This window comes from Talpa occidentalis, unplaced genomic scaffold, assembly GCF_014898055.3.
Source record: "Talpa occidentalis isolate TD23 unplaced genomic scaffold, MPIMG_talOcc4v2.1 talOcc4.2, whole genome shotgun sequence".
NCBI classification, from domain to species: domain Eukaryota; kingdom Metazoa; phylum Chordata; class Mammalia; order Eulipotyphla; family Talpidae; genus Talpa; species Talpa occidentalis.
In genome coordinates, this window is record NW_023602073.1 from 102,911,941 (window position 1) to 103,056,119 (window position 144,179).

The 144,179-nt window shown below is 37.5% G+C and overlaps 1 protein-coding gene across 2 annotated transcripts; it reads right to left on the reverse strand.

Annotated features, from left to right (window-relative positions):
- Nucleotides 1–12,392: 12,392 nt before the first annotated feature.
- FBXL4 (F-box and leucine rich repeat protein 4) lies at nucleotides 12,393–81,495 on the reverse strand. Of its 2 annotated transcripts, XM_037520138.1 has the most exons (10): nucleotides 81,424–81,495; nucleotides 71,351–71,450; nucleotides 60,550–60,667; nucleotides 59,328–59,911; nucleotides 49,313–49,655; nucleotides 46,352–46,596; nucleotides 41,454–41,667; nucleotides 20,759–20,830; nucleotides 16,535–16,847; nucleotides 12,393–12,896 (listed from the first exon to the last, which is right to left on the reverse strand). In XM_037520138.1, the coding sequence occupies exons 4-10, from the start codon at nucleotides 59,837–59,839 to the stop codon at nucleotides 12,733–12,735; spliced, it is 1,863 nt and encodes a 620-aa protein (XP_037376035.1). In that variant the 5' UTR covers nucleotides 59,840–59,911; nucleotides 60,550–60,667; nucleotides 71,351–71,450; nucleotides 81,424–81,495; the 3' UTR covers nucleotides 12,393–12,732. The 2 variants fall into 2 exon arrangements, with proteins under 2 accessions (XP_037376035.1, XP_037376036.1); XM_037520139.1 differs by lacking the exon at nucleotides 71,351–71,450.
- Between the last annotated feature and the right edge of the window lie 62,684 nt (nucleotides 81,496–144,179).

Below are 144,179 nucleotides of genomic sequence, written 5' to 3' on the forward strand. Positions count from 1 at the left end.
TTTTAGGTTTTGCTGAATAGAATTACTTTTAAGACTTTTAAAACAAAGGAAAGACTTCAGCACCATTAGTTCTTTATTAGGTTATCTGTCAGCAAAAATATCTCAAGTAAGAAAAATGTTACGCCATAATTTGAGTTAGTATTAGCAATTTTTAGCTTTTATTATAATCTGAGAGCAATTTATAAATATTATAGAGACAGCATTGCAGAAATTTAACTTCCCACTATGAAAAAAACCACGACGTTCTCACTCTCATATCTATGTATATATGAATTTATATATGGATCAATGACTACATACATAATTAACATTAACATAAAAGTATCTGCTGGGAAGATGAGTCTCATAATGATTAGTTCCTTTATGCATTGACAGACTTTGGCAAAACAGATGCTAGGAATAAATTGATGTTTCTATACCTTTAAAAATTTCATATTAAACATTTTTAAATAGTCACTGATCAGAAATTAACTTAAAATCTCTACATTTTAATTACACAATTGATGATTAGAATAGTATATGGATTAGCACAACATACAAACAGTGAAATCCTAAGAACAAATATTAAAATCATCAGATGATACAGCAGCTCCTTCAGGCAGTCCCACGGACTAGACTATGATTCATATTTCACAGAATTTTAGGATAGCAAAAGGAAATACTATTCTAAAAATCTAATCTATGAATACAAAATAAATTAGAAATTATAGGCCAAAATAAAAAGTATTCATGCTCAGAAATATTTTTTCAAGTCACATCACCAGTGTCTAGTTAACTTCCTAGTCTTCTAAAACCATTAATTAAAAATATTTTTATTAGAAACAAATTGCAATGTACTCTTTAGCAAGTGTACTAAAAATACTGTAGTAAAGACCTTTTTATATATATTATCTGAACTATTTTGAGGAACTAAAGTTTCCATGAAATGTTGATAGACATTCCACAGAAAATTGTGGAAAACTATACACCTCCACAGTGTCCATAAGCATATTAAAGGTCTGGAGTCAGCCTTAAAGAAACCTGTTTGACTTTGTTGAATTCATTATACCCTATGCTCGTTTCACCACATAATCTTTTCTTGGCATGTAAGTATTTCAGTAATTATTTAAATGCATTCTATAAATCCAGAATCCCCCACTTACCAGTATCTTGTAAACAGATGTCAAAATATAGTAATCAATATATATTGTTAACTAAATGGATGATGAATGTGTCTTATCTAGTGTGATAAGACCACAAGCAGGGGAACAACTTAGGACCTGATTAGTAATGAATTTGCTTTTATAAAAATCAAATGTAAACATGATACCATGAATCAAGGTAGAAAAACACTGTATCAAACTTCGTTTTAAGTAACTGAAGCTTTAAGTAAGTTTTAACCAAAACAAGCTTTAATCAAACATCAGACAAACAAAAATTTGGGGGGAATAACTAAGAACGTAGAAAGAAGTGAGTAACAATATGAATGTAGTTTACAGATTAATTGCAGACTTACATAATTTTAGAGCTTAAAACATGCCCAAGCTGACATCATATAGTATGAGCATGGATTGCTGGTGTTCAGTACATGAACTGTAGCTCATCTTGCAGGCTTACCCTGGTCTAATTTCAAAAAGATTGTGACACAGTCCTGTTTACTCAAACCTTCCATTATATTCAGCACTGTTCTGAAATGGTCAGTTTTGAAAATGAGCTCATAAGACACTCAAGTTTATCTTGTTATTCTAAATTACAGAATAATACAAACAAAATAAAAACCATAGACAATGAACATTTTATAGAAATAAAATTTAAAACATCTTAGTTATTGGTAGAGATTCTCATTGGTAACAAAGATCTGTTGCATTATGGTGTAATCTAGTCAATTTATCTAATCATATGACTGTTTTGCTTTTAAATTTTTCCTTAAAAACTTTATAGCTATGACTGCACTAAATTACTTTACCAAATACATTGATAAAAATCTTCCTTCCTCTGAAAATAATTATTTTTTCATTCAAAATGTAATCAAATAAACCATTAGGAGTATTCATCTGTATAAAAATGAAAACCAAATATTAAGACTCAGTGGTAAAAATCTTAAAATATACTTTCTGCTGAGCCAAAGGCAGAATCTTGGCCTCTATCCATATTTATTAAAACGTGTAATAAATCATGATCTCTTACTTAGGTATATTTTCCCTTTTTACTTGTAGCCATTATTGCCAGTAACTACTTTCTTTGCTTGCTGACACTTATGTACTGCTAGAGAACTAAACTACAAGTATATTGATAAAATGATAGATAGGTTTTTTGGTAATAGCTAACATTTTGTTAAGGGTCATTGGCAATATTTTCAGAGTGACTAAAAAAGTTCTTCTAAAGTATCAATATTAAATGTGCTAAAGGTGAAAAACAATGCAATGATGATAAATGCGTAATTAATGGCTTTGAAAATGAAAATAACTTTCAGTAGAAGGCATCCTTTAATAAAGTAAAAAAAAAGTCAAACATTAATACACATGGTAACTAAATGTCATTTTTATTGACTCCTTAGTATTATTACAGTTGAGTATATGAGTTTTCAGTCTTTAGTTAGTTCCTGGGAAACACCAAAGAATAACAATATTTCTTAAAGAAATCAGTTTTTCTTTGCTACATATGGGCTCAAAACTAATAACTGCAAAGGAAGTAAATAAATACTAACTTCTAAGTGTTTTGCTGCATTTTATGTGTTTTAGGGTCTTATTTCAGAGCTACTGAGAGGATTCTCTCAGAAACAGTCAGAGACATACCTTACCTATTACCAACACTGGGAAGATAATTTACCTTGCCAAAATGCTAAAGTAATTATTTAAAAAATCAAGTCCATTGACAATGCTAATGACAATGGGTCACTTGGCCTCAAATTTTAATGAGTAATCTACATAAATCCTCTCATTAAGGAAACTGTACACTATTGGTGGGAATGTAAACTGGTATAACCATGATGAAAAGGAGCATGGCAGGGCCTCAAATAATTGTAGTAATTGTAATTAGAAATACTGTATGATTCAGCAACATCACTTCTGGGTAGATATCCAAAGAAAATGAAATCAGGATCTCAAAAAGATATCTGCATTACAACATTTAGCACTCCACTATAAACCAAGATATGAAAAAAACAATTGTCAATAGATTAAATATATTTACACACACAACACAAATGTGTGTGTGCGTGTATATATATATACACACACCGATTAAATATATACTGCCTTTATATATACACACACGCATTAAATATACACCACCTTTATATATACTTTATATATACATTATATATACACACCTATTAAATATATACTGCCTTTATATATACATGATTTATCTATATATAGATATTATTTTTGTAAAGGAGAATTATTCAGACTTCAGATGGAAATACTGCTATTTGCAACAGTATGGCTGAACCTGGAGGACACGATGCTATGTGAAATAAATTTCACACAAAGACAAACACCTCAAAATCTTTTATATGTGAATCTGAAATAATCAAGTTCATAGAAGCATAGGGTAGAATGGTAGTCACCACGGGGAAGGGGAATGGGAAGATGTTGGTCCAAAGGTACAAAGTTTCAGTTATGAAAGATAAATAAGTTCTGGAGAGTTAACATACAACAATGTAATTATAGCTAGCAATTTTTTATATTGTACACTTGAAATCTGCTATGAAAGTAGATCTTAAGAGCCACTATACACAAAAATTAGTAACTTTCTGAATAGATGTTAATTAGCTTGAATGTGACTGTTTCACAATATATGTGCATATCATTTTAATATCCAAATGGTAAAATTAAAAAGGTAAAGGCTGAGAACAAATTTGCATATAGAATAGGCAAGCCTGGGTTTGTTGACAAGATCTGTAAGTCAAAAATTGAGTCTACAGCCAAATCCATCCTGCCCCTTAAAAGTAGCTTTTACATTTTCTAGTGGCTAAAATGAAAAATAAAAATATTTCATGACATGTAAAAATTATATGAAGTTCAACTTTTAGCATCCACAAATAATTTTATTGGAACATAGCTGTACTCATTACTTATATATTGCATATGGTTGCTTCCACACTATAATGGCAGAGTTGAATAGGTGCAAGAGTGATGTTTTCCATTTTGCACTGCTATAACTACCAGCATTTTGAAACCACACATTGTTATACCACAGTATCTTGAAAAGTTTTTATTACCAATGCATATTCTTAATGTCAGAACAGAAAAAGGAGAAAAGCAGACATCAAGTGTCATCTGTTTAAGGCACAGTAGAGTAAGGATTATTTTGTCATTGAATTAGATGGCAAAAGCTTTGTGTTTAACATTCAAGGACACTTGTTATTCATAAATACTATAATATATTGGAATGACCAGAGTAAGCACTCATCACAGTATTTTCAATTCAAAGGAATGCAGTGGCCAGAAAAATCAGAAAATTTAAAACAAGGTATCTCATCACGGCAGAATTTATTTACAGAAACAAAAAATAAAAATAAAGCTACAGCCAAAGTTTGAGTAGCTCATTTGTTAGCCAAGCAAGCAAAGCCTTTTACCAATGGTAAGTTAATTAAGTTGCTTTTGGTTCACCACTAAAGAAATGTGTCCAATGTAAACTTGCTTAAAACTATTAAATTAGACATTTGGCAAGAACAGTTGCTCAAAGAATTGAGAACACTGGGAACAACATCAATAGTCAATAAAACAAAAAAAAACAGGCAAATGATTCTGAGTGGTTTCCTTGGCTCTAGATGAGTCAACAGATGTTACTGATACTGCCTAGTTATTGCTGTTTATTTGATGAGTCAATGCCAAGGTTGAAGTGACTGAAGAGTTAGTTTCTATGAATAGTCTGTGTAGAAGAATTATAGGCAATAATTTTTTCTAAGAAGAAAACATGAATTCAGTACAATCTAAAGTAGAATCTGCTAAGATGTGTTACAAATGGTGTGGTAAAAAAATGAATGTGTAGAACAACAAAACAAGCTTATTTGGTCAAATTTACAAAGCTTGTGAAAAATGTAGTGTTTAAAATCCATGGTTATTTACTGTATTATTCATCAGTAAGTACTTTGTGGAATATATTTGATTCAATTTTGTGTTATTGCACTGTAATGTCAATAATGAACTCAATTTAACTATTATCAGATCCATATCTTTTGACAGAAAAGCTGAATATTCTGATTTGCCCTAACACAAAGCAGTTTTCCAGCTTAACAGGGGTGAATTATTGTGAATTTGTGAACTTAGACGGGATACTGAAATTTTTCTAAACAAGAAATTTCCTCAACTACTAAATTACAGAATGTTGAATAGCTTTAGAATTTAGCTTTTGTTTCAACTTTTACAATGTTTTGAAACTAATTCAATCCAAAATGGGGACAATTCTTCCCATTGCATATAGGATTTATATGTTTCAGGAAAACACTTCAGACTCAAGGGGAGCTCATGTGACCAGCAGCATAAACATCACCTAACTATTCATTAAAATGAAAATTCCTCTGAATTAGAAGATTTAGGGATGGAACCAATGAAATGGTGTTTATATGTGAAGCACACTAAATAATTTTGATAATAAGTAACATTTTTTGAATCACAAAGTAATGTCAAGTACTTTATAGTCTTCCTGTGTGATTAAAAGACAAGAAGCAAGATCTCTATTCTCACATGAATTTACAGCATATTATCAGTTTAAACTATAGGTCCAGTGATGTTCTTTTGGAGCTCAATTTTTTAAAATTTATTTATTTATGCATACAAGAGCTGGGGTACAGGCCAGAGATGCAGGGGGTGAGAGGATTCACCAGAAATACACTGCTGAGGGGAACAGCGGGCGAGACAGGAGAGGTCTGCCTCCCCATGTGAGTTGCTCCCTGGATGGCTGGGGATCGAACTCATGCTGCAGAGGCCATGGATTGCCTCATAGTGCATTGCTTAACCTCTTGCACCATCAGGGAGGCCCTGAAGCTCAATTTAAGTGTAAAGGAAATTTCCGTTTTTCAAAATCCATTATTCAATTATGCAGTTGAGGAACTTCCACTTAACAACTGTAAGTGATTAATTTGCAACATAGTAACATGCTAAAAGGAAAACATCAAAAGAATCTAATAGGATTTTATCAATGCCTTCCAATTGATAGCTATGCTCAATGAAAATCATATTCTTGCATATTAAGTATCTGGCAATACCTATCTGTATAAAAAGGCATTTTCCAAGAAAAAACATGTACAATCTTACTAGGTATCAACAGATGAATACCAATAATCAGTTTTGATGACAGGAAATACTTTGAATTAAAGTTAAGTGAAAACTTATCCCCCCCTAAAAATATTTATTTTTTTATCATTAGTAGAACTGTATTACAAAAGTTAGTCTCAATTTTTGTATTGTTATATTTTAAATTCTACCAATAAAAATTTGGTGGGAATTCATTTTCCCTCTAGTTATATAAGTACCTTTGTAATAATCTCAACTTTGTCTCTTAGCCAGCAAAGTCTAAAATATTTACTCTTTGGCCCTTGACAAAAAATGTTTGTTGACCTCAGTTCTAGAACCAGGAGCCACCCTGAACACTTAAAGCACATGCTGAGTGCAATACTTCTAAAGTCAGACAATTTGTGTGTATGCTGGCTCTGCCACTAACAGTTTTTGGATCACAAGTAAATTTCTTTTTTTTTTTTTTTTTTTTTTTTTACTTTCTTTTTTTAATTTTTTATTGAGCTATCATTGGTTTACAACAAAATACATGATATAGGGGAATAAGTTCACACCTCATCTGATATACACACTATACACACGTCACCCCCAGCATCAAAGCACCCATAGTCCTTTTCCCTATGCCTTTAGACCCCCTCCCCCTTTATCCTTACCCTCCCCCTCTCCCTCACTAGCAGCCTTAATTCTGCAGTCATATTTCTAGGGTTTGTTTTGGTTTAGTTTTGTCATTTCCTTTATTTTTTCCCCTCTATATTCCACATGAGTAAAATCATCTCGTATTTGTCTTTCTCCTTCTGACTTATTTCACTTAGCACAACACCCTCCAGTTCTAATTCTTTTTTTTTTTTTTTTTTTTAAGTTTAAAATTGGTGGCTATTTTTCTTTATTTTTTTTTTTTTAATAATAAATTTTATTGTTGTATTCCCCATACAATTGCAGCCCCCCCATTCTGACCCCAATCCCTCCCCTCCCGCCCCCACCCCCCTAAAAGTGTCTCTGGTTCATAGTTTTTTGTTGATTTTGATTTTCACTTTCTTATAGTTATTCGTTTTCCTGGTCCCTTATTTAAGTTTTCTAGATTCCTGCTATGAGTGAGACCATCCGGTATTTTTCTTTTTCTTTTTGGCTTATTTCGCTGAGCATGATCCCTTCCAGCGCCATCCATGTTGCTGCAAATTGCATGTGTTTATCTTTTTTGAATGCTGAGTAATATTCCATGGTATATATGGACCACATCTTCTTGATCCAGTCATCTATTTTTGGGCATTTGGGTTGTTTCCAAAGCTTAGCTATTGTAAACAGTGCTGCTATAAACATAGGGGTGCAGGTGTTCTTTGGAATTGATGTTTCTGTGTCCTTTGGGTAAATACCTAGGAGTGGAATTGCTGGATCATATGGAAGCTCTATGTTTAGTAGGTCCAGAAATCTCCACACAGCTTTCCACAGTGGTTGGACCAGTTTGCACTCCCACCAACAGTGCAGAAGAGTTCCTTTTTCTCCACACCCTCGCCAACATTTGTTGTTGCTAGTTTTTTTTAATATGTGCCATTCTCACTGGTGTAAGATGGTATCTCATGGTAGTTTTGATTTGCATTTCCCTGATGACAAGTGATGTTGAACATTTTTTCATATGCCTGTTGGCCATTTGCATTTCCTCTTGAGAGAAGTTTCTTTTTAGCTCTTCTGCCCATTTTTTGACTGGATTATTTTCTTTGTTGTTGTTGAGTCTCATCAGCTCTTTGCAGATTTTTGTGATCAGTCCTTTATCATTAGTGTTGGGTGCAAAAATGTTCTCCCAGTTGGTGGGGTTTCTCTTTGTTTTTGTTATTGTCTCTTTTGCTGTGCAGAAGCTCTTTAATTTGATGTAGTCCCAGCTGTTTATCTTTGCCTTCACTATCACTGCTTTGGGTGATGTGTTTGTAAAGATGTCTTTGATGTGCAAATCACGTAGTGTTTCGCCTATATTTCCTTCTATATATTTTATGGTTTCAGGTCTTATGTCTAGTTCTTTAATCCATTTTGAGTTGATTTTTGTGTATGGTGTGAGGTAGTGGTCAAGCTTCATTCTTTTGCATGTAGCGACCCAGTTTTCCCAGCACCATTTATTGAACAAACTTTCTTTGCTCCAATGCATAGTCTTTGCTCCTTTGTCAAAGATTAGTTGACCATAAATCTGTGGGTTTATTTCTGGATTTTCTATTCGATTCCATTGGTCTGTATGTCTGTTCTTGTTCCAATACCATGCAGTTTTGATGATTATGGCTTTGTAGTAGAGTTTGAAGTCTGGGAGTGTAATGCCTCCATTCCCTTCTTTTTTTTCAGGAGAGCTTTGGCTATTCGGGGTTTTTGTGATTCCATATGAATTTCATCAATAATTGTTCTATTTCTTTGAAGAATGACATTGAAATTTTGATTGGAATAGCGTTGAATCTGTATATTGCTTTTGGAAGGATGGCCATTTTAATAATGTTTATTCTTCCAATCCACGAGCAGGGGATGTCTCTCCATTTCTTTGTGTCTTCTTCTATTTCTTTTAACAGTGTTTTATAGTTTTCTTTGTATAGGTCCTTTACCTCTTTTGTTAGATTGATTCCCAAATATTTGATTTTTTTGTTTCAATAACAAAAGGGATGGTTTTTTTGATTTCTTCTTCTTCAGATTTATTGTTTGTGTATAGGAAGGCTACTGACTTTTGCGTGTTGATTTTGTATCCTGCCACTTTACTGAACTGATTGATGAGTTGAATTAGCTTTTCTGTGGAGTTTTTGGGGTTCTCTATGTATAATATCATATCGTCTGCAAATAGTGATAGTTTGACTTCTTCTTTTCCTATTTGGATTCCTTGGATGTCTTTCTCTTGTCTTATTGCCCTGGCTAGGACTTCTAGTATTATATTGAAAAGCAGTGGTGAGAGTGGACATCCTTGTCTTGTTCCAGATCTTAATGGAATTGCTTTCAGCTTTTCACCATTGAGAATGATACTGGCTGTTGGCTTGTCATAGATGGCCTTTATGATGTTGAGGTATGTTCCTTGTATCCCAAGAATTTCAAGGGCTTTTATCATGAATGGGTGTTGCACTTTGTCGAAAGCTTTCTCAGCATCTATTGATATTATCATATGGTTTTTATATTTCTTTTTGTTGATGTGTTGGATAACGTTGATTGATTTTCGGATGTTAAACCATCCTTGTGCCCCTGGAATGAATCCTACTTGGTCGTGGTGAATTATCTTATGGATACATTGTTGGATTCTGATGGCTAAAATTTTATTGAGGATTTTTGCATCAGTGTTCATTAGGGAGATTGGCCTGTAGTTTTCCTTTTTTGTGTTGTCCTTGTTCGGTTTTGGTATTAGTGTAATGTTGGCTTCATAGAACGTGTTTGGTATTGTCCCTTCCTTCTCAATTTTTTGGAAGAGTTTGTGAAGGATAGGCACTAATTCATCTCTGAATGTTTGGTAGAATTCATTTGTAAATCCATCAGGTCCTGGGCTTTTGTTTTTGGGAAGGTTTTTAATTACCATTTCAATTTCGCTAATTGTAATTGGTCTGTTTAGGTGTTCTATTTCTTCTTTATCTAGCTTTGGGTGATTGTAGAGTTGTAGGAATTTGTCCATCTCCTCTAGATTGTTAAACTTGTTTCCATATAACTGTTCATAGTAGTTACTGATTATTCTTTTGATTTCTGCTGAGTCCGTTGTGATTTCTCCTCTTTCATTGATGATTCTGTTTATTTGTGCTTTCTCCCTTTTTTCCTTTGTGAGCCTGGCTAGGGGTTTGTCTATTTTATTGATTTTTTCAAAGAACCAGCTCACAAGTAAATTTCTTACTCTTTCTTTGCTTCAGTTCCCTCATCTGTGTATGGGAATAATGGTATCTATTGTGTAAGGCTGTTGTGAGGAGTAAGTTAGAAAATGCAAATTGCATGAGAGAGTGCCTGGTACAAAGTAAGCATTAACTCAATGTCAGCTGCTAACTTATAAGTATTACTTCAGTAGTTGGTAGTCAAATTATACATGTCATCTTCCTGAAAGATCTTATGAATAAAACATTTAAAATGTTTACATATATCTGTGAGTGAAAAGACAATCCAAGGATAAGAAGATAACAATGGAGGATAACCAAACCCTCTCAAACTGCCCCATGCTTCTGCTGTCAAAAAAAGACAGGGTGGGACATAGCACCAGGACAATACTTGCACAGATGATTTCTTACATGGAAGAAACTGTATTAATATCTTTATATTTTAAATGTCACAATATTGCACTCTTTATATTCTATAAAAGAATAAACACAGTACTACTAGTAATAATTTATAACATTTACATTTTTAAAAATTTCTCATATGACTTAAATCAATGACATATTCTTATTCAACAAATACTAGATGCCTACTATTTGCCATGTGTATAAATTCACTACTTTAAGGACTTTAGGGGGAAAATGTTTTCATATATTTATTGTTGAGAGTACCCTCAAACATTGCATAGAGATTAACATATTAACTGTGCCATTTTTTAACTCAATAAGCTTTTTTTTAGATGACTACAACTTATAAGACAAGAAATTCTGGAGTAGTGCTACCCAGTATAACTCTAGTCTCAGATAATTACTGAACATTTAACATGTGATTTACACAACTGACAAATAAAACTTGTAATTTAAGTTAACTGAAATGAAATAAAATAGCCACATCTGGCTAGAGGCCAGATGTGCCACAGGATCTCTCTGGGATCTGCAGGTGTTTGAGGTTAACATTTTGTCCTGTATAAGATAATGAATTTTTTGACACTACACACTTAATATTAGTTTGTTATTCAAAATAGCTGTCTTTTATGATATAAAATATTTTTCTGTCAACTTTCTTAGCAGCAGAACTAAATAAATTCACTATTTAATAAAACAATGTTTGCTTGTTTTCTATTTTCTAGCAGATTTCTAATTATTTAAGTTGCTGGGCTACAGAAGAAAATAACAAATAAAACCTACATATAACTTAGAAATCTTAAGTTTTTCCCTCTGAAAATTTTAAGGTAACTGCTTAACAATTTGAAAGTTATATTGTTCAGTTGTTTAACTCTTGTTCTTAATGATGCCCATATTATTTTTTTAAAGATTCATTTATTTATGCATACAAGAGCTGGGGTGTAGGCCAGAGATGTGGGGAGTGAGAAGATTCACCAGAGACAGAGTGGGGAGCAGGACAGGCAGATTGACTAAAATACACTGCTGAGGGGAGCGGCGGGTGAGATAGGAGAGGTCTGTTGTGCCATGTGGATCACCTCCCTGGCCAGGGATTGAACTCGTGCTGCAGTGGCTGTGTCTTAACCCCTTGTGCCACCAGGGAGGCACCCATGCCCATATTTTTATACTAGTTTTATTCCATAGTAAAATAAAAATACCACAAGAAATGTGGAAAAACTAAACATTTTCTAACAATAATAATAAATTTTAAAAAATGAGCAGGAAACCATATATCAGAGACATTCTGCAAGGGAGAAGGAGGTAGAGTGATCAAATCAGGGGAGGGAAGAGCACAAAAGACTATGGTGATGGTGTACGGATGAATTGGTGGTGGGAAATTTTACGGAGAATAACCTGAGAGGAGAAAACATCAAGCATAAATTGCTCATTCTTGAACATGTGTATAAATTCACTGCTTTAAGGACTTATATATTTATTTTAAAATAAATATAAATAAATATATATATATATATAAAAGAAAAACTAACACGGGCCTCCCTGGTGGTGCAAGGGGTTAAGCACCGCACTATGAAGCAATCCGCAGCCTCTGCAACATGAGTTGGATCCCCAGCCGTCCAGGGAGCAGCCCACATGGTGCAGCAGACCTCTCCTGTTTTGCCTGCTGCTCCCCTCAGCAGTGTATTTCAGTCAATCTGCCTGTTCTGTTCCCCACTCCGTCTTTGGTGGATCCTCTCACCCCCCACATTTCTGGCCTGTGCCCCAGGTCTTGTATGCATAGATAAATTCAAAAAAGAAAAACTAAACACTTTCAAATTGAAGATTTAATGTATTATAAAATCAGTAACAGAAAAAAAATAAACACTCTCCAATTAACTGTCAATTTTGTACCTACCAAAGAAAACACTGACAAAGTCATAAGACTTATTAATAAGACGTCCTTACATGGATGTATGAAAAATTAATTTTATTTTTTGCATAAATATCATGATAGTTTATTGCTCAGTGTTCCTTTAAAAATAAGTTAAAACAGTTCCATATTACTCTTTTTGCTAAACATGTAATTACTGACTAAAGCATATCATCACTGATTAACATAAGGTAAAAATACTATCAGCCACTCACACATTCTTGAAGAAAAGTGCTTGTAACATTTTGTGAAAACATTTCTTGACATTTTTACTTGATTCAATGAAAAAATTCATATATTTCTTTAAAATCTACAAATGTCTTCCTAGGACTGAACAAGTCCAACCCCAAAATAAGAGCTTGCAAAAGCACATTAATTCTATTACAGAACATATATTAAGTCACTGAGTGAAGCTCTTTTTTATGAATACTTTTGGAAAGTTCACATTGAGCTCCAGCACAGCTCTATTATCAATCTGAGAACAGAAGGACACATCAAGTAAGGAAAGATCTTTACATGATTCCAGGAGTTTTCTTAAGGATGCCGGACTTACCATTCTTGTTCCTGTTTAAAACAAAACAAAACATCTTGAATATATCATTTATAGAATGCCCTGATAAAGGGTTCATTATTATTCATTATTTGAAATACACTTGAATTGCCATTTAATAATTAAAAACATTTCTTAAAAATAAATTCATATTGAAATAATCCTGTAAAAAAAAGATAAACTGAATTTTCCCAGCCAGTCTGACATCTAGGACCTCAATTTTATCAAAACTCTACTCCCTATCTTCATTCTCACCTTCTACCCTTTCCAATCAACTCATCCAGAATTTTCTATTTCTCTCACCCCAGTTCAAAAGGTTTGCACATCTCATTTTCCTTAACCTATGGGTCAAAACAGGCAGCAATACTTACAATGATTCAACCTCTAATTCAAATGATACAATTACTAAGAAACTGACCTGTAGACACTTCTGTTTTAGGCAGTAAAGATATAAAGATAAATAAAACACTTTTCTGCCTTAAGGAACTCACTGACCAGAGTTGAAAACAAATAACTACAACATGGTTTTATAGTAAAAGGTGGACAAAAAAATGGTATTACTGAAAGACCGATGACAGATGATGAGTTCTATTTAGTCTATGTTAAAAGTGATTATGGGGTATTCAGATGAGCTAAATTATATAAATATGTAAAGCACCTGACACATGTCAGGCACTCAAATACCAAGTATCACTAGGCTTTAAGATGGAATCTATTATAAATTGTACCTTGCTTTAATTATAGCTTTTCTGGGGGGAAAAAAAAATCACAATTGCATTACATATGCCCTTCTACTAGGATGGGTATTAAAGATTGTTACCCCCACCATGGGGTCCTGAAGCTATAAATTATGCTATAAACTATATTGCTCCCCTATCTGTGAGTGGCCCCAATTCAGTATAGGTTTCCTCCTTTCCCCCTTCCCAAACCCTGTGCTATCTGAAAGTAGAACATTCCTTTTGGATATAACTTGGCAAGCTATTTTTTGTTTTTGGGAATCTTATCACTGCCAATTCAAATGGAAATATTTTTGAGTATTTCCAGACACAAAAAATAACCCACCAAGTCATACCCAACAGGAACACTGTATTTTCAGATAGTGGGGAGAACTAGAAACTTTCAGGATCCGTAGAGGCCTTGAACTAAAGACATGGAAAACTGGGTTGGGGTTGTTGTATTTGGCCATAGGTACCCAGAGAAGCAGAAGTAGCAAATATGACAAGAAAGAACAAGACAAAACCAAAGCATTCTCAAGGTCTGTGAGCATGTATAGTGGCAGAGGGTGGAGAGGCAGGCAGGGGAAAAGTGCCTGAAGATGCAGGAAGGAAACAGCTTTCTGCTTTGTGATGTTTTTCTAGTTCCTCCTGAGGTCTGACCATAGCCAGCTTCTACTCATGGGATCTGAGAGCGATACCTGTATCTTTATAGTAATTTCCTTCTTCTTATGCATAACTTAACTCAAATGGGCTTTTTTTTTTTTAATTGTAGTAACACTGGTTTAAAACACTGTATGTGTTTTAGGGGTATAGGTTCACACCTCTTCAGATGTATGTAACCACACCATTAAGCAGGTGTGGTTGATCTTGATATGTACGATCAGAGAACCTTAAGCAGAATCTGTTGTTTGTCATCTAGGGTTGTGATTGTTTCCTATTTGTCAGTGCTGGTCATTATAATAAGTTTCCTGATAAAGGCATTTCTCAAGCCTGAGGGAATGCTAGGGAAGGATGTGAGAGACTAAACTGAACTAGACTGGGGCCCCCTCTCTTAGCTTCCAGAGTAATTTGTGCTTTTGTTTTGTTATCCACTCATGACAAAATCATGTTTTCAATCAGCGCACTCCTTCAGGCAGGGACCTATGTATCTTGTTTACTACTATACCCCACTGTTTAAAAGAATGCCTAACACAGTACATGCTCAATGAGTAGGCAATGAATGAAAGAACAAAGAGATGATGGTTAATTTCCCAGAACCATTACTCTGGTTTGGAACCTTATTAATTTATTCTTATTTTTATTGTTATTTTACTGTGCTCTTTATATTTGAAATAAAATGTTCCAATATATTTGTATGATGGCCGTGTTCCATCTATAATTAGTTTTAACATAATACTTCTTTGTACTTAGGTTTATGAAAATTACCAATGTTTTCAAAGAGAAATCATTTATACTTATCTATTTTTTTTTAGTAATTCATACATTTAGTAATTCAAACATTTAGAGATTGAAGTTAGGTGACCTGGCAACCAGCCTTCCTTACCCCCAAGTTCACCATTATTGTGCTTTTGTTTTAGGATAAGTGCTTCTTTGTGATTCTGTAACATCACCCTCAGACACCAGCTACTCTCCATCTCTAGTGTAGGACCTTTTTTGTTGTTGAAAGGAGGAGGGGAGTTGTAAAATAGATTGTAGTCAACAATAACTCCATCCTCTGAAGTGAAACCTGATGTAATTACTGGTTCATTTTAAAGGTCATGGCCAACCATTCTCAGTCTCCCTAAGAACTCATGATTTTTCCTGGGACTTTTCATAATATTTCTTTTATAAAAGGTTCAGGGTAATTCAAGGGGGAAGGTGGTTATAAATGAAAAGAAATAAGCATGGCAAGAGTGTGTGGTGTTATGAAAAAACAGCATTGACCATAGGGCCAAAAACCTTGGGTTTGAACCCATGCTGTTCGCTATATATTAACTGCTGAGTCCAGAAGCCATGTCTATGAAAAGACAATGATCTCCAACTCCCTGAGCAATGGCGAGCAAGGAATGTATAACACAGATGAAGTACCTAGCCCAATCTGTACGGGAATTTCTCCCTAATTTTTTAGCTAATTTTTTAACCGTCATCTCTTTGTTCTTTCATTCATTGCCTACTCATTGAATGAGTAATATGCAACTACATAATTAACATTTATAAATGTATCATTAACATGAAGAAATTTTCAGGTATTCCTTTTGTTGTAAGGATAAACAGGAAAGGATACAGGAAAGGATACAATTAATAAACAGGAAAGGATACAATTATTCTATGGACCAACTTAGCAGTTCATAGACTAGTCTACTAGTACTAACAGATGACCAGTGAACACAGAGCTGGTGCTCACAAAGTGCCAACTGTGTGGCAACTGACTTCTGGCTAAAGTAAGAAGAACCAAAATTTTATAGGGTTCCTGGTTGATAAATTGCAATATGGACACAAGGAATTTCAGAACTGAAAAAAAATCTTCAATGGAAATACCTTGAGGTAAAATTATTCCTAAAAGCTAGAATTATCAGGGCTGGAAGGAGGGGTGGGATTATCCTGAATTTGTTATACAAATAGACTAACTTCTCATCTGATGTTAATAAAACTGAACGACAGTTCATGTAAATTCTCACTATTCTTAATAGAACAAAAATGAATGGTTACTTAGAGCTTTCTGATAAGGTTCAACTGTATATTTCTGTCATTGTCCCCTCTCTTTTACTTAAGCACATATATAATTACTCTACATATCAATTAACCTATCTTGCACTTCCTACCAAACCAAGTGGTCTTATCAGGACAAAATTTTTATTGTATTCAAGAAGTTCCTTTTTTGCCTTGCAAAAAGTCTGAGATTAGCTTTTATGTCAAGGAAATAGACCTTAAAACAAATTTATATATTGTATCCTTACCTAATATGTCCAGTTGCTGTAATTTGGTACAATTACATGCCAATTCTTCAATGTCTGTATCACACACAGACCTGTTAGCTGTAAGAAAGAGTTTTTGCAAGTTTGGGAGCTGGCGTGCCAGTCTGGCAAAGCAGCCAGTGCTGCTCTGCAGTGTAGGACACCAGCCGAGGTCAAGTTCCTCCAGAAGTGGACATCCAGAAGCCAGTTCTGTTATCCCATTCTCAGTAATATTCTTGCATCTCCACAGATCCAGAGTACGGAGTTTTTTACACTTGGCTCCTATCATGCTAGCTATCACATCATAATCTTCAATCTGGAAATCAAACAATTCCAATCTTTTACATCTGCTCAGAAATGCAAACTGTTTAGAGCAAGTTTAAACAATCTTAATCACCTCCTATTGTTTGCTTCCCTGTAAACATACCCACATTCTCATTAACACAGCTCTGCCCACTCATCTCACAGATCTGCCACTGTTTCATAAAACAGCAAGAGTAATCACTTATTTAAAAATCCATTTAACAGAAGCTCCAGATAGAGGACATTAATGAATGAAATCCCAAAGCAGTCTGAAATCCTCAGTCTCTCATGAAGAATTTGAAGATTGTGTGGCGTCCTTGTAGCCACCCATTTTGACCTTGCTGCTGCTACTTCTTGACAGGGCCTAGTTACTTCTATTTATATTTGGCTAAAAAACTTTGGTGGGTCTATAAGAGCTCCCTGAGAAAGGTATGAACTTTGCTAGGTTCTAAAATAGCATGTGAATATAGGTAGTACTGATAAGGATATTAATTTGGGTGTAAGTAATGCATTTGGGGACTGAATATACAGCATGGAAATAATTTAAATTATGTTGCTAATGGAGTGTCCAATGATTTACCTCATGATCACAAGCGAGGTCTCTACTAGTCAAGGATTATTAAATATTTCAGTTTGTGGGCCTATATGTTTAATATTTCTTTATAGAGGTTCTTTTAAGAGGTTCATTTGATTTTGTTATAATCAGGCATCAAAATTACTACCAAGTAAAAAGGGAACAAAATAGCATACATTTTCTATGATTATTCCCTTTGTTCACTGGTTTATTCATGTTTTCAGCTATTGTGTGCCAGCACCACTCTAGATGCTAGGAACAACAGAAAATCAAAACAACAAAGACTATTCACATTTGGGGGAAACACAGACAAGTAAATGAGCAAAATAAATTCAGAGCGTGGTAGGTGGTGTGAAAACAATAAAACAGTTAATGTGAGAGCCATCGGAGTGTCAGTAGTTGAGGGAGGAGGTAAATGGTGGTTGTTGGCATCTCCAGGAATGAGTTTGTCACATTCAAAGAAAAAAGGTTGGTAAAGCTCAAGAGTGGTGAGGACAGGTGCTGAGGGCCAAAGTCACACAAGGGCCCGGCTACTCGGCTAGGAGAGAGTTTGGGTTTTTATTTAAGGGCTAAGAAAATCAATGCAGGGTTTATAACAAATATAATTCATATTAAAATAAAAACAAAAACTCTTCTGGCTTCTGTCTGGGAATGGTGTAAAGCAGGCAAGAGTGGAGGAGAAAGTCAAGTGAAGAGGCCTGCACTAGCCTACAAGGAAGATGACAGGGGCTTGGATTAAGGTAATAACAGTGGAATTGGAGAAATGGACAGATTTGGGGCTCTGAGTCAGAACCAAGGGGCTGATGGATTATATATAGTGGTGATTCATAAGGTTCTAGTTATGTGCCAGCTGTGTAGAGTAAAATCATGGAGAAAAACATGAGAAACAGGTTTGGGGAGACAACTACTGACTTTAGTGAGTGTACCTGAACAACATAAAACTGTAGCTTTGCCAGAGCAGCCAATTCACTTTTTTAGAAAATAAAAAATTAAAAACTTTTTAAATGCTATTATTTTTATTGTCAAAAATAAACTATTAAGTGAATCACCCTGCCTTTTGGTCAACTGACAGGAAAGAAACTGAGGTAAACATGGTATCAACCAAAGTATCCACCAAGAGGTGTGTGTGTATGTTACTGTCCTGGTGAACCTGGACCTGCTGTGAGGACAGTACTCCATGGCAGGGATGAAAGTAATGGCAATATTAGTATTTCTGAACTTCAATGTTATACTTCATTTCTTGGCAAACTAATATCGATGGTGACAATATTTTACTGTTAACTATATACTTTAAAAGTAGCCTATTTATCTAAAGCAGCATTTCCCATACCATACTATATTACATATTCATGGATACAATATTGAAGATGGGTTCAGCAGTCAGGAGAAGTTGGAAAAGATTAGTTTAAGCAAAGGCAACAGTTTCTTTGTTGTACAATTCCACTGAAAACTCCAAGAAGAAGACAGAGTAGCATCATTTCTTAGTTTCAGCCAGGGGTCTCTATTCCCTTCTCCATTGTTTCCATATAAACCTTTTTCTAATTAAATATCTTTCAGGACTAATATTCCATGGGTCAACACTGGAAAATTATCACTTAAAATATAGCTAATTAAAATTATATATATATATATATATATGCACATATAATTCCAACTCTAAAGTGTCTGTGGTCAGAGGTCTATTTAAACTGTTGCTCAGTTTAAATGGAGGTAAATGACAAAGTATGATAATGTCCCTCTAGCCAAAGTTAAACAGGGTCCTTGCCAATCTAAACAGGGCAGGCTAGCCATAAGCAAAGATCCAGGGGCAGCAATTAGTCGTCTTGTTGTCACAGAATCTGCCACTGAATTTCACTGGGGTTCTTCTCTTCCACTAGAAAGACCCAATGGGAGTCCATGAAATGACTTAGTTAAGCAAGAATCTGACTAGAAGAAAACCTAGTGTTGACTTAGTAGACCCCTGATATTGATTCCAGAGAATGGGCTGGGTCTGAGTCCATACTTGGGGTTTCATCAGACCTAACCACAATGATTAAAAACCATAGGGACTTGGAGACAAAGTGTCATTATAACAGTCCTCTCTAGCCTAAACTGCCAACTCATGAGGTATCACTGACATCACTGCTGAATTCTAAAAGATGTTCAAATGGGCTCTATTTTAGGTCAGGGACCATGAATTTTGATTCCAAGCATAGGATACTAGGAATACTTCTCTGGAATCTTGCAACCTATTCAGATCTTCCTAATAAATGAACAAAAACTGGAATAGTTTAGGATCACCTGAAGCTGCCTTGGGAGGAAAGAGAAAGGTCTTGCTCCACAGCTATACTGTGAGTGTATGTACGTACACACATGTTCACAAACACGCACACACAAATAAGAGTTCTATTTCCCTGAGTGTCAGTCCTATTTATAAATCATGTAATTTAGATGAAAAGTTCTAACTTGCCCCATGAACTCTTTTAATTTTTTTAAAATTTTTAAAAAAAGATTTATTTATTTATACATACAAGAGCTGGGGTGCAGGCCAGAGATGTGAGGGGTGAGAGGATTCACCAGAGACAGAGAGGGAAGAGAACAGGCAGACTGACTGAAATACACTGCTGAGGGGAGCAGCAGACAAGACAGAAGTCCGCCTTGCCATGTGGGTTGCTCTCTGGCCGGCTGGGGATCGAACTCATGCTGCCGAGGCCGTGGATTGCTTCATAGTGCAGTACTTTAACCCCTTGCGCCACAAGGGAGGCCCCCCATGAGCTCTTTTAATGTCACATAAAATCATAATTTTAAATCTGAAAGGACTTTAAAGGTTATCTAGTCCAACAGTCCCTAGGCTTTTGGATTTCATGGACCAGTAAAATTTCATAAAATATTCAAGTTCCAACACAGGTTATCCCTCTTTTAATTTTACCCAGTACGGAATGTAAAACTCAAAAAAAGAAACAAAATAAACCTACCTACTAACATTAGCATTTCCAGGAAATAATCTAAGAACTTAAAAACTAAAATTGACTTTGTGAAAAACTTAATGAACTACTGACACATGCGTATGACAGACATCCTATTTTGTAAAGAAACCCAGAGAGGTGAATAGCTTGTTTGAGATAACCATTTGGCTTGAGACAGAACCAAACTCTTTCCATCACAATATACTCACAGATAAATAATGCCAGTGCTTCTAAGGCATACTTTCCAATTTGAAAAAAAATGTTTAATTGTGGGGTCTACCTTAGTAAACCATAAATCACAATAGCTGTGAGGGGAGGGAAAGGGATAGGTCAGATAAAATTAAAATTAACCCATGTAAAGAAAGAGAATAAGCAATTGAGTACATAGAATTTTCAAGTACTTACCATTACACAACTACCCAAACTGAGGTGTTGAAGCTCTGAACAGAAGTTCAAAATGCTGAGCAGTGCTGTTTGCTGCCAACAGGGACCACATCAAAGAAAATATGGAAAGTGAAAGAAAGTGAAAAAAAGAGAAGAGGTCAATTAGACATTAAAGGCTGTCACTGCTTTTCCTGAAACAGAGCTCAAAACCTTGGGTTACAGACACCACAAATGCCATTTAATGAGTCCCCAGGTGCTCCCACCATTGATTGGCTTGGAGTCAAGGTAATCATTACTAGTCTCCATGTAAGTTGTCACTTTGTATATGGTTTGCATGCCCTAAAGATACCTACATTCCCTATGACCTCTCAGTTCATTTCCCAATGGTAAAGCAATTTGAAAGTCTGGTTAGGACTAAACAACAAGACAAGCTAAACACACCCCACCCCCAAAGAAAAAAGAAAACCCACAGAGGGCTGGTGACACTCTGAAGAACAGCGGTACCTCTGACATTCACTGATCAGCTGCATCCTGATAGAACTGCCAATAGAGTCACCCCAAATCAGGATTGAGCTGGTGACTTTAATGTCAGAGGATTCTCTTTGCTGACAAGGATACCAACAACCATTGAGCACCTGTCACTAGCAACATGCTGACTGAAACATATATAATGTGCACTTTCTAGTCATGCTCCTGCCATTTAAACCCATCTATTCTCTGCAATAAAAACGGTCTCACCACTAAAGAAACCCAAACATATGCTAGACTGCTACATAATCCTGGTACCTAGACTATCTCTCAATTGTCATAATTTTATTTTATGGCATGCCTTCCATGGAAAATTATAAAAACAAACAATGTAAAACAGTCAAGTTTATAGTTTTTCTTTTATAAATTAAGGAAAAAGCCACTCAAACTTAATATGGCAAAATTTCTTTCTAAACATTTGAACTAAATCATATCTAACAAAATTAAGGTGCTATTATACAAGCCCAGTATGATCTGTTCCAACTGTTCAGAAGCAGAAAAATATCTGCTGGCAAGGGGGAAGGATGAGTCAATAGCAATACAAAATATTCTTCAAACTCCAGATATCATACTCATGGTGAAAATAATGAACTATGTCAAATAAGATAAACTTAACAGCAAAATTACAATTATTCATGACAGGCTCTTGCACAATACTAGACTTAAGATTCATTGCTTCACTGTTTGGCATTTTTTTTTAAATTTAAGTAAAAATAAAATGCTTATATATTTTTTTACTTTCAACACAGCATATGACATTTACAAACCAATTCCAAGTAGTTTTCATAATGTGAACATTGAAAATGTAAAATAAAATAAATTAATTTTCAGATTCTCCATAATATTTAGCCATTTTTTTTTTTTTTTTATAGAGGCATGCTTTATTTATTTGTTTGCTGGTTTGTTTGTTTTGTTTATACATGCACTGGGTACAGTCAGAAGCGCGGGAGGGTGAGAGAATTCACCAGAGCCAGAGCGGGGAGCAGAGCAGGCAGAAGGACCGAAGTACACTGCTGAGGGGAGCAGCGGGCGGCAGGAGAAGTCTGCACGCCATGTGGGACCCTCCTCCGGTGGCCGGGGAGCAGCCGGGGATCGAACCGGCGCCGCAGAGGCCGCGGGCAGCTTCGCAACCCAGCGCTCAACCGCTGCGCCACCGGGGAGGCCCATATTTAGCCATTTTAACTTACTAACAGATGGGAAATGACATTAAGCTTTAAGCTTGTTTTTATTAAAGTAGTGGTTTCTTATAATATGGTTGTTTTATAGGATTTTCCCATGAGAAAGATCCAGAACATATCACAGAAGTTAAAGAGGATTCCACATATTCTTATGGATAAGAAATTCAAATAATATACACACAAATACCTATCTCATTCCTCATTTCTGGAACATGTTTTGAAATTTATTTTCAAATTATTTACAATGAAGAATCATAAGTATACAGACAAGTATAGCATCTAATTTAATGAGATCCATGTAGTTATCACTCAAGAGTATCAAATCTTAACATTTCATCTCTTTGCTTATCCTTCTCTATTTGTTTATCGCCCCATCCATTTACATACTTCCTCAGAGGTAACCTTTATCATGTCTTGATGTTTAAAAATGTGCTTGAAAATTATGTTATTTTATTATACAATATGGATCCATAAATGGCATATGGTTTCTATATAAATGGTATTATAATATGTATATACCTCTGAATTTTCCCCAATAGTTTGTGAGAGATTTGTCCACACACTCTGATTGACTTTTTAACTATTGCATACTATTTCATTATGTAAATACTATAACATAATCCCTCATTTGATAAATATTTAGGTGCTTAAATCACAAAAAAGACAAGCAAAATGGCAAACACAGATGCCAACATATCAATATTAACTCTAAATGTAAATGGATTAAGCTCATCAGTAAAAAGATACAGAGTAGCAGAATGGATTAAAAAACAAAATCCAACCTCAGGAAACACATTTAACCACAAAAGATAAACACAGACTGAAAGTAAAAGGGTGGAAAACAATCTTAAAAGCAAATAGACCAAAAAAGAAGGCAGGAACAGCCATACTTATATCAGATGAAATAGACTTCAAATTAAAAAAAGTAAAAAGAGACATAGATGGACACTACATTATGATCAAGGGGACAATACATCAGGAAGATATAACACTCATCAACATATACTCACCAAATGAAGGGGCACCAAAATATATTAGTCAATTATTATGAGCTCCGAAAACAGATATTAAAGAAAATACATATACAGTGGGAGACTTCAACACCCCACTCTCACCAATGGACAGATCAACAAGACAAACAATAAACAAAGACACTAGAGCCCTAAATAAAGACATATAACTCATGGACTTAACAGACATCTATAGGACACTGCACCCAAAAAAACCTGAGTATACATTTTTCTCAAGTGCGCATGGATCATTCTCCAGAATTGATCACATACTGGGCCACAAGACAAACATCAACAGATACATGAAAATCAAAATCATTTCAACTATCTTCTCTGATCATAAAGGCATCAAGTTAGAAATAAATCATGAAAAGAAAACAAGGAACCTTCCCACTTCATGGAGATTGAAATCCACACTACTGGAAGACCACTGGACTAATGAGGAGATCAAAGAAGAAATTAGAAAATACTTTGAGCTGAATGATAAGGAGGACACCACTGTCCAGAATGTATGGGATGCAGCAAAAGCAGTAATAAGAGGAAAATATATAGCAATACAGGCTCACATCAACAAACAAGAAAGAACTCAAAGAAACAACCTAACCTCACATCTCAAAGAACTAGAAAAAGAACAACAACAAAAAAACCCTAAACCCAGTAGAAAAAAAAAGAAATAATAAAAATCAAAGCAGAAATAAATGAATTAGAAATTAAAAAAAGAATCCAAAAGATCAATGAAACCAAAAGTTGGTTCTTTGAAAAAATAAACAAAATAGACAAACCTCTAGCAAGGCTCACAAAGAAAAAATCGGAGAAAACACATATAAATAGGATTATAAATGAAAGAGGAGAAATCACAAAAGACTCAGTAGAAATCAAAAGAATAATAAGAGATTACTATGAACACTTATACACAAACAAATTTAACAACCTAGAAGAGATGGACAAATTCCTAGAATGATATAATCATCCAAAGCTGGACAAAGAAGAAATAGAACAACTAAACAGACCAATACAAGCAGCAAAATTGAAGCAGTAATCAAAGCACTCCCCAAAAACAAAAGCCCAGGCACAGACGGCTTCACAAATGAATTCTACCAAACGTTCAGCAGTGAATTAGTGCCTATCCTACACACTCTTTCAAAAAATTGAAAAAGAAGGAATACTACCAAATACATTCTACGAAGCCATCATTACACGAGTACTAAAACCCAACAAAGACAGCACAAAAAAAGAAAACTACAGGCCAATCTCCCTAATGAACACTGATGCAAAAATCCTCAACAAAATCCTTGCCAACAGAATCCAACAATGCAGCCATAAGATGATTCACCATGACCAAGTAGGATTTATTCCAGGGACACAAGGATGGTTCAACATCTGAAAACCAATCAATGTAATCCAACACATCAACAAAAAGAAATATAAAAACCATATGATAATATCCATAGATGCTGAGAAAGCATTCGACAAAGTACAACACCCATTTGTGATAAAGGCTCTTGAAATTCTCAGGATATGAGGAACATATCTCAACATCATAAAGGCCATCTATGACAAGCCCGCAGCCAATATCATTCTCAGTGGTGAAAAGCTGAAAGCATTCTCATTAAGATTTGGAACAAGACAAGGATGTCCACTCTCACCACTGCTTTTCAACATAATACTGGAAGTCCTAGCCAGAGCAATAAGAAAAGAGAAAGACGTACAAGGAATCCAAATAGGCAAGGAAGAAGTAAAACTATCACTATTTGTGGATGATATGATAATATACATAGAGAACCACAAAAACTCCATAGAAAAACTAATTAAACTAATCAATCAGTTTAGTAAAGTGGCAGGATACAAAATCAACGCACAAAAATCAGCAGCCTTCCTATACACAAACAATAAATCTGAAGAAGAAGAAATCAAGAAAATCATTCTGTTTATTATTGAAACAAAAAAAAAATCAAATACTTGGGAATAAACCTAACAAAAAAGTAAAGGACCTATACAAAGAAAACTATAAAACACTGTTAAAAGAAATAGAAGTAGACACAAAGAAATGGAAAGACATCCCCTGCTCATGGATAGGAAGAATTAACATTATCAAAATGGCCATCCTACCAAAAGCAATCTACAGACTCAATGCTATTCCAATTAAAATTTCAATGTCATTCTTCAAAGAAATAGAAAAAATATTGATGAAATTCATATGGAGCCACCAAAAACCCCGAATAGCCAAAACCCTCCTGAAAAAAAAAAAAGAAGGGAATGGAGGCATCACTCTCCCAGATTTCAAACTATATTACAAAGACATAATAATCAAAACTGCATGGTATTGGAACCAGAACAGTCACATGGATCAATGGAACTCAATAGAAAACCCAGAAATAAACCCTCAGATCTATGGTCAACTAATCTTTGACAAAAAAGCAAAGAATATGCACTAGAGTAAAGAAAGCTTGTTCAATAAATGGTGCTGGGGAAACTGGGTCGCTACATGCAAAAGAATGAAGCTTGACTACAACCTCACACCATGTACGAAAACCAACTCAAAATGGATTAAAGAACTAGACATAAGACCTGAAACCATAAAATACATAGAAGGAAATATAGGCAAAACACTACATGACATGCACCTCAAAGACATCTTTACAGATGCATCACCCAAAGCAGTGATAGTGAAGGCAAAGATAAACAGCTGGGACTACATCAAATTAAAGAGCTTCTGCACAGCAAAAGAGACAATAACCAAAACAAAGAGAAACCCCAGTGACTGGGAGAAAATTTTTGCATACAACACTAACGATAAAGGACTGATCACAAAAATCTATGAAGAGCTGATGAGACTCAACAAAAACAAAGAAAATAATCCAGTCAAAAAATGGGCAGAAGATATAAAAAGAAACTTCTCCGAAGAGGAAATGCAAATGGCCACCAGGCATATGAAAAAATGTTCAAGGTCACTTGCAATCAGGGAAATGCAAATCAAAACTACAATGAGATACCATCTCACACCAATGAGAATGGCACATATGAAAAAAACTAGCAACAACAAATGTTGGTGAGGATGTGGAGAGAAAGGACCTCTCCTGTACTGCTGGTAGGAGTGCAAACTGGTCCACCACTATGGAAAGCTGTGTGGAGATTACTCAACCTACTAAAGATAGAGCTTCCATATGATCCAGCAATTCCACTCCTAGGTATTTACCCAAAGGACACAGAAACATCAATTCCAAAGAGCACCTGCACCCCTATGTTTATAGCAGCACTATTTACAACAGCTAAGCTTTGGAAACAGCCCAAATGCCCAAAAATAGATGACTGGATCAAGAAGATGTGGTACATATACACCATGGAATATTACTCAGCATTCAAAAAAGATAAACACATGCAATTTGCAGCAACATGGATGGTGCTGGAAGGGATCATGCTCAGCGAAATAAGCCAGAAAGAAAAAGGAAAATACCGGATGGTCTCACTCATAGCAGGAATCTAGAAAACCTAAATAAGGAGCCAGGAAAAAGAATAATTATAAGAAAGAAAAAAATCAAAATCAACAAACAACTATGAACCAGAGACACACTTGGGGAGGGCAGGGAAAGGAGGAATTGGGGTCAAAATCAGGGGTTTGCAATTATATGGGGAATATAAAAATAAAAAAATAAATTAAAATATTTAGGTGCTTTCCAAGTTTTGCCATAACAAAGAATGCTAGAATAAACATTCCTATGTGTGCTTCCTTGTGTCTCTTTAGAAGACTATTTCTCTAGAATGTATGAGAAGGGGAAGTATATGCAGATGGCTGGGTATGCTTCTTCTTTATTGGATTTTACAAAATAGGTCTCCTCAATGTTTATTTCAATGGATGATCCCAGAAACAGTGTTAAAAATATTGGATCCCCATATCTCTGTCAATATCTAGTCTTTTCACCTTTTTTTTTTTTAACATCTGCCTGGCTAATGACTATGGAATGGTAAGACTGAATTAGTATGATCACTAGTGAGGTTAAAGATTATTTCATGTGTTTATGGGCCACTCAAGTTTCCTACTCTGCAAAATGCTTACATGAATATAAAATGTTATATTCTCTAATGATTTTTTAAAGATTTATTTATGCATACAAGAACTGGGGTACGGGCCAGAGGTGTGGGGGGTGAGAGGAATCAGCAGAGACAGAGTAGGGAACAGAACAGACAAATATACTGAAATACACTGCAAAGGGAGCAGCATGCAAGTCAGGAGAGGTCTGCTGCACCATGGGGGTAGCTCCCTGACTGGGAATTGAACTCGTGCTGCAGTGGCTGTGGATAGTTTCATAGGTTGTATCTTAACCCGTTGTGCCACCAGGGAGGCCCTTTTTAATGATTTTTTAATAACATTTACAAACCAATTCCTGAGAGCTGTTTCTTACTTCTTAACTTGTAGGAATTCTATTTTAGGTTGGATACCAACCTTTGTCAGTTATATGCATTATAAGTATCTTCTCTAAATCTGAAACCTGTCTTTTTGCTTTGTTTATAAAATCTTGGGATATGAAATTATAATACAGTCACATCAATCCATTTTCCTTTATGATTATATGCTAGTCTCTTCTATAATTTCCTCTTTATTCAAAGAACAATATCCGATATCATTTTTTTAATGACAGCCTTACTTTATAGTTGCTCTTTTTTGAATTTGGTTTTTTACCCAACTGGAGTGGAATTTTATACAAAGTAGAATATTAAATTTCATTTTGGTTTCTTTAGAAATAACCACACCCCAGTCCAATGCATTGAAAAATCTACATTATCCATTAATCTGTGATGCTTTCTGTCACATGCCAAATTTCCATACATGTGTGGGTCTATTTTTGGTCATTTTGTTTCACTAGTCTAGTTCCCTTTCCCAGCACCAGTCTTAATTGTTAATCTGTAGTAAGTCTGTACATCTATTAGGGTAATAAGTCTATAAATCTTGTCTCATTCTTCAAAACTCTCTTAGCTATTCTTGGCCCTTTTCTCTCATGTTAAGTTTAGAATTACCTTAATGATTTTAGTTGTACCTTTCTAAAAATAATACATAAAGATTAGTTTTTCTTTCTTCTTCCATGTCATTTATTTTACTGGCATTTTGTCAATTTCTGTGTCATGAATGTTTATTATATCTGATCATTTCTGAACTGAGTTTTCTTGTTGAAGAATATTTTTAATAGTTCTTTTGGTGAGTACATATGAGTAGTAAAACATTAACATAAAACATGTATTGAGTAGTTATTCACACATCAAATACTACTATAAATTCTTTATATGTTAATATTCATAACCTGATTGTTTATATATTTAACATTCACAATAAACTGACTTACTGATTTAATAAATTTTTGTTGATGCCTACTATAGGTTAGGAACTATTTAAGCAATTGGGACATATCAATAAACAAAGTAGATAATAACCTATAAGGCAAACATCATTATTACTATATATAGATAAGGAAATCTGAGTCACATAAAGCTAAATAACTTATTTAGTCTTTATATTTCCCATCAATCTTGAATGAAAGTTTGGCCAGGCTTAAAATTTTAGGACAAACTCATTTTATTTCCTCACTTTTAAATTATTAATCCAATGCCTATTTTGATAAGAATCTACTCTCAGTGTAATAATTGTCTTCCTCTTAAGGTAATTACATCTCTTCTCCCTAACAGCTCTGTCCCTTTACCTTTTATATTCTGCAATTTCATCACAATATGCCTAGATAAAATTATTTTCATTTATTCTATTTAAATATTCTGAGTGAACATAGGATGTAAAAACATATCAATTCATGAAAGATGAAGATTCTTAATAATTTCCTCCTCAAATATTCTCTATCATTTCTTCCAACTTTTTTTGGGCCTCCAATTAAATGACCAAGGAGTCTCCCAAGTGCCATTGTCTACAGTAGTTTAAAAAACGTGTCCATATCGCTATTTGCATATGACATGAGAACATACATGGGAAACCCTAAAGACACCACTGAAAACTATTAGAGAGAATAAATCAGTTAAGTAGTGGTATACAAAAGTCTGTTGCATTCTTATTGCAAACAATAAGTTAGAAAAGAGATCAAGAAAATCATCCCACTTAAAAGCATCAAAAACAAGTAGTTAGGAACAAACTTAACAAAGAAGGAAAAAGACCTAAATAATGAAAACTCTAAGAAATAGTTAAAGGAAATTTAAAAAGCCAAATGAACTGCAAAGATGTTCCCTATTTATAGAATACAAGAATTAACATTGTTAAAAGGCCATCTTATCAGGCCTTCCCCAATGGCTCAGCGGTTGAGTGCTGGGATGCAAGGCTGCCCGCAGCCTCTGCGAGGCCAGTTCATTCCCGGGCTGCCGGGGAGGGTCCCACCCAAAAAATAAATAAATAAATAAAGGCCATCTTATCCAAAGCAATATGCAGATTCAATTCCTTCCAAATATCAAAGGCTCTCTTCAAGAAATAGATTTCTTTCGTTATAGTGACTATAATTTATTTCCTAGATATTTAATCAGTTCATTTCTACAACTACTTGTTTTTGTTGTCTGGGCCTATTTATTTTCCATAATGTCTTGTTCTTTTTAAAAAGACATTTTCACTAACTTCTTTGAACTTGTATTTCACACCCCACTCTTCATATTCTTCTCTAAAGGGGTTGTAGACTGCCCCTACTGAAAACCAGAGCTTCTATCCAAAATGCAGTAGACTTGTTCTGCATTGATACCAGGGGTACATCAGAACCCTGAGGTAGCTGGAAGAGTCATCTAACACACTCACCTAGCTTTAACTGAATATCCCCATGCAAAGACAATAAGGTTTTCCTGATATAGTTTCAGATGAGTTTCCTGTTGAATTAGTTCTCCTAATTAAAAATATCAGTAAAACAAAAAAAATCTTTGTCAAGAACCCCATATTCTGGGTGGCCTCCCTGGTGGCACAAGGGGTTAAAGCACCACATTATGAAGCAATCCTCAGTCTCTGCAGCATGAGTTCGATCCCCAGCCAACCAGGGAGCTACCCACATGGTGCAGCAGACCTCACCTGTCTCGCCTGCTGCTCCCTTCAGCAGTGCATTCAATCTGCCTGTTCTGTTCCTCACTGTGTCTCTGGTGAATCCTCTCACCTCCACCCCACACACCTCTGGCCTGTACCCCAGCTCTTGTATGCATAAATAAATAAAAAATTTTAAAAAATTGAAAAAAAAAAGAACCCCATATTCTGTCTGGTCTGTTCCTTACAGGACTATATATACTGCTTGTTGTCTATCTTAAATTTGTAACTCTAAGGCACAAACATAATGTACTTATAAATTAAGATTCTAATATATATATATATATCTCATGTAAGAGTAGATACATTATTCAGGAATTTTATGTTACAGAGGAAGAGTTCATGGTGTACCATACTCATTAAGGCAAATATCTTACAGTAACAACTTTCCCATTAAATTGGAAATTAAAAATTTATTTAGTAGGGAGAACTATCATTTTTCACTTCTACCTTTAAAAAAGAATATAGATATTCTATCTCTCTCTAACAAGATATTTTTATATATATATTTTTTATTTTTATATTCCCCATAATTGCGACCCCCTTATTTTGACCCCAACCCCTCCCCTCCCCGCCCCCCCACCCCCCATAGAGTGTCTCTGGTTCATAATTGTTTGTTGATTTTGATTTTTACTTTCTTATAGTTATTCTTTTTCCTGGTCCCTTATTTAAGTTTTCTAGATTCCTGCTATGAGTGAGACCATCCGGTATTTTCCTTTTTCTTTCTGGCTTATTTCGCTGAGCATGATCCCTTCCAGCACCATCCATGTTGCTGCAAATTGCATGTGTTTATTTTTTTTTTGAATGCTGAGTAATATTCCATGGTGTATATGTACCACATCTTGATCCAGTCATCTATTTTTGGGCATTTGGGCTGTTTCCAAAGCTTAGCTATTGTAAACAGTGCTGCTATAAATATAGGGGTGCAGGTGCTCTTTGGAATTGATGTTTCTGTGTCCTTTGGGTAAATACCTAGGAGTGGAATTGCTGGATCATATGGAAGCTTGGATCATATGTTTAGTAGGTCAAGAAATCTCCACACAGCTTTCCATAGTGGTTGGACCAGTTTGCACTCCCACCAACAGTGCAGGAGAGTTCCTTTTTCTCCACAACCTCGCCAACATTTGTTGTTGCTAGTTTTTTAAATATGTGCCATTCTCACTGGTGTAAGATGGTATCTCATGGTAGTTTTGATTTGCATTTCCCTGATTACAAGTGATGTTGAACATTTTTTCATATGCCTGTTGGCCATTTGCATTTCCTCTTTGGAGAAGTTTCTTTTTTATATCTTCTGCCCATTTTTTGACTGGATTATTTTCTTTGTTTTTGTTGAGTCTCATCAGCTCTTCATAGATTTTTGTGATCAGTCCTTTATCGTTAGTGTTGTGTGCAAAAATGTTCTCCCAGTCGGTGGGGTTTCTCTTTGTTTTTGTCTAACAAGAGATATTAATGGTCAATGATATCATACATCTTTGCTAAGTATGAGATGTGAGATCAAATGCTAAAGACAAAGCTATGAGACTATGGGGGCAATGGCTAAATAAAGAGGGATGACCCTGGAAGAGATGCTGTGAGAAATGTAACACGGAGTCAATGAGAGATAAATAAAAGGGCTTGATTTGATGAGCAGCACTAAGGTGAATGAGCACAAGGTAACAGTTTCTTGACTTTATTCAGCAAAGCTCATGATGAGCCATAGACTATGGGAGTATCCAGGTTTTGAGAACACATCTATATAATCAGTCTGTAATTTCTTTGTATCCAACTAACAGACTTCCTCCTAGAATATCTTTGGGGATTTTCTTATGCTATTAGTATTCAGAGCTAAAGTATTGCAATTGGTACTAGAGAAAAAAGAGGGAAACTAACACCTCATTTCCAGATATAAAAGGCATAATATTGGAGTAGCCAGGTTCAAAGAGCAGGAACTGTCAAAATACTACCCATAGGCCAAACCCAGCGCTTTGCCTGTGTTTGTCACTGAAATACAGATACACCCATTTATTTACGTATTATCTGACTGTTTTCACAACAACAGAGCTGAGTAGTTGTGATATGGATGACATGGTCTACAACGTCTAAAATATTTACTTGTTGGATCTTCACAGAAAAAAATTTGCTGATCCCTATGTAAAAAGAAAAAATCTACCATAATTAGTATTTGCAGCATTTTTACATGACTGGAACACAGAAACAGATACATTAACTGTGCTATTTCTTTACTATGTTAAGTGCACTATAAAAGTGAAAAATGCTATGAACTTCTTATTTAAGACTTAAAATATCTTTTAGGTACCCAAGTCCACAAATTATGAGTTTCATAAAACTCATTGAACAGAAGCACAAGAGTAGTTCCATAAAATTAAAATACAATTTAAATAGTTAAGAGCTTTAATAATGCAAGGCAGCAGATTCATTTTCAAATGAGTTTGTCATTTTAAAACAAAGAACAACCTTATTTAAATCGTTGTGGAAAGAAATTCACTAAGGGGTACTGATTCAGGTTAATTTCTTCTACAGAATTATCAAAACATACCCTAGGTAAATGCTAGCATCTGGTAATAAAATAATCATTTTTTTAAAAAAAAAGATTTATTTATTTATTTATACACGCACTGGGTACAGTCAGAAGTGCGGGAGGGTGAGAGAATTCACCAGAGCCAGAGTGGGGAGCAGAGCAGGCAGAAGGACCAAGGTACACTGCTGAGGGGAGAAGCGGGCAGCAGGAGAGTTCGGCGCACCATGTGGGACCCTCCTCCGGAGGCTGGGGAGCAGCCGGGAATCGAACAAGCGCTCCAGAGGCTGCGGGCAGCTTCGCAACCCAGCACTCAACTGCTGCGCCAACGGGGAGGCCCCAAGAATCATTTTGCATTGCACCTAAGATCTACCTACTAACCCGGTGCTGCAGCTTCAAAATCTAATGGATAACTATAAGCTACAGAGAATTTTTATTAATGTGTCTTCTTGTTACAAAGACATTTATTAAGAGTAAAAGTAGGCAAGAATTCGAATTTCATGGGCAGCTTTTTAAGGGGTGCTTCCCATAAGCCTCCCATCTTCCTGGCTTCTAAAGTGCTAAGCAAAAATAGTTAATAAAATGACAACTGATATTTATTAAACTCACCTATAACTTTTAGATAGTCCAGATATGTGGTTTAGTAGGGTTATAGTTATACATACCATGTACATTTTATATAGTGAGACCTTATATAATCAAGGTATGTAGTACTATGGGCATTAGGGTAGATTAATAAAGGTTTATAGTTGTTATAATTAGTTTATGACTTCTTCACTTAGTTAAAATATAAGTATTGCTTATCTTTGAAAAGAATGCAACTCTGAATTATAACATTCATAGAAAAGATAGGATTCTAAATCAGTATTCTCTATGATTCCTAAAAAGCATATTAAAGGAATATATAACAAGTTTACATATTAAGACATACACTAGCTTAAATACAGACTAGTGATTTCATCATTACAAGTGTACTTTCACTGATCATAAGACGTTTCAATCCCATCAGAGCAAGTACTAAGATGAGGTTTTATAAATAAAAGTATACTCACTAAGTGAATATTCATAAATTTGTATAACAAAAACAACCAAAGAGGTCCTAAAAACACAATCATTTAATTAGTGGAATTTAATATACATATGTATGAATCTCTTTTAAGTTTTTATTCACATCAGTCTTCCAATCTCAATAGATTTTGGGAAGGGAAATATAGAATAAAAGATGAAGTATATTTATAACTATACAAAGTATTTAAAACTAACTCCATGTAGAAATAAATAATTATCATCCTAGATTATTAAACTCAATTATTTTAAGGAAATTTCTTATGAGCCATCTCAAGTTGCTCTCTTTTATAAAGTTTAAATATGCAATATGGGATAGGCTAGGTATTAATGCATAAATACCACTTGAAAGTTGTATTGTCTATTACAGGTTAAACTTTAAGGTCAACACTGTGGTGGAAAGTAAGGCATTTGACTGGTCTCTAAAAAAACAAAATGTTAAAGATTACAATTAATGAAGTTTACATAATGCATTTAAGGCAAAAAAGAAAAGTTTTCTTTAAACCAAACCGTAGATCTTTAAAGCTACTCTAGACCAGATTCAGAAATCTGGTGCTACAGTGTGAGTTCCAGTATAAGGTTCAAAATAACTTGTTAAATACCAGAAATGCATGTACATTATATAACAAAATCCATGACTAAATTGCAAACATTTGCATTGCCATATAGTCTCATTTCAGAACCTATTTTTGCCACTGTGGTAAATCTCTCCTATATCCAGATGAGAACACCTTTGCTCAAATCACTGATTGATCAAATTCCATATGAACCCATAATGGATGATGGCAAAGACTTGCAGTGAAAAATGCCTTAGCAGTTTGCACACAGAGTGGACTTGACAATAACCTTACTGAATATATAAAGAAAAATGTTTCCATCAGAGGGATAAGGGGCTGTCAAGGAAGAGGAGTCTGAAGTATACGTTGATTAACATGGTTCATCTAAATGATGCCCAGCTAAGAGAGTTCTTTGGTCAAAGGCTTTGTCATTTCCAAACGCACTTCTTTCCTTCCTGTTAAGATGAAGGTGTTAACAACCTGTCCTGTGTTGATGCCTTTAAGCATTTAAGTCATATAGTAATTCTCAGTGTTCTCATTCTAACCCCACCAAATAAGTCATACAACTATAATTTGGATTCTCGTGACACGCCAACTGTGAGAGAATAGCAAACCATTATTATTCATTAGCGAATCAGCTATCTCTAATGGATGGTATCCTTTCCAGGTAGTCTTCTCACACCTGACATACTCGTCACTGTTATGAATGTGCCAGAAAACAAGGCTGATGCCTAAGGGATGAACTTCTCCCTTCACTGCATGGACATGTCAGGTTTCTTGACCCTGACTGAACCAGCCCATTCATTCAGGTTCCACCAAGTCTCTGATTCCCATTGGAACTTCTACAAAGCCAATGAAGACAGAGAGAAGTACAGATATACTCTTTCCCAGAGACAACCATCAAACACTTTTTACAACTTAGTTTTAGAATATATTTAGTAAGCTTAGCCCACTGTAAATTATTAAAAATTTTAACTATGTTTAAAACAGTCACTAGCAATACCCTTCTTTTTTATTTGTTATCTAGTTAGTTTGTAGGCTGCATTTTAAGTGACAGATAGCCTACATTAAAAATTTAGGTGACCAAAGTAACTTCTTCCTATTTTAATTTCTCCTCTTAGCCTTAGTTACTATCACTGGCTGCTCTGTTAAGTGAGAGGCTATTCCCTTCATTTGCCACCTTTTGATCTTAGAGACTTTTTTAGCTACATTGCCTCTATTGAATAAAGGTCATCCCTGCTTCTACCTACCAGTATATATAGTAATATTTTCTTTAAATAAAATAATGCAGTAAGGAGAACATAGTATCTAAGTGTCAGAAAGAAATTCATAGCACTAAGTCAAATCATACTCTTTTTAAAAGATAGTTTATGTATTGTTTGTATGAAAACCCAGGCACTTTCAACAACAGACAGGGTGGTAAGCATTTTTACTTATATATCTATTCTGCAAATAGACTGATACATACACACATAGGAGGAGAAGAGTGTTGCTATTCAACAGAAGTAAAGATCTACTACTTTTGTTGTTTTCTACTCAATGAAGATGAAGGCAGTGGGGTCCTTAAAACTGCCCACCTAGCCTAGTAGGCCAAGTAAGCAGTTGCTGAACAATACTTATGGATTACTGTCAAATACTAGTCTTCTACAATGCCTACAATCAGTTTTTTCACTTCTTGAGATTTTTTCAATTTATGCTCTATCATTCTTGAAGTGAGGCAATCAAAATTGGATGCAGGTGTTCCATTTATAACTCCAACTTTTAAAAAACACTCTTGGTTTTCTTGTCTGCTGCTAAGCAACAGAATGACATTCTTACTGAGTTACCTATCATGCCCCACTCTTACCTCCCACTCCAGATTTTTTTCCCCCAAAGAAATGGTAAACAGGTTCAAACTCCTACACAATCCAAATTGTTTTAGTAAATGCACAGGATTTCCTTAAAGATACTTCTTATGCAATTAACTTAAAACATTATTCTTATACCATTCTTTACAAGTAGTATTAGTTTGCTAAGGCTGCCATAACAAGACTAGATAGCTTAAACAACAGAAATTTATTTCTTCACAATTTTGGAGGCTAGAAGTCTGATAGCAAGGTGTCAGCAGGGTTCATTTTTCCTAAGGCCTCTCCACTTGGCTTATGCCTGGCTACCTTCCAGTGTTTCCACATGGTCTTCCTTCTCTACGTCTGGGTCCTCATCTCTTCTTACAAGGACACCAGTCCTATTGGATAAGGGTTCACTGCAATGACCTCATTTAACCTTAATTACCTCATAAAGTCTCCAAATATAGACACTAACGAGTTAGGACGTCATCATATGAATTTTGGGAGGACACAATTCAGCCCACAGGTATTAAAAGCAGGCTGCAGATATATACACCCATTTAGGGAAAGAGGAATTATAACTTCTACTGATTTTCAAATGGTTCAGGAAAAAAGATGCTTAAAGTAGAGATTCTACTTTCATACAACTTTTCTATAAATCTAAGATTATTTCAAAATAAAAAGGTTTTCTTCTTAAGTATTTAAAATTTTATTTCATGAGCCCTCCTGTAATGAAAATACATCAACATATATGGCTAAAGAAGTGCTTACAATCAGTACTTATCATACATAGTAAGAATCCTGTGAGTGAAAAGAATCAAAGGGGATAAAACAGTCTTTCCAATCATTATATATATAACTCTACTATAATTATTTCCATGTCAAGGATTTTAGAAGAAACTAATTAAAACTAAAGATTCTCTTGTATCTAACTTCCCATCTTTCGCCTGAAGTGTTGTCTATACAACCTTCAAAGATTTCACCAAATTCAGTAAAAAGAAAATTATCTCACTTACCAACCCATTTCACTAGTTATTCTAGGGATAACATGGTAAACAATCAGGGTTTAAATCACAGCTGCAGAGTGATTTCTTCTAAAAAGACTCCCCAACATGACCATCTTCCAACAAGCTGAAACCTGTAATGTTGTTAGCATGCATTTCAGCTTATTGTATACTAAGCAGTACAAAGGGCATGCACTAGGATGCAAGTCTGGTTCCTGACAAGGTTATACTTGCAGATCAGTGGTCAAAGCAGCACCTTTTTGGTGAAATCTGTCAGGTAGAGAGAGGTCCAGAGTCCTAGGCCGCCTGCCTATTTCACTGGTGGCACAAGGAGGAGTCCCATCAGTGTATAAGGCAATTCTAACACTATCACAGTTTAATTTGACTGGGTTCTCATTGAGTTAATCAGTATGCAACATGCTAGGCTATAGCTAACTATTTAAGAACACACCACCTAGATACCATAGATATCAACAATTTATCATTTACATGTCAAAATTTTTTTGAGGATTGTATGCCCCAATGCTGCTCTCTACTATTATATAAACTTTAGAGTTGTCCAATATAAATCATTTGCTTGAAGCAGTTCATTATGTAGTGATTCTACAAACTATTACTTAAACGTTTGTAAATGTAATTCAAATAACTTATTTATAAATTCAAAACAAACGCTTTAAACTGATTTTGTTTATAATAAACATAAAAGACAAAAATTCCATTTTTTGCAGTAGATATTTTAGACTACAAATTATTAATAGAATATAACTTAATAGTTTATATTTTATACTGGATCATAATTTATATCTTAGTTATAACACTGGTAAGAATGTAGACTGATCTAGCCCCTAGGGAAAACACTATGGAGACATCTCAAAATCTTAAAAATAGATCTACCATATGATCCAGGAATTGCACTTCTAGATAGCTATTGGAAGAATGCAAAACACTAATACTAACAGATATATGTACTCTCCTATGTTCACTGCAGCTAATATTCATAATCGCCATGTCACAAAAATAACCTAAGTACCCGAAGACAAATGAGTGCATTAGGAAATGTGGTATATATAAAAACAATGGACTACTCAGCTATAAAAAGAGATAAATTCTTGACTTTTGACACATGGATGGAACTGGAAGGGATTCTGCTAAGCAAAATAAGTCAGAAGGAGAAAGACAAATTCTAGATATCACTTATAGGTGGGACACAGAGATACAAAATAAGTCTCAGGTAAAATCAAAGTAGTAACAAACTCTCGAAATATAAGTGTAGAATTGAGGCTACCAGAGGGAGATAAAAGTGGAGATGGGGCACAATGGATTAAGGTGGAGGACTTTCAGTGTCTCAGTAGTAGGTGTGGGGTCGTAACAAACACCTGAAGGACATGATCCTATTCCTCTAAATTATGTACAATGTTGTAAACCAAGGTTACCTCAATAAAAAAAAAAAGTAATCAAATAAAAAGACATAGGATTAGCAGCTCAGGCATGTATTGACTGTTCAGCATAAGTCATTATAAAGAGACAAAAGACAAAAAAAGATGAGTGCATTAATGGAGGATTAAAAACTTGTAGTACATTTCTGACAATCAAACAAAAAATGATAAAGATATTTATCAGAAAGCAATATCAAACAACATATAAAATCAGTAAGCTACATGACGAGTTGTTTGTTTAGATCACTACTGATATCCCAGTTGCCTCTAACAGTGCCTGGCACATAACAGGTACTCAAATATTTGTTATTTGAACATTTTTTTTTTAAATGTAATATTGGCGTCGCATCAGCAGTTGAGCACAGCGCTGTGAAGATGTCTGTAGCCTCTGCAGCGCCAGTTAATCCCACATGGTGCGGCAGACCTCTCCTGTCTCGCTTCTGCTCCCCTCAGCAGTGTATTTCAGTCAGTCTGCCTGTTCTGTTCCCCGCTCTGTCTCTGGTGAATCCTCTCACCCTCCCGCGCTTCTGGCCTGTACCCTGATTCTTGTATAAATAAATAAATCTTTTAAAAAATGAAATATTAATATTTCTACTTTATTAACAGCAAGACTAGTATACATGTTATGATTCTATTATTCCACATCATTTATGAATTCCTAATGTAGTAACACTTTAAATATTGTAAAAGAAGAGGCATATTAATTTCCAAATTATAAAACTGTATTACTAGAAAACCCAAAAGATGTAAGTAAAACATTATTAAATCCAAAAGATGTAAGTAAAACATTATTGAAACATAGTAAGCATTTAGTAAGGTGAACAGATGCAAGGTAAATATACAAAAATCAGTCTTCCTTTATACTACAAATAGCCACTTAAAATTAAATAAAAGGAAAAATAGTACCTGAAACTCTAAAATTTAACCAGAATAAATTCTAAATGAAGAAAACTATAACATACTCTTGGACATGAAACAAAAGCTGCATGAACCAATGGGGATCCTTATTAGAGAGCAAAATGAAATATAATGACTGCACTTCTAATAAAATCCATTGTTGAAAGATAGATCTGGAAGAATAAATATATACAGAATTACCAGAAAAAAAGTTCATAGAGGATAGAGACTTCCCCTTCCATATAATACTATAATCTAAGTAACTTCTAAGCATTTTGCCCCTAACTTAATCCTTACAATGACCCTATGAGATCTGTATTTTTATTATTTTCATGTTGGAGGTGAAAAACTTGAAACACTGAGGGGGGAAAATCCTTGACCAAGGTGACATTCAAGACTGGCAAGGACTCATTACAGTGTGACAGCAGTAACATATCATTTTAATTTCATTGTTTTTCTTCATTCATTCAAAAAATATTTTCTGAATGGCCATTCTTTACTAAGCACTATTCCAGATACTAGAAATATGGCAACGGAAAGGGCAGACAAGGCTCCTACTGTCACGAAACATATATCTCCATGTGAGGAGACAGATAATAAACAAGGAAACAAATAAGATAATTTCAAGAGTGATAAAGATGCTAAAATGGAAATTAAACTGGGCGATATGAAAGGAATAAAGTAGAAGGGGGCTACTTTTTATCAGTGTTCAAGAAGCCATCTTTAATTTAAGTTGAACATTAAGCTGAGAAAAGGGAAGCCATGTAATAAGCTGAAAGAATATTCCCAACAGGCAGGAGATAAAAGGCCCTGAGTTGAGACATGTCAGAATGTTCAAGGAATAGAAAGAAAACCAACATACCTGCAGAAGAGGGAACAAGCATAAGACAGAAAGTAAACTATATTTCTACACTATTATATGTAGTAATCAAACTTCAGGCTTCAGTCATACTCTTTGCCCCAACTCTATCCTAATGCAATAGCATGTTTATGTAAAACTGCACAAAAGAATGTTACTGCTAGACAGTCTGTAAAAGAAAAAAACTGGACAAACTTGAATGTTGATCATCTGAGGAATAGATTGTTGATCATCTGGTTGAATAGATTATGGTATAAATTACACAGTTTATGAAAAGACTTAGGTGGTATATGTACTAAACTAGAAAGATGTTGTAGAGGTAGTGTATGAAAAAAAGCAAGTAGACCAAATTATGACTTAATTCCAATTTTCTTTAATGAGAGTCAAAAACTATGGTATCAAGAATTTTAACTCCTACGTCTGGTCCTAGATATATTCCATTTAGCTTCCTTCCCCTCCAAGCAAATATCCTTTTGCACACTATCCTCCTACCTCTTTCTCTAGTTCATTCTCTGCCAGTATTTCAGCTCACCTTAGCCCATTGCTTGTTTCCTTGTCTGGGAACATCAAAAGCATCACAAAATTTTTAAGAGAATGAAAAGAACACTTCCTTATTAAAAAATATACAATAAACAGATTCTAAAAAACTGGAAAGAATCAACTCCAAAGATTTTACAATGGTGAATTAGCATCATAAACTTTAAAAATCAGAAACCACATTATGCATAATTAAAGGCATCTAAATATTCAATTGGCTATCACATTATCGAAGATGTAAGTTATAAGTTACTCTTACCTCTACTTTTGTTCGATAGAGAATAAGTCGCTTAAGGCAGCATAATTTGGCAATGTGGTTGAAAGCTTGAGGTGGTAGCTTATCACAGGATGAGAGATTTAAGTCCTGTAGATTTGGACACACCTCAGAAATAATCTCCAGGCAAGTTTCATTAAGGAAGTGGCTGCAAGATAACTCCAGGCGCACTAATTCAGAGCCACAAACCTTCAGAAACCTGTAAAAACAATGTTCTGTGTGAATTTCATAAAACTAAAATACATATTTGCAAGGAAGCTGGAATTGTATCAATTGCAAGCATATACCTTCAGAAGAATGAATTTTTATTAGGGGAAATGTAAAACTTGTTTCACTAAAATTCTCATTTACTGCATACCAAAAGTAGAGATGATTAGCTTAATACAAATGGATCTGAGAAGATAAAATAGATTCACATCACATAAAAAGTCAACTATTGCTAAGGGGAAAATTAAGAAACAGAAGGTATATTTCTCCTACATACTTGGAATTCCAAGTTGGCAAGCTAAAAAATACAAAACTAAATTCTTTGAAGATATTCCCCCCTATACAGCACCCATATAGTACTAGATAATATAGTTTGAACATGGCTTACAGAATGACAGCTTTAATTAAATGACCTCAAAACAAATTAGACCCATCTCCTTTCAACTCAGAAAATTTCTGGACTGTTGTTACATGTTCCTCTCAACTGTTACTATTTAGCACCTAGTCTGATGCTGAAATTATTATAAGACATTCAATTGCACAGAAAAACAAAAAGAATTCAAGATAAGATGCTTACAATGTTAGGCATATTATCTCTTGGAGATCTTCATTATTTGGCAAAGGACTTTATTCTACAGTTCTTTTTCATATTGGACTTAGAATTCTTTTATATCCCTTTATAGAGTGATATCAAGTCAATCTCATCCAAAGACTTTACAGAGTGATATCAAGTCAATCACCAGAAAGTCAACTATTAACAGACTAGAAAACGTTCCAAATTTATTTAAAGAACCATAGACTTTGAAAGCACAAGAAAAATAATATCATACCTATAATAACTTTCTGAGTCTCTTTTTTTCTATAGTGCATATTTTCTACTCTATTTGGTCAATATACCCACATTATCTCTTCTGAAACTAAATCTACACTATCCACCTTTTCATAATATCTTCGGTCCATGAAGGCAGAGTAACAATTTAATTAGATGAACAGAATTCTTATTTATTATCCTCATGTTTTATTTTAATGCATAATTACATATACATTTTTGTCTTAATCATCTACCTCAACTATGATAGTGGCCACTGTAAAGGAGAACCATCCCTTCTTTATTTTCTGCAGCCTATTCATTCCATGGTATGAATGCTCAAAAGTATTTTGTGATATTCAGGGTATTATGAGGAGACCTAAGTTCAGATAAACAATCCCAAACTAGGTCTCCTGCTATGAGAAAAAGAGTCTCTGGAGAGAAAAATAAATTGCTTATCCTTATGAGGTGAATTAATTTGTCTACAGTAATACAAGTACATAAGAAGTAATTTACTAAATGGCAACTTGTACCCTAAAATAATTAACATCACATGAATGAATGATTTAATCTAAGTTTATGCATTACAAAATAAAAGGCACTAATCCTCACAACTTGCCTGATGTATAAAGGTAAAGGAAGCATTAGGTATAAATATCCATGGTTTCTGATTCCTAATCTTTTGTTTTGTTAGCTGTCACTGAGTTTTATAAAACAGTATATTTAAGATAATTTTTAATCCTACATAACTTGAAACATCATTTAATATATTTGATACAAAATAAAGCTATTAAAAATAAAACTTCCTGCTTAACTATGTATGGTACTATCCAGCAATAGTAAGAGGAGGAAAGAAAGCCTTAAAATTCTCTTTAGGAACTGGCAATCTAAATGACAACTGTATAAAACATAGACAGTTGAATATACACACATGAATAGGCAATAAGTTCTTATACCTCTGTATATTTTACTTGTTCAGAATCAAAACATCTAATAAATTCTTGAATCTAGAAAGCATCCAAGAATGTTTTCTAAAGGAAACAAGTGGAGATGTTAGGAGTAAAAATTCATATATACCTGAGGTGGAGATCAAGGTTGTTAGGGAAATTATTTGGGGGGAAAATGGTAGGGAAAAATAACCTCAAGTTTTTTGAATGATATGATTAAGCTTAGCTAAAGCACAAACAGGCAGGGAGGCAAAGGAATATCCAAGACTTTAGAGAACTGTATTATAAAAGAAAGTGGAATTATAATATGTGATTTAATGAGTAATGATATGCATGAGCAGTACTTGAAGTTGCAAATCACAGATCTGTAGATAGAATAGGATTTTAATAACTGATTAAAAGTTTTAAGTTCTTGTTATTCCAATTTAAACTATTTCCCTGCTATTCTGAATAACATAAATTCCTTAAAAGTTCTTTTTAAATTCAGTGAAATGGTTCTAACTTGTGAGGACAAGGTTTTAGGCAACAGAAACAAACCATCAAAGTTCTTCCCAAAGACTTGCTCAAAAAGCTGCCGCTCATCATTTGTCTTTAGTTTAAAAACATATTTTTCTTTCTTTAAAGTATTATAAATAAGTCTTCTTCACTGTAATGAGCATAAATAGACCTTACTTATTCATAGATTATTCATTAATAATCAAGCCATGAATATTTATTGTTTATTCTGGGAATGCTGCCTACAAGCCATAATGACTATCAATTCAGCAGTCAAGTCAAGGGGGCCAACAGCAATCAGTAGGCAAAACGCCAGTATCTCCCACCCCCCAAAAGATTTTCTGTTATTTAAACTTTTTCCTTTCTTACAACTATGTGGCTATGCTTAAAGAAATGCTATCCAGATTATGATTTTATGGAATGACAAACTACAGTAAAATACGAAGAACTTAAATTTATGTATGTACTTTTGTGATTATTCAAACAGCAACTAACCTGGATGAATTGAAAATGGAAGAGAAACTGCTGGTGAGAAAAAAAGACTGGAGCTTTAACCTTGCCGAAAGATCTCTATTTTGAGTCTAAAATTTTGAAAATAGCATTTCTAAATTTTCTTCTCATAACTTATGTTTCTTGGCATGCACTAGAATGAGCTACATACAGAGATTTCAAAAACTAATTTAATATTACCGTTACACTTTACTCATTATTTGCCACTCTGTTATTCTAATGCATAAAAATGTACAAAGGAAATTTTTACATGTTTCTGTTTATTTTTTCCATAGCATGCCATGAACCATCTATCTCTACATGGTCCACCAAACTCACTACAATGCCTTATACACTATGGGGGGAAACAAATAAAAAATTCCTAATAGTGGGAAATACTGAGGGAAGAGCTATGAGGGTAATTAAAATATCTAAAATATTAAAGGCAATTAAAGGCTCCTAAAATATAAAATAATGCTTACCGACACAAATTGTACTATCTGCTCTCAAAGTTAGCTATAGTTTACGATCGATAGGGTATACCGTACCCACAGTCACCCTTAGCTAATGGCTTATTAGCAGAGAGGAAAACTGGTCAATGAAGTATATTTGGAGCAACAGAAAGTAGGACTAAGGTGTGTTCTATTTGAGAACTGTCAAACATCCAACAATTTTTTAAATGTGGATTGTATAAAAATTCACTGGAATCATATGGCCAAAAATAAATGCCTTGGTTTTCCACTACAGATATCTGCTCTTAAGAAAAATGAAATATTCAAAAAGAATTTTGTATTAACATGCTATAAAATCTTTAGACTGACTCACAATACCATAACATCTATCTAAGGAACCCCTGGCTCTGTTTCTGGCAGAAAAGAAAAAACCTGGTAGTCCATGATTTCAGCATGTGCCATAAACCATGACTGCTCCTGCTGATTTTTTACTTTGCTGTATAAACTATCAATATTTGCATTTTGAATACACTGCTACTATTTCAAACACTATTATTTCAAATCTAATGGTAACAAATATTTCTTGTTGGAACTGCATCTTTAGTGTTATAATCAGAGTCACAGGAAAACAAGGCTCAATATACAAATTTCTAACTCATACACCACTATTCAAGGACGTATCCAGTGCAGGAGGAGCTGCACAGAATATTATTCATTAATCAAAAATAACAGGTAATTTCCCCAAAGTTTCTATTTTTTCATTACTTAGCTCAATGACATGATAGGATAATACTGTAACATACAATAAGAATAACCATTATCCAGGTTAAGAGAAAAAAACACCTGTTCGTATCATAAGAAAAATTACTGTGGCATTACTAAATGAATAAGCACTTGTGCACACTTTCAAATGTTTAACAGGTGACATTTAATAGTAAGGAAACTAAATGCTTAAATAGAAAGGAACAGAAACACCTGGGCAGGTCTGCAAGTGTGGTCGCCTACTTAGCATGCAACTGCATTTTCAACATAATTAGTTTAAATGAGGTTCTAAATTTGGGTGATATATTGCACATGTAATTAAGATTTAATTAAAAATGTTCTATAATAAATTGTTTTCCATTTCTGACAAATCACATTAGAGTGGTAGATTTTGATTTGGAAATAGTTTTTTAAATGTGTTAATCATCTGTGCTGAAAATATGAGAAAGAAAAAAAGAAAAGCTCTGTTGAAAGTTACTTGGGATTTAGAAAACATGAGGTAGAGGGCAGTTTCCCTTCAGATTATTATGAATTTTAGTTGAAGAAGATTGTAAAACTCATTCACTTGTATAAACAGAAGCTTTCTGAACATGATACACAAAACGTATTTTTCTTTCATTTCTATAAGTACATGGTACACAATTTAAAATTTTTATTATGCAAACTACTACATCATAAATATAGTCTGTTGGTGAAATAACCTCAACAAAGCTTGGTACTAACCTGCTAAATCCTGCAACAGAGATGAAGCCCCTATTGCCAGTCCAAGATAAATTAAGCCATTGGACGAGAGTACAACGAGTCTGTAGAAATTCTAGAGAGGTGTCATTTAGCTTGGCCCAGTATGGCTGCAGATTGAGATGGATGTATTGTAGTGGATCACAGCAATGCTGGTTCAGTAGTTTGCAAGTCTGTGCTAATCTACACAGGTCTGGTAATGTAAGATGATTCAGAATCAACTGAATGAGCTATAGAAAATAGAGAAACCAAGGTCACCAAGATGGAAAAACAGTATTACTTTCAGCATATAATATGATCTAATAAAAAACAGTATCATATATTTTATAATATTTCCCACATACTAAATAAATCAACATTCAAGATTAATCCAAATCAGAAGAAACTGATTTCATATATATATATGTGATTTCATATATATATATATATATATGAAATCAGTTTCTTCTGATTTATATATTTCTGATTTATATATTTCTTCTGATTTATATATATCAGTTTCTTCTGATATATATATACATATATATATATACACACACACACATATGAATGACTAATTTAAAAATTGTTCAAAGTATACTCAGCTCATGTTGACTACTAATTTTTTTCACAGTGCAAAGATATACTTTGGTAATCTGCTGAATAATATAATTTTTCATGGACACAGCATTTACTGAATATCTACTACATACCAAACCCTGGTGACAGTTTCTAGTTTGAGTTCTTAGGGACCAGTGGGGATTGGTAAGTACAATGACATGCTTAAATAGCTGCTAGAGCCTAACACAAGATACCCACTAACATCAAAGTGAAAGTGTTCATGTACCAGCAATGCTCAGTTTTAAAGGGTGAGAAGTAAACCCAGAGGAAGGAAAGATTGGTTAGTGGTAAAGATTGGGTTACGAATAGCCTCATAAAGGAGTCTGTAGCAATGAAGAGTCATGAAGGGATTTAAAACAGCAGAGTGACAGGGTCAGATTTGGTTTTTGTTTGTTTGTTTATTTATTTATTTATATTTTACATCACTGTTCATTTTCAAACAATGTTTGCTTTCTTTTCTCAGATGTAGTCCCCATAGAATTTCTTTTTTTTTTTTTTTCAGATTGATTTATTTATTTATACAAGCACTGGGTACAGTCAGAATCACGGGAGGGTGAGAGAATTCACCAGAGCCAGAGCAGGGAGCAGAATAGGCAGAAGGACCGAAGTACACTGCTGAGGGGAGCAGTGGGTGGCAGGAGAGGTCTGTGCACCATGTGGGACCCTCACCCGCGGCTGGGGATTGAACCGGCGGTACAGAGGCTTCGGTCAGCTTCGCAACCCAGCGCTCAACTGCTGCGCCACCGGGGAGGCTCCCCACAGAATTTCTACCACCAATTCACCCGTGCACCATCACCACAGTCCCTTGCACTCCTCCCTCCCTGATCCCGATCCTTCTCCCTCCAGGATGTCTCTGATTTATTATTATTTGTTTGTTTTGTTTGTTATTATTTTTTGCCCTGATACCTTATTTGGTTCCCCTATATTCCTCCTATAAGTGAAACCATCCGATATTTTTCTTTTTCCTTCTGACTTATTTCACTGAGCATAATTCCTTCTAGCTCCATACATGTTGCTGCGAATGGCATTAGTTTATCTTTTTTTGATTGCTGAATAGTATTCCATTGTGAATATATACCACATCTTCTTGATCCAGTCGTCTATTTTTGGGCATTTTAGTTGTTTTCTAGGTTTTACCTATTATAAATAGTGCTACAATAAACATAGGGGTACAGGTATTCTTTTGAATCAATGTTTCTATGTCCTTTCGGTAGATGCCTAGGAATGGAATTGCTGGGTCATATGGTAACTCCAACCTATGAAGCATCTTTTATAAGTGAAGCTACTTGTGTTCTTACAGTGAAACTTGAAATACCCACCAATCTGGAAGAGGGATAGTCTGAACTGGCTAAAATTTGAGTCCATAAGTTTTTTACAGAAATTTTATTATCTTTTTAGCTACACACAGCAGTTCTCAGCAGGGGACAGAATTGCCTGACCCTACCTGTACCCCCAAGGGGTATATTATTTGATATATTTGATGCTTAGGAGCCATGGACACTAAATATGCTGCAGATATGTCCCTGTAGAGACATAATAAAAAACAAGACTTTCGGTAAAGGTATATTCTGCACCTGCCTAGACCAAAAATTATAGCAAATTAGAAGAATATAGAGTTAAGATAGAAGAATAAAGGTCATTTGATGACATTGTAGACTAGTAAATAAACATTCCCCTCTCACAATCTTATTAACAGCCTTATTTTTATTTTTAAAATTATTTTTAAAGATTTTTATTTATTTATACAAGAACCCGGGTACAGTCCAGACATGCGAGAGGGTGAGAGGATTCACCAGAGACAGAGCGGGGAACAGAACAGACAGACTGATGAAATACACTGCTGAGGGGAGCAGTGGGCGAGACAGGAGAGGTCTGCTGCGCTATGTGGATATCTCCGCTGCCGGCCAGGATTGAACCCACACTGCAGAGTCTGCAGACAGCTTCACAGCGCTGTGCTCAACCGCCTGTGCCACCAGGGAGGCCCCAGCCTTCTTTTTAATACCAAATCATCTTCAACATAACTGGCATAAAGTTAAGGACATATTGCCTATATTTGATTGTATTATTATTAATTTCACAGTAGTATAATTTATTATGGGTTATATATTTTGAATATTGTTAAATACTGATATAATGATATATAGTTAATAGTCTATCCACAATCACTAGTCAATTAAAATCAAAGTGGTGAAATTACTTAGTTTTTCCCAAATCAAAATATATCAGATTATGTACACATTTCCAGCACTAATACTTTTCTACTATCTAGCAAATGAATATTAATGCCTAAACATTTAAAAATTATAGTGTTATATACAATATTGCTAATGAATATTTGTGACTTACCTCATAGGGTAGTTTATCAAAATATCCATTATTTGGCCCTTCTCTGAGGGCAGCGCTACTCAACTTTTTGTTAAGATTGTCCATCCCACAAGCATCCTTTTCTTCATAGTCATCTTCTAAGTCATTCATGTGAACAAGTGAAGTCTTGAGAGAAAGCACTGACTTGTCCTTCATACCATGTAGTACAACTGCATCTAATTCAGTGTAATAATCCAGAAGAGAACTATTTACTTCCAGCCGTATAAGATTTGTGGGAAAATTTATCTGCTTAATACAAGGTTTAAACTGGCGAGCCTGGGAAGCATTCACCTTCGTAGGTCCCTCTGACCAAAGAATCTCCCATCTGCCAAAGAAAGAAACTTCCCTATAATACAGTTTAGAATAAGTTCTACTGTTACCTTAAGGTTATAGCCCCATGCCCAACAGGTTACAGTATAAAGCAAAGGTGTTAAATAAGGTGACTAGAATCAAACAGTATTATTTCCAGAACATAAAATTTTAAAACCTAAATGCCAAAGACATAATTACTTAAATCATTTTCATAACGAGGAGGTCCTTTTTGGCAGATTTCCCATAAGTCAGTTCAAACCCTGGAATAGGCAGAGTTACACATTAGGAATATTAATTTTGCAGAAAAAGTAAACCAGAAGTAAGAATACAGCACACAAATAAAGCTCTTCTATGCATGTCCTAGCCAACTGCAGAAACTAAAAAAATGATCTTGCCTCACAATTGTATACTATTCAAATCTTTCCATATCTGTTATTGGTGTCATGAAACAAAACTTTTATTCTCTTTAAAATTTTTTCTTTCTTTTTATCTGTTCATCAAGTTTTGTCAAATTTTTTATAAAAGTGTCATACATGCCCTTTCCCTAAATTTCCATTACTGTTAACTCTAAGTCATCCTTGTAACCTCGGTACCCGGCAATTATCTAACACATAACAGGTGAATAACATTTTCTCTTTTCTTCCAAATTGAACTCCCACTTTCCCACCAGATTAATCATTACTTTACATATAATAAACTTATTTTCACCTTCATGTCTTTGCTCATGTTATCTCCCCTCAATGAAATGCTCAACCTACAATTATCTTCCCATCTATTCAAGGCTTAACTCATATTCCATCTCTTCATAAGTCTTTTTATAAAACTATTCAAAGATTCTTCATAACACATCATCATTAGATAATACTCTCACACATACATTAAAATCAACTATTTCTCTAATATTGTTTCCTAATATAGCAGAGAAAGTTAGAAACACAGACAAAAAATACTTAAATAAATATCTTTCCTCCATTTCTAACTACTTTCACAAGAACTTTTTAATAAATATTTTAGGTCAAAGACTAAGAATATTTTTAAGTTTCTATTTAATACATATACTACAAACTGTTTTTGAAGTTTATGCCAACAATATATAAGATCGCTGAAAGCATTATATATTATTTAATATAATTTATTTATATATTTTTTACATCATTGTTCATTGTTGTACAATGTTTGCTTTCTCTTCTTGGGTGTAGTTCCCATCAAATTCCCACCACCAATGCACCCATGCACCATCACCGTAGTCCCCTGTGGTCTTCCCTACCATTTTGATCCCTCTCCCTCCCCATCCCCACAGAATGCCTCTGATTTATAGTTGCCTGATAATTTTTTGTTGTTATTATTTTTCCCCTGATCCCCTATTTGGTTCCCCTATATTCCTCTATAAGTGAAACCATCTGATATTTTTCTTTGTCCTTCTGACTTATTTCACTAAGCATAATCCCTTCCAGCTCCATCCACGTTGCTGTGAATGGCATCATATCTTTTTTGCTTGCTGTTTAGTATTCCATTGTGTATATATACCACATCTTAATCCAGTCATCTATTTTTTTGGCATTTGGGTTGTTTCCATATCTTACCTATTATAAATAGTGCTGCAATAAACATAGGAGTGCAGGCATCCTTTTGAATTAATGTTTTTGTGTCCTCTGGGTAGGTTCCTAGGAGTGGAATTGCTGGCTGATATATTAGTTCCATTTTTAGTACTTTGAGGAACCTCCACAGGTTTTCGATAGTGGTTGGGCCTGTTTGTACTCCCTCCATCAGAGTAGGAGAGTTCCTTTTTCTCCACATCCTCACCAACATTTGCTGTTGCTAGTTTTTTAAATATGTGCCATTCTCACTGGTGTAAGGTGGTATCTCATTGTGGTTTTGATTTGCATTTCCCCAATTACAAGGTATGTTGAACATTTTTTCATATACCTGTTGGCCATTTGCACTTCCTCTTTAGAGAAGTGTCTTTTTACCTCTTCTATTTCTTACTTTTATTTTTGCTGTCATGTGAGTTCTTTGTAGAGCTTTGTGATCAGTCCCTTATCAGTTGTATGGAGTACAAAAATTTTCTCCCCATCAGTAGGGTGTCTCTTTGTTTTGGCTAATGTCTCTTTTGCTGTACAGAAGCTGAAAGCATTGTATATTTTTTTAAAAATCATCTCTAATTTCATAGTGAGCCATAGCTTCTTATGACATAATCTTTAATTCACTGATTACTAATAACACTTAAAATGCTTTCATATACTTATAAATCATATTAAGTTTTTTTTTTCCCCTCCAATATACTGTCAGTTTATTTCCTTGGCCCAAAGATATACTGAGATATTAATAAAAACTGACTATGGCAAGGCATATAAGAAACTGAAAAAAAGCAAAAGGATGTGAAACTGAGGAGAAATTGAGCCCAAACTTCACAAGTCATCAGTGTACAGGTACTGTAACGGTCCTTAGACCAAGATGGGAGAAAGAAGGGCATATGGCACTAATGGGAGGAGAAAGGTGAAAAGACATATGGTAATTCTTCCTTTAGGAATACAAATGTAAGGCAAAAAGCTCAGTGGGGATCCTACTAAACACATCACTAATCAAAATAGAAACTTCTGCAATTTATAGAAGTTTTAAAATCACCCCATATTTGTGGTTTTGCTATATTTCCTGAAAATTAGGAGAACTCTCAAACATAAAGAACCGTGAGGATTTGTATTCAGCAACAACTTGAAAATAGAAATGGACAGACTGGTTCTACTCTATAACCAGTCCTGGGAGGCAAGGGAAGGCTTATGAAGAATACAACAGATTTTTTTTTCAGGTTTAAAGAGGACAGAAAAGGAGACCAGGCATGTACTTCTTCCTATCACAAGGCAGAAAAGCAAACTTAAGAGTGCCAGCCTAGACCTAAGAAATTCCCCTACAGTTAACTGTAAGATTCTGAAAGATTCCTAGCAGTGTAACTGATCTGAACACTCTAATGTCAATCTACGCAGTTAAATAGTGCTGGCCATAAGAGTGTATAGGGGAACAAAAGCATGACAATGTCAAAACTATGCGGCAAAACACATTCCTAATTCTGGACAGCATATTTCCAAAAATCATAGGGTAAATGGTGGAATGCATGAGAAAATTCAATCTTTGGTTTTGTTCCTGTTGTTCCTCCTGCAAAATGACACAATATTGGAGGAGTATCTCATATCCAAGAAACAAGAGCCACTTAGGACCCTGTGAAATCACTGCCGTCATTGGTTTGCAACACATGTGGACTACACCCATCTGCTTTTCTGCCTAACTTTGATGAGAACTTTTTTGAGCTTAACAGAAACACTGAAGATGTAATAAAGAAGTCACCTCTGCCAGGTGCTTTGCAATACATAAATATACAGGCAACATATGTTCTTCATGTATAGCTTAAATTGCACTACAATGTAAATTAAATTATAAAAGTACAAATAGAACCCTAAAGAAATGCACTGATTTGAAGAGAAACAATCTCTTTTAATTATGTTAATCTACTACACAAAATGGTCAAGATTAGGACAATTCAAGTTTGTTTAAACATATTCAGATTGATGCTATTTTAGCATCATTTTTACTTCTGACTTCTAATAGCATGAACATTATTATTTAGTTAAACATAATCACAAGTTGTAAATATGATGGCAAACAAAGTAGAATGTCAAGTGTATCAGATTCTAGAAATGCTTTAAAATATCCAAATGTAAAAAATTTCAAGTAAATCATTAATTTATATTTTATTTTCATTTTCTTGATAAAATAAAAAGTAACAAAGAAAAATGATTTTTAAAAAACAGAAAAATTAATGTATAGGTCAAAATTAACATTAACATTAACAATGAGACCAACAAAAGTTTATTTTGTGGTATCTACATCAGAGAATTTTTGTTTCAACTCCCTAAAAGAACTACAACCTATCATTTTAGTTAGAAAGACAAAGATGTCTCTTTTACCTAACAAGAAAATATGCCAATTTCTTGTAAAGCCTGAATATAAAATATCAGCCAGTGAAAACAAGCAAATATAAAAAATGCACATACACTCATGCATACCAACATGTTTTTCTGTGAAACAAGCCCAATTCTTTTAATCCTCTAGATCCTCAGCAGTGCTGACATGATAAACTGCTTTAAGTCATGGCCCTTGTAGTCTGCACTTTTGTGTTTTTATATTTATGCTCTCACATATTTACCCACAGAACAAATTTGACAAACTCTAATGTCCTATTTAAGAATTTCAAATCTACTGTACCACACGTGCAAAATTCAGGTTGGAACCCCTCTTGGTCCCCACCTGGAGCACTCAATTCTGGAATGGTAACCAACAGCACTCTCTTCACCTGATCAATTACTTCTCTTTCTGTTGATTGCACTGAATGCCCATTGTGTGTCCAGGACTTGGTGGCCCAAGGCAGACCATTCTATCTCAGTGTCTACTGACCACTGAGAAAGTCTTCCCAAAGCTTCCAGGAAGCAACAGGTAGACAAGAGAGGAAGAGAATTGTTCCATCAATGGAAACTAAGCAGAGCAAATTTTCTAAAGTATTCAGGTTGGAGGCCAGGCACACGGATGCTAAAAGCTTCCCTCTAACAAGAATTTTTCCTGGTTAGTAAGCACAAAGAAAAGTTCTTCTGCTGGGCCTCCCTGGTGGCGCAGGGGTTAAAGACAGCGTGATCAAGCTATTGCCAGCCACTGCAGCACGAGTTTGATACCAGGCCGGCCAGGGGGAAACCCACATGGCATGGCAGACCTCTCCTGCCTTGCCCGATGCTCCCCTCAGCAGTGTATTTCAGTAGATCGTCTATTCTGCTTCCCACTCTCTCTGGTGAGTCCTCTCATCCCCTGTACCTCTGGCTTATACCCCAGTTCTTGTATGCATAAATAAATAAACCTTTAAAAAAAAAAAAGTTCTTCTGCCAACACTATTCCATTTCAACAGCTGAATGTAAATGATTAGAAGAGGAAAACAGGGCCTCCCTGGTGGCGCATCAGTTGAGCACTGGGCTGCGAAGCTGCCCGCAGCCTCTGCAGCGTAGGTTCAATCCCCGGCTGCTGGGGGAGGGTCCCACATGGCGCGCAGACCTCTCCTGCCACCCGCTGCTCCCCTCAGCAGTGTACTTCATCAGTCTGCCAGTTCTGCTCCCTGCTCTGTCTCTGGTGAATTGTCTCACCCTCCCGCGCTTCTGAGTATACCCAGTGCTTATATAAATAAATAAATAAATCTTTAAATACACCTATTCACTCCCTGCTTACCAGCCCATTTCTAATGAAAACTAACAGACAGGCATTTGCTTTAAAAAGAATCAATTCTGACAATTCTAGTCAATTCTGACTTAAAAAATCAACTCTTATTTCTTGGCCTACAAAAGTCAAGGAGACCAAACCCTGACTAACGGTGAAATCATTGTTTAAGCAACTTCCTCTGGCAGCAAATGTTCTGACAGTCTCTTCTCTCTTTTGTTCACTTCAATATTATATAATTATAGTACTTTTAAGACTCAAACTCAAAACCACCAAATTTTTGTCCCCAAATAACTTTATTCCAATCAGTTTCCTTAATATTAACTTACTTTGTCATTTTCTTCTTCCCCTTTTCCCTGTCTCTCTTCCAAAGTGTAACCCTAAACTAACTTATTTTCTGATTTACCCAGCATCCATTAAGATCTTATCCTTAGGACCTCCCTGGTGGTGCAGAGGTTAAAGTCTCAGTGCTATCAAGCTATCACCAGCCACTAAGCCACATGGCACTGCAGACCTCTCCTGTCTCACCTGCTGCTCTCCTCAGCAGTGTATTTCAGTATAACTGCCTGTTCTGCTCCCCACTCTGTCTCTGGTGAATCCTCTCACCCCCTCCATCTCTGGCCTATACCCCAATTCTTATATGCATAAATAAATCTTAAAAAAACTTATCCTTAGGACCAGCACATTCTATATTACCTTTTTCCTTTTGCTTTTAACACAGCACTAGGCAAAAGTCAGAACATTTTTCTACTTCACTCATTGAAGAAAAAAATCAAACAGGATGAAATGAGGAAAAGATTGCTTTAAATTCTGAATGTTCTAGACTACAAGTCCATTTCCTGCAAACAAATTCCTGAGCTATTCCAACACCCTCTGTTAACTCCTCAGGTAGCATAAACCCAATTAAAATAACAGGGAATATAGTGCTAGGACTACCAAACAACAATGTGTGAGAGACCTTCCCATGACCTAATGTGAAAAATAGGAAATGTACACACGTGTTCTTTTAAAACTGCTCCCTTCTTTATTCAAGATTCTGATTATGCTAATTTCTCAGTATAAACAGATTTCTTTTATGAAATGATGGTAATGATAAATGATGTTGGTATTGCATTTGTTTGTCTTTTTAATCTATGCTTATTTAGCAAAGGAAATAATCCGAACACATGTCAGTTCTCTAATATTTATTATCATCATCCTTACGCTTATAAGTCTATTATATCCAACTCTCCCTACCTGTGCTCTACTGAAATCTCCTGGTCAGCTCTGTGTGCCTATCCTCCAGATATGTTTGCTTGGCTCATAAGGACTTCTACCTGCAGCCTTCCTCTGAGCACTACCTGGGCTCCTAGAGCCTCTTCATCCATGCAGTGGCATGCACATTGGAGAGTGCCAGTCCCCTCTCTGCTTCCCAAGCCACAGCCCAAGACTAATGGGTACATGAGTGGAAAAGGACAGTTCCCTAGCAAATTTTATCTCACGGCTGACTGGAATGACACTTGAAATCATATTCCTGCTTACCTTTTTCCCCTCCTATAGCTTTCCCTACTCCCTTATAGTTTCCTAAAGCATTAGAGCATGCTCACACTCATTCATACTAGAACAGCCCTCTCAAGGCTGCTTCTGAGAAACTGGATCCCAGAGCTCTCTAACATCCTGAAGTCTAGAAACCACCAGTTTAGATCTTAAGAATGACACTCCCATCTTGCGGCCCATCATGTTCTCTGCACCCTTGGACTTCTCTCACTTCTTGGAACACCAAGGTCTCACTTTAAGGTTTTATCCTTGCTTGTGTTGTAACCTCTTAACCTTTCCTTTCCAAACTAAAACCTCACCTTCACCCTCAGGTCTCAAGTAATCCTCTTCCTCAATGAAGACCTCTCTGAGCCCATAGATAAGGTATTTCCCCCCACTACACATGTTCCCTGTGTTCTCAAGGTCCTCTTCCAGATTGCCTGAAAACACAAAGAACCAGAGTCTTATTTGTCTGGCTCTCTGTTTTGTTCCCAGCAGTGAGCCGGGTTCCATCCATCTTTCTAACAATCTAAAGAAATCTACCAAAATGTTAATATACAGAGTCTGACCAGGAGAAATGGAGTGGGGTTATGGGAGGGAGTGGACAGGAGAGAATATTTCTATATATTTTCCTATTTTGTATTTTCTAGTAATTTTTAAAATGAAAAATATATTGATATAATCAGTAAAACAAGACACTTTTTAATTTCTGCAATAATATATACTGGTTAGAATCCTTTTCTTTTGAAATGGAATAGTAACTTTTGTGGAATAAAGCTGAAAATCAGTTAAGCAAATTAAAGATACACCTGTAAATGAAGTTTCTACCTTCTTCACAATTACACACTACCACTCTCAGGAATTCATGCACATGATTTATACTCAAAATCAGTTATACAGACATTAAGTTTTAGATTAGAGGAAAGATATCACATGCTTTTATAGATCTCATCCTCAAATCTATTCAGCTTTTAAGGAAAAAAGGAGATAACTTTGTAGGAAAGAGGAAAAGAAGATAAGAGTCCACCAAGACAATTCATATAAATAATCCTGTCCAAGGCATTTCTTTTATTCCTTTCAAGAGAAAAAAATCTGTACATTAAAGGATGCTGATTTTCTGTACTTTTAAAAAATTGATTCATTAATAATTCATTCACAATGAATTATCAAGGCAGTTCTGAGAAGAGCAAGATTTTACCAGTAGTCTCTACTCTGAGTTGAACTGTACTCTGCATTTGTTCCTGGTAGGCGAGGAGGTGTTCCCTTAGAGTTGAGGGGACAAGGCTTCAATGAAGCAGTGAGTCCCACAGGAGGGAGCAGATCTTTGCCCCTACTCCTCCTCCACTGGCAGATGGGGTTTACAGGTGCCCACAAACTGCTTTGGCCTACAAGAAGTTCATAAAGGCAGGGATTGTGTCTACTATGTTCATTATTCACTGATATACCAGTAATACCCAGAACATAAAATTTAATAAGTAAAATAATTTAATAATAATTTAATAAATGAGTAAATAAGTAACATGCAGGTCTAAACACTGATGAAATCAACAACAAAAAGAAAAATGGGCAAATAATATGTTCGGGTAGATCAAGGACAAGTTAATATAAACGGCACCTAAAAATGGAGATAGTCAAACTCAGAATAAAAGAATTTTAACTTAAAGGTAACATTTTTTTCACATAACAAATCTATGAAAGTATTAAAATTTATCAATATGGTCTGTAGGTGAGGCTTTGGCAAAATATGAATGCATATACATGCTAGTTGGAATATATATCGATAGAGCCTCTTTGGAGGGAAAATTGGCACTGTATATCAAAATTACAAATGTACACACCTGTAGCCCAGAAATCCTTCTGGAAATTTATCCCACGGGATATACCTAAGAACTTGTAAAGTGACTTATAACAAGGTTTTTAACTATATTAGTGTTTACTATAGTAAAGTATGGAAACAATAGGACGTGGTTAATAAGTTTGGGTACAGACACACTGTAATACCTGCAACTGCAGAAAAGAATGAGGAAGCTCTCTTGCACTAATATGAAAAGAACTAATGTACACTATTAAGTGAAACAAGACACAAAATAATGTGAATAGTGTGCTTGTTTTTGAGTACAAAGAGAATAAAAATATACATGTATTTTCTTTTATCTGCATATAGAAACTGAAAAAATATTTTAAAAAGTAGATAAAAGTGATCTCTGTGGGGGAGGCATGGGTCCTGGGCACATGGAAAACAGGGTACATACAAGAATACATTATGTACTTTTTAGAATATTGAACGATATTAATATATATCACCTAGTCAAACAATTATATTTTAAAAATTCAGGAAGCTGACCTATAAAAGCAAGAAAGAGGCACTGCTATACCAAATTGCTGTAATGATGTTGATGTTAATAAACAGGTTTTAAGGGAGAATGCAAGAATTACTTAGAGCAACATTTATTTTTAAATAAATATGCTTGTTACCAAAACATATATCTAACATTAAAGCTAATGCTCTAAGGACCTCTTCTAAAATATCATATCACTCCATAGGTCTACTTCAAGTTACTCAAAGTATTTAAAGCAATACCATAATGCCTGTTTGAAAATATTTTAGAAGTTATATTTCCTGCTAACTTCTCAGACTGATCCACACCCCAATTCATTCAAGTTGTGCTTTCTGCTTATGTTAAATTCTATGACACATAAATTTCACAGTCCATTAACAGTATAGTGTTGGAATGAAAAGGTATGAAAAGGTATAAAAAGCAGTAAACCTTTATATGTGTGATTTTTCTTGCCAGAAATCTAGGAATTTTTAAATCAAATTTCTAAATTACTTGAGAACACTTTCAATAAATAAGGATCTCCAATATTAAAATAACCAAAACCTATCAGCTACACAACCAGGTCATTAAAAAATGAATCTTACCTTACTTCTGCTGGTGGACTCGGGGAGTAGGGATTTGCAGAACAAGCTAGAATTCTAATGACTGCTCCAGGATGATAGGTTTCCAGAACATGAACAGCTGTAGGATACACCTGTTGTTCAAAAGTAAGTTCCACATAGTCTTGGCTCTGAAAATTAGGCGGCGTTCTCTTGAATGGCAAGGAAGCACTAGGACACTGATCCCACCATGTTCCATAGGTTCGAAACACAGCTGTCTGAGTGAAGTCACCAGAACTTGGGAATACATTTGGTATGCCTGCCAAATTCCACATGGTATAGGACATACTATTCTCACTTCCATAATGGGAACTGAAATCCACTACTTCTTTGGCATACTGGACCACCTCTGCATTGAGAGGGGAAGTCCGGCTGTTTGATTCTATAGTTCTATGGCTGTTCATCATTTCTCCTCTTGTAGCTGTCCTGGCTCGACGCCGAAGGCATAGATAATAAAACATAGTCAGAACTGTTAACATGGGAAAGACTGGTGACATCTAGATGTGAATTATGAAGCTTCAAAAGGTCAGGTGTCCTCAGTGAGACGCATGAACTCTTTGAAGGATGTTCTAAAAAAAATGAATGATTTGGTGAAGTAAAATAATTTAAATAAGCACAAAAATGCATGGATAGGGTAACAAACAGGCTTTTTACACATGTAATTTTCCACAATGAAATTGAAAATACAAGTTTTAAACTGTAATTGTGACTTTCTGGTGTGATTTATGTAATGTAATTTTAAGAATCCTAAATATTGAAAATGTATACATCTTTATGCTACATGGGGAGCAAAACTGATATAGTAAGGCAATGGAAGATGTATGATACAAAAAACCCAACTTCATACAAAATTATAATAATCCTTCAATAAATACTAAGTCCTTGAACTTTTAAAATTAAAATTATTTTAAATATATGATGAACCACCAACATGCTGCTAAGTCCAAAAGAATCCTAGGCATTGCTATAATTTCACATTTTAACAAATGATTTCATAATGTTTAATTACTACTCTCTTCCAAACATACTACATAGGAATATAGTTTCCTGGAGCTGACAGCTAATCCAGACCAACTAAATTAACAGCCTTACACACCACAGATCACCAGACAGTGTTTAATTTATAACTCTTAGCTTTATTTGTTAGGGAACGTCACGGCTGGCTGGTTATCTGGTTTGTTGCCAGCTGCTCTTAGAAATCACTCACCCCAGATAGAATGATCACAGGAAACACACAGGAAATGCAAAAGTTGGCACTTATCCATGTGGCCTGAAATTTGCATGCTGATTTCAGGTACAAATGCTAAAATGTGACATGCTTTAATCTGTAAGACAAGAGTTTTAGAAAATATTTTATTTCTAACTAAGGACAAATATCCCAAAAAAGATGATCACTGTCAATAGCTAGCTACTCAATAGATACAGAATTCTCAAACTGAACAGGCCACATTTTTCTGAATTTTGTGAATAATTTTTAATGATATTATATTTTTAAATTTTATGACATACATAATTTTAAAAAAAGAACCCTTTCTACTTTGTGGTTGCAAACCCATAGATTATGAATCCAACTATGCAGGCAGACATATTTTGTTGCTGCCAAACAGTGTTTTTGGAAATATGAACTAATTTGTAACCTTTAACCATTAAGAGGATCCCATCAGAAGAGGCCAAAGCTGTCCCTAAGGTGGTCATTTTTTTCCAGTTAGCACTACAAATTTATAGCACAACCCTGGACCCTGATTAGGTAACCTCTCGCCTCCACAAACAAGAAAAACAAACAGATTTATTTTGTCTTAGTGAACACTTGAGTTTAAGTTTTGAGTAAAAGAATATGGGAACACAAACTTCTTTATAGTAGAACTATGTGTTAGCCTTTCAAAAGTTTAGCACTAAGATTATAAAGCATTAAGCATCTTTCCCACTCAAAAACCTCAAGTGAATTTTCTTACCTATAAGACATAACCTAAATTTCTTGATATGATGTTGCATGGCTCTTATGCAGCTAGACCCATCTTTTCTTGTCGAACCCAGTAAACTCAGTCAAATTCTAAGCACCCTTCATGTTTTACTTTAACTTCATTACCTCTAGCATTCAATTCCCAAGCCACTTTATTTCATATAACTAGGCTTACTGCCTGGTGCCTACTGGTACCCCCTAACTCCACAGATTGTTATTAGACTAAGGTTACCGAGAGAATGTGGTGGAAAATTTTCATTTCTCAAAATACTTAACACATAGTAGACACAAAATACTTGACATATTTATACTGAAAAGCTGATGAGCAAATAAAAAAAAATTTCAAAGGTCTGAAGTAATTTAAAATTACATAGCACAGCACCCTTCTGCTACTCAACACCAACAATATCCAAATTACTGAAACGCTTGAAAAAAACTGTATCAGTGAATGAGTAAATAGTGCAACGAGCTGGAACAAGTAAGGAAAATTCGCAGGTGTGGGCCTCCCCGGTGGCGCAGCGGTTGAGCGCTGGGTTGCGAAGCTGCCCGCGGCCTCTGCGATGCAGGTTCGATCCCCGGCTGCTCCCCGGCCACCAGAGGAGGGTCCCATATGGCACGCAGACCTCTCCTGCCGCCCGCTGCTCCCCTCAGCAGTGTACTTCGGTCCTTCTGCCTGCTCTGCTCCCCGCTCTGCCTCTGGTGAATTCTCTCACCCTCCCGCGCTTCTGACTGTACCCAGTGCATGTATAAACAAACAAACAAATAAATAAATAAATAAATAAAACATGCCTCTATTTAAAAAAAAAAAAAAAAAAAAAAAATCTTATAAAAAAAAAAAAAAAAAAAAAATTCGCAGGTGTGAGAAAGAAGAAAGGCAAAGAGCAGATCTCAGGAGCTAAGGTAAATGTCTCCTGGAAACATCACAGGTCTTAATGATTATCAGGGGACTTGCTATCACCCATACAGAGATTATTTCAAGCCACTGGTCATATTTGAAAGGACCCTCATAAAGCCAAAACATGGAAAGATGGTCCTTTTTGTGAAACCAGGATGATGAAAACTCAGTTCCCTGCCCCAGAAGCCCTAGGAGACAAGACATTAACCGAGACAAGGGAGTCACCAGAGGGAAATCAGAACCTTATTAGGCATATCCCAATTATAATGTACATCTAAATCCAAACTATCTTCATTGTTTAAAACCCTTACCCCACCCTCAAGCCAATGAAAAAGTAGTCCTTAAATTGTTAAAACTTCAGGGCCTCCCTGTTGGCGCAGGCAGCTGAGCACAGCGCTCTGAAGCTGTCCGCAGCCTCTGCAGTGCAGGTTTGATCCCCGCCGGCCTCGAAGCAACCCACAAGTGAGCAGACCTCTCCTGTCTCGCCTGCTGCTCTCCTCAGCAGTGTATTTCCTCAGTCTGCCTGTTCTGTTCCGCGCTCTGTCTTTGGTGAATCCTCTCACCCTCCCACACATCTGGCCTGTACCCCAGCTCTTACATAAATAAAATAAATCTTAAAAAAAAAATTGTTAAAACTTCAGGCCCCAGTAGGGAGACAGATGTGAAATTCTTTGTGGGGCCACTTTCACAACACAGGGCAAGCTATACCCTTGCTAAGGCTGCTGCACCACAGCACAAACTTACAGACCATGAGAGCAAATGAAACACAAGGCCGGGCAGTCAGCAGGCAGACTCACCAAATCGGGGGATCTGCACTCCAAGAACAATGATAATACAACATTGTGAACAACACTTTCTGGAGAAGAGTAACAAAGCAAGTATGAAAACACTTCTGCAGTACATGCTTCAGGATTGATATATGATGAATCAAGGAATCAGCTTCACCTCCAGAGATCTAACGCCAAGTGCTAAAGTATAGGTTATGTTATAAATGTGGGAAAAAATACTGATCTAGTTATATCACTTCTTTATTCAAATATGTCACCTCTACAAAGTATAAATCTGTCAAATAGAAAAAACTGTGCAAGTGATCAGATCGCAAATCCCTTAACACCAAAATATGAAAGGACACAGCCCTTTCTTTTACCATATATAATACACTTCAAAATAGGCCCCAAGGTAGACTAAGAATGTGACTTTCCAAGGAAGTCACTTGATCCTTCTCTTAAAAGGAACTAGTGAAATGAACTCTAAAAATGAAACTTAGGAATAACAAACATACAGGTAGCCAACTCAATTGACTAATTAATTCAAAAGACTGGATGTTTTATTTCTGGAACTCTTCAAGGGAAGGACAGAAAACCATTTGCCAAGATGATGGATGAGTTTAACTGTATAATTTTTAGACATCACTTCTCATTCCCACAGATATCTATAAATTGCTTCAACTAAGTTGTTTCACCTCCTCATACGACTGCATTTATTAGGAAGCAAAAGTTGTATAAACAAAGAAATGTAAGCAAAATTAGGTTATCATCATTCATATGAACTTTCATAATCATTCTTGGCTAAAAGACTGGGATAAATTGTGAAAATCAAATTCCATTTGACATACAAAGTCACAAACTCTGCAGCTATTTCCCAGCCAGATTTTGCCATTGTAGATTGTGGATTAATATCAAATGTAGTAAGACTGTCACATGAACAAAATAATTTTTCAGCTGCATTTAAAGTTTTTTCAGCTGTACTGAAAGGTAAGTAAAATTTTGCATTGAGGTAATATATGTAAATGTGGTAAGTATAATATCTTCAAACTAATGCAGTATTTTTCCAACTGTGGATAACAATTACCATGATAGTTAATTTTTGGTAACATAAAGTTAAAAACAACAAAAGAAAATAGTGAAAGAAGGAAAAGCAATGTACAGTAGACTGAAATCCCAAATACATAAATGTATTTTTTCCAGGAATACTGTTTGGAAATGTAATGAAGTTAAAACTTGCTTTTAAAAATAAAACTAACGAAATGTGCAAACCCAAACTCATAGTTAACATCCTTCATTGATTCTGAACTCCTTTCCAATCTACTAAGATGATACATAAAGTGTTTGGGGAATGGGGAAGAGCATATGGAGAAGAAAGGATAGCTCCCTCTACTTTTCCCTGGGAAATGAAGCTGAAAAAAGAGAATAGAGCCATAGTCTTGGGACTCATGTGGGCAGCAAGGGCCAATGCAGAAGTCCAAACTGCCCATGTACTGTCTGGACTTGTGCCAAGGCCTGGAGGCAATTTTTGGTAACCAATGAATATCCCAATGGGCAATGAACCAAATGTAAAAAATACAATAACTCTATTTTATGAGGAAAATGGGATTCAAAGACAAATGATTTTCCCACCTGGCACAAATAAATATTAGTCTGGTACACTAAATTTTTCCAGAAAAGCAATTATAAAATATAACTCAGGGAGACATTTTCTGCCAGTTTATTCAAAACACTACTTTTTTAAAAGACTCTTACAACATATAAAAATATTATTTCTCCTTTAACAAAAAGTCATAATTAGAAATAAGATGACCTTTATTTTATTGTTTAATTCAATCACATCAAAAATGATTGAGAAGAGAAATTCTCCCCAACACATAGAACTTTAATACTAATTGCACAAAGAATATAAAACAACAGTCATTTTAACTTGTATCACGAGGCTTTTGTATTCCTTGGGAAACAATTTGCTTTATATGACATTATTTTATTATAATACAACTTTATTTTCAACCACATCTTTCATATTATAAAATGCTTAACAAAGTTAAATAATACAATTACAGAGAAAGCATTAACAGTGGAAAAGAGAAATTAAGAGGTATAGACAAGGGAGAACATATGTTTACTACTGAGATTTGAAGTGAGATGGGGAGTCGATGAGGCGGAGAGAAGCAGGATGGCAGGAACTGCAGAGAACACTGTGCTTCAGAATAGGAAAGAGGAAGGAAAAGGATTTTTCATGAAATAAACAAAAGGAGGCAATGGGAATAAATTCAAGCCAGGACAACACAAATGCTAGGTTCATAGTGTGATGAAAGTTCCTGGAAAACAAGTTTAAAACTCAAAAGAGGAGTCTCAACTTACATTAAAGTGCAAAGATATGGAAAAAGTTCAAAAGGACAAAAAATAAGGCACATTTATATAATAAAGGCAAGTCATAACAGAACATTACTTGCAAAATAATACCACAGAGACATGTCAATGAAGTGGTAGGGGAAAAACAAATGATTTAAACAGCTGTGCAGCATAGGATGAAAATGTAATAGAGTGCAAAACATGGTAACATGTCAAAAAAAAAGAGCCTTTTCTGAATCCTGCTGAAAGTGAGCAAGAGATACTAATTTGAGGAAAGGAGTTTTTTGGTTAATGGCAGAAATCAAGACATGGGGAATGGAAGAAAATATTGATCAAGAAAAGAGTAGAATTATATTGAAGTTGGGAGAATTTGGAGCAGCTGCTGAACACATAGTTAGCCCTCTTTCTGGAGCGGCCATGTCTAGGCTTCTAAACCATCATATGCTCCTATGTCTCTCCCATCCCCCTGGTTCAGTCTCTTCCCCACATCTTCCTCTTCCTCCTCATTCTTCTCAAATATATAGAGGTACCATGAAAAGAAGCCTGTCTTTTTTATAACATACTATGTGTTTCCACTACCGTAGCACTGGTCTTCTCCCTCTCTCTCCTATTTCACACACAGATCACCCTAGCATGCCTTCAATTGTACTTGGGCTTTTACATCTAAGCATCTTTAAGTCTTCCTTCCACTAAGGCTGGGTCATTCTGGGATTCCCTTGCTCTTTCTCTGCTTGGCATCCTCCCATTACCTTTAAAGTCATGTTCACACCTTAGCCACCACCCACTTTTTCTTTCTCCTATAATGTTATGGTCCATTTCTTAGAAACCAAGATATTTTCTACCTAACAGACTATGAATTCCTCAAGTTCTGAGAATGTGTCTTAATTAAACTACACCCTAAGGATTGAGCACATGGCGCTATATGCTCAATAAACATTTGGTCTGTTTTTGGTTTTGTTTTGTTTTGTTTTTTTGCAGATTGGCAGAGTAGATGGCAGAAGAGAATTAAAATAAACAAGTTTGAAATAAACACAGAAAAGAACCAGAGACTCTCTAAGATAAGGCACATATAGACTGCAAAAAAGTTCCATATCTTGATATAGAAAAAAGAGGGGGTGGGGGAAAATGAGTAATAAAAACTGAAATACAATAGGTAAGAATCAAATGTATGACTTTCTTTGAAGCAATCCAATAAGGAACTGTATACATATTGAAATTTTACTGTTCAAAGAGAATATAAAAAAGTAGTAACTTCTGTTAGTACAAAAGCAGCCCATGAATACATAAAAGAAACTTGACCTTGCCCACAAAGAAACTCTGATTGAAATTAAAGAAAGATTCATGAAAGAAATGATTGGAGAGGTAAAAGAAAGCTTTTTTTCTCAACTACAATGATTTTTTAAACACTCCAAATCTATGTTAAGACCCTAGGTGATTATGGAGAACTAGAAAACTATGGATGAAAAAGAAATTCTTTTTAAAAAGGGATTACCTAAGAGCAAGAGGGAAGAGACAGGCCAAATGAAGAAATAATGTCAGAGGGAAGGTAAAATAATAGGTTAATTCTAGTATTAGATATGGTAGGGAGGAGCAAAAGTCAAGTGCTAGCAAAAGCATCCCTTTTTCTTCATCACAAGCATTTATGCTCTAATGTACTATTTTGAAAAAAATGTAACAGTCATTAGTAATACTACTAGGGGTGGAAAATTAAGGTTTTATGTGTCTCTTTCCTCCTCTAAGTAAATTCTCCTCCAGTTAAAACATTTTTATTATGATTGCAATCTTTAATGAAAAAGGCTCTAATATAGAACAAATGGGTAGAGTTCTTAACTGAATCAAGTGGATGAACAGAGAGAATTCTAGCGCTCCTATACAGTTTCAGAGCTTCTTGAAAATCCAGGTAAATTAAACAGAGGGAGAAGGTGAAGACCCAAACAGGAAGAAAAAATGAAAGGCAGAGGAGAAATTTTGAAAATTGAAGTGATATTCTCCTAAGAAACAAAATACCCACAAAAATAATAAAAAAATTAAAAATTTAAAAAAATAATAAAAAAAATACCCACAAAAAAGTATGGAACACAGTGGATTCTTCAAAACTTTTCTGAATTAATGAATAATTAATTAATGAATAAATGGCCAGGTTGAAACAAGAGGTGCCCACACAGTCAAAGTAGTAAAGTATTTGTTGGAAAACAAGGAATCGGTTTAAAATCAATTTAACCAGAACTTAATAAAAGCTAGTTCTGCAAAACATTTTCTCTTTCCTCTCCTTCCTAGACTTTAATAGTCATATTTAAACTCATGAAATATTTCCTAAGCAATTTTTTAGTAGTAAGGAAAAAGAATTAAGGAATCAATGTTAAAAAAAAAAAAAAAGCTTTAGGGTAAGTGAATGGTGATTTTCTGATACAACAAATCTATACTCTTCCCCTCACAAAGTGACAAGGACAGACATGTATCTAGTTACAAGGGTATAACAATATAAAGTGCCTTTGATACAGTTGCCACTAAGCTATATTATCTATATGTTACCATTTTCATCACTGTTTAATGATGGGAAGGATAAACCATATGAAGTAGAAGATCTATGGTTTTAGAATAACCCTAAATCTTCAGTAGATACACAATATATATTTAACTAAAACTTAGGATATTAAAAATTAGGGATATCTGGTAGAGGACAATTTTAAGGGACTCACTGAAGGGAGGGGAATCTAATTATTAATATCATAAAGTAAATGTGAATTTACTTTAACACTAGTTATATATTTTTGTACATTAAATAGAGCATTTTACCTAAAATATATTGAATTACAGTGAGCCTTCCTAACAAAAATACATGATCACAGGTACATCACTGCTAGCCACACAAGCTAAAAGAACAATTAAGGAAGATGATGCAATATGATAAATTAACTTTAGGGTAAAATTTTTTTTTTTGAGGCATGTTTTATTTATTTATTTGTTTGTTTTTGTTTATACATGCACTGGGTACAGTCAGAAGCACGGGAGGGTGAGAGAATTCACCAGAGCCAGAGCGGGGAGCAGAGCAGGCAGAAGGACCGAAGTACACTGCTGAGGGGAGTAGCGGGCGGCAGGAGAAGTCTGCGCGCCATGCGGGACCCTCCTCCAGTGGACGGGGAGCAGCCGGGGATCGAACCGGCGCCACAGAGGCCGCGGGCAGCTTTGCAACCCAGCGCTCAACCGCTGCGCCACCGGGGAGGCCCAACTTTAGGGTAAAATTTACATTGCAAAAAATGTACTGAGTTTTAAGTGTACAGTTCAATGTGTTCTGACAAAGACATATACTAATCTAACCACCACCAGAACCAAGATACATAATATTTCCATCAGCCTAAAAGGTTCCCTGGTGCCACCTTCCAATTACCAATCCACATCCTGTGCCAGATAAAAACTGACCTGCTTCTTATAAATCAGATCTTTTATTCAAAAGTTACATATATATATATATATATACTTTTTAAAGATTTATTTATTTATTTATTTATACAAGCACTGGGTACAGTCAGAAGCGCTGGAGGGTGAGAGAATTCACCAGAGCCAGAGCGGGGAGCAGAACAGGCAGACTGGTGAAATACACTCTGCTGAGGGGAGCAGCAGGCAGCAGGAGAGGTCTGCGTGCCATGTGGGGCCCTCGCCCGGCAGCCGGGGATTGAACTGGCGCTGCAGAGGCTGCGGGCAGCTTCGCAGCCCAGCGCTCAACCGCTGCGCCACAGGAGAGGCCCAAAAGTTACATATAAGTGAGATGATATGTATGTACATGTTTGTGTCTATATTATTTTGCTCATAATTTTGAAATTTACACATGCTGTGTATATCAGTAGTTTGTTCCCTATTACTGCTGAAAGCCACTAATTAGATGGACATAGCCATTCACCTATATTAATAGACATTTGGGTTATTTCTAGTGCCGAAATGTTTCCAAAATGGTTTAGCATTTTACATTTATAAAATATAAACATATGAGTTCTGGTAGTTCCACAGTTTGTCAATAACTAATAGTCTTTAGCCATGTCAGTGGATGGGTGGTGATAGCTCATGATATTAATTTGCATTTCTCAATTGACTGATAATGAAATAGAATATATTTTTATGTTTTCATTTGCTATTTGTATCTTCTTTAGTGAAATATCTATTTTACCCATTTTAAAAACCAGGTTTTAGTTTCTTATTATTGAATTATCATTTCAGATACAAACTCTTTTTACAGGAAATATTTTACAAATATTTTCTCCCATTTCTTATCTTTCCATTTATTTGATATCTTGTGAAAAGTTTTCAGTTGTTATTAATTCAAGTTCATCATTCTTTTTATTATGGCATAGTTCTGTGTAGCCTAGCAAACATTTTATTCAGAACAGTATCAGCATAGTTTCAAAAAGGTAAACCCTGAGAGAGAAAACTGGGTATCTTAAATCTGGGAATAGTTCATTACACATCAATCAAATTTTATGATAATATCATACCGAATGCTGCAAACACTTCTAATGTTTGCAAAATGGTATAGCCACTTTGGAAAAGTTCAGCAGTTTATTTTAAAGGTCAACATAATCCTTACCCTAGCATCCAGTAATTTACTCAAGTGTACTGAAGACTTACATTCAAAAATCTGAACACAAATGTTCATAACAAATGTAGTCATAACCACTCCAACCAGGAAACATCTACTGTGTGCTTCAGTGGGTGAAGAGATAAAACAGTGGTACAGCCATACAAGGGCATACATAAGAAAAAAGGAAAGAACCACTGATATAGGCAATAACACAGATGAAATCTTAAAAGGCATTTTGTAACTCAAAGACGCCACACCTAAAGGTGACATATTATAAAACTGCATTTATATGATATTCTAGAAGAGGTAAAACTAATGGAGGAGGCAAATAGATCAAAGTTTGCCAGGGGGTTAGGGACAAAAACAGGGAGTGATTACAATGACTACACAAAAGAATTCTTAGGGTGATGGAACTATTATGTATTACTATTATGTATTATGTATTACTATTATGTATTAGTTATACATAACTATTATGTATTAAGTATTACTATAGTTCTCAGTCGCTGTTACAAAGTTAATTCAAAGCAAAGTCAATTTGGGGATTTGATACCCAGGTATCAGTTTGTTTATGGGCATCACAGTTTATTAGTTTGTTCTTAACCCACAAACCCTAAAAGAAATCTACCTGTTGGCATTTACTGCCCATGCACTAAGCCCATGGCAAAGCTTGACCACAGAGCCCCCAACCCTCTCCTGGCTTTAGGAGCTACCTATCTGGAAAAGAAAATAGTGACTTCAAGACAAGAGAGATTCCTGACCAGGAACAAATAAGTCATTGTAGACTGCACTTTTATATATATAAGGGAACTGGCCATCTTAAAGACAGGGAAACAAGGGCAATCAGAACAAATGGTCTCCAATAAAAGTTAATACAAAAAAATGAGAACAGTTTAAAAAAATTGGTATCTTTATTTGAATTAGTACAATAAAGGATCCATAAAACAAATACAAGCTAATTTAAAAATAAATATAAAAAACTTCTTGGAAATTAAAAACATGGTGGCCAACATAAATTGAAAATGAAAAATACAAGTGATCTGGAAAACAGAAGCAATAAATGAATATAAAATGAATTCAAGAAGAGAATAAAAATTATGAAAACTTCAAAGAAATGCTAGAATATATGGAATGTTTAAGAACTTCTATAGAAAAAAAAAACAATGGTAGTATATCTCATGACATCAATAGTAAAGATGTTTTTGGAGACTTGATCCCTACAGCAAAGGAAATAAAAGCAAAAATAAACAATTGGAATTACCACAAATTAAAAAAAATTTAACACAGAGAAAGAAAAATACAAGCAGATTAAAAATATACCCTACTGAATATGAGAAAAATATTTACACATTACAACCAACAAGGGGTTAATATCAAGATATCCAAAAAACTTATTGAACAATAACAAACAAACAGTCCAATTAAGAAAGGGGCAGCACATTTGAATGGACAACTCACCAGAGAGGATATCCAGAAGATGGTTTCATGGAAAAATGTTCACCATCCTTTTTAATAAAGGAGATGCAGGTCAAAGCCACAATGTGCTGTCATCTCAGACCTGTGAGAATGTCACATATTAAAAACAAGTGTTGGAAGAAGAAAGTGGCCATAAAAGAGGACGAGAAGGGAGGGAAGCTCAGAACCCTGCTCCCCTCCCCCGCCACAGAGGCGGCACTCTCCAACCAGCAGAGAGGAGGAAACAACAAACCAAAACGGCCCACAAGAACAAACTACGCAGCAAGCAGGACTGGGAGTGGAAAGGAACTATTGCAGCCACCACACCCCGTGAACGGGAGCTGAGGCGAACCCTGCAGGATCCGCCACGGCGGTGAGCGAACGGCTCCTGGCGCCATTAGAGAAGAACAAAGACCCCGGGAGACGCGCACCCAGCCCGGGCTGCCAGTAAGCTGGCTCGGGAAAGCGGCTCACTCGGGGAGCTTGAAAAGCAAGTGCAGACCTGGATCGCGGCTGCCCAGGTCCCCGCGCCTGCGACCTAGGCTTGCGGGGAGACACACTGAGGTCCTCACTGAGGTGAAGGTCCCTCCCTGAGTGAGCAGGAACCAGGCGCCCAGGCACGGGAGCAGTGCAAAAGGCGCCATTCCCGCGCCACTGATCTGGGCTACAGCCCCCGTCCTGGAACTGAGGGCTTTGAACTGAGACCCGGGGCACGAAAATTCAGGGCGTGGTTTCTCCACGACGGTGGGGCACAAGGCAGACACAGCACCCCAAAGCTGTTGAGGTGTACCCTACCATTCCCGCTCTGTTCTCTGTCCCACGGGGTGGGGGGAGGCGAAAAACAGCCCCCCAAGGCCAATAGGAGAGATCTCTGGCGCCACCTAGCGACCAGGAAAAAAAAAAGTCACTAACACCCCATAAAACAGGACATTTCTTAAGACTGCTTGAAAAGGGCAGAAGGTTTCTGGAGGACCCAGTGGCCAGCCGGGAAGTTATTCCACGCCAGGCCCCTTCCGACCAGCAGTCTGAGCCCACAGAGGGAGCAGGCACCCACGTCCGGGGCAGACCGGGGGCGCAGAAGAGTGTGCCTGAAACCTGAGGCGCAGGGACTGCATCCCGCTTCGCCATTTGAGAACAGGGACATTTCTTCAGTAAAAACTGCCTAAAACCAGCAGAAAGCTCCCCCAGAAGACAGAGATGGCTCCTGGAAGAGCCAGAGGGGAGCGGAGAAGTTCACCCAAGATGTCAGTCAGTCCGAGCAACACAGTGTCCCAACGCATACGACAAATTAGAAAACAGACAGTAGGGAGTAGAAGAACCACACGCAACCTAACAACTCCTCAGGAAAGAAGCACACCACAAAAAGAAAACCACTCCCCAGATTGCAACGACAGCAACTTGGAAGAACTTCTGAGCCTTCCAGAATGAGAATTTAAAATTGCCATGATTAAAAAAGTGATAGATCAGAAAAGGAAATTGAGTCCCTAAAGAGGGAAGTAAGAGAAATGCAGGAGATCAAAGAATTAATGGAGGAACTAAAGAACTCTGGGAAAAGCAATGAAAGCAGAATAGATGAAATGGAAGAACGAATAAGTAATCTTGAAGACACAGAAATAAAAAGAACCAAAACAGAAAAGGAAAGAGAAGTACGAAGGAAAAAGAATGAAGAAAGACTTCGGGAACTATCTGACTCCATGAGGAAAGGAAATATAAGAGTTATAGGAATTCCAGAAGGAGAGGAGAGAGATGTAGGAACAGAGAAAATATTCATGGATATAATTGAAGAGAACTTCCCAAATGAGAAGAAGGAGCTGAAAATTGATATATAAGAAGCAAGAAGAACACCAAACTTCCACGACGAAAGGAAAAACACAGCAAGACACATAATAGTAAAGCTCCCAAGAATCCAGGACAAGGAAAAAATAATGAAGCTGACAAGAGGGAAGAAACAGATAACATTCAAAGGAAAACCAATCAGGCTGACATCAGACTTCTCTGAAGAAACACTACGGGCAAGGAGAGAGTGGAGGGACATAGTCAACAGACTCCAAGAAAACAGATGCCAACCAAGAATACTCTATCCCGCAAAGCTCTCTTTCCTCCATGAAGAAAGAATATGGACCTTCCCAGACAAAGAGAAACTCCGGAATTTCATTGCGACTAAACCCCCACTCCAAAAAATACTACAAGGAATCCTAAAGCCAGAACCTCAGAGGGACGAATAACAACGAAAGAAGACCAAAAAAAAAAAAAAAAGTTATTAAAAGAATAAATAAATAAAATCAAAGGAAAGACAAACATAATGGCAAATACAGATGCTAACATATCAATATTAACTCTAAATGTAAATGGACTAAACTCTTCAATAAAAAGACACAGAGTTGCAGCCTGGATTAAGAAACAAACCCAACCTTTTGCTGTCTCCAGGAAACACATTTAGCTACAAAAGATAAAAATAGGCTCAAAGTCAAAGGATGGAAAACAATCCTACAAGCAAATGGGCCAAAAAAGAAAGCAGGAACAGCTATACTTATATCAGATAAAACAGACTTCAAACTCAAAAAAATAAAAAGAGACCCCAATGGTCACTACATTATGATTAAGGGGACAATACTTCAAGAAGAAATAACACTCATTAACATATACTCACCAAACGAAAGAGCACCAAAATATATCAGACAACTGTTGTCCTCTCTGAAAACAGACATCAGAGAAAACACATATGTAGTGGGAGACTTCAACACACCACTATCAACAATGGATAGATCAACAAGACAAAAAATAAGTAAAGAAACTAAAGCTCTAAATAAGGACCTAGAGCATTTGGGCTTAACAGACATCTATAGAACACTAAACCCAAAAAAAACGGAGTACACATTTTTCTCAAGCGCACACGGATCATTCTCCAGGATCGATCACATACTGGGGCACAAGACAAACATCAACAGATACACCAAGATTGAAATCATACCAACCATCTTTTCTGACCACGAAGGCATCAAACTAGAAATAAATCATAAAAAGAAGGCAAGGAACTATCCTACCTCATGGAGATTAAAAGCCACACTACTGGAAGACCACTGGACTAACGAGGAGATCAAAGAAGAAATTAAAAAATTCTTTGAATTGAATGACAAGGAGGACACCAATATCCTAAATGTATGGGATGCAGCAAAAGCAGTAATAAGAGGAAAATATATAGCAATAGAAGCTCACATCAAAAAACAAGAAAGAACTCAAAGAAACAACCTAATCTCGAAGCTCAAAGATCTAGAAAAAGAACAACAAAAAAACCCCAGAACCAGTAGAAGAAAAGAAATAATAAAAACCAAAGCAGAAATAAATGAAATTGAAACTAAAAAAACAATCCAAAAGATCAATGAAACCAAGAGCTGGTTCTTTGAAAAAATAAATAAAATAGACAAACCCCTAGCCAGGCTCACAAAGGAAAAAAGGGAGAAAGCACAAATACACAGAATCATAAATGAAAGAGGAGAAATCACAACGGACACAGCAGAAATCAAAAGAATAATCAGTAACTACTATGAACAGTTATATGGAAACAAGTTCAACAATCTAGAGGAGATGGACAAATTCCTACAACTCTACAATCACCCAAAGCTAGATAAAGAAGAAATAGAACACCTAAACAGACCAATTACAAGCAGCGAAATTGAAATGGTAATTAAAAACCTCCCCAAAAACAAAAGCCCAGGACCTGATGGATTTACAAATGAATTCTACCAAACATTCAGAGACGAATTAGTGCCTATCCTTCACAAACTCTTCCAAAAAATTGAGAAGGAAGGGACAATACCAAACACGTTCTATGAAGCCAATATTACACTAATACCAAAACCGAATAAGGACAACACAAAAAAGGAAAACTATAGGCCAATCTCCCTAATGAACACTGATGCAAAAATCCTCAATAAAATTTTAGCTATCAGAATCCAACAATGTATCCATAAGATAATTCACCACGACCAAGTTGGATTCATTCCAGGGGCACAAGGATGGTTTAACATCCGAAAATCAATCAACGTTATCCAACACATCAACAAAAAGAAATATAAAAACCATATGATAATATCAATAGATGCTGAGAAAGCTTTCGACAAAGTGCAACACCCATTCATGATAAAAGCCCTTGAAATTCTTGGGATACAAGGAACATACCTCAACATCATAAAGGCCATCTATGACAAGCCAACAGCCAGTATCATTCTCAATGGTGAAAAGCTGAAAGCAATTCCATTAAGATCTGGAACAAGACAAGGATGTCCACTCTCACCACTGCTTTTCAATATAATACTGGAAGTCCTAGCCAGAGCAATAAGACAAGAGAAAGACATCCAAGGAATCCAAATAGGAAAAGAAGAAGTCAAACTATCACTATTTGCAGATGATATGATAATATACATAGAGAACCCCAAAATCTCCACAGAAAAACTAATTCAACTCATCAATCAGTTCAGTAAAGTGGCAGGATACAAAATCAACACGCAAAAGTCAGTAGCCTTCCTATACACAAACAATAAATCTGAAGAAGAAGAAATCAAAAAAACCACCCCTTTTATTATCGAAACAAAAAAAATCAAATATTTGGGAATAAATCTAACAAAAGAGGTAAAGGACCTATACAAAGAAAACTATAAAACACTGTTAAAAGAAATAGAAGAAGACACAAAGAAATGGAAAGACATCCCCTGCTCATGGATTGGAAGAATAAACATTATTAAAATGGCCATCCTACCAAAAGCAATATACAGATTCAATGCTATTCCAATCAAAATCTCAATGGCATTCTTCAAAGAAATAGAACAATTATTGATGAAATTCATATGGAATCACCAAAAACCCCGAATAGCCAAAGCTCTACTGAAAAAAAAAGAAGGAAATGGAGGCATCACACTCCCAGACTTCAAACTATACTACAAAGCCATAATCATCAAAAGTGCATGGTATTGGAACAAGAACAGACATACAGACCAATGGAATCGAATAGAAAATCCAGAAATAAACCCACAGATTTATGGTCAACTAATCTTTGACAAAGGAGCGAAGACTATGCATTGGAGCAAAGAAAGTTTGTTCAATAAATGGTGCTGGGAAAACTGGGTCGCTACATGCAAAAGAATGAAGCTTGACCACTACCTCACACCATACACAAAAATCAACTCAAAATGGATTAAAGAACTAGACATAAGACCTGAAACCATAAAATACATAGAAGGAAATATAGGCGAAACACTACGGGATTTGCACATCAAAGACATCTTTACAGACACATCACCCAAAGCAGTGATAGTGAAGAGAAAGATAAACAGCTGGGACTACATCAAATTAAAGAGCTTCTGCACAGCAAAAGAGACAATAACAAAAACAAAGAAAAACCCCACCAACTGGGAGAACATTTTTGCACCCAACACTAATGATAAAGGACTGATCACAAAAATCTGCAAAGAGCTGATGAGACTCAGCAACAACAAAGAAAATAATCCAGTCAAAAAATGGGCAGAAGAGCTAAAAAGAAACTTCTCTGAAGAGGAAATGCAAATGGCCAACAGACATATGAAAAAATGTTCAACATCACTTGTCATCAGGGAAATGCAAATCAAAACTACCATGAGATACCATCTCACACCAGTGAGAATGGCACATATTAAAAAAACTAGCAACAACAAATGTTGGCGAGGATGTGGAGAAAAAGGAACTCTTGTGCACTGTTGGTGGGAGTGCAAACTGGTCCAACCACTATGGAGAGCTGTGTGGAGATTTCTGGACCTACTAAACATAGAGCTTCCATATGATCCAGCAATTCCACTCCTAGGTATTTACCCAAAGGACACAGAAACATCAATTCCAAAGAGCACCTGCACTCCTATGTTTATAGCAGCACTGTTTACAATAGCTAAGCTTTGGAAACAACCCAAATGCCCAAAAATAGATGACTGGATCAAGAAGATGTGGTACATATATACCATGGAATATTACTCAGCATTCAAAAAAGATAAACACATGCAATTTGCAGCAACATGGATGGCACTGGAAGGGATCATGCTCAGCGAAATAAGCCAAAAAGAAAAAGAAAAATACCGGATGGTCTCACTCATAGCAGGAATCTAGAAAACTTAAATAAGGGACCAGGAAAATGAATATAAGAAAGTGAAAATCAAAATCAACAAAAAACTATGAACCAGAGACACTTTTTGGGGGGTGGGGGGCGGGAGGGGAGGGTTTGGGGTCAGAATGGGGCGTTTGCAATTGTATGGGGGAATATAAAAATAAAATTTAATATTTAAAAAAATAAATAAATAAATAAAAAATAAAAACAAGTGTTGGAGAGAAAGCAAAGAAGAACCCTATTATTATGCTGTTAGTGGGAATATAATCTGGTGCAGTCCGTTTTGAAACAATTCTAAAAACCAAAAAAAAAAAAAAAAGGAAATACCCCATGATCCAGCAATCCACTCTTAGGCATCTATCTGAAGAACATGAAACCAGCAACTCAAAATACTATATGCTCTACAATGCTATTATACTGTTATTTACAACACCCAAATTTTCAACAGAGGACTGGATTATGATGTGGTATATCCACACCAAGGAGTATTATTCAGGTGTAAGTAAAACAAAATGTTGCCATTTACAGCAAGATAGAATTCAAGAGAATTATGTGCAGTAATACAAGTCAAAACAAAGTCAAATATTGGACTTTACATAGGTGATGATCTGACTAAGCAAAATACTTATAAAACACTTAAACTAGCAGATACTAAAAGAGTAAGTGAGGCTTCTGAGATTAAGAGGAAAAAGAGGTCAAAAGGATATAAGGGATGATGGTGGGGGAAAACAAAGAATCCAAATGTTCTTATGCTCTATTTTAAAACTTTTCATCCTTCATAGTATTTGAATAGCTTTGAGGATCTATAAACATTAAAAAAAAAAAAAAGTTCAGTTGAGATGGTAAAATACAACTGGAACTGAAGCCACCCCAGCCATCACTTTTTTTTTTAAAGATTTATTTTATTTATTTATGCATACAAGAGCTGGGGTGTAGGCCAGAGGTGAGGGGAGGGGTCAATGAGAGAATTCACCAGAGACAGAGTGGGGAGCAGAACAGGCAGATATACTGAAATACACTGCTAAGGGGAACAGCGGGCAAGACAGGAGAGGTCTGCTGAGCCATGTGGGTCACCTCCCTGGCCAGGGATTGAACTCATACCTAGTGGCTGCTGATAGCTGATCGCACTGAGACTTTAACCCCTGCACCATCAGGCAGGCCCCCCCAACCATTACTTCTACAAGCACTTATAGAGCTACTCAACATCCTGAATTATAGGTGATCAGGACAGACACACCATACTTATTAATAATATACAATGCAAAGCCAAAAGACATGCAGATTTTTGAGTCAAGCAGCTTCTTTATGAAGAACTCTGATGAGCAACTCTACAAGGGAAATTCTGATTTAGGAACAGAGATTTATTTAACAATAGTTAATGAATCAACTAACTAGGGAAATGGTAGGCTAAAAAAATTCTCAAGAGTAGGTAAAAAACTTTAAAAGTGACAGGGGATAAAAAAGGATATCAACATACCCCCCATTAATGTTCATTCCAAAAATATTTAGTGATGTCCACAATATGCCAGCCAGTTTGAATCACTAGATATTATAACACATTATAGCTGTCCCTCAGTATCCTTGGAGGATTGGTTCCAGGACTCCGTGGATACTAAAATCTACCAATGCTCAACTCTCTAAAACAGAAAGGCAGAGTACTTGCTCACAACCTATGCACATCAGGGGCCTCCCTGGCTGTGCAGGGGTTAAAGTGTCAGCACTATCAAGCCACAGGCCAGCCACTGCAGCTTGCATATGATCACAGGCCAAGGAGCTAACCCACATGGGGAGGAGCTAACCCACATGGCTATCTAGGGACAGAGAGCTAACCCACCCTGCCTCGCCTGCTACTCTCTTCTGCAGTGTATTTCAGTAGATCTGCCTGTTCTGTTCCCCACTGTCTCAGGTGAATTCTCTCACCACCCACACCCCCCCCTCCCACGACATACACTCCTGTTCTTCTATGCATAAATAAAAATCTTTTAAAAAAACCCAAAACTTATGCACACCATTCCATGTACTTCAATACCTAACACAACATAAATGCTTTGTAAATAGTTGTTATATTGTATTGTTTAGGGAACACCACCAACAAAAAAGTCATAGTAAGATTGGTTGAATCTAACTAAGGATGTGGAACCCACAGATGCAGCTGACAGTATAAAACTAGATATAAGACTAGCATGATGGCATAGGATACCAGCGACCACCTGTAACAACAGTTCAGAAAAAGTTCCAAAAATTAAAGCCTAGACTACAGTATTTGCTACTAGTAGGGGAAAAGGAATTCAAAAGATGATGAGGTCATTGGCTAACAATTTTGGAAGGGGAAAAAAACTTTTCTCACACTGAAATATTGCTGAGGTAAGTTAAAAACTTAGATACGAAGAATAAGATCATTAAAATATAAGAAAAGACAGGGTGGTTTTTATACACAACTCATGTGGCAGAAGGTCTAAGAGGACTCCAGGAAGGTGGAGAATGTTGATTCCAGGACAATTAAGAAGACAACGCAACTATCCCAATAAGAAAGAAGGGGCATTTTATGTTAACAGATTGATCTTATTTGGATTGATCTTATTTGGAAGTAAAAGGTAAGTAGTTAGCAACATCTTAAGATGTCATTGTACAGTGGCCTATAACTGCATTACTGCATCATGGCATTAGTAAAAAGAAATTAACCAAGTTAATTTCTCTGACCATGTTAATTTTAGCTGATCTCTGAATTTTCAAATCTGTAAGAGAAGGGAAGAGGCTGAAAACGCAGAGCTCAGGAAAGCCAAATTTTGAGAATTTTTTTTAATGTAGTACTCAGAAAGAAATGAGGAAAAAGAATTCCTTAAACAATTAAAGTGCCCACTGTTGGATGATGCATGCTGCCATTTGAAAGACAACTACACTTCCCTTTCCCCCCACCCCCCAGAATAAATTATCAATAAAGGCCTATAGGAGCATTGATGTATCAGGAAAGTCTCCCTCTACTCACCCAACAGATACAATACATGCGACAATAGAAACATAATGTGGGCTTTAAAGAAACAATGTGTTTATATTCTGAATTTGAGAAGCTTAAGTGATGGTGTGAAGATATGTATTAGTGGACGGTTGAACCTATAGCCCCCGAAGATGCACCGATGGACACCAACTTGATCTCAGTAAACATGATTTAAAAAAGAAAAATTAAAAAACCAAATAGTGCACACCAGAAAGCAGCAAAGGCAGTTTGTCATATAACAGAAGCAAGATATCTGCACCTGGTGCTGGTGAGTCCTCCGGGGCAGAGAGCCAAGACTCAACTACCTGCCCCACAGGTTTCTATCATCTTGACTTTCTATTTGTCTCTCTCAAGCAGTGAGTGCAACCGAGGCTGAAGTGGCAATGGGCGTTTGGGAAACCAGGGAAATGCAAAATCACTCCCAATGGAAACAGGTTGACAAGGAGGCCAAGTGGGTGGTCATCTCACCCTACACGCTAATAAGGCCACCCCTTAACTCAGAAGCAAGCTTGTTGCCGGGTATCTTGTGGCATTCCTGAAGACACAGGCCTGGTTAGGAAAAATCCATGGGGTGCCAAAGAGAAAGAAGGGCGCACGCACAGGCAACACGCACACAGGTGGGCAGGGCCCCGACTCGGGCTGCAGAGTCAGCACGGCCCGCAGACACCGAGCTGTAAACACCCTGGGCCCTGCCAGCCCGGGCGACGCCTCGGGCCCTGCGGACCGGCGGGTGCAGCAGAGCAGCGCCCAAGGCCACTAAGCTGCTTCCAGGCCCCCCGCCCCCCGCAAGGCAGCAAGCGCGGCGCGGGCGGCCCCGGCGGGGCGACGGGCGGGGACCTCGGCCCGGAGCCCGGGCTCGGAAGGAACGGCGCTCCGTCCTGGCCCGGCCCCGCCCCGGCGCCGAGGGAGGAAGACGGAGACCTGCAGGAGGGAGAAGCAGAGGAAGGGCCGTACCCTGCAGGGTCCGGGAGAGGCGCGCGCCGGGGGCTTCGCCAGGCCAGCGACCAGGCGACACCGCGAGGCCGAGCGCGGGGGCGGCTCCCAGACTCCCGCGCTGCGGCGCGGCGGCGGCGAGCCCGGCCCAGCGCGACCCGGAAGGAAGACGCGGCCGCGGGGCCGGGGGCGGGGCTAGGAGCGGAGGGGCGGGGCTAGGAGCGGAGGGGCGGGGGTGTGGGCGGGGCGATGGGCGGGGCGGGGCGGTACGGGGGCGGGGCGCTGCCTTCGCGGGAGGCCATCGGCGCGTCGGGACCGCCCCCTCCCAGGCAGAGCGGTGCAACTTCCTACTGGCTGCCCAGTCCCGGGCGTGTCTTGCGAATTGCTGCTTACTCCACGGCGGGGGAATCCACTCAGCTGCAAATCCAAAGCGGAACTCAGCCCGTCCACGCCGTCTGCGTGTAGTGCGCAGTTGGTGGGTCGGGTATTGCGTAGGACTGACCGGCGGTGAGGTCCTCAGAAGAAAGTGGAATTTAAATGATTGGCGCTCTTAAGGCATAACTCATGCTTAGAGCAGAACCTCTTCTGCCCCAGATACAAACCGTTCCCGCGGTCTTATTTCCCCCCAACGTTCGGAAGTCTCTGATCACTGCTTCGGATGCACATGCTGTCATGATCTCTCTTACTCAATTATATTTATTTTCAGTAGGTAACAATATCACCCACCCACCCATCCCTTTTTTTTTTAGTTTGTGTCCTATTTATCTTGCTGCATGGTTTCCAGTAAGATGAGAAACATCTAATAACGAAGACATTAACTACACGTTATTTTTTATCTAATTGCTCTTAAAGAGGTAAATGGTAAGATTTGTTTCTAAATTAAACATGTGAACTGAACACTTTATGATAAGCAGTATATATTGTATATAAAATGGAAATTTTATAAAGGAATTGAAACTTAATCCCTATCCCACCCCTAGAACCACGAGGGTGACCAACATTTAATTATTTGCTTCCAAAAAACATGAAAAGGTGGGAGAATTGACTTTCTTATGGGGAAATCTGGTATATACTACCTTGACCAGAGGAACGTTAACACCACTATTGAGAAATCACATCTGACATGTGATGAGAAGGGCAGGTCATTTGTGATATTCTTCTTCAAATCTGCAAATCCAGTCTAATCTTGAGGAAACATGAGAAAAACCAGGTGTCCTACAAAAGACCTGAACAAACTATCCAGTTAAAAAAGAAAAACTAAAAACTAAAAAATTATCACAGGCCTGACAGAAACTTAAAGATAGGCCCACTAAATGTAATATAATATTTTGAATAAGATCTGGCACATGAAAAGGACATTAGTGGAAATTGGTGAAATCAGAACGAATGAAGAGTGGAATTGTATGAATAGTAATGTGCCAACATTAGTTGTTACAAATGTACTATTGTAATGGTAACAATAAAAGGAAAAATGCATGAGTGATACATGGGACTTCTCTGTACCAGTGGCAACTTTTCTGCAAATTTCAATCTATTCTAAAACCAAAAGTGAATTACAAATAATAAATTAATTTATTAATATGTAAATAAAACTGACTTTTCAGTTGCCAGTGAGACTTAATTGAGTTGAAGCCTGTAGACCTCAGACTCAATCTAACTAAAATAGTTTCTCATTTCTAACATAATTCTTAAGTAAACTTTTTGTTAAAGATTTATTTATTGATGCATACAAGAGATGGGGTATAGGCTAGAGGCGTGGGGGCCGGTGAGAGAATTCACCAAAGATACAGAAGGGAACAGAACAGGCAGATCTACTGAAATACACTGCTGAGGGGAGTAGCGGGCAAGACAGGAGAGGTCTGCTGCGCCATGTGGGTTGCTCCCTGGTGGGGCGGGGATCAAACTCGTGCTGCAGAGGCTGCAGATTGCTTCATAGTGCAGTGCTTAACTCCTTGCACCACCAGGGAGGCCCTTAAGTAAACTTTTCATTGAAGTACAACACATAGTCGGGAAAGGAAGCAAAATTAAGTGTAGAGTTTGATGAAAAGTGAACATACCCATGTATTAATCTTTTAGATCAAAAAGTAATTACTAGTACTAAGAAGCCACCTTGCTTGCTTTTCTAAATCTTTCCCTTTTACTCCTCTCCAAGGATAACCATAACCCTTCTTCTAATACAATTGATTAATTTTGCTAAGTTTTCCCCATTATGTAGATGGATTTATACAGTATACACTCCTGAGTTTGGCTTCCTTCTCTCAACATTGTGCTTTTGAGAGTTATTCATGTTGAGCAAAGCAGTAGTTCCTATTGTATAAATTTGTCATAATTTATCTATTTTACCCCTGACGGACACTATTGTTTTCAGTTTTGATTATTATAAACAATTCTGCAAAAACCATTCTTATATATTTTGGTATATACTTTTTCATCCCTCTCCATATATTTTCATTTCCTTGGTGCCTAAGAAATAAGTAGACAGGACTGTTATTTGTTTTGCTATTTTTATTTTGTTTCTAAAGGAACAAAGTACTGATTGGGAAGTAGTTAAATTTATGTTTGAGGGAAGGAAAAGATTACCAGAAAATTTCATTTCTCTGACTAGGCAGAATGTTTGTCATCACTGCTCAATCTATCCTCCCTCCAGCCTTCTTGTTCAAGAGCCATGCTATTGCCATGCTTTGTATGCTGAGCAGAAGAGACAAATGAGGCCAAGGAAAAGGGCGATACTTATCTGTTAGTGATGGCTTTGATTAAATGGGTGAACTAATGCCTACTTATTAAATGGAATGTTGTTTGGAGCTGAATAACATCCCACGCTGTAACAGCACCATTACAAATAAGGAAAGTCCCAACAAAGCTTATTTGTGCATAAAGTCACCAGCTCAGCAAGCCAGTTATCATCATTCTATGTTAGCTTCAAAAGTTACAATGTTCTACTCAAACAGGGAGGCGGGCAACGAAGCAGCAGGTTCAAAACTCTTCTTTGTCCCTAACTCTTGAAATACTCACCATCATATCCTCCACTGTTTTCAAGCGATTTTCCCCTTTATCTAAAAATGAAATGTCTACTAATTATAAGCTACCAGAACAATGAGTATGCATGACAATAAGAGTCTATATCAGATGGAAGAGCTATCATTCAGCACATGAAGAGAGGGCCAAAGTTATTTACAATGAGTTCCTTTAGGTTTTCTAATCCGAGTTCCAAATGGATCTCTCAACTCAAGACCTCTCTGAAAATGCAACTCCAAATAGAGTCTGCTTAAAACAACCAAAATAATTTACCCCTCTGTGAAATCTTTTTTTTTTTTTAAGATTTATTTATTTATTCATACAAGCACTGGGTACAGTCAGAGGTACGGGAGGGTGAGAGAATTCACCAGAGTCAGAGCAGGGAGCAGAGCAGGCAGAGGGACCGAAGCACACTGCTGAGGGGAGCAGCGGGCGGCAGGAGAGGTCTGTGGGCCATGTGGGACCCTTCTCCGGTGGCCGGGGATCGAACCGGTGCTGCAGAGGCTGTGGGCAGCTTTGCAACCCAGTGCTGAACCGCTGCGCCACCGGGGAGGCCCCCTCTGTGAAATCTTAAGTTAACCAGTTTGTTGGAAAGTGGTGTTCAGTCAATAATACTAGTCCAAAGTTTTAAATATATCTGTGATCAGAGAGCATAATAGCTAATGTCAGTGCTCGCTTATTGTGCTTTATAAAAACTTCTTACAGTTTATCAAATAAAACTTCATTTTAATATTAATTGAGAAACAGTATTAATTTATAAAGTCATTAAGAAGAAAATAAGAATTCTAATAAGAAGGAATCCTCAAAGTGATATATCCAAGCTCCTTTTTTACAGATGAGGAAACTGAGACTGAGAGGTTAAATGACCCCCTACCCCCACCAAGGAGTGTCAGAATTGTCAGTGAAATCTAGTTCTTTGACTGTAATCCAGAGGTTTTTTTTTTTTTTAATGCTACCACATTACTTTATGATTCAACAAAAGCTTAACTAATCATGCTTCCATATTACCATAACCTTGAAGTAGCCAAATATAGTAGGAAAAAAAATTGAATTTGGGAGTAGGAAGACCTGTCTATCCAGCTCTGCCCTGTCAGTGACTCTGACCCTAGATAAGTTGCAGCTTCTCTGTGCTTGTTCTCACTTCCATGAAATGTGCCTAACTCTCAGGCACTGGAGGATTTAAAAGAGATCATATAAGTGAAAGCACTTTGTGAGCCATAAAGTAGTATGCAAATGTGTGGATATTATTAAGATTTATTAAAATGTGTTGAAGATCAGAAATTGAATCTTTCCAGCACAAAATGTCAGAATAGAACCTTCAAGTCCATTCTAGTCTAATCCTTTCAGTTGTTACCCAGTGGACAGAAAAATGTTGAAAGACCAGGCAATTTACCCAAAGATTTATGGCAAATTGCTGGCAAAGCCAAGACTTGAATTAGGTCTCCTAACTGGCAGCTTCTAGTGAACAGCTTTTCATATCTTTGCTAAGTAAATTCTGACAAGTCAGTAAAGTGGTTTAAATTTTTTGACTTAAAGGTTTTTTTTTTTTTTTTACATACAATTTATAAACAAAAACATCTATCTCACACTGTTTGTGTTGTTTGTGTGTGTACTATTCCTTTATCCATAGCTTGGATCATTTACTTAAAAATTTAGCATTCTTAGCATTAATAAAAGTGTGTCAGTGGTCAGAAATCAGGTAGGAGAAATAATATCTGGAGGCAGTGAACAGAATAGGTCCTTTCCTGAGATAGCTTCTTGCATATGGTTCCATTATAGATGAAACATGTCACCATGAAAATGAAGCTTTTGGACAAGCCCAAGGGAGAAAGCAATCCCTCTCTTCATAGTTTTTCTTTTTTTAAGTGAAGGCACTTTGCTTCTGAAAGAGTTACCATGTATATGCATTAGTAGGTCCCTATAGTGTATTCAACAAGAATGACACGGTAGTAAATAGAAAAAGCACAAAGATTTTCCGTCCATTGTCCATACAAGTAAAGCAAAAATGATAGGCAATTATCTGAGTATTTCAATGGTAAGCTTCCATAAAATTCAAAATTGTTAGTCCCTCACTATTATTTTGTCTTCAGTGGAAGATTTGAAGAAACTAGATTATCCAGATATTCACCTTGCACAACTATGAATGTCCCTTCCTCATTGTGATACCACCCATGTATGTAAAACAAAAAATCATAAATACGGTTTTCTGGGTTTCCATATTCTTTGGAACATAAAGAAATGCATCCTATTTCTGTTATTGAATCAGAAATATTTTCCACATCTAGTTAATATAAGCAACATCACACATATAGTAAATATAAATGACTCAAGAATAATTTATGAAGTAATTTAGAATGGAATCTTTACACTAATTGATAAAAGTTTCCCCCAGACCCACTACCCTTTGAGGATGCATTTTCTTCATTTAGAAGTCCTGTATCTCTCATAGGTAGTTTGTGAAAGGACAAAAGTTAACCTGGCAACAAACTCCCTTAAAGTACACCTTTAAATATCATCCTTTGTGATATTATAGCTTTGGTGGTTTCATAGATTCCTCAGTATCTTATTGGAAAAAATTTCAAAGACATTTTTAAAGAATATACAAAAACAAATTTAAAAGGAGGCTTGCTTTTTTATTTCCTGTGTGTTTATAAATTGGTAGATGGTTTCCAGAATTTTGAGGCGGTGTTGACTTGGCTCTTTAATGGCTTTCTCAAAATGCTACCAAGAATAAAGCTCCCTATTATATACAGTTCTCTTACTATTTTTTCCCTTTGCTTATCACTTCAGTCTTTAATGGTGAGAATTTTGATTGCTTTAAAGTAGGGGTCTTTTCCTTCAAATTGAATGACTCACAAAGTGAGTTACTAAGAGAAGGGGTTGAGAAGCCATGATGGACTGCTGGCAGAGATCCCCCTTCCGTCAGCCTCCTGGCCTCCTGGCCCCATGGGAAGGCTTAAGGCTGCCAGGACAGCACAAACAACTTGGAGCTGGGCCAGACAAGATTTAACGATGGTCAGTTGGGATAGATCTGTTATGGAACTGGGCACTTTATTTACTATTTACTAAGTAGATTGCTATTCATATAGTGTAGGGCTGTTTTATAGGATGAGAGGTCTTGAGCTAATTTCATATTTGTATGTCCTATTTCCCTAATAGTGAATATTTTTCCAGCCGTTACAGCAGCTAGAAAGCAAGCTTAATGCAATCAATCAAAAGTACCTCTTTAGGGAACGAACACAAGTATTTGAAATTCAGAAGGTGGCAAGGAGTGAGATTTTCTTTGAAGGTCATTTTTTTTATGGGGTGGGGACTTTTTCATAAGTACAATATCAGTATTTTATTCTGCCACTAGTAAGAATTTATGTTTATTTGTAGTGAGACTTGGACCTCACGCATTAATCGTGTTTTGTGGTCTATTCTATTCCAATTTTGTCTGTGCCTCAACTACAGATCAGAATCTAAGCAGACATTCTTTTACCTGGAATGCCTGACAAATACCATCTGCAGTAAAAAGAGTAAAAGTCTGATAGGCCAATACCTCTCTAACTTTTATGTGCATATGAATCTGCTAGGAATCATAGTAAATCACAGATTCTGATTCTGGGTGGAGCCTGTGTTCTGAATGCATAACACTCTCCCAGGTGATACAGATGTTACTGAATCTGAACTACACTTTGAGTAGAAAACTTTAGACTATTTCACTTGCAATATATTGTAACAGTACTGTGAATACTTCCCATGAACAGGTAGTAATATTACAAAGCAATACCTACTTTAACAGGAAGCTTGAACAACAAACTTAAATGCATGGAATCTTGTTAAACATTTGTGTTGATGCCTTTAGTTAATTAAAGATTTCCTTGGAAGAATGGAGAGGCAATCCATACTCTATTTTCATTTTATTAAAAAGGCACATGCAAGAGAAAAGTCTATGAGGTGATGGCACAAGGGGCATCCCTTTAGTCTCAGAAGTCTGTGGCTGGCTCATCTTATAAGGTCACCAAGGCAGCCAGCAGCCTATATTAGAGCAGTTTTAGGAGATAGAATTCTGGCATCTGCTCCGACTAGACGAGCTTGACCACTTTAACTTTCTATGTCAAAATTCTCCACCACAATAGTGTCATGTCTACAGCTGCTATTCTGCTCCAGACTGGCTCTGTTCACCAAGTGCAGCACGGAAATGAGAAAGACATCAGATTTGTTATTCACAGCAACAGCTCCAAGCCCAGACAGCTCCAAAGTAAATCTGAGCAAGGTCTTGCTGTGACTTTGTGACCAAAGACTTAATGTTCTCATACCATTAGTGGGTTCTGGCACTTTATCAAATCTGAGATATTGACTAACTACCAGTAATTGCTGATTTATGGGCAAAGTTTTCTCAGCTTTGTTTTCTTTAGGATTCTAATACACCTTCATCTTCTGGAAACATGTGAATCAGTCCTTTCACATTCTCAGAGTTGGCTGTTGTTGCTCTTGAGATGACCTTGAAGTGCTTTATCTTAAATTATCTGTGCATCATGTTCTTTTTTTTTTAAGATTTATTTATTTATACAAGCACTGGGTACAGTCAGAAGCACGGGAGGGTGAGAGAATTCACCAGAGCCAGAGTGGGGAGCAGAGCAGGCAGAAGGACCGAAGTACACTGCTGAGGGGAGCAGCGGGCGGCAGGAGAGGTCTGTGCGCCATGTGGGACCGGGTATCCAACAGACACTGCAGAGGCTGTGGGCAGCTTCGCAAACCAGAACTCAACAGCTGTGCATCATGTTCTATATCGTTCAAAAACTTGTTACTTAAGCAGGATAAGCTAATGATATAGCTAGAAGGATTTTTAAAGAGCATCTAGCACAGGATGAAAAATGAGTTTCACTTCCAGTGCCATATGACAGAGGAATGTCTTTTTTTATTTTTTCAATCCACGTCTAGCATTGACCCTAACTTCTAGTCCATGCATTTCTTGCCTTTCTTTTCCTTTTTTTTTTCATTATCTGGAATCTCCTACCTAGATACAAATACCAACAAACCCTCAAAATCACATGAAGAAGAATTTGGGTCATTTCCAGAGCCTGGGACAACTCTACCAATTTTACCTCATCCTCAAACTTCTACCTCTTATCCCATTTTTGATTAGGATATTGGGCTCCCCAGGACCATGTGCACAGCAACCTTTGTCATCTAGCATTTCTAAAGGGGCCCAATTGCTACTGAATGCTTTGGGTCTGATTCCATGATAGGTAATGATCATGCACGAGTGGCCCTGAGCCATAATATAGAATGTTCACAACCACCCAAACCAGACTCAACAGTTGGATGTATAGATATGTCTTCTGTTTCCATTATATATTCTTCCCAGAACCAAGGCTTCAAAACTCCTGTCAGATGCTGCCACTACCTTTCACCCTTTTTCACTCTTTCCATAAGCATGGGGAGGGAGGCAGAGGTTGGTGACAGCACCATTTGAGAAGTGTCCAAGTATAGAAATATATTTTGTCCTATTTATTTCTGGATCCAGGAGAGTGCTAATTGCAGCTAAGATGTCTAGAGCTGATTCATATCTCTCTCTGGCAGTGTGACCTTGGCTGAGTTACTTCACCTTTTTGATATTTTGTCAAGTATGGATAATGGCATCTGCTCTTAAATGTGGTTAATCAAAGAAGATATGCAAAAGAACTTTGTTCTCTCCACAGGAAAGGTTTTAGTCTACATAAACAGAAGGGATTATTAAGATACTAATATTTTCAAGCTAAGTGAGATTGAATTTTTACACCATTAAATGTGCATGTTCAGTGATTTTGTTATTGGTGGGCTGATTCTTGGTATGTTAATGAAGACCTATGTATAGTTTTCTTGATTAACTCATAGCTCAGGACTTGTTACTTCAAGCACCAAACAAGATTCAGTTTTTTGAGGCACTGCATCCAATATCTCAATTATTCATCTTAGGAATTAGTGTAAAATTAGCACAGATCCCTGTTCATATGGAAATAGATGGGTATGTTAATTGGAATGCTGTAGTTGGAAAAAATCTTGCATAATGAAAGGATTGATATTAATATCTTTGAATGGAAGATGTACATCATATTGTTGGTAAGGAATAATTCATTCATGTGTTCTCATTATAAATAATTATTTTATGTAGTTTATCTCACTTCCTAAGTAGAAGATATTTGATATATCTAGCAAATATATGGAAATAAAAATATGTTAACACACTTTTAAAAATAAAAACTATGTTAAAACCTGAAAATTTCTTTCTTGCTCTTACTTTTTAAATACTTCCCTTGTTCAGATTTCACATTCAGTTATCGTTAGGGTTTATTAATTCTTAATAAGAACTGAATAGAGTGTACTTCCACGAACTCTCCATATTAGATGCTAGGTGAGTATGACAACTTGCCATTTCTGAATTCATATACAGAGTTAAGTCCAAATAGTGGAAATGATCATTTGTAGAAACACTAAGGAAAACTTAGCAGAGAAAAACAGTCATTGATAATGCTTATATTCTGTGGGTCAAGTTTTTGGCAGAGCATAGTGGAGTCAGCTGCAGCTGCTGTCTGCTCTCTAGGCCACAGACTTGAAAGTTGAGGTCTGGAATTATCTGATGGCACATTCACTTGCACATCTTGCTATTAACACTGATGGTCAGCTGAGGGCCTGACTTCCTCTCCACTTGAACGTCTCCAAGTATTCAAGCTATCTCGGTAAAAGAAAAAAAAAAAAAAAAAAAAAAAAAAAAAAGCTTGAGTGACTTCAGCACAAGTTGGTAGCAAAGTTCAAAGGGAAAGGATCCCAAAGGAGAAAGGCCAATATAGGATATAACCTTTCTAATGTCTAGCTTTGGAAGTCGTATACCATCACTGCGGTTAAAATCTACTTGTGGAAGTGGTATAAACTCCTGCGCAATTTCAAGAAAAGCATACAAAGACCTCACTACTTGGAGGGAGGTATGGCAAGGTTCTGGAGAGCATGTGGAGCCAGTGGTACTGCTACAACCATGTCAGGAAAAGATGATCTGCCACGGAACACTAGACAGCTCACAGAACAGTATTATGTGGCTCTCTACTTCTGTCCTTCTTCTTGCCTTTCCTACACACTTTGTAAAGAAAGGCAGAGGAAATACATAAAGCCTGAACTCTGCTTAGGGGAATTATTAATAATGTTTATTATGGCTTTTCAATACTCACTATAGATGGCTATTCCTGGAGCACGAAAAGGATAAATGTATTGGAAGAGATGGTTTGGGGTAAATCACTTAGGTCTCAGGTCTTTATTCTGTGGCAATAGTGAAATGGCTGCACGTTTTTGATCAGTTGAATGACATAATCATTTAGGAAAATGAGTCACTTTGAAAGCCCTGGGGAGGATGGTTCAAAATGGCAAGAGAATAGAAACTGAGAGAGAACAGAATTTCTCTTAACTGAAATGTCTCATTAATTTCTGTTCTCAATGTTTTCTCTATGGAGTTAAATTTAGGGTCTGATTCACATGGCACTTTGGATAATGAGACCAGTAAGACATAGTCTAGCACTCCCTTATGCTCCTTCCACCAGAGTGTTCTTGCTGACCACAGAACTTGTTCCCAAATCTGTTTATGAACTTTCGTTTACATCTTTTTTTTTTTTTAAAGATTTATTTATTTATTTATTTATTTATTTATTTATTTATTTATTTATTTATTTATACAAGCGCTGGGTGCAGTCAGAAGCGGGGGAGGGTGAGAGAATTCACCAGAGCCAGAGCGGGGAGCAGAGCAGGCAGAAGGACCGAAGTACACTGCTGAGGGGAGCAGCGGGCGGCAGGAGAGGTCTGCGCGCCATGTGGGACCCGCCTCCTGTGGCCGGGGCGCAGCCAGGGATCGAACCGGCCCTCAGACCGGGGATCGAACCAGCGCCTCAGAGGCCGCGGGCAGCGCTCAACCGCTGTGCCACCAGGGAGGCCCTCTTTTACATCTTTTTTTTTTAAATCTAAATCATTTTTTGAATCTGTTTCTTCTGCCTCCTAACTTATTTTCCTGCCTCTTACGCTGGACTTCCTCCCTTAAGTCATGACTCAATTATTAACAGAGTTATATTTATAAAATGCAGCATGATCACACTACACAAATGGTTAAAACTCATCAAAAGCCTTTCCAAAATTCTTTTGATGGCCTGTAAATACACGCCACATCATGCTTTGCTCTTTGCCTCTCACCAGATTCATTGTTACCCCTGGTACCCTATGATCAGCCAATTATCATGAAAATAACCTCCCCACCCCTGAATTTACCATTTAAAAACTTTGCACAGTGAAATTTTCAAAGCAGAAAATTTTAACTGGATCAATAAAAAGCAACTTTAATTGCTTCAATTAATTTTTCAAGATACAAGGGAGGAGGGGAAAACACTCAATCCAAGCTTTCTGAATTCTTTTTAAGAAAGTTTACCTAGGGCCTCCCTGGTGGCGCAGCGGGCCTCCCTGGTGGCGCAGCGGTTGAGCGCTGGGTTGCGAAGCTGCCCGCAGCCTCTGCAGCGCCGGTTCGATCCCCGGCTGCTCCCCGGCCACCAGAGGAGGGTCCCACATGGCGCGCAGACCTCTCCTGCCGCCCACTGCTCCCCACAGCAGTGTACTTCGGTCCTTCTGCCTGTTCTGCTCCCTGCTCTGACTCTGGTGAATTCTCTCACCCTCCCGCGCTTCTGACTGTACCCAGTGCTTGTATAAATAATAAATAAATAAATCTTTAAAAAAAAAAGAAAGTTTACCTAGGACAACTCCACAAATAAATATTCACCAAAATGAATGTGTGCAATCTGTATTTTATTCTACATGCTGATTTTATGTATTTATAAATATTTGCTTCTAGTTAACAAATATATTTTATATTTTCCTTATATGCATGTCTATAATTAATATAGAAGACCAAAGCTTGAATTTATAATATTGTATCTACAGGATAAAAAGTATTTGCCTAAGAATGACTTGACTTCTAATAATTACATAAGAACTAATTATGGGGAGAAAAAACTAATTATGCTGTCAGAAATGCCCCATACGCAGAGTTAGAAAAGAAAAAGGGAAGAGAGAGGATATTAAAAGAACTCCAAGAAAATACTTGGCGCAACTCTATAATAATAAAATCTGAAAGAAATGAACAGTGGTCTAAGAAAACATAAACTACTAAAATTGGCCGTTGAAGAGGTAGAAAATCTAAATAAATCAATTTTCATGGAAAAAATAAAGTTGTCACAGAATTACTCCTCAAAATGTGCAGGACCCAGATGGCTTTACAGATGAATTATTTCAAACTTTCCAGGAACAAATTGTTTCTATGTTATATAAACTGGTACAGAACATAGATAAAGAAAGAAACTGTCTCTATTCCTTATATGAAGTTAGCATCCATTTAACAAGAAGAACACAAACTTCAGACCAATCACTCTTAAAAGAAATGATTCAAAATTCCTAAGATAAACCCATTTACTTTAAATATTTTTAAATTTTAAATAATGACCTTGCAAAGTTAATTTAAAAAATATAAGGGTAGTTTAACAATAGAAAATGTACTAGTAGGCCAAATGAGAAAAATGATTTATAATGCAAAAGAACATTTATTTTTATGAACTTAAAACTAGAAAATGCATAAACAATCCATGTTTGGCATGACTATAACCTACTCTTAAAATGAGTATGAAATGGTTAAAAACTAAAATTCTGAGATGCCACAAGTTGTATAAACTCCATTTATTCTATGCAGTGGAGGAGCCTGTTTTTAGTTTAACTCTCTCTATCCCTCCTCCCAGAAATGGAGAGTGAGATGCAAAATACTCCCAAGACACTGCCCTGGAGCATGTGATCTAGTGAGAAGAGACATATGAAAATTAGCAAATGGTCAAAGTAGAGGTGAAGTTCAGGAAACACCAGGCACTAGCTTCCAGGTGTCCCCCCTTTAATGCAATCTCACAGGGACACACTTCATTCTCCCAACAATGATATTTGACCACATATGCAAAGCATTCCCATGCAAGCAACTCAAACTGCATCTTGGTGTCCAAGGTTTTTGCTAGAAGCCAGGCATGTAGGAATGCAGGGCCAGATGAATGATCACAGCTAACGGAACTCAACCCACATGGCCAGAGCTCAAAAAAGTGTGCCCCATAACTCATATTTTTTAAACAGTCCTTACGTTTCAGAACAATTATAGATTTACAGCAATACTGAACTGCAGGTACAGAGATTGCCCATATACCTCCTGGTCCCATACATGCACAGCTTCCCTCATTATCAATGCCTGCCACCAGAGTGGTACAGTTGTTACAAGTGATAAATGTACACTGAAAAATTATCATCACTATAGTTCACATAGGAATTCATTCTTGATGTTGAGCATTCCATAGATTTGTAACAACATGTACCTACATATAGTATTATATAGAATAGTTTCACTACTCTAAATATTTTCCTTGCTCAGTCGACTCATCCCTCTCTCCCCCAGTCCCTTAGAAACCACTGATTTTTATACTGTTATCTCCATAGATTTTCCCCCCTTTTCCAGAATGTCATAGAGTTAGAATCACTCTGTATGTCATCTTTTCAGATGGACTTCTTCCACTTAGTAATACGCATTTAAAATTCCTCTATGTACTTTCATGACTTGCTAGCTCATTTCTTTTTACCACTGAGAAATACTCCACAGTCTAGATATACCACAATGCATTTATTCAGACATCTACTGAAGGACATCTTGGTTGTTTCCAGTTTGTGTCACTGTGATTAAATTATAAGGACTTGTGCTCATTTTTCTGAATAAGCTCATTTTTCTGATTAAATCACAAGCATTTGTGCTCATTTTAATTCCTCTGGGAGCACAATTACTGGATTGCATGGTAAGAGTTTAATTTTATAAGAATCTGCCAAACTACCTTCCAAAGTGGCTATACTGTTTTGCATTCCCACCAGCAACACATGTGAGAGTTCCTGTGGTATAACATATAAATCACATTTTTAGGGTAAACTTATCTGGTCAAACAGATGTAACATGCTCCAAGGCATTAGGTACACAAAAAACACTCTTATCAGGCAGAACATTCCAATCTCAGAGGTTATCTCCAGGAGTTAACCCAGGCCCAACCCTGAAGACGGACCTTGAGTTTGAGGACTTATTCTTGTCCTTCACACGTCCCATAGAATACAGAGCAATATATTTAAAAATATAAATCTTATTCTGCCATGGCCCTTGTAAATTTCTTTAAAAGGTTCCCACAACTTCCAGTATAAATCCAGACATTCTACTTCTGAAATTTTCATGGAAATAACCATAGGAAGTTAAAACATTAACTGGAAAAGATATATGCAGACACTCCAATTTCATCACAGCTTTACTTAGAGTAAATAGACATGCAAGGAATTTAAGTGCCTATTGATGGATATAGGTATAAAGAAAATAATTTTTAATCTTATTATATATACATTTCTTTATTATTTATAACTTTTTCCTTATTAATATATAAATATGTATATTTATATACATATAATAGGATATTATTTAGCCATAAAAAAAGAATAAAATCTACCATTTGTAGCAAGATGGACAGAACTTAAGGGCATTATGTTCAGTGAAATGCTCCAAACACAAAGAAAATACTGTCTGCCAAAAAAAACTGGGTTTGACTACAGGTTTAGGTTTGTGTACGCATTAGCAAAATGGTCAGTCTTGAAACAAAAATCCATAATTCTGATGATTGAGAAATAGAACACAATGTTTGAAGAGGGAAAAAAATGAGTTAGAGATGAATTCTGTCTTCCAACATATTTTGTTTTATAAAGATTTATTTATTTATGCTTGCAAGAACCTGAGTTGTAGGCCAGAGATGCAGAGAGGGGACCCTGAGAGGATTCACCAGAGACAGTAGGGAGCAGAACAAGCAGATCTACTGAAATACAGTGCTGGAGACAGGAGAGGTCTGGTGCACCATATGGGTTAGCTACCTGGCCAGGGACGGAAATCATGCTGAAGTGACTGGTGATAGCTTGACAGTTCCAGACTTTAACCCCTGCACCACCAGGCCCTGTCTTCCAACTTTTAATTCCTGTACCACAGTCACATGACTAGAGTGCCCTATTTAAATAATATTTAATAAGAGCTTTGATTTGAATTTGCGTTGTATGGTTAAATTACTTTTGTCTATTTGACATGAAACTCTAATTATGCTTACAACCATTATTCCCATTGAGAAAAGAAGAGTTCTTGCTCAGAATTAAGTTGCCAAATTACCATTTGTGCTGACAATGTTTAAGTGCCATAGCCTTTGTTGCTAAGTCACTCTTCGTCCCTAATGAATGGTGATTTAGTTTTCTTAACTCTTCAAAACCCACCAAGTTTTAAAGCCTGATTGTAACTTTTAGTTTAAGATGTTTGACCTCTTATCTACATTTAAATATCTGAAAAACATTTGGAAACCTCAGATGGAAGATCAAACAAAATGCTGTCACAAAGGTACCTGACCTTTCTACTTTTCTGAGAAAAGGAATTAAGACTTCAGGCTTTCTTAAAACCAAGTTCATTGATTGAGAGCTTTCTGTTCTGCATTTGTCCTCTTAGTTTCACCTAACATCTTTGTGAAGTCTGTGGTGTTCCAACCATTACTTGCTATTTTTTTTCTTCTAACCTCTATAAAGTTCAAGTGACTTTCAGTTGAGCAAATTTAAGTACAGATTCTGTTTAGGTTTGAGTATGTATTACCAAAATGATCAGTCTTAAACTGGGAAAGTAAAACATCGATGATCTTAACAATGGCCAGCAGAGGACTTAATTAAATTTGGAACCTTAGTCTTGTTTGCATTTTAGTAAAATTGAATATTTTCTACCTCTTCATATATTCATTTAGTTATTCCTTACTGGGGCATCCTGCATGCCAGGTCTTTGTGCGTTAAGTACATCCATGAACAAATCTAAGACCTTTCTCTATTAGTGCTTACACTCAAGTGGGCATATAAAACAATAAACATAATAAATAATAAGTCTATGGTATGCAAGGCGGTGATTAATGTTTTGAGAACAAGAAAATGTAGAGAAGGCTAAGGAATAATTAGGAGAGAGGACAGGGTGGAGGAGAGCTGTATTGTATGGAGATCAAGGTAGACCTCATGGAGGAGGGGTGATAGGAGCATAATCTCATAGAATATGAGGGAAATAGCCAGAAAGATGTTTAGTGAAGGAGCACCTCATCCCAGTCAGAGGAAACAGCAATAACTAAGCCCTTAATGAAGGATGGTGCCTAGAGGCTAGGTTTGTTACAAAGCAGGGAGCAGGGCACCCCAGACCGGGCAAACCTGCCTGCTCTAAATAGGTTCTTCCATCCGCCACATCAACACAAAACATATGAGACTTTAATGAAAAGGAACTTTCATACAATTAGTAAACAATACAGGAAAGGCAAAGAATATAGTTTCTAAATCAAGCACCCAAAGTTACCCATCCCCTCGTGGGTAAAAGTCCACCCAAACAGGATTGGCCCAGAGCAAGGCCCGAAAGCCTGCCACAAGTCTAAAGCATCTTCCAGTGGGTACCCACAGAAAAGGATCAGAAACAACCAGACAAGACTAGGAGGAAAAGAGCAAAATCAAAATCAAGACAAAAACCACCATTGTTATCCTCCCCACGGGTCTCTCACCCACATCTGTTTTAACCACTCCACGACGAAAAGGCAAGCGCAGTTTCTTCACATGTCTCTCTGCTCCATGTGCCTCCTCCAGGTTTCATTTTGGCTCTCCATCCTGCTTCCTTCCTTCCTCAGTCTCCTCTGTAGCCTCTTCTCTCCTGCTCAGATCCACCCTCCCTTGGGTGGGACAGGAAACCCGGAACTTTCCCCTTTCCTGGGAACCACCCTGTTACAGGTTGAGAAACAACTAGAAGGCCAAAGTATATGGAATGAAGAGGGTGGAAGAATAGCATTTGGAAGGAAATCAGAACAATAGCCTCAAAGTAGCTTCTCAGTAGGGGGTCGGAAGCCCATGTCAGGATTCTGACTTTATTTATTTTTGGTTATCAAGGGATATAGGCTGTTACCCATGTAGGCATGTGTGTGGTATTTAGAAATACCTGCTAACCATCTCCCCATTTGACCTGGTCATAACTGTGCAATCTTTATTTCACTACCCCCACCCAAAGAATTTTCTGCTTGTTAAGACCCTATTGTTACCATCCTTCCAAACCATTCATGTCTATTTTTACCTTTATGCCTTTTGCACCACATTTTGTACTTCTCTCCTGGTAACAAAATAGGTCTCTGCAACAGATAGGTCTAGCTCATAGATCATCCATCTTCAGTGATGATTTCCTTAATTTTCCTTACCCATATTTTTCCATCTACTCAGCACCACACATTTTATTCCTTAAGTATTTGCTGTCTTGTGTCATTCCTTTATTGGATCATACATGTCACTCTTCTCTTATAGAGTTTGTGTTTCCTGAACTCTCATATCACATGTTATATTTCATCTGAATGTAACTAGTCTTTGTAGAGTGTTTATATAATATCAGAATCTGGTTATACAGAGATGAGGAAAGGCTCCATCTCTGTCCTGGAGGAGTTCAATCTAGAGAGAAAATGACTGGCAAATCAATAACGATCATTCCATAACATCCACGTACAACTGCGATTCTGAGAGTGACAGCGCTCTGAACAGAGAGCAAAAGCAGAACCAATATGTAGTAGATGCTGCATGTTACCTCATTTAATTCTCACAACAGTCTGACAGATAGAGGTTATAAACCTCATTTTAGAAGATGAAGAAATTGAGGTCCTGAGAGGTGAAGTGACTTGACCATGGTACTCAGGTAGATATGTGATTAGTCCTCAGACAGAAAGTAGGCTTTTGAGTTTCATTTAACTACACTATTCTTCCACTTACCTATTATACTTTACCAGTCCAAAGAATATAGCAACTAAGAAATGTTTACACCAGTCAAATAAAATGGCAATTTCTTTCATTTGTTCTTATGTTGCTTTTCAAATACCAGAATATGCCCATGGTAGACATGCTTTATTTTATAAACTTCAATCTTGTCTCTTCTCAGACTTTGATTTTAAAAAATGAAATCTAATTCTAGCTCCATTTTTCTCTTACAACTCTTATTAAGTGTTTGTTTAAAGATCAGTCGTGAAACGAAAATGTCAACTCCAAATTCTAACTCTGCTTTTCATTTATTATAGGTTATGCAATTTAGTGGTTTTAGGTCACTCCATTTGTAAAATAGAGATGCCAATATGAGAATTCTGGTAGAATTAATTAATATTTTTAAATATCTGATGCTATTCAAATGAAAAACACTAGTTAAGTAAACAGAACTGCAGTTTTCTTTGCGTGCATAGAAAAGGCTTAGAATATATGCATTGAATAATTAGGTGAATTTTCAAGTAACTGTTGTGGAAGAAAAACAAAGACATCAAAAAGAGCACGCAGAGGTTCATCATTCAAAGCATGCTATAACCAGGGAGACAGCCAATATCACTAGCTTTTGAGGAGAGACTCAAAGGCAGGCATCACTTTCCTGGGGGGCATGAGCTAGGAAGACTGTACCCCTAGGACAGCGGACAGTCATCTTGCAACCACAAGAAAAGTGTAAGTCTGAGAATCAGATCAACAGAGATAAAGCATTGTCCAACAGTAAAGAGAAACAGAGAGCACTAATGGTATCATTTGGATCTGCGTGTTTTCCACTTAAAACTTCATAGTCTTTTCCCAGTCATGAAACAAACTTGACACAACATAAAGACCATTTCAACAAGGCCACAGGAGCCAACCATCCCAATGTCCATAATGCTATCACTTAGAGAGAAATTTCAGAGGGCATAATTTCAGTAAGCAGAATCAACTGGATGAAAGCAAGCTTTCTCTGGAAAATGAGGGGTGTATTGGAAGGAACAAACCAGAACAGCAATATTATTGAATACGCATCATCAATAGCAATTTCCATAGCAAAGGAAAACCTTGTGACAAAGGTTATTATTTCTTGGAAGGACTAGCAATAGCTACAGATCAAAAAGCAGAGTTGATTACAGACAGCATAAGACATGGCTGGTCTAGCACAGGTTTGATTGGACATATTCACACATGTCATCTTGATGTCAAAGGAACCAGCTGAAGTCAAGGCAAAAGTGACTGCTCTGAAGGGGGTTACCTCTTAGGTCTCCCGAAGGTTTCCTTGCCATCAGGAAGCTTTTTATCATGAATGTGCTTCTCATCCGCACAGGAAGTCAAGGAGAGAGTCCTATTCTTAATGTGATTTCAGGACCACCAATCTTCATTTGAGCAAAAAAATGACTTCACTTTGGGTATTTTACATGCTCTTCTACCTAAACCAAAAGCTCCAAAACCCCAGAGACATTTCTGTGTTAGAAAACAAAGTCTAGACACTAGTCCTAAAGAGATATCTTTTACCTCTAAGAGAAACAAAATTTGACTAAGTCAGACATAGCCCCTGTGTATTAGCCTAAAATGACCCCAGTTTTATTTACTCCTTCACAGCAGGCTAAGACCATTAGCACATAGCCTGTAGGCGCCAAACTCATATTCTCACACATCCAGTTGCTTTAAATAGCTTCCAAATAAACATATTTTTAGCCATTTGGAGCCTACCTACTTTACATACCCCGTGAAACTGTACCCAATATCTGCTAGTCATAGATAAGACAAAGACTGTAGCTATAAAAGCAGCTGTCAGCCTTCAGTTCTCTGACCCAGAATCTCCCCCGTTATGGCTGAGCAACATTCCCTAGACACAGAAGCCACCTCTGATTTCCCCTTCTGATCTGGGGACTACCCAGACTTGTCCCTTTTTGTTTATGGCCTTGTGTTGCTGTCTCTGCTAGGGTGCTTGCTGGGAGGGACTTCCCCTGACCTGTAACCCTGGCCAAACACTCCCCAGTGAAGCTTGTGAGTTACCACTTCTGGTGGACCTGTCTTTTCTTTGACCCCAACATCCTAACTTACCAGAGTCTGCTGAGTCCACATGTTCTCCATGGCCTTGTAATATTTTGTTCAGAAGAACAAAATCTTTTCCCCAACATCTTACTTGAAATGAAACAAGCCTTATTGTATATTAATATAATTTTCCTGTTTATCCAAGTTCTGAACTGACCAAAATATACAGGATTCTTAGGAAGGTGATCAAATTTCTGATAGAACTACTGAACAGTATTTAGGTGTGGAAACAGCCCGCTTCCAAATGCTGCACCCAGAAGAGGGCGGATTACTCACCAGTCTCGTTGGGGCTAAAGAGCCAACCCTTCCACCCCAGGGGCACATCAGAGTTCAGGTCTTCTCCCAGCAGTCAGGCAGATATGCCCAAAGGCAGAGCAAGAAGCTCAGCTTTTTTTTTTTCTCAAGTGCACCAGCCAGAGAAGCCACTGAGTGGTGGGGCAAGTAAAGGCCAGGAGTTTGCTGATGGATGGCCCTCCACACAGAAGGAAACAGCAGCCCTGGGAATTATTCCCCCTTAATGATCATGTTCTCTTTGGTGATTGTAACTTACAAAAGTGTGAATGTTTCTACAGGGAAAGTTTAGATTCAAAATGATAGAATTTTACTTGGGAACAACCACTTTTACAATCATATATTGAAAGAATGGACAATGGTGGGGGGTTGTGGTGTTTGGTGGTGGATGAGGTGTGTAACATACATCTGAGGAGATGTGAACCTATTCCTCTAAATCATATGCAGTTTCATAAACCTGTAGATATTTTATAAACATTTTCCTCATTACCTCAATTTAAAAAAGACACATTTTTTTAAAGGAATACTGTTAGTTTTTTCTGATAAAATGCTCATGTGAATGCTCAAATTTTATCAATGAAAAGGACTAAATTTAATTTTGTGTTTGGGTCTTAACATTCTAATAATATATCAGCTTAACTGAATGAAGCTCCATGGACCAACGAACCCTTGGATTAGACTTACTTAGGCAAACCGTGAACATTTCATCTAGCATTCTATACCAGGAAACAGAGCCCAATTCAGGGTTTGTCTAGAACCTATCTGGTGATGGTGGCTAATTTTTCAAAGTGAGCAGCCCCACTTTGGTTCTGAGAAAGAAGAGAAGGCAAGCTTCAGCCATGCAAACAGCCTAAACTATCGCAAGAAAGGCAAGGCTGTGTGGGGACACGTCGCCTTACGTGTCTCCAAGGCAGGCTGTTGTGTAATGTTTATAAGTCACAACTGGATTACAAATTCCCTAAGCACACAACTCTGCCTAGCATGCTCTGTATTTTGAGGAATACTTGTAAGCATCAATCAGACTGAAATGGAGCATACAAAACTTAAGTCACAGGAAACTAGCAGGGAAAAGTTTTGATCACATGAGAACGAGAGGTTATATGAGGGTACTGTGGCTTTAACTGTAAGCCCTGAAACCCTGAGCGTGTTGTGACACTGTTGTGACATTTAAGAAGAGTTACACCAGACAATTTAGATTTCACTGTGACATATGCTGTATAAATTCTTTAATGTTTAGCTTATCTTGCACTAAACAGCAGAAGAATACTTAGTAAGTGCAAGTAGGTCAACATCACTTTAATTTGCATTATCAGTTCAGAAGAACATTTTACACTATATGTGTTGTGATAAAACACTGTGTCATTTCTGTCACCCAATGCAGAGTATTTTTAGGTCTTTGCACATTATGTGTAGAGATATTTGGTATTGCCTTTAATGTAACTTGCCATCTGTGTTCTAGTTTCTAAGCATTGGCAGAAGTGAGCTAAAAGCATTGGCCAAGCTTCAAGGGGTTAAGATTTTTGCTAACAAATATGGACTATTTGATATGAAAACCATCATTGTTTGATATGTCAAATAAAACATTTGTCAATCAAAAGTCCTTAAGCACTGGGCTATGTGACATTTACTCTTTTATAAACCAACAAAGTCCCTGGTGGCATGCCTTTTTTCCTCTCATTTAAATAGTGGTAGGAGAACAAATCATACTTCAGGGCAAGTTGATAACTGCCAGTCACGATTCCTGCCTTGTTTACTATAATGAGGAGGGTAATAAATGCATCTGACCATTTCGGCTGGCATTTGCATAGATGAATGATTTGTCCAGTCAGTTGCTCTCCAGTGATTTGGGTCTTTTTGTCAGCACAAAGAGCATTCAGTCTCTCTGGAATTTACAGCAGCCAAGCTCTCATTAGCAAACATCCTTTACCATGAATGATTCAAATAATTACCACTGAAATAATAAACTGTTTCACAAAAACATTTTATTTGATGGCTCCAAACATCAACTTTTCTGAATTGTTGACATTCAAATAAGCCAGAGAGCTTCATTGTTAAGGAACAATGGCGCTCTTGTTAAAGGGTGGGCATTGTTTTACCTCGGATAGACCTTTAAACTTGGCCAGCAATCAAATGCGTCCCTCAAACTGCCAGCCAACATTCTGGGTAATCAGAGGGCATGTACCAGATGGAGCTGTTAAAACTGCACATATTCAAACTCCAGGAAATATTCTTTAGATTTTCTTTGGAGGTTGCAAACCTAGAACTCCAGATTAATTAGCAGCTGCTACTTTGTATCTTCTTTGCACCTATTGGAGCCAAATCATTTAAAATGTCCTCACTTATTCTGAGCTATTCAAGTGAGAGTTCTTTGCTATAATGGTATTCTATGTGTATAATTAAGTGTTATTTGATATAGTTTTGGAGTTCAAATAAATGAGCAAGCAACAATTATACCTTATTATGATCTTCTCCAGTGCATAGCCATAGGGTTGCATTACCAAATTCATAGCACCAGGCAGGCAGTAGTTCCTGTTATCAACTTCTTTCACCCTCTGCGCCATGCATAATTTAGAGAGTTTTATTAATTTCAAGCAAGTTTAATGTATGCGCATGTTCTAAAGATCTAGGTAGATTGTATGACTAAGTTTAGCTTTCATAGTGCAATTGTTTATGCATATAAATGCCTGAAAAATATTTTCCCTCAAAGCTTAAAAAGCAATGGTTTCATTTAAATAGATTAACTTGCACATTGCACCTTCTTCCTTACCTGCAAGGAAAAATTCAGGAAGGGAACGAATGGAATATATTTCTGTGCTTTTGCAAATTTCCTCATTACTTTGCTTTCACTTTCAAATTTAGACATGCTATATATAGCAAGAATGGAAAGCCGTCAACAATACTAAAATACCTTGATCATACAAAATTACAACAATATACAGGAAAATCGTGATCATTGGTAAGCAAAATTTTAAAACGTTAGCTTTGTAGAGTAGATTAAGGGTATTAATAACACCACATTGATTTTATAGGCCCTCTAGACACTCCTAGAAGTCAAGGACAGTAAAATTACCCTTCCAGATGTGCCTTATACAGGCAGCCACTTAAAATGGCATACAATTCCATAAACTTCCATTTCTATCCCACAAAGATAGATGCAATTTAGAAACATAATTTGTCATACTTAAAATAATCTACTTCACTTCGTTGGAACTTTGTATGCATATTCGCAAGTTTCTCCTTTGCCACTAGCTCAGAACCTTTTTACTCCAAATAGTGTGGCTATTTTGTTTCCCCTTCCTCATGCTGACTGCTCTGGTTGGTAATCATGGTCAAAATTAGAGTCCATTTTTCATATTGTTATTTGGCTTGTCAACTCAAAGGTCAAAAGATGATGAAGAAACTCCAAAATAGCTCAGGATTGGCAGATTTCCCCCCCAAGTTTTTTAAGGGAATTTGGTTCTTAGGAAAGTGAGGGAATAAAGAACTGGCTATAGCCATAAATCATACAGGCAAGAGCTTTCCAAGTTTTACACATTTTCACTGCCTACTGCCCAGAGCCCCAGAAAATAAAAGCTGGCATCCTACCTTTAATAGTGCCATCCTCAAGATCCCATGACTGGGGGCATGAGACAGCTTTCGAACCTCATTTTGCTCTTTATGATTGGAGACGTAGACAAAGAATGAGTTAGCCTTAATGCTTTAGTTTGTCTCTGTCAGACATGACGATATATGAGAGCTATAGAACTATAGATTGTTAGTTCTGAGAGTGACGTCCAATCATAAGAAGCAAGACCATAGTCAGAACTTATACTTGAATCTGGATCTCCTGTCAGCATATATGGAGGTTGTCCTTATAGAATCAGACTACACTAGTATGCCCTAAGGTTCAAACGTTCCTCTTGAGACCTTCCTAACTACAAGTTTACACAGGCACATGTTTTAAACATATATAAACTTTCCTTTGTGTTAATAAATATGACCGCACAATGCTATTCTTGGTCAACAGATCATTTTGGGGGTTATGTGACTCTAGATTCTAGGACAAGATACATTAAAGGTAGTGGTCTTCCCCACTGACATGAAAGAGAATTGTGTGGTTTTGTGCTAAGAGAACGGGGGTGGGGAGGGTCTGCTTTTGTACAGGTAGCCATTCTAAAAATGTTGGGCATTTAAAAAGGTAGGTAGGTTTTTTTTTTTTTTTTTAAATAATAGACTGCTACTATCAAATTGTTGAGATCTTTTTAAGCTCAGATCTTCAACTCATGCAGGCAAAGTGCTGTTTTCAATTCCATTTGACCTGGAGAAGAGAAAATCCCATAATTCTGTTTGAAACTCTGAGTGGAATCTCTTCAGTTGTCCCCAAATACTGATGTATTTGACACTGTGGCTTAGTTATAGAACTGAGGCAAGTATTTCCTCTTTAATCAATGCTCTGATAGTGTTTAATTTTACATTAATCTCTGTGATGGGCTGAATTGTACCCCACTCCTCATTCTCCTCTACCATATTCATATGTTAAAGCCCTAACCCCCTAGTATTTGGAAAAAGGACTTTAAAAGAGGTGATAAAGTTAAAACAAAACCATTGGGGGTTGGGAAGACCTGATCCAATCTGACCGATCGATGTCCTTTAAAGAAGAGGAAATTTGGGCCTCCCCGGTGGCGCAGTGGTTGAGCGCTGGGTTGCGAAGCTGCCCACAGCCTTTGCAGCACCAGTTCGATCCCCAGCTGCTCCCCGGCCACCGGAGGAGGGTCCCACATGGCGCACAGACCTCTCCTGCCGCCCGCTGCTCCCCTCAGCAGTGTACTTGGGTCCTTCTACCTGCTCTGCTCCCCGCTCTGGCTCTGGTGAATTCTCTCACCCTCCTGCGCTTCTGACTGTACCCAGTGCTTGTATAAATAAATAAATTAAATAAATCTTTAAAAAAAAAAGAAAAAGAAGAGGAAATTTGGATTCAAAAAGAGACACCCAGGAATCACAGGCACAGAGAAAAACCACTTGAAGAGGCAGTAAAAATGCAGCCATCTGAAAGTCAAGGGAAAAGGCCCCAGAGGAAACAAACTCTCCAGCACACCTTGATCTTGGATATCCAACTTCCAGAACTGTGAGAAAATTAATTTCTGTTGATAAGCTAGCCACTCTGTTATGGCAGTTCTAACAAACACCTTGGAGGTATAACCTTCTCGAACTTCTGCAAGAGCCCATACTGCTCCCTCTACCTGAATTGTGTTTTTTCCCCTACCTTTTTACCTAGTTAACTCCTACTCATGCTTCAGTTCTCTGCCAGACAACACCTCCTCTAAGAAGACTTCTGGGTGCAACACAACACATATCCCTCAACCCTAAGAAGAAAGTGATTTAGAATGCTTGCAAGCAGCTGATAGGCTTGGCTTTCCCAATTTTAATGGAAAAAAACACTATACAAATTTCAGTGACTTGTCGGTTCACTCCTTAGTAAGGAAAGCAAAAAAATTCCAAGTATATGTACCCTGCCCTGCCATGTTGAAATATTTTCTTAGGGTTGGTAGAAAAAAAATTTAAGCATAAATCATAAAGTTAGAGTTAAAGTAGGCAAGAAAAAAGTTGCAAGCAAACACTCTGTAAATCAAGACATGTGTCAACCCATAAGTGGGAACAATATAGAGAGAAATGTGTACATTTCTGCCGTTAGAACACATATGCACTGGAAATCCACCAGCTTAAGAAATAAAATAAATAGGAGTTTAAAAGTAGGTTGGTGAAGTCCTGGACTTAGGTCTTCAGACTGCAGAATCCATGTTATACTAACTGCTGCTTTACTAGAGGCACAGACACACGTGTGTACACACACATGCTCATACGTACACACCTGTACACACATATGCATGTACAGGTACACATATGTTTGAGGAGGAGGCAAACTTAACAATCACAGAAGGGAGATGTCACTTGTGAACACATCACTAAATCATCTGTTTTTTTCCTGTTCAACTTCCATTAGCTGCTTTGAGACTGCTTCCATATCCTTCTGAATGGGCAGTCCTTAAGTAAAGTAAGAAATTCACCTAATAGAACCATCTCCTACCCTGAAGTTCCATGAGAGTAGGTTGTTTCAACGTCATCCTCAGTGCCCATTGGCACTACTGGGGGTTGGGGAGACCTGATCCAATCTGACTCATGTCCTTTTAAGAAGAGGAAATTTAGGTTCAAAAAGAGACACCCAAGATTCACTGGCACAGAGAAAAGCCACTTGAAGATGCAGTAAAATTAAGGCAGCCATCTGAAAGTCAAGGAAAAAGGCATGTGTACCAAGAACATAGAAGAAACCAACATATGTACCAGGAACATAGAAGATACCAATAAATACTGTTCCTGGAGTGGAATGAAATAACTGAGTGACAGAGAAAAAGTAAAGTCAAGAGAAATGAAGAGGGGAGCAGTGTTTCTTATACTTACTAATACCTCAACCACTCATTACAAGCCCAACAGCCCCTATCTTTGCATTTATTCATTTTCTCCTTGAATCTCTCTTAAATGACCATATTTATATATTTTTTTCATTTAGAGAGGGATGTATCTGAATCCACATCCCAGGGTTAGAATACAAATTCTGCCTTTCTTAGCTTACTAGATCAATCTATACAACCAACCCTTCTGGTAACCACTCCTGTTTGACTCTAAAGAGTTACCATGAAGTAATTATAGATCCTTTCTCCTGTTATGTGGAATAATTGCTTCTACACCCCCACCCCTGAACTTATTCACTAAGCCTTAATCATCACAAAAAATTTATTTATGCAAGGAAATAGCAAGTTATTCACTCGGCTCATTTTATTCTCCATTGTCTTCTGATTTCTTCACACTACTTAATTTAGCACGTCAAGGTGAAACGATTAGTTTCTCTCACCTTGACATGGATAAAGTCCACTGATAAAACTTGGTTGTGACATTCTTGTTGGACACTTCCTCTCTAGTAGGAGTTATCTCCTGAATTACTTATCTTCAGCTGGTATTTCCAAATCAGAATAAGTATGTGGCCAGCAGATAAATCTCGTCAATAAAAAAATCAGAACATATAAGGGTAACGAGGAAAATGACAGTGTTTAGGACCATATATATGATAAGAGTTTATTTCAGATCAACATCTGCTTTTACTTCTCATGATGATAAGAAAAACCCAATTAACACCCACAGTTTAAAAAGATGCAAGTTTTTATTTATCTAAGACTCTACTGCTAAAAACCTTGCCAGATTTACAATTCTAAAGACAACAGCTTTTTGTAAATGTGTTTTATTTGCAGTTATAATATCTATAGTTAAATCAGTTCATTAAAAATAGAGTTGTAAACTATCTTCCAAACTGCCATATTTGAGTGTTTAAAACAAAATGATTAAATCATATTCTTACAATGCAACTGGGTAGAACTGTGAAATCATCTAGTATACAAAATGATGTCCTTGGATAGGAAATTCTTTTTTAATTAAGATAGAGGTTAGGACTGTGTGATTTTTATACTACACATTTAGTCATTCAACCCAGGATTAAGTAAGTATCGTTCTGAGGCACTTTACCTTGGTTGTATTTGCTACACTTAACTTTTAAAGATTACCTGTCTAGGTCTCAGAACAAAGGAGCACAGTACATAATCAAAGGAAAAATGACACCTTGCTAAGCCCAGAAACAACAGTATCATACACTCTACCTGCAAAACTTTCAGCCTGGATGAAAGGAGGCTGCATGTTGCCTTTTGAATTGGATTATTTCTGACAGCCCTCTTGAATTCATCCTTATCATAGGAAAACTAAGAGATTTTTTCTTTTACTAATAGCTGAAAATAAACCTAGAGTTTCATGAGGCTCTGCTGTGCAAAAATCCAGTGACTGGGGGTACTTGGACAGGAGAGGAGGAGCCTTGGACTGAACCAGAGCTGGCTCCCAAATGCACCCCTGTTCTGCTAATGGTGTGATTTGGGTTGTCTCCTAATCTCTCTACCTTTCTTCTTCATCGTTAAAGCAGCAACGCTAATAGTTGCCCTGCCTTCATGGTTGTTATGAGGATCAAATGAATTAACAAATGTAAGAGCTCTTTGGAAAAGTTGAAAGGGCCACTCAAGCATTAGTTATTCTTATTTGGCTTTCATATTCTTCGGAAACCCCATTTATAATAAGGCTCTCCTGGAGAAGTAGCTATTTCTTAAAATTTCATGAAAGCTTTGTCTTTGTATTGTCTCTTTGGGTTTCTTTGGAAGTTCAGCAAGTCTCTGTTCCCTACTGTGCTGTGCATACATTGCCCAAAGCCATTCCAGGACCTGCTAGAAATGGGCAGCCTGCTCTGTGCAAGGTCTGCTCAGTGAGGATAGGTGCTACTGCAAGAAGATTAAAAACACACCTGGCATTGGTGAAGGAATTTCTACGGGGACTATACTGGAGGGTGTGGGGGGTGGGGAGAGGGAGAGGGAAGCAAACATTGTTTAAAAATGAACAATGATGTAAAAAAATAATAAAAAAATAAAAACAAAATTAAAACACACCTGCTATTATACATGGTCTTCTGATTACAAAACTAATACACACTTCTAATATAACAGTTTGAAAGGGCAGAAACTCATAAAAAAGGGGAAAATAAACTACATCTAATCCTTACTACTAATGTTAATATTTGGGTGTATATCATGTCTATCCTGCAGGCCTCTTTCCATGTATTTCTAATACATGTTATACCCTTGCAGGCACACATGTTGTTATGGATTGTATGTCTGTGTCCTTAACTCTGCCTGGATTTTTTTTCAGTAAACCTTAATCATCCATTCATGTTTTTCATTATGGCACATAGTGGATGCAAAACAAATCTTTGTTAGATGATTGAGTGGATTAATGGGGAGTCATTTACTTTTTTCAGTTTCAAATTGTTATGATAATTTTACATTTTTTCCCCCAGGATTTCTTGAAAGAGTATCTTTCTAGAAATTATTGAGTGACTAAAGATTCAAAAAAATTGCTCTTCTATAGCTCTGTCTGGATGACCAAGTGTTTAGCTGAGTTTCCAAGATGTGGGAGACACAATTAGCGAAAGTGGGGTGCACAAGTTCCTCAAGTCAAATAGAGAACAACTTACATGTAAAATTCCCTATTTATTCTTTTTCAAATTAGCAATTGTCACAGTAAGCTTGCCACAAATTGGCCTTTCAAAATTCACCATTTATTTTTTAAGCTCATCACCCCAGGAGGCATTTTGATCTTTATTTTCTTTGAGTCTAACCTTGATCTACCCTCCACTTTTGTCCACTGCCAATACAAATATATTTTTTAATAAATTAATGTCCGTTTCACGGTCATCTATTAAGAGGCAATTGCTGAGAGATCTTGCACAACATTTTTGATACAGTTAAAAAAGAGTTAAAAGAAATTTTCTTCAAAAAGACCAGTACAAAAGTACTCCTACATGTACTAGCTTTCAGATGCTTCACATATTTTCATGAATGAAAGCCCTTTTGGTTATTTTCATTAGAGGAGAAATTCTTTTATGGAAAATTCAAACTAACAAAGGAAGCTCAGATTACAGTTCTAACATTTTTCAGCCGAGTTGACCAAACATGAGTCCTAAATTGACGTATTATGAACACAATAAATAAGGTTTTAAAGGCTGGCTAATACTGCAAAGCTTTTGGAAACAGACCTCTTTTATGTCTCTATCTTTCTGGGAGTTCATGGATCATGGGAGGACATGGAATTTTGAAGGTCTCTGGTTATTCTTACAATAGTCACAGCTAAAGGACAGCTGGGCAACAAGGTCACTCACTTCCTGTAGACTTATCTCTCATGAAGTGTTCCTGTTGCTAGCTTAGGAGTGGAAAAGTCCTTGTATTCTCTGACCAGGCAGAGTTGTTAGAACACTGCACCTGCATCGTGAAAGGTTAATTGCTAATAAACAGTTCCACGTGGACAATTTCTATTGAATCCTTTCTTTGTACAAGGCACAAAAATGGTAGAGCTGGCAGCTATGACATGTGACAGTCATTGAGGCATAGCTGAGGACTGTGGAGCAGAGACAGGAAAGGTGTATTCTAAAGATGGGGAGAGGTATTGGGCCTCCCAGGTGGCGCAGCGGTTGAGCACTGGGTTGCGAGGCTGCCCGCGGCCTCTGCGGCGCCGGTTCAATCCCCGGCTGCTCCCAGGCCACCGGAGGAGGGTCCCACATGGTGCGCAGACTTCTCCTGCCACCCGCTGCTCCCCTCAGCAGTGTACTACGGTCCTTCTGCCTGTTCTGCTCCCTGCTCTGGCTCTGGTGAATTCTCTCACCCTCCCGGCTTCTGACTGTGCCCAGTGCATGTATAAACCAAACAAACAAACAAACAAATAGATAAATAAATAAGACATGCCTCTAGAAAATTAAAAAAAAAAAATAAAGATGGGGAGAGGTATGGATCACCCAGAGGGAACCTAATGGTTCTAGTCTTGGGGCTCAGAAGAACAAAATCAACTCAGTGGAGTGGGTCATCAGGCAGAGGACAATGTCAGAAAGAAAGATCTGGTAGGTTGTCAAAGAAATATCACTGTGAGAGAGTAAGGATTAATCATAAAGAGAAGCAGAAGTCTCTTTGCAAAATAACCAGAATCTGGACCAGCCAAGGCATTCAGGAAGGCCTAACTCCTTTCTGTTCTTGTGCATAACCCTCTACCCACATAGAGAATGTTGGCTCCATTGTTAGCCACTCTATGGGCGCTGCCAATTTTTCTGTTTTGTTTGTTGCCTGAAACAGCACCTGCACCAGTAAGAACATAAAAATATCAGCAAAAAGAATATATGGATGCATGTGGTGTGGTGGATGATTTATAGGGAGGACCGCGTTCCAGAAGCTGGGGTTTGAGGAAACACACCTCACCCCATTTTAGGTGGTAGCACACACCAATGAATAGTAAACTGTAAGAAATATGTAGGATATAATAAGATGTTGATTAGAAATTTTTTCCCCTGGAACTAGCATTTAGGCCCCAAGATTGAACACAGGAGGTGTCATGTACTCTATGTTATGTAGAGAGCACAAAACAACTAGAAACAAACCCATCTTCAGAGCTCAAGTGTTGGCCAAATCAGTTCTACTGCTACAAAGGTGACCTCATAGGGGCCACTAGAGTCAGAAATCATGAGCTCAGTGGGGAGTGCTGTGTGGGCTTTCTTTTCCTTTCATCCTTCCTACCCACTCTGACCTCCTCTGCCTAGTTAGGAGGAGGGCTTTAAGAGAATTACCCATAGTGATTGCAGTCATCTGCAAGAGCAGACTGGCCTCTCTCCTCTGGCTGAAACTGTACTCTGCAGCATACCTTGTGAGTAGGAAGGAAGGCCAGGTATGGCTGGTGAGGAGAGAGGACTAAAGACAAGTGATCTGACTCTCATCACTTGGTGTGGCAAGGATGACTGACTTCCTCATAGATCAGACAGATGCAACAGAAGGCAGCTGAGCTGGCGTGCTGCATGGGAAGACACCAGAAGCAATGGGGAGCAGGGCCCGTGCCTAGAGAGGAAGGTGGACAGGTTGGAAGAGATTGAGTTGAAAAGAGTCACAGATGAGAGCACTGTTCCATGGGGACATAAGACATCCCTGCAGGACCTCCCCCAAACAGCTAGAGCTACCTCTAGCTGAACCTGGAACCCCCTCATCCATGAGAGAGCCCTCCCATGCATACTGCCCCAGGGCTCTCATCGCTAGGCATTCTTGGCCAGGAAAGCAGAGATAGCCATAAGGGGAACATGGTCAGGCCCAGGTAAATACAAGATTCTGGTTCCCTTCCACTGTCCTGTCTGTGGCAACCCATAGGAAGAGACTGAGATCCAACTGAGAAAAAGCCAAGTCCCTCTATTAAAACCAGGCCATTTCTGGGGAGGAAAGAATGATTGAACACTAAATATTTCAATTACAAGGGACGTTTGAACTAAAAGAGACTTAAAGATACTGTTATAGAACGATGAAAAAGGAGGATTTGGCAGAATATAAAGCCTGTGATGGTGAGGAGGGGGGATAATTATGTTTCTACTCTATCGACACCAGACAGCTTAACAATTGGCTTTAAGTATAGTACACTGATTCCCTCACTGGGGAATCAATGAGACTTTCAGATAGGAGGTGGGAGGTTGGTATTGTTATTCTGGCTGGTAGCCTTATCTTTCATTATCCTGTTTAACAAGTCAATGATTCACTCAACAAACATATATGTTAAGCCTGTACTATGATGAACCAGGTCTTTTCTAGGAAGTAGACAAAGGAACAAGACAGCCATGTTGGGCTGATTGTTCCTTTGCCTAGATTATACACTAATTGCTCAAATTTACCCTCTCAATGTCTGCAAAGTTTCAAAGTCCAGGTTCTAAAAGGCATTTTGCCTTATATAATCTAAACATTAGAGCATTCATATTTTTTAAATTCCTTTTTCAATGACACAGTTTTCATCAATGATGACAGGCTACAACAGGGCTCAGCCAACTTTTTCTATAAAGGGCTAGACAGTAAATCCTTTCAGTTTTGTGTGCCATGTTGTCCCTGTCACAACTAGGCAAGTCTGCCTGTGTAATGTGAGCCATGCCAGAGACAATACATAAATAAATGGGTATGACTGTGTTCCACCAAAATTTTGCTTATGGACATTGCAATGTAAATTTCACATGATTTTTATGTTTCATGAAATACTGTTCTCCTTTGGATTTATTCTGATCCTTTAAATAATGTGTAAACTATTCTTTGTTTGTAGGCTGTAAAGGACAAGTAGATGGTTAGATTTGACCAACAAGCCATAATCTACTGACCCTTGGGCTCAAGGCATGATCTTTATGTGCAAATTCATTTGTAAATACCTCTCACAAAATGCCTGCTCCTTATTACTTTGTGAGTCCCTCCTGTCTTTGAATATCAATGGTACTCATGAAACTTTAGATTTTATGTATTTGGAAGACTTTCTTTCCCTCATTTCAGTTTTTCCTCTGTGACTATCTCCCAATATTATTTAGTTATCATTTGGATTAAAACTGGTCTGCTCTCTTGGTTTGATGTTCTGCTCTTTTAAGGTAATATAATATTCCCGGGGATGAGCCGCTTTCCTTCCCACCTCAGGGCTTTGGCTTGTGCTGGATTTTGCCTGGAATGCTCTCCCAGTGACTGTCACCTTCTCTTTGCCAGGCCATGTCCCTTCTGCTTTCCAATCAGTTCAAATGTCCATTCTCCAGAGAAGGTCGAGACTATAATTATTTTTGCTAGGTTTTGATTAATGGCAGTCTTCTCTTTGAGACTATGACCTTCTCAAGGGCAGAGGACCATGGCTCTTCTACTCACTATTGCCTCACAGTTCCCTGCATGATACCTGGCACAGAGCTGTAGCCTAGGGGTTAGAGGGGTGAACCCTGGGGATAGGCTACTTGTTAAAACACAGGCTCAGCACATTCTCCTTGTGACACCTCTGTAAGTCTTGGTCTCATCCACAAATGGGATAGAAGTGTATTGACTCCACAGGGTTACTGTGAAGATTAAATGAAATGACATGTCAAGTGTGTGGCTTAGTGCCCAACACACGACTATTATCTACGTAATGGTCAGTCATTGCTGTTTTGCTTGGCATCATGAAAATGAATATACAGAAGCCCTATTTAAATGAGGTTGTGAGGCCAGGACAAAGTTCCCATGCATGCACAATCAGCAAACCACAGAACCAACATGCCTTCATCTTCCACAGAAGTGATTTCTTGTTCCCCGTGGAAGGCAAAGGAGGTGCCTTCTTGCTATACAAAGGGGTGCAGACTTTTGCTCTGGGGAAGTGCATATGTGTCTCGCTGTGAGACGGCACTTTCCAAATTGCCATTTTGCTGTTGTTTCCTAAAAAACCATTTTTTTAAATTTTTTTTAATTAAAAAAAAATTTTTACATCGTTATTCAGAAATTTTTACATCATTATTTTACATCAAATTTTTTTACATCATTTAAAAATACATACATATTTTTAAACAATATTTGCTTCCCCCCACCCCCTGATGTGTAGTCCCCATAGAGTTTCCTTCACCAATGCACCTGTGCGCCATCACCACAGTCCCCTGTGCTCCTCCCTCCCTCTCTCTGATCCCTCTCCCTCCTCCTCTCCTGCAGGATGTCTCTGATTTATAATTGTCTGAAAAAAACCCATTTTGTTGGTGAAATAACTGATTGTTCATTGCTTGAGGTCAACAGCATTCAGTCAATATTTGTCAAATTGAATTAATAACAAGAACCAACAGTATTGAGTGCTTTCTAAGTGCCAAACACTATATAAACTGCTTTGCATTTACTGTTTCATTATATCCTTCCACCATTCCTAAGAAGAGGGTACTACTATCAAACTGACTTTATCAAAACAAACTTTGAGCTGAGCTGCAAAGAAGTTAAATCATTTGCTCAGTGTCACATTGTGATTAAAGTGATGAAAACAAGAAACTTCCCAAATCATGATATATATTATTGTTATCCAGCGGGTTTGTGGTAAATGCTTTCTTATCTTTAACACCCTCTTTTTGGTCCCAACCAGCACTGAAGCAAACGGCACCGTATTATATAAAACACTTTTCTGAGATCAGATGAGATCAGGCGCGTTCAAGGTGATAGGGCCGGTGAATAGTTCGGTCCTCACAACTGGGATTAGTGTCCTTGTAAAGGAGGCCGCAGAGAGTTCCCTCGCCACTTCTGCCATGTGCTGTTACAGCAAGATGGACACCTCTGGGCCAGGAAGTGGCCTCTTACCAGACACTGAATCTGACAGAGCACAGATCTTAGATTTCCCAGCCTCCAGAACTGTGAGAAATAAATTTCTGTTGTTTATTAGCCAGAGAGAGAGCAGAAATGCTTAAAGATATGTACCAAAAATAGATCATTTTAAAAATCATAATCCTGAGAGCACCTCTTCTGTGATCACATATTATTTCCCATGAATCAATAAAGTATGTCATTTGCATCAAAATCATTTTGTTACCTGCTTTTATTAGACTCATTCAAATTTAGAAAATACCTTAAAATTTGCCGATCTTAAAGTATATAAACACCACAGTATTGACGTAAATATAAATCACTTAAAATATATCAAAGTGGGAATTCTAGGAAAAGTTTAAAAAAAAAATCAGACACCTATATTTGGCTATGTTCACATCTACCTGTGTAAATAAGCAACTGTCTACTCATACTCATAAATATTTAATTCAGCAATATTTTAAATTTGGATTCTTACCTTTGAATGTAGCTTACACATTTCTCACTGAATTATTTAACTTTTAAAAAAAGCTTTAGGCGAGTAGCCCACTTAAAGCATTTTACCCAGAAAGGTAATGATTTTTCCCCAGTTGTTTAAACAATGCACTACACTGTAGCTAAACTTCATCATTATTAGATGCACTGAGATTCAGTAGGATTTTAGGTTCTTGAGTTTTATTAATCTCACTTCAAAATCTGACATGACGTAGGCAAGATTTTTAAGCTCCTCATTGTCTTGATCAGTAAAATGGGATAATAATAGTATTTACTTCCTAGGGGTGTAATCATTAATGGTCATGAAACTTCAATACATGTTAATGATTATAATTGTTAATTGACATTAAACAAAATAATGTCCAATGGTGTTTATTAGTGGGTCCTAAATGGCACTTAGTAGATATTTAAATAATTGTTTGACTGAATCAAAATTCAGAAAGGAAATTGTTTAGAGTCATAAACTTAGTATGAGTTACTATTTAGTTTTTCCCCCAACACAGTCAAAGACTGGTTACATAAGACTCACCCTGAATGCTTTTGAAAATGTCAAATTCTGGTACTCTGATGATTCTGAATCAGTCAGAAGGTCTGGCATGAGGCCACAAAGGCATATTTTCAAAGCCCACATAAGGATCCGGATGGACAGTCAGGTTTGGGAACATTGGCCCAAATGTACTCTCATTTCAATCAAAAGTTTCCCCAGGATTTCTATTGGCCAGATGCATCCCCAGAAAATGAAAACCAGATTCCAAGATTCCCTAGGTAAAGAACGTCCAAATTACGGCCTCAGCAGCACCATTCCAGAAAAGACCTTTTCCATGTTCTAAAGGTTTGGCCAGTGCGAGGAAGTCCCAGATGGCATGAGAAAAACATGGGGAATGTGACCTGACCCTGATTATTTTCCCAGGTATCAGTGTCCCCATCCCAGGATCAGTAGCTCCTCCCAACCAGAGAGGCAGAGCAAGTGGTATAAGGTTAAAAAAAAAAGTGTCTCACATCCTCATGGGATTTCTGTTCTTTATATCTCTCTGTGCCACCTAGCACAACAGTACCAATAAGTTCTCACTAGTACTATATGTATAGGAAGAGTCAGCCTCCTATTACATCAGTCCTTAGTACATACCACCCATGGGATTTTAATTTAGCCCTGAGGTTTGTTTAATTAAGTATCTACTCATTGAGTCCTATGAAAAACTGCAGACATTTAACTTTCTCCACCTTCAAGTTTCCTCTTTCTCTAGGCAGAGGCTTACACCCCCATCCCTGCACGTGATCTCCTCCCCTTTCCTTCTTGCTAATACCTTCAGGCATGCCGGGGAGTCTCGTGGCTGTGGGATATAAATAGCTGAAAAACATTAATCTCTGTGGTGGCAGGGAAGCTATGCCACATATTTCCCCCTGGAAAACCGCCTTTGGTGTGACAGTATACTACCGCCGTTCGAGACATTTTCACAAAACATTTCTGAGAGATGCAGGGAGAAGAGATGGGGAAGTTAAGATACTGCTGTGGCCTTCACACATCAGTTTATAACTTGCCTAAATATTTATTTGTCATCATGTCAAGAGGCTTAAACATGAGCCAATAATTTATTTCAATCCATTTATCTGTATCCTCTGACATGTTCTCCTTAGAGGAAAAAGTCGCTTTGTGCTTCTCAAATTTTATTTCTTTATTACTGGGAAAACATCTGTTATCGACTTATTTAGGGTTTTCTTATAGGAAACTATGACAGAGATGTGAATTTCAACAACGTAAGCAGTGTATCTGATCTTGCCCACCCCCTACCTTCCATATTTATTATAATGACTGACAATAGAAGACGCTAACAGGGGCCTCCCTGGTGGCACAAAGGGTTAAGCACAGCACTATGAAGCTATATGCAGCCATGCGGCCTGAGTTCAATTCCCAGCCAGGGAGCTACCCACATGGTGCAGCAGACCTCTCCTGTTTTGCCTGCTGCTCCCTCCAGCAGTGTATTTCAGTGGGTCTGCCTTTTCTGCTCCCCACTCTGTGTCTCTGGTGAATCCTAGCACCGCACCCCCCACATCTCTGGCCTGCACCTCAGCTCTTGTATGCATAATAAATCTTTTTTTTAAAAAAAAGGTGCTTACAAAAATATATATTTTGAAAAATCTGTCAAGATACTTTAGAAACTTTAGTTAAAAGAGGATTGGAGGGCTCAAGAAGACAAAGAGGTCTTTAGACCATCTGAGGCAAAAAGAACTCCAGTTTTTCAGAGGGAATTTTTTTTTCTGACAATGCACACAGAAGGAAAAAAGCATAAGATGAATAAGAGAGTCTCATTTACTCTCTTCCTTTCCATACCCATGATAACAAAGACAGTATAAAAAACAAATCTAGGTTTCAAATAGAAGTTCCTAGAATGGCTCCCCTTAGCTCTATAGTAAAGTCTTTATTTAGTCAGCACAGTTTATAAGGCATTTCCTAAAACTTATCTACCTGTCTAGCCTCAGCCTCTACCACTCCTACCTGAGGGTCCCATATCCAGTCATTCTGAATTTCCTTCACATATTCTTTTGCACATGGGTCTTGGCATATGCTATCCCAACCAGGGACGCATCCACCACTCCATTGGCCAGCTCCCTTCCATTCTTCCTTTAGCAGGTCTCCCCAGGCCTTTGGGTTGGGCTCCCATCCTTTGGGTTGTGTTTTCCATATGGCATCTCCCATATTGCGCTGTAATAACTTGTGCAGTTGCCTCTGCTGAGACTACAGGCTCCAGGGAACAGTGACCAGGCTGTATTGTTCATTGTCATTTTCTCAACAGTGAGCACAGTCCAACACAGCATGAACCAAGATGTATTGAACAAATGAAGAAAAGAAGAGGGAAAACGAGAAACTCTTCAGCCTGAGCAAACAGAAAGGCATGCCAGAGCAAGGCAAGTGGGTACACTGAGTCAGGTTGTTTTGCTTCTAGCTCATGTAAGATCTGTTAGTTGAGTCCCTGCAGATGTGGGAAAGCAGGTACTGAATTAATTGAGCTCAAAATTATGTTGGGGTAAAAAGGAGTAAATAATTGCTGGTGAGATTTATAGGTTTTGAAACTCAAAGATCATTTGTAACTAATATACCTATTATTAGCTATGTATGTTATAAAACAATTTTTATTAAATAAAATTGTCATTCAACATCATTAGAATTGTTACCCACCCCATTTCTAAAGTTTTATCCTTACAAGGAAAGAGAATATGCCTACTCACATAATTCCATGTGACCATTTCTTAGGAGAGTCATAAAGTAACTTGATTTAGGTATATGGAAACCAATAAACATAATTTTTAAATTAATGTAAGGTTCATGTTTTGCAAACCCTAGAAATAAGTCAGCAGAGTTGAGGCTACTCCAAGGATGTGAGGAACAAAAGGGTGCTGAAGCAGATGGTCTATAGTGAAAGATTGCAGGTATTGATGGGTGTGTGTGGGAACATATATCTGAAGAGGTGTGAGCCTAATCCCTTAGTCACACACAATGTTGTAAACCAATATCTCAATTTAAAAAAAAAGGGATTCAGGGCCTCCCCAGTGGCGCAGCGGTTGAGCACTGGGTTGTGAAGCTGCCCACAGCCTCTGTGGCGCCGGTTCGATCCCGGCTGCTCCCCGGCCACAGGAGGAGGGTCCCACATGGCGCGCAGACCTCTCCTGCCGCCCGCTGCTCCCCTCAGCAGTGTACTTCGGTCCTTCTGCCTGCTCTGCTCCCCGCTCTGGCTCTGGTGAATTCTCTCACCCTCCCGCGCTTCTGACTGTACCCAGTGCATGTATAAATAAAATTAAATAAATAAATAAATAAATAAAAATAAATCTTTAAAAAAAAAAATTTAAAAAAGGGATTCATGTTTTCTACATGGAGTTTATTTAACCCAGAAACTATTTGGTCTCTGCTGTCAATACTCCTGTGTTAAATGCTTGCATGTTCAGGGTGATATGCCAAGAAAATCCATTTGTTTTCCTCATTAAAAAAAAAAAAAAGATGGTGAGGAGGGGTCAAGTTGTAGTTATGAAGGTGCCCCAGTTCACTAGGTATTGCCTGACTGGCTCAGTTTCTCACCACAGCCCAGCATGGTATTGGGTCTCTGCTTTCCTGCTGCGGCTCAGTGGGCTTTCAGTTTCCCCTGCTGAAGGCAATGGTCCATAGGCCTTCAAGGGGCAGAGGGAGATCTGACCTGAACACTGGACACCCCAAGCATTCTGGGGCACTGATGCACATGGATATGCCCCTGCTACATGACTAGAGCTTTTTATTTGAATTTTAGTTGCCTCATTTTTCCCTCTATATTGAGGAATTTTTAAATATTTTTTTACAATCTGCTCCTCTTATTTAAAACTTCTCAATATAATCTGTTTGATATTTTAACAACTTTATGTTTTTCTATGAAATTGGTGAAGGACTTTGCAATAAAATTTTATTAGAGACTCAAGAAAAAAGGGAAATTGGACAAAAATCATTCATTTAATGAGGAAATCTATTTTCTATAATTATCTGTTTTCTATAATCAACAGCTTCATTAATAATTCTTTTAAATACCACCAGGGGGGCCTCCCTGGTGGCGCAAGGGGTTAAGATGCAACCTATGAAGCTATTTGCAGCCGCTGCAGCATGAGTTTGATCCCTGGCCTGCCAGGGAGGAACCCATATGGTGCAGCAGACCTCTCCTGACTTGCCCGCTGCTCCCCTCAACAGTGTATTTCAGTCAATCTGCCTGTTCTGTTCCCCACTGTCTCTGGTGAATCCTCTCACTCCCCATACCTCTGGCCTGTACTCCAGTTCTTGTACGCATAAATAAATCTTTAAAAAATAATAAAATTGAAAAAAAAATTTAAAAAAATACCACCAGGGTAGGGCCTCCCTGGTGATGCAAGGGATTAAGTAAGCACAGCACTATGAAGCTATCCTCAGCCTCTGCAGCACAAGTTCGATCCCCAGCTGGCCAGGTATCTATCCACATGGCCTAGCAGACCTCTCCTGACTCGCCCACTGCTCCCCTCAGAAGTGTAATTCAGTCAGTCTGCCTGTTGTGTTCCTCACTCTGTCTCTAGTGAATCTTCTCCCTCCCTCCCCACAGCTTTGGTCTGTACCCCAGTTCTTGCATGCATAAATAAATCTTTTTAAAAAAATACCACCAGAGCTTTTAGCACACAGTTATCCAACTAATATTCATTGACACATTATCCTAAGCATAGACAATAATCAAATATCTTTTGTCAGCCTATGATAATTTTTTCTATGGGAGAAGAAGCTGGTCTATGAGGTCTGAATGATATAGAAATCACAAAGTTAAACCTTAAAAAATATACAAGGAGCTTGAAGAAACTGAAGGATGAAGTGAAAGCACGCATTAAAATGATGCTAGTAATGCATTAAATGTCACACCTTTGAAATTACCTTGTTTCTTAATTAAAATTCTTCAAGCATATCAATTGAACTTGTCCTCACTGAGAACCACACCCTAGGCAAATTCAAAGCATGGAAGAGAATTATTTTCTAGTTAATGGAGCATGTAAGTTTATTTTAATATTCAAGGTTATGATGGGTGAAATGTAAACTGAAAAGTTTTCCTTTTTATCATGGGTCATGGTATAATAGCACTACTTACTTTATGAAATAAATGTCCAATTACCATAAAACAAATGGAAGGTCATTATATTTTACTTGGCTTTTGTATGCTGTCTGTGAAATGTGTTTCCTTGCAAATTGGCACACAGTGATACTTTGTATTAGCAGTTAATCCAGGGAACCTAAACTTATCTTTTCCTTATTACAAACTCCTGGGTTCCATTCTAGTAATGATAACTGAGGCCATCTCATCTCCAAGCCTTTGTGAAAACCATTCTTTCTACTTAAATGATGTCTTTTGCTCCACCAATCCATCAACCTTTTCTCTTTCAGGACATTTCAGAAAGTCATCTCTCCTATATGTGTCTTCCCCGTCACTTCCTTTAATCATATATAATTACATGTAATTATGCACTTGGGATACATACATAATCATATATAATAATATATTTGTGAAGGTTGGGTCAGTATCTTAATTAACTAGATTATCCAAGTAACAAATGAGTCAGTTATCTTTGCCTGAAAAAGATGACTATGCCAGGTTTCCATATGTGCTTGCTCATTGGGAGGGGGCAGGTGGGGATGGAAGGGAAAGTCTAGTTAAGAGTGTTCCAGTTATGTTTGCTGTATATGCCAGTCTTACCCTTTTACTCTACTTCTTTGTAACTGTATGCTCATTTTGTTTGCATTTGCCTGCCTCTTATTAAATTCTATTTATTTCTTCTATTCATGGTGAATCTTTGGAAATCAACAATGTGGGGTTTATTATGTGTTTCTATTAAAAGTAGTGAGACTACATTATTTCATGATGCCATGATCAAAAATTCAGTTGCCTTCAGAACCCAGTAAAGTTACATAAATGTGCAAAGAGACAGAAAGTGGCAGAGGCTATGTAAACTGCAGGGTACCTGCCCAGTCTAGGGGCATCCAAATGCAAAATTCACAACATCCCTGCCAGTGCAATTTTGCCTCCTAGTCACTAGTTTGCAACCTCTAATGACCTTATTTCTTGCTCTGAGCCTGTGAGGTATGTTGGTGGTGACAGGGTGATTAGCTACATTTTATTGAAGGCGCTGAAACACAGAACAGTAACTTTATAAAAGTCACACAGGAAGATCAGCTTCATGCAGATATCTTGTTCAAAGAGGATAGATTGCAAAATAGAAATCAAGATCTAACATCTGGAAATAAACAAGATTAATCCCTTTAAGTAGAAATATTTTCTAATATTTGGAAACAGTTTTTCAGCACATAGTAAGTCTTAAGAGCATACATAGTCTGATCAGCCAGCCCCCCTTACTCTGATTTGGACACACACACACACACACACAGAGAGAGAGAGAGAGAGAGAAAGAGAGAGAGAGAGAGAGAGAGAGAGATTGATTTTATGATTAAATTATAATTATCTTGGGAAATTCAGTACCTCATCCTTCCTAAGAGATTTTAACTAGTATGTGAATGACCTTGATTTATAGAAAACCTAATTTTAAGAGGAGAGTTCTTTTCCTAAATATGCTCCTGGTTTTCCCTACCATTATGCTTTATTTACTGTTATTACTCTTAGCTTTGAGGGAAAAGGTTGGGAAACAGATCCTAGAATCCACTGTTTAATGGGAATGATTTGAAATTTCTATTCACTTCCACTACAAGCTGAGAAGTAGGCAAAGCATATTCTGCAAATCAAGCCCGTTAAAATTCCACAGCAAAGCGTGGACTTGACTGACTGCAAGTGGAGCTGTCAGCTTGTACAGGCGTCACTGTCAAAGGGCCATGTCATCTGTCAGTGTCGGTTCCAGCTCACTGTTCCACATAGAGGGAATGCACTGTTGCCTCCCAATTGATAACACGCTGCCAGAAGCATGTTACTTTCTCATCCGTCTTCTTGTAGCTGTCAAAAATGGAATCCATTAATTAGTTTGTTCTTGTGAATTTTAGTTGTTCTAAAGACATGTAAATTTCAAAGTAAGACAAATAAAAATCCCAACCCAAACCATGATGCCAATAAAGGCTCAAACCCCAAAGTGGGAGCTATTCTGACAGTGGTGAGAACTGACCAGTTAAACTCTGCCTTAAGTGAATGTAATGATGTGGCTAGTTTCCCATCCCTTTTAATGAGAGCAAGCTTCCCAAAGCAGCAGAGGGAATGGAGAGACTTACAGAAAAAGGCAGGGAGACGCCCTGAACATGGCTCTAACTAGTCAGGCAGTTTGACACAACTTAGGGAGTCTGGTTGCTGCTGCTGCTGCATGATTACCTTTTTGTATTTTATTCCTCTCCAGTGGCTTTCAAAAAAAGTTTGATGGGCTTTATTTCCCTCATTTTGGGGGTCCCATAAAGCCTAGGCAATTCTGTAAACTCCATATACTTTAGACAGGGTGCCTCATGTGTAATTCACTCAAAACTCCAATATACAGTATATCTATGAATTGAAGGAATATTCTATAAGAAATTTGAAACAAATATATTGAACAATCTTTATGTCTGATATAGTATATTGCAAAAATGAGTATGGTTCAGCTTAACCCAATTTATTCGCTTTCTATCTTTTCAAGTCAGTGATAAAGGACTGTTCTGACACTAAATTATTTTATTTTATTCAATTCAATAAGCATTTATTAAGTGACTACTCTGTGTAACTCACTGTATTAGGTACTCTGGGAAATACAAAAATGATTAAAATACAGCCTTAGTTCTCTAGAAGCTCATGCTGTAGAGGAAGAGGCAGATGCATACACAAAGAGCCTTAATTCAAGACAGACTATGGGAAGTCTAAATAATGAGCCATGGGAGAGATGAAAGAGAGATGAGCTCTGTCCCAGGGACTCTGGGAGAGATTCCTGGAGCAGGCAATGTTTGCGCAAGGCTTTGAAGGAAGGATTGGTCTTCACATGGCTGTAACAGCCTCGATTTTAAAGGCTATACCATATAGAGAGGAAAACGCAGAGAGCAAAGCAGTGAGTGCACAAATGACCAGGAATATCGAACTTTCACAGGTGGAGACGAGCAGGATAGAACTTTCTCTTCAGAGGTGCCAGCACCAGGGCTGACCCTGTGCTCTGCAGGGGGAATTTGATTATGCTTTCAATCAGAGACTCCTTCTAAGCACTACATATTTTCCCAAAGGCAACAGATAAGGTGCTCCTCTTGTGAAAAGTGTGTGGGGAAGTAGTTGATTAGTATCCCATCAAGTGCTTCCTATCATAAACAAATGGCAAATATATTCAGAAATGTCTGCCTTATTTTTCCTTCTTCAGGTTCATTCATCTCCAGTCAGGATACAATGGAAAAAAAGGATCACCAGAATAAATGAAAAATAAGATAAAAATAGTTGAGCAGCATCTTTTTTAAGGTTCTTAAAAATGTTGAGGGAATTTCTGATTCTTTTCCAGCAAACAGCACAGTAACTTAGGTTTATTTTAAGGCCCAGGAGGGAAAAGACTTTGTTTTGCTCATTGCTGAATCCCTACAACTCAAAAGACTACATGACTTATAATAGGAAATCCATCAGCATTTACTGAATGCATTTTTTGCAGAACCTATCAACTGTGGCTCAGCCGACTCTCAGAGGTAGAACAAACATCACTCTGCTTAGGTCCTGCTGCCCACACTCAGGACAGAAAACCTCAGTCTAGGCTGAAATGTTACTTGAAGGACAAAGGCTTTTTACTAGGGTTTTAAAATATGGATGTTTGTCAATGTATTGGATCATGGTTATTCTCTATGATTTGAGTAAAACTGATTTAAAAGGAAAGAAAACTTAAATTGATAGCTTAGATAAATGAACTATCACCAAGGAATTTTACTAATGCAAAGACTGTCTGGAGTATTCATGTTTCCTGCTGAAAATGCTAACGACACTGTTATGCCTAGAACAAAGTGAGACGTTCAGCTATGTGGCTAATTCAGCCCACCTAACTGAATAATCTAATCAGCAAAGTTCATTTCATATGCAGAAAACCAGGTGGACTGCTATCCCAGCTAAATAAACCAGGTAGCAGCAACCTCTCCGCTTCAGTTTGGGATTGTAATCCCAGTCTGGCAGTGCACAGGCCAAAGGTGTTACCAACTGCTTCCCTAATAGCTGCAGGGAATTTACTTTTGTGCTTCTGAGGAAATAGGAGTCAGTGCTGTGACCTCTCTAAACTGAAACACAGAACAAGCATCTGCGGTCTCACTGCCAAGAGCACAGCACAGATGTAGGCAGGAGCAATATTCAAAGCATTCAACACCGACCCTAAGAAAGGGCACTGGTGGCAGTGAGTGTTCAGAGTAGAGGTCCCTGTGGGCTAGGCCTCTTGCTGCTGGATAGTAAGGGAGAGGCCAGGGCAGCAAAGGTAGGGAGCTTTTTAGACATAAAAGGTGTGTTTGGGGGATGGAGGGAGTCCCTGAAACAGCAGCCATTTATTGTAGGTAAAAAATCATTCTGATCTCTTAACATTCTGCAGGGCCAAACAAGTGCACATGAATAGAAAATTGCCCCAAATATATGCAGAAAAATTTGGTTTCCACCCATAAAGAGCTTCTAATGAGTGCTCAATCTCATTGAGAAGAACACACCAGCTGCACTGAACATTGGACCAATGGACCAGAGGAGGGTTCAGAAAATTGCTTGGACCCTGTGTGTCTGTTACTAGATCTAGTGCAAGAACAGGGAGCGCAGTAGATGATGGTGTGGGACTATGGGTATATCGGTGGCAGGTGCGTTATGGTAACTACACCGAAGGAAGGGATCCTGTATTTCCAAAGTACCAATAGTAATGTAAACCATGTTACCTTGATAAAAAAGAACTCAGGTGCTTCCTGAATGCTGATCCCTGCCTGACTTGGGTAGGATCAAGTGGTGCCTGTTGGGAGCTGTTGTCATATGACACAGAGAAGTTTCAATGAAAGGCTCTCTCAGCCAGGGTGTCATACTTTTGTAGGGCTGGCCACATGCCTGACACAAAGCCACTCTCACATCAAGATCCAGTTCACCTGCCTCACCTTGGGTATACATGTGACAGATCTGTGGGTGACTGTGGTGACTGGCCATTCTAGTCCCTAACACTCAAGAGCAATGAGTCTCGCTCAGCAAGGGAACTCATTGAGGGCTCATTTGAGGGAAGTCTGGCTTCCCTCAAACCAACTTTCTTCCCTCTCTTTTTCTCTTCAAAAACCCCCCATTCACTCCTCTCCACAAAAATTTAGGAAAACCTCTTATGTGCTAAGTGCAAGACATAACTTTAAGTAGATCCTTTGAACACATACTGCACACTAGCACTTCATTCTATTCCACAAACCTATCCCAAGATGCTTCCACCTGCAGGAAATTACTTTTACTTTGTGCATGAGGGGTCAACAGACACAAGCCTCCCCCCCCAGGAGAAGAGTGCTGGGGGCTAGATTATTGGGTAATAACCCAATATCCCAATAACCCAATATCCTGACCCCAAGATCAATGCTCTCTCCTGCTCTCAGTTAAACAAGTCCTAAGTGACTCATAGATAGTATTTTTAAAATTTTCTTTTTATATATATATTTTTTACATAATTGTTCATTTTAAAATAATGTTTGCTTCCTCCCACCCCTTCAGGTGTAGTCCCCATAGAGTTTCCTTCACCAATGCACCCGTGCACCATCACCTCAGTCCCCTGTGCTCCTCCCTCCCTCCCTGCAGGATCCCTCTCCCTCCTCTTCCCTGCAGGATGTCTCTGGTTTATAATTGTTTGTTTTTGTTTTGTTTTGTTGTGTTTTGTATAGTTATTGTTTTTTCCCCTGTAGCTTTATTTGGTTTCCCTATGTTCCTCCTATAAGTGAAACCATCTGATATTTTTCTTTTTCCTTCTGACTTTTCACTGAACATAATTCCTTCTAGCTCCATCCATGTTGCTGCGAATGGCATGAGTTTATCTTTTTGATTGCTGAATAGTATTCCATCTTGTAAAGGACACTAAGTCTTCCTCTTTGCACATATGGCAATGGCCTTGATGAGAAGGAGCTGCCCATTCAGAGTCTCATCCTTCTAAGTACCATCTGACGAGCCAAACTCATGTGGCCCCAAAATCCAGACAATAAAATCACTAACTTGACTTTGATCCTATAGGAATTCAGTATCAGTCAAAAGTAGGTGGAGTTTAACTACCAAGAAGACTTTTTTATAAAAAGAACACACTTGTGGATGTTGGAATCCCTTGTCTGCTCTTTTCTTTATAAGAATGCCATAGAAGTATCTGATTGTTCACTGAACCTCTTTTTATATACAATGAACATATTTATCCTTGATACGAATGCTTACCATAAAATAAGGCAGAAATTTGGTTAGGTGTCTAAAATAATATAGCAAGAACTACTAACCTAATTTCTGCATGTAAGTTTTCTCCTTTTGATTGAGTGCTTGCTCTCCTATTAAAATCAGATTCCTGGGGCATCCTTGGTGGTGCAGGGGTTAAGATGCAACCTATGAAGCTGTCCACAGGCACTGCAGAACGAGTCTGATTCCCAACCAGCCAGGGAGCAACCCACATGGTGCAGCAGAACTTTCCTGACTCACCCGCTGCTCCCCTCAGCAGTGTACTTTGGTCAATCTGCCTGTTCTGTTCCCCACTCTGTCTCTGGTGAATACTCTCACGCTACCCCCCCCAACCCCCATGCCTCTGGCCTGTACTCACGTTCTTGCATAAATAAATAAATCTTAAAAAAAAAAAACAAAACAGGGCCTCCCTGGTGGCGCAGCAGTTGAACGCTGGGCTGCGAAGCTGCCCGCAGCCTCTGCAGCGCTGGTTTGATCCCCGACCACCGGTGAGGGTCCCACATGGCGCGCAGATTTCTCTTGCTGCCCACTGCTCCCCTCAGCAGTGTACTTCGGTCCTTCTGCCTGTTCTGCTCCCTGCTCTGGCTCTGGTGAATTCTCTCACCCTCCCGTGCTTCTGACTGTACCCAGTGCTTGTATAAATAAATAAATCTTAAAAAAAAAAAAAAAAAAAGATTCCCATGCCCCTTAAATTCAGTTAGAAAAGTTAATCCTGTGGTAAATCTGGACCAATTGGTTTCTGAAACACAACCCAGTGATGAACCACTACTTCTAGCTCAGCTTTTAATTGGTTAGAATGTTATTGCTGTGAGATCCAGTAGCTGTCAGATTTGCCTGCTAGCCAGTATGAGCTTTCTGGACATACTCCAAGTCATTAAAGCCACATCTCCTATTCAAGCAGGGATATTTATCCTGAACCCAAGACCAATGCTCTCTCCTGCTCTCATTTAATTAAGTCCAAAGAAATGTTGCAGGGAGTCCTGCTGAAGATTAGAGACAAGTACACTTTGGGGGAAATAAACCGAGGTTCAGCCTTTTTTTTTTTAATGTTAAATGCTGTTTTTGAATTATTAGGTGAAATTGCCCTACAAATCACAACTTTGTAGTGATGCAACACATGTTTTCTCAGATTTTATGACTTTTGCCTCAGCTTTAAATTTCTCCCTGTATTACAAGAACCCAATTAAGTCATAGAGTATAACTAATGTCAAACACACAGATAAGTTCTTACAATTATTTCACTATAAAGACTAGAAGATCTTGTGTTTTCTTTTTAACTGTCCTATGAATGAGGAGACATAACTAACAACAGATGATTATTTCAGCCATCCTTCTTTTAAACATTCACAGAATCAGTAAAGATCAGCACGAATGTTTTCTAGTGAGCGTGTGGCCTGGGGTCCTGCTGTCAGAACCCTGGATTGAGGCCTGAGCTTTCTCCCGATGAGCTGAGCAGTAGGATTGTCACTATTCTCTGGACCCCAGTGATCTCTACAAGACAGCAGCAAATTACTATCTATCTTAATTTTCAAGTGGTAAGTATTATTCATATAACATATGGGAAACACTTTGAAAACACCGAGAGTCATGCAGTCGAAATTTTACTTACACAAAAACATCATATTTCAGGATCTTTCGGAATGGCAGGCAGAATCAGGTTTATTCACTGAAATGGGACAATCTTATTCCTTTAAAGAGCTTTCTCCTCCTAGAGTGTCCAGTGCCCCAGAGCTCCTGTGCTGACTTCTCGTCTTCTCAGTTTGGCTGATTTCCTTAAGGGAGGTGATAGGGAGGTTGTTTCCTCCCCTCGCCTGACATCAGACTCCTTCCAACAAGGAAATACCCCCACAAGTGAAATCTGTCTGGTTCTTTCCCCTTGTCTCACTTTTCAACTTTTTGGTCCATCGAGTTAGTGATTAAATGGGTAAACTTGGGAAGAATGAATGGGGTATGCTTGACTCAGTACTTGCCTTGCCTTGGCACAATGTATCATAGCACATCAGTTGCTCATAGCACATCAGTTCCCTAGAGATGGCCCTGCCCTGGTAGGGGTGGTCCCTGGTGGTTTTCCTGTCACCAGGGTTGTAGTCCTGATTCTGGCGCTCAGTGTGACAAAGGCTATGAGTTACAGTGTCCACTGCTAAATGTTATCAGCTTGACTCTTCTCTCCCTCTTTCTGTTTTGTTCGATTTCTCAATTAATCTAGAACTCAGGTAGAGAAGAAAAGTATTATTTATTGGACCACCTCCATCCCTCAAACTTAGAACCCAGTATTTCTATTCTTTACTTCCTACTGAGCTCCAGATTCAAATACTTATTACCTTTTAACGAAGTCTACCTAAAAAAAAAGTCTCCATACAGATAGAACATAAAACACAGAGAAAATCTAAACTTAGCCAAATTATTAAGTTTAAATCTCTTTATCTTTCACCTGTCACATTAGAATGCAACCACGTGTTTGCATGTCCCAGTCTGAGCACCCTTGGATCTAGTATAACTCCAACACTTGTACAGTACATAGAGCATGATGACTGTTCAAGAAGGTTTACTGAGTAAAAAAATGAGTGTGTGTTCAAGAAGGTTTACTGAGTAAAAAAATGAGTGTGTGGTCAATAGCAAAACTGCCCAGAACATAGGAGCAATGAGCCAGCCCCCTGTTATGCCCTAGCCATCTTCAGCTCTCCCAGCTTCAGACTGACCAAAGATCCAGGGTCAGGTCAACCAGCATAGATACACCAAGACTTCTGAATGCACAGATGTGAGAAGTCTACTCCATGGGCCCTCAGCTATGAATTAAGTATCAGTCTGCACTGCTATTGTGATCACAAAGATAAATCCATCACTGTGCCTCTGCCCAGGAGGGCATAACATGAGGTTGATAGCCTCCTTGTGTCTTCTTTCCTTCCAGAATGCTGAGAGTCTCTCCTGCCTTTCAGTTCCTTTTAGATTCTTGCCATCAGACATATGAACCAGAATTTCATCCAACAAATCAACCACTAACCCCCTAGTCATCCCATTTATTGTTCAAAAATGTTAGTACCAGGCTCACTCTCACCTCTTCACAGTACTTCAGTCTTAATTCTTGGTGATTTTGATATTCACAGGGATGACAAAAGGTCACTCTTCAATGACCTTGGCCTACACCTTATTTCAGTCATTCATGTCTGTGGTCATACTCTAGACTTGTCATTACCAATAAATGAACCATTCCATAATCTCAAACCTTAGTCTCCTATTCTATCTTTCCTGATTTTTTCCCATCTAGTACCTTGATTTCAAAAATATTTCAGTTGGGACTCACAATTACATTACTCTACTATACTTTACTGTCCACCATTCCCTTCATATCTTCATTTCTTCTTGAATCCAATAAAATTTTGGCAAGCAAAAATTGGAAATGTGAAAGTAAAAACTGTATGACAGAAAAGAGGAATGAGGGGAAGTGTACTTTTAAATGCAAAACAATCCTAACATGCATATATGAACAAACTCAAACATTTCCTCAAGTTTTGAGGATTTATTTTCCTCCTACTATTTAACCAGAAAATCAAGCTCAGGACTATATTTAGTCAGAATTCCAGGCCTATTCTTTCATTAGTCTTCACATCAAGCAGATAATTTAGGACCCCTTTACATAGCAACACAGATTGGCAAGGCTTCAAAATACAAATTGTTTTGACAGCATAGACTAACTTGACAAAAATTTCTTACTCTAAGGGTCTCTGTGATGTAATAATTCTATGAAAAGTTATAGTCAAATTCATTTCTGGAACACATTCTACTGCTAGGCAGTCAAACTCCATTTTATCTTTCTTATGAAGCATCAGATGAAGTGACTGATAATTTCTTTAGTATAGGTAGATGTGTCTGCTGTTATAGATTAACAACTGCTTCTCAGGGGAGAAAGATGAAACCGACAGTACCGAGATGAAAGAGGCACAATTTATTTTTTTTTTTGGGGTATGAAAACAAGTCATTTGATAGTAATCTACATTATAATGGTTTCAAACTTCAGTTAAAATAATTCATTCACATTCAACTACAGTTGGAATGTAACAGGGAAAATAGCTGGGTAAGATTTGCCTTAAAAATTCACCTTAGAATCATTTCCTATATTGGCTACTTCTGTTGGGGTGTGGTGGGGGGTGGAAGGGGAGATATTGAATGCAGAAGGAAAAAAAATTAGAGTGGATGTAGCAATTAGGTAACAAGTCTATACAAGAATAGATTAAAATAAGAAAAATGTTGGGATCTTTGGGGATTAAGATGTATGGGCATTAAGATATCTATATGATATATATATATATATATCATATAGATATCTTAATATATATATATTATACATATATATATATACACACACACACACAGACACATGTCCCTGTGAATTTAGTCAGAAATAATCTTGTGTTATTTTTCTGTATCTTTTAAATTTTACCACTTATGGAATAAATTGTGTAGGAATTAACACAGAATGGATGGGTTCTTATCAACTCTTTGCCTAGAGAGGAAGAATTTCTGAACATGACCTATCTGCCGGTTAAAATCAATTAAGTACCAAGAGGACCATAAACCAGTCCAGGGCTGGAATCTATTGTAAAACTTCCTGGAAAATTGGAACAAAGAAAAGATGCTAATTTCTCACAGTAGAGGGGAAACATCCTTTTAATTGGATCAGATTATTTTTTTATCTCCTGGATTTTAAAGACTGACCAGAACAATAACTGTTTCCAATAAATTTTAGCCCAATCGATGTGACTCAAAGATTAGAGAACTGTGCCATTCTTTTACCTGACAGGTAGCAGAGATCAGTGACCTAACAGAGTGCTGGTGTCAGCAGCACTGAGTAATGTCCATGAGGCAGTGCCTCCTAGGAACTCTTGCAAAGATCATAGGACTTCTCTAGGCCTCCATTTTCTCTATTTCTAAGAATTAATACCTGCATTGAAATAGAATGTACATAATGACTTTGACATGTGTACCTGTTACACACAAACATACAAGTACACACACGTATAATGTGAGTGTGTGTGTATGTGTGTGTGTACTTAACTTCTCATCTCAGATTCTAATTTCATTAGAAGGTTAGTGACAAGTAACACAGAAGGGCACATTTATTCTGATATTGCCTTCCTTTTTTCAACAGGAATTTGCCATAAAGTTGATCACCTCTCTTTAAAATATAACATTGAGAAAGCAATGACTATTTTTTAACATAACATGGTATCTTGGTTTATTTTTGTATTATTTAAGGAAAAAATTACTCTTTTGTGATTATGAAAATGATATATATCTATGGTAGAAAAATCAGAAGAAAAAAGATCAATCAAAATCTTACAGAGGGGAATCTGCAAGGTGACAGCAGAGTAAGAGACCTGGATCACCTCCTCCAAGTTTTTACAGTCAAATGAAACTAAAACCAAGAAGAGCACCCCTGCATGATGCATGAATGCCTGTTATATGTGTCAGCAGTGTCTGAACAGCGTAAAAGTAGGACAAACTGTAACTAACCTGTGTTTAGGGTCATACCAGGCAGTACCAGCCATCAGAGGAAGAGCGGCTGCTGTGTGGAGCTGCTCTGCAGTTCTTACTGCCAAGGTTCCTACCTACATTGGAGACTTCAGACCCAGACTACACTGGAGAAGGGTGTGCAAAGTGTTGACATGCAGGACAGAGGGTACTGCTTTGGAGAACTACAGGGGTATAACTTTGGAGAACTACAGTAGTAAGGACACAGAATAGTGATTGTCAGCTTGAGCCTGTGGCTACCAAATAAAAGCAGTTGGAGTTTGTACTGGAGGGAAAAGCCAGATTGAATCACCTGAGTATCTTTACAGAAGAGGCTATTACTTGCAGCCTGTGGCTGTAATGTATGAACACCTGCCTTATTCTCACCCAGGCCCAAAGCCAAGATTAACAACCAAATATAAATCATTAACCAGGTCTGAAGCACCTGGGTCTCAATGACAGGCGCAAGTACTGCAGGGTAAGGCTCCATACTCAAAAGGCAAAGAGAATAATTCCTGTCTTGTAACCCTGTCTCATCTGTCCTCCCCATCCAGTGCTACATCTATTACTCAACCATAGCATAGAGGTTGAGACTGGCATGGGATTGTTTGAGTTATTCAGTTAGCCTAGCAGAGGAGATCACTGTGGATCCTCACTAAACAATCTGGGTATCTGAAACACTGTCGAAAGCTTGAGTTCTTGGTGCTCACCAGAGGCAAACTTGTGACATCCTATTGCACCAGTTTCTACCTACTACACCTTGCTGGCAGCAGTGTTCTGATCATCTGAATTGATGTAGAGGCATCCCCCATGAACTAATAGACACTTACAAACCCTGAATTAAAAACCTAGGATTACACTACTAAACCTTGCTGGCAGCAGTGTTCTGATCATCTGAATTGATGTAGAGGCATCCCCCCATGAACTAATAGACACCTACAAACCCTGAATTAAAAACCTAGGATTACACTCAGCTACTTGTAGGAGTGGTTTAAAGACAATTTATCAAGACAAGAAAATAAAACTCCCTATTACAACATATAAACACTAAAAATAAAGAGATAGAAGAACATACCATAAATATGGAACAAAGAAATCCTGAGAGAAATCTTAATCCAGTAGAACTGAGGAACATGACTCACAGGAGCTTAAGGTACTAGTTATAATCATGCTTGTTGAATTAAGAAAAGCGCCGAGTGATCAAAAAAGAGGAATTCCTTAAAGAAAACTGCATAAAGGTAGGACAAACTGTAACTAACCTGTGTTAGTCACAAATGCAATCAATAAGACTACTACAAATGTAATCAATGGGTCTAAAAAATACTACAATTGAATGTAAAAATACTACGGGAGCCTTAGCAATAGATGAATGCAAGTACTGGAGGGAATCAACAAACTTGAATCTTACCATATGAAGACATACAATGAACATTTTGGCAGATGTCTTCCAATATTTTTCCACACATTTTTTTCTACTTCATTGAAATTTTATTATAAAGCAATTTTATGCACACATTTTTAAAGTTAACCTTATAAGCTTCTCTCCTATTAACACGAACAGATTATGAGTAGACTGGGCATGGGATGTTGTCAAAATAATTAGTGTTCCTTTTTTGTAAGATTATCCTAAATTGACTACATTGGTAGGAGCAAAGTTGGAAACAAATAATGAGGCTGTTGCAATAATCCAAGAGGCTGATGATGAATGGTGTGATATAGGGGGAGGAGGAAGAAACAGAAAAGAGATACATTAGGGGAATAGACTCTATTGACTCAATTTTTCTGGTCAACTTCAGCCAGCTGGTGTTATTACTGTACCCATTTTCCATGACACACGTTCTGCTTCATCTTCCTCTCATTTCCTTTCTCATCTGCTTCTCATTTACCTTATTCTCTATTCTTTACCCAATTTTCCTTCCATTACTCACATCCACAGGTCTACCACAGATATTTGAGACGTGGCTTGACTCTTTGGTCGTCTTTCAGAATTCAGGACCCTAGTGGCCCTGTGGGAATAAAGTATTGTGACAGATAAGGAGTCTGACGTAGATGTCACAGACACTGCTTTAACAAAAAACTGTAAACCACCAAACAATTTCAGTAAAAAATCCCCAGTAAGGGAGTCCCACACATGTCTGGCTTTACCATTGTAGGAGGATAAATATTTATTGCAGTCATTACAATTCATGCCAACCTTGTGTGGACTGATGGCTTTTACTAAATAAAGTAAATTTTATGGTAAAGGGTGATGCAGTTGAAAATCTTTCAGTCATCTGAACAGGACTGCAATCAACTAGGCATGACCCCCAGTTCCTTCTACTCTTTCCCTTGCATCACAGGGGAGGAGTCAGGTACCTGTGTTTTCAAAAATTCTTTGCTTGCAGTGTTCCAGATTAGACTCTGCTGACAAGAGGCATTTTCACAAGATTAAGAGAGTGAAATAGAAGAAAATAAATGCCAGCAGTGGCTAGTGCACCAAAATAAGAAGGCAAAACACAGAATTTTGCCATTTCGTGGCTCTGCCAAAGAATCCACCTCTCTGTGCTGCAGGAAGCTGAGTGAACAGACTCAAAATGTGAGAGATTGTAGATGATCTAATCCACTGTCCTTGGATTTCAAAGGTGAAAACTGAGGACACTAGATGCACAAATGTACACTCTTGGGGAATAATTTTCTGTCCTTTCAATCTAGTACTATGTCTACAATAATGTGAAACTAGTTGTTAATTAATTTCTTAAAAGTTGTCTATTACTATGGATTCACTGAATCCTGGCTATACAAGTCAAAAATAATCTTAAAATTATTCAGATGATGACAGTGGCTTTCCTGCAATCCTCAACTATCTAGATTTTCTACAAATCAGGATGACCTTTCTGAGCTTTGCTCTCCAATACCTTCTCATAACTGTGTAAACTTTTAATTCCCTGTGATAAACCCCTTTCTACTCAGACGACCTAGAGCGATTTCTGCTTTGTTGAGTGAACAGAGATGGATGGAGTGACTACAAGGCTTGGATTCAGAAGGCATGGGTTGAATTGGATCCACTATGTACTACCCAAGGAACTGTGTGCAGGTTTCTTAAATATTTAAAAAGCATTTTCCTCATTATAAAAGTGGGAATTACATCTGCTCTTCTATAGAGTTTCATCAAAACCTTATCAAGGATTACATGAGCTCAGAAATGTAATAAAAGCACGATACCTAGGGAAAGTCTATTTCCAAAAGTAAAGTTAGTTGATCATTTTATGCATAATGAGATAAAATGATACAAGCATAATGGGCTCAACAAATAGCTGTTATTCTCTGTACTTGTGATTGTGTGTGCTCTTCTTGAATGAGGTACAACACAAATCATGGCTCAGAACATGCTATTGGGCAGGGAAAATAAAAGTGTGATTTCTGCAACCCAAATTTTAAAAGGATGACCAATAATTGCAGACAAGGTCAATGGTCCATGGCATGACCCAGTTCTGAATTTGATTTTAAGTCTGTCTACTATAACAAAAATGCCCTGGCTGGATGATGAAATGGAAGCACAAGTAGCTGCCAGTTAAAGTAAAGTTGGGAAATCTCCCTCCAATTATTGCCCTGTGTTCCTGGAATCTGCTTCATCTCTAGTTTTCTGTGGGTTAGTCAGTATGTTTTGCAAAGAAGTATCACTGTTAAGAGAGCAACTTCATTTGAAGATAACTAATTCACAAAGAGGCAGAACAAAATTAATCCAGTTGTATCCTTGAGGAAGAAATGACCTTAATTGTGAACTCATTAGATGATCCTTTGTGACATTCGTTTAAAGGAGTTACAAAACTGAAGAGATGATGAATGTTCTGACTTTATGATGAAAACCTTAACTACTTAAGAGCAGTATGTATTGCAGAGAAGCTTGGCACAGTGGTCTGCTGCAAAGCACACCAGGACTTATTCTGCTTTCCCTCTGAGGGACCACAGGTGAGGCAGGAAATGTTACTGTAGTCACTTCTGCCCAGGAAGAGGTTTTCATGTCACTGCAGGCTCATTTGCTTCTGCTTACCCAGAATTTTCAAAAAGTCATACTCTGTAATTCTTCACTGGAAGCAACATGTCTGAGTCACTAGCTCCATAAGGAAGGGCAACGATGTGAATTACTCCCTAGAGTAGAGCTTATTATGGTTCAGGGAAAGGTGACAGGGGGCCCTCTGGGAATGTGCTGGGATGATATGCAGTCCTTCCATTCTCCTGGGGCTTCCATTCAAGGTACAAATTCTTTCCCTGGTGTCCAAATCATCCAAGATTCCTGAAGGTCCACCTTTTTCTTTTCATGGGAATTTTGCTTACTTTCACTTTTCTACTCCGACTTTTCCAATGGAATTCAAATAATAATCTGCTAGCCAACTTAGTGGCATCAGCTATCTTTCCCCCCCCTCTTCTCCATATATTAGTTGATGGCAGAATATAGGTAGGATTACCCCTCTCTTCAAAATGAGGCTCTGAAGGCAATATCTATCTATCTAGTATAGCCCAAATTCAGTGTCCTAGTCACCAAGATGCTGACAGGAATGAAGAAACTCCAGACATTTCTGGTTGTCTGTATTCAAAGAAAAAGCCTGCACACTGCCTCCAAGAATAAAGAATGTTTTCTGAGGCACCACCTTCTAGGCTTCTGTAAAAATGATAATCAAGTCCTTTCATTATGAAACAGCAGTTTCTATTCCCAAACTAAATGAGTCTTTGTTGGCCAGACAGCCCTCAACCTCCTACCATCCATCAGGTTTTGTCTCATGGGTATTAGTCTTCCTCCTTTTTCTGTCGCTCAGCCTAGATCTGAGCAAACATCAGGTCTCACTGGTGACTCCTGAGACAAGATAGATGGGGCCATATTATAGCCCATCTCAGGGAGAGAGTGGTAAACCTTACAGAGAAACACACCATCACAAGCATTTTTGAGATACATACATTACTTTGTAAATTATCATGTCATCAGACACAGAGTTTACAATAATTTCCTTTGTCTCCATGCTAATGTCCATATCACCTTTCTACCTCTACCAGAGCAAAGTACTGTCAATCTACACTGGAAATAAGAGCTTTCAAGAGCTATGAATAACTCCTATATCTGTTTCTAAGTTCCCATATCTGTTTCTGTTTCTAAGTCACTTTTAACAAAATCTATATCAACTTCTACCCACTGTCCCCACTGATAGATGAGTAGTTCAGAGAACTGAAGTGTGTTGGCTCAAGGTCATACAGAAATGGCAGACTAGACACCTAAAACCCACTTGGGTTTTTCTGGCTCAAGATCTAGTGTGCATTTCTATTTTAATCTGACTTAAGGTAGAATTTCCCCTTCATTTATTTTTATTTCCAGAGGTAAATGTTCATAATTGTGTATGTCTTACATACTTTCTCATGTCTTCTGTCTAGCTCTTAAGTAGGTAATAACCATCTAATCAACCTTGATGACTTGAGTCTTATCTGATCCCTCTGTCTACAGGAGTCATCTGTCATCATCTAAATAATTTTAAGATTATTTTTGACTTGTATAGCCAGGATTCAGTGAATCCATAGTAATAGACAACTTTTAAGAAATTAACAACTAGTTTCACGTTATTGTAGACATAGTACTAGATTGAAAGGACAGAAAATGAATCCCTAAGAGTGTACATTTGTGCATCTAGTGTCCTCAGTTTTCACCTTTGAAATCCAAGGACAGTGGATTAGATCATCTACAACCTCTCACATTTTAAGTCTGTTCACTCAGGCTGAGATCTAAAGGAAAACCATGAATGCTGAGGCAACAGGGGGTCAGCAAGAATAAAACTGGCTCCTGGAATACCTCTGACCCAATACCCCTAGGGTCCAGGTCACAAAATGCTGAGAGCAGGAAAAAACTTGGAGAGATCAAGGAGCCACTGTCAGAGGTGTCCCCAGAGGGGCTCACTCAGTCAAGTAGGCAGAAGGGGGACTGCCACACCCTCTCAGAAAGTGCTGTCAACCACCAGTGAGCTCTTCCTTCCCATCTCAACCACTCACATCATCTATGAATTTTTTCCTTTTCTTCCAGTTTCTAAGGTTAAAACCGTTTGATGATGTTGTATAACAGTCAACACAGACAAGCCATTAACCAAGAATAGGATTCAAACTTCAGCTCCAGGTAAACTTCAGGGTTAGTTGTAGGAGGAAATCATAGCAGACCATCCATTTTACCTTTCCCAGATGTGTACCTTTCCCAACATTTAGGCTTGGAGACTTAGCTTCAGCTCCAGAGGGAGATTTGGAGAGACAGGAGCCAAGTGTGGGATTGTGGTATTTTCTGATATCTCTTTCCAGCAATAGATTTAGAAATCCAGGTTTGGATGAATGAGCACAAGGTCTGAGTCTGATGGCACGGAATGATGTCAAGGATTGACATGTCCACATAATCTCAGCACTTCTTATGTATTAAATCGCCCTTGCTTGTTCAAGTCCAGTCACACTGGCTTCCTTGTTATTTCTTCACCACACCCTGAAGGACTTTGTATGAGCTGCCTCTACCTGGAAGGGTTCTCCTCACACACTCCAATGCTAACTCCCCCATGTCCTTCAGAATTTTGCTCAAATGTCACCCTTTCAGTGAGAATTACTCTGACCGTGCTATTTGAAATGGCAATCAGCTCCTTTATTACACTAGATTTTTTTTTCCTGTTTCACCTCCCCTTCCCCATAATACTTTTTAAATATTCTATATGGTATAATTATATAGAATTTACATTTTTTCCTATTACATGTTTCCTCTCACTCACATGTAAGCAACCAGTAGGGGTCTTTGTATTATTCACTAATTCATCTTCAGTGTTTACCAGTGTCTGTCTCATAGTCAACTCTCAATAGCTTTTATTTATTGCACATTTTTGTGATTAGTCATAATCTGGATCCATTTTATCTGGTAGACACAATCAGCCTAACATTTTATGAAGTTCAAATATATAGAGAAGCTAATTAATCATCTTCATCATAATTGGTTATCTAATAGGGGCAATTTTGAGAATAAAAGAAGCTATTAATAATTATGTAATCACACCAACTTAAATAGGCACCGCCATGGACAAACCTATTTATTTAGTTCCTCCTATTTGTTGAAAGAATGCAATTCTGGGAGCTGTGAACCCCTTCCCTATGTGGACCTGGGGAATAAAACAGAAAAGGAGAGAACAAATGTTCTTGTGCTGCCTCCTTCTCCGGGTGGGTTGTTGCTGGGTCCTGGGGAAGCCACAAGCAATGTGTCTCAGAAGTGGCTCTGCAGAGAGGAAAGAGGACAGTGTTGAAGCCTTTGCCTCGTCAATCGTTCACCCAAAGCCTTCCCCAGCTTGTCCAGACTCATGAGCTGAGTGGACTCCTGGCACAGACCTGGTGTACAAACCAAAAGGAAGGGGAAGAGGCCACTGCAAGGGTGACTGGACTAAGAGAGGCAAAGCCAAGAGAACAAACATGGGGGATAAAAGGAACCTATCCATTATACTTTGAGTTTAGACTTTAAATAATGTGTATTGTGCAACTCACTGCCAGAGGAATGTACAAAGGGCCAAGACACAAGGAATCTGTCCGGTTTGATAGAACTCCTATTCATGGACTGTTAGTTATTTAACTGAGTCTTAGACTTCTTTACACCTTATACCAATCCTCAGAAAGTCATTAAATCCATGCACAGTCACCCTGTGTGGTATATGGGGAATAATTTTGCTTCAAAGAGTTTCTTTTGACAGCTTCTTTCTCCCCATGGATATCATGGTTTTCTACTAGAAGCACCATAAAACAAAACTTGCCACGTGTGAAATATTACATCTCTTGGCATTGTAGTCTCCCATCTCCCTTTCTTCTGCCCTTTCCAAGCTCTACATGATGAAGAGATGTGACACCAGTAGTCATAAGGGGTTGGGGCATGCGATGTCCGGGCAACAGTTATGATGAAGCTTTTCCCTAAGGGAGATAAATGGATCCCAGGTCTCCCATAGCATTTGGATTCTCAAGCTTTCAAAAATGCTACATCAGCATGGGCCAGAAACAACACAGACTATCTATTAAAATAAATTTTAGGAAATCCATTGTGATAAAATTAAAATATGGAACCCAGGGGCGTTCTAAAGTGCTACCTGGAGGTTTGCTGTGGAAGTTCTATGAGCTATTGTTCTGTAAGCTTTATTATTATCATAAAAACCATGGGTCCTTGCAAGTGGCTGCTCTTCTCTCTCTGAAGGGGTTATTGGAGGACATAGATGGAATGTAGATGCATGTTTTTTTAAAAATAATTTTAGAGAAATTGATGGCTTGAATGTATATATAAATTCCACCAAGAACTATTTTTGGAACATCTACATGTGTCTGAATTTGGATGCTCATTGGGAAGACCAAAACCTCAATCTGGAAAAAACAAAGGACTTACAGAATCCAGTGGTACATGATTGAGACCAGTCCTAAGGGTACAGACCTCCCGGGTAATGATCTCAGGTGTCCCCCAGGCTGACTAAGTGAGGGAGACAAGACAGCAAGGCAACCAAAGGACATGACCTGAATGCAGTCAGAAGTATCTTCACCTTCTCCAGCAGAATCCCACATGCCTAGCCCCTGAGAGACATCTAGGCCAATTTTAGAAAAAAAAAAAAGTCATTATAATGATAACACATCTCTGCCACCCCCTATAATTGAGAAGATCTGAAGTGATACATTTAAAACTGTACCCTGGGCCTCCCCTGGTGGCACAGGCAGTTGAGCACCGTGCTGTGAAGCTGTCAGCAGCCTCTGCAGTGCCAGTTCGATCTCAGCCACATGGCACGGTTGACCTCTCCTGCTGCACCCGTTGCTCCCCTCAGCAGTGTGCTTCGTCAGTCTGCCTGTTCTGTTCCCCGCTCTGTCTCTGGTGAATCCTCTCACCCTCCCGTGCATCTGGCCTGTACCCTGGTTCTTATATAAAATAAACAAATCTTTTAAAAATATAAATAAAATAAAACTGTACCCTAAGAAAATGATCAGGAGATGCTTTACAAAGAGAAAGAATAAGTTTTAAATTTGAAGGTATCAATTAGGAAGTAGAAATACATAGAAAACATAAATTAGGGAAATGACTATTTCTGATTTCATAGAGAAAAGGAAACCTTCTTACTCAGCAGACTCCATAAATGAATTTTCTGTGTTCCTCATAGAACACAATTTTCCTTTTTTCTCAAGAAATGAAGAAGACCTATCCTGAAAAAAATCAACCCAGAATGATCAGAACTCCCCTCTTTCTCAATGCAGTGCATATTGAAAGGAATATATAAAAATACTTTGCCAGTGTTTTCATTTTTCTCTCCCATTCTTTAATATCAGACTAACAGCTTAATCCCTATCTCAGAACTCATTTCTCAAGATTTCCTACAAGGAATTTCAATCTTTTTCACAAAGTTCTTATGATATTAATTAACTCTATAAGACACCTAAGCAAAACAACCAATGCTTTGATGGGACCCTTTATTTAAAAGTGTAATTAGCTCGTCAACTGAGACATAAACATTGACCCTAATTTGAATTCAAGCATCGGCCATCCACCATTTGAAGAAGGTACAGTCTCTCTTATTCCTAATCTGTGTGCATGATCCCATTATTCAATCATTCCTACTCTTTTCCTGGCTCTGGTCAATCACCATTGTCTGTCTTTGGGGTCTGTCTCCCCTTTAACCTCAATCAATTCTATAGTCAAAAATCACAACTCTGATGTGCCACTGTGAGCAAGATGCTTTCTCTACTTTGGAGGCTGCAGTGCTTCCCAAAAGCCAACAGACTCAAATCACGAAGGATGGCTGAGTTTAGGAAATAACCCTATCAAAGGTTCTAAACCCAAATCCTATGAGTGGGCCTTCACCGGCCTTGGAACACTCATGGTGATACCCATAATTTTATTTATGGTTGTATGTTTGCA

Coding starts and splice junctions, on each gene's coding strand:
- FBXL4 (XM_037520139.1), bottom strand. CDS start 59,839: ATGTCACCAGTCTTTCCCATGTTAACAGTTCTGACTATGTTTTATTAT. Junction 20,831..41,453: donor TCTATCGAACAAAAGTAGAG/GTAAGAGTAACT, acceptor CCCTGTTGGCAG/CAAACAGCACTGCTCAGCAT. Junction 16,848..20,758: donor GTTTGGGTAGTTGTGTAATG/GTAAGTACTTGA, acceptor TTTGATTTCCAG/ATTGAAGATTATGATGTGAT.